The following is a 144,179-nucleotide window of genomic DNA, read 5'->3' on the forward strand; positions in this document are numbered from 1 at the left end:
GGACTAAAAATTCTATTTATTGTCATGTTTAAACTTGACATTTCCAGCTTTCAAATTTTTCCTATAATCTGTTTCTTTGTCCAATGAAGAACAAAACTGAGAAATCAGAACTTGGTTTAAAAAAGTACTAATAATGAGTTTGTACTTTTTTTTTTTTTAAACATTCAGTGATGACTGATAACAATACCCACTTTTCTGTATCTTTATGTAATGATTTGAAGATGCTTTAATACCTTATTATATTTGATGTTCCCCAATATTTTTAACTTTGAACATTAAAAATTCGTCTAGAAAATATTTAAATATTATTCTTATGATTGGTGTTCTGCATAAGAATTCATTTGAAAGTGATTTCCACTTCTTTAAAACCATGATTTTAGAACATTTCCTTTCTCCATTGTAAAAGTATCATATTCTCATTCAAAGTATTTAGGAAATACAAAGAGTTAAAACATGCCAATAACCTCACCTGCATACAACCACTGGTAAGGTCTGGTGTTTCCTTTTTAAAAATGTTTTTTCCCCTGTATATATATATATATATATATATATTTTTTTTTTTTTTTTGTGGTACGCAGGCCTCTCACTGTCGTGGCCTCTCCCGTTATGGAACACAGGCTCCAGACGTGCAGGCTCAGTGGCCATGGCTCACGGGCCCAGCTGCTCCACGGCATGTGGGATCTTCCCGGACCGGGGCACGAACCCGCGTCCCCTGAATCAGCAGGCGGACTCTCAACCACTGCGCCACCAGGGAAGCCCACCCCTGTATATTTTTTCAAAAATATTTTTATAATCATATTGTGTATGAAATTTTGCCATGCCTTAATATTATATCATCTGTATTTTCACAGTATTATTACATCTCTGGTAAAGAATACTAAAAAGAGTTTTTGCCAAAGTAAACTTTTAAGTTGTGTTTTGTTATTATGACTGATATAAAATGAAAATGTGAAGTCTCCTATTCTCTGCTCCTTCCAACAGTCCCTTCCCCCTTCCCATCACTCCCTAAAGTGAACCACTTTTAAGAGTTTCAGGTATCCTTCTAGAAATTTCCAGGTGTATAAAAGTTTATTCTTATATAATGTAATATTTTCCACAATACATGTTATTAGAAGTGCACACATACATTGAGAGAATCATTCATACTTTATTTAACATATTAAAATGTCTTGGTTTCTTTTTCAGACCAGTCCATAAACATTTTCCTCATTTGTCTTTTTTAAAAAAGCTCAGAAGTTCATTTGTATCATTCTTTTAGATTCCACATATAAGCAATATCATATGATATTTGTCTTTCTCTGTCTAACTTACTTCACTTAGTAGGTACATCCATGTTGCTGCAAATGGTATTATTTCATTCTTTTTTATGGCTGAGTAATATTCCATTGCATATATAACAAAAATAGATTCACAGTCATAGACTCACAGACATAGAAAACAAACTTATGGTTACCAAAGGGGAAAAGTGGGGGAAAGGATAAATTAGGAGTTTGGGATAAAATATACACAGTACTGTATATAAAATAGATAACCAGGCTTCCCTGGTGGTGCAGTGGTTGAGAGTCCGCCTGCCGATGCAGGGGACACAGGTTCATGCCCTGGTCTGGGAAGATCCCACATGTCATGGAGCAGCTGGGCCTGTGAGCCATCGCCGCTGAGACTGCACGTCCGGAGCCTGTGCTCCACAATGGGAGAAGCCACAACAGTGAGAGGCCCGCATACCGCAAAAAAAAAAAAAAAAAAAAAAAAAAAAGATAACCAACAAGGACCTACTGTATAGCACAGAGATATTCAATATCTTGTAATTACCTATAATGGAAAAGAATCTGAAAAAGATTTATATATATATATATATATATGAATATATATATATATGAATCATTTGCTATACATCTGAAACTAACACAACATTGTAAAACAACTATATTTCAATAAAAATTAAAAAATAAATAAAATAAAATAAACTATAATTTCTTTAAAGAAAGCTCAATAGCATTCTGTTGTATCATGTACATTAATTCAGTTATGAACATTTAAATTATTTCTGTTTTCTTGCAATTATAAAACATGAGCACTAAGATAGCTGCCAACTCTGTGACACTTTTGTGTGGATTAGAAAATGACACTCTGCTATGAAGAATGTTTTCCATGGGCCCCTCCAGTTCCACTCTCTACCACTCTCCACCACTCTCCACCTTGCTTGTTCCCTGGGAGACTGATCTACATGTGGATCATATCAATGTGTTTCTAGCTTTTTGTTGGGTTCAGCCAATGGGAGCAGCTGCAGGAAGCTAGAAAGAGGAAGCAATAAGAGGTTGGGATATTTACACCCCAGGCTTTTTATGGTCTGCTTGCTGGAGGCTGGCTTCTTCTCTCAAACTTTCTCTCTCTCTCCCAAGCTCCTACCTTCCTCCTCTGATATCTGCTCCCTTTCTTGCTATTTGAGTCCTAGGATACTGATCTTGCCTTGCTAGTTTCTCTACACTGTGCTCTACCTTTGTGAACAGCCTATTGAACTCTACTCAAATTACCCAATTTGAGTGCACCATCAATTTCCTATTAGGATTCAAAGTGATACACTTTTCCCTTGACACTTTTCCCCTCCCTCCCTTCCTCTCCCTTTTCTTTGCTTGCTTTGGTGAAGCCACCTGCCATGTTGTGAGCTGCCCTATGGAGAGGGCATATGCCAAGGAAATGAGGAAGATCTCTAGTCAACAGCCTGTGAGGAACTGAATCCTTCCAACAGCCAAATGAGTGAGCTTGGAAGCAGATCCTTCCCTAGTTGAGTCTTGAGATGAACATGTCCCTGGGCAATACTTTGATTGTAGCCTAGTGAGACACCCAGAGTTAGAAAACCCAGCTAAACCGTGCCTAGATTCCTGACTCACAAAAACGATGAGATAAAAACTTGTGTTGTGTAAGCTGATCTTTTGGGGACATTTGTTATGCAATAGGTCACTAATTTACAACTCCTGCCACTAAATGTTTTAGCTCCTGGAATTTTATGTTTCAACCTTTGATAAAATAAGTCCTTTCTCATTTTATTTTCTCCAAAATTTTTCCCCTGGTTATTCTGATGTATTTAATTTTCCAAATGAATTTAATATAGTTTTGTCAAATACCTCCCAAAGTCTTGTTCCTTTTTTGATTGATTTTCTTTGAAGATTGAATTGATAATAATAGAGGAACATTTATTCAACTTTCCTTTTATGTCTCCTCAGCAAAGTTGTAATATTTTCTTCATATGTATTCTGCACATTCACTCTTAAGATGATTCCCAATTATTTGTTTTGCTCTTTTGAGAGATTGTTTAATTATTTTTCCCTAAATATCACTTATATGTGGGAAAACTATTCATTTTTATAAATGACATTTTTAACCAGCCACTTTAGTTCAACCTTTTATGCAATCATATAATCTCTAATAATGACAATTATGTCTATTTCTTTCCCGTATGTAGAGTCCTTATTTATTTTTCTTATTTGATTACATTGAATTTTGCTTCCAGAACAATGAATTGTGGTAGTGGTGATAGCACCTTTGTTTTGTTTGCGTAATTTGAATGGAAAACTCAAAGTCTTATCATTAAATTTGATGCTGGCTTTTGATGTGATTATAAAAACTGACATATTTTGCTTTATATAAGGATTGGATGTTGGATTTTATGTCACTTATTCTCTGCATTTGTTGAGATGTTTACCTGATTTTTCTCATGTGAACTATTAATACCACAGGTTATACTAACAGGTTCTCTAACGTTCAGCAGTGCAGGTAATGACTCCAAAATATTCCATCAAGTGAAAGCATCATAGCTTCCACTTCTATGCAAGCTGGTTTTTACTTTTTAAAACCCCACTGTAACAAACATCCTTACACCTATATAACTTTGTTCTTTGTTAACAACAATAATGGCTAACACATCTAGACATTTCTATCTCTCAGGCACTCTAACATCTTCATATTTATTAACCCATTTCTTAACAATTACAATAACCTTATGCACTAGACACTACTATTATGATGCCCATTTTACAGGTGAAGGACCTGAGGCCCAGAAAGATTAACTAACCTGACTAGGTAAATGACAGAGCCCAGATGCACACCTGGCAGACTGAGCCTAGTCACAAATTAGTGGCCATCATCACGGTCAAGATCTACAACATTTCCATCACATCCAAAACTGTCTTCCAGCCTTCCAGTTTCCCAGGGAACTACTGATATTCTCTTATCACGGTAGATCAGTTTTCCTAGTGTTTCATTTAAATAGAATCACATAGTATTTATTTTTTTACACCCAGAGTTTTTTGTTCAGCATAATGTTTTTCAGATTCACTCACATTGTCAGATATATCACTAGTTTGTTCCCTTTTATTGCTAAGTATATCCTACTGTACAGATTTACTACCATTTGTTTATCCTTTTGTCTCAAATAGTGAATTGTTAAGTGATTTATTAATTCCTAAAGTCACGAAGTCACCTTCCTATTAAAAATATAATGTATTACTGAAAAATTTTAAGTAACTCCTTCAGACTCTATCATCTTGGTGTTTTCATCTACTGATTGTCATTTTTATTTGGTTGAAGGTCTTTTTGGTTCTTGGTATGACTCGTAATTTTTGATGAAAACCTGGACACTTAAAACACTTTTGTCAAACAATAAAAAGTTCCCAGCTGCCCGTGTGCAGTAATTTCCCACTCCTACTCCTAGCCCCAGACAACCATTTGTCTATTTTCTGTCTCCAAATATTGCCCTCACTAGAAATTTCATGTACATTGAATCATAGACTATGTAGTCATTTGTGTCTAACTTTTTCTACTTAGTATAATATTTTTAAGGTTCCTTCATGTTTTTTCATGTATCAGTAGTTCATTCTTTTTATTGATGAGTAGTAGTCCATTGTATGAATGTACCAAATTTTGTTTATCCATTTACCACTTGGAGGACATTTAGGTTGTTTCCAGTTTTTGGCTCTTATGAGTAATTCTGTTGTGAATATTCACACATATGTTCATTTCTTTTGTGTAAATCCTTAGAGTGGAATTGCTGGCCTATGGTTTAAGAGACTACAGGACTGTTTTTCCAAAGTGGTTAAACCATTTTACATTCCCACCATCATGTGTGAGGGTTCCATTTTCCCCACATCCTTCAGAAGTCTTTTAAGCTATGGATGGTGTGTCCCACAAAAAATGAATACTCTTCCTTCTCTTCTCTCCCACCCTAGACTTCCATCCCACTGTGTGCACACACACTACACAGGGTGTAGTTTCAATTGTCTGCCTGATCCCTTATGGGGGTTTTGAGGTTTAAGGGGAATTCATGTCTCCTTACATATGGGTTGGAGTTCTTCACACATATTTGGCTGAAATTAGTGTGGCCTATCATGTCTTTGAGCGTTTTCTCATGTTCTTAATTCCCACCTTTGTGGTAGCACAGTGTTTTCTGCTACCACCATAACTGAAAATCTTACAATCTCATTTGCAATGTTTACCTATTCGAAGAAAGCATTCCTAATTTGTTTTTTAGGTAACATACAATTATGAAAACTGGCACGATTGTTGATACAGTGATTGGCTACCATTTTCTAATATGTGTAAACTACTTTAAGTAGAGTCCAAAGACTGTCAGCTTTCCTTAAATATGTATAGCATGCTGCCATGAGTTGGCTCTCATGTTCATAATTGGCTAGCTCTTGAATTAGCAGTTGTAGCTTATTTAAGACGGTACCTACTACTCACCTGTGGTAAACAGCAAAGGGTGGTTCTACTGCCAAAAGCCCATCTGTTCACAGTGTCTGTGGACTGTGTTCAAAGCAGGAGCTGGTATGATTCACAGTTAGTATCTCTCTAGGAAAAAGAGTGCAGCATATTGGAACTACCAGCTATAGGGGAAGGCATGCAATCACCTGCTTTCCCTGTCTATTTCAGTTTGTAAAGGACTGTTCAAAACGTTTTTTTAACAAGATATACTATTTCAGGAAGTGTCCATTGCTTTCCAAGTAGCACCCATCTTGAGCCATATGTTAAAATATGAGGCTTGCATACATTGATTTTGTGATCTTGAGAGAGACACTTATTTTCCTAAAATTTGAGACAAGGGGTAAATTATGCTAATGTATCACAGTATATTTGGCAGGGTTATGTACTAATAAGATTTATAAAGTGGTTTATAACTGAAAATTCTTACTTTTATTTTAACTTTGAAAAGATACCTAATTCAGAATATTCTTAATTAGTCAGTGTTTCAGAGGAAACTGACTCTTAAGCCGAGAGGCAAGCATGTGGCAACGGGTCATATTTAAATGATTGATTTCTTGGGTTTTGTCTTCACATAAGTGCATGGATTCTGGTTTCTTCTTGCATATGGAATATTGTTGTAAATGGTTTATCGAGGATTCTCAAAGGGGTATGGCATAAACATAAAACTTTTATTTTAATAACTTCTTCCTTCCCAAATGCACTGTATAACCATCTTACCTCCTGCTTGGTATGCTGTCTCTTACCAACATCTTGGCCAGAGTCTCTAACTTCCTGTCACTCTGGGCATTAGCTCAGACCTATTTAGGTATTGGAAAGTTCTCCAAGACTCTCTTACCATTGACAGGTGTTGTTTCTGTTCCCTCTCGTTGAATCTGGGTGGTCTTGGGACTGCTTTGACCATCAGAGAATCACAGAAGTAATTGCTATGTGATTTCTGAGGTCATAAAATACCAGCTGACATTTTTTTCTTGGAGTCCTAGACCACATAATAAGTTTGACTAGCTGGAAGCTGCCATGCTGCAAGGAAGCTCAAGTAACAGGCAGAAGCCATATTTAACTCTAGTCAAAATTTGAGCCATTAAATTATTCCTGGCTAGGTATCAGTTATGTTAGCGAAAATAACTGACTGAGACTTTCCAGCTGAGGTCCCAGACACTGTGGAACAGAGAAACATCCCCATTATGCTTTTCTGAAGTCTTGATCCACACAGGCAAGCATAATAAAATAGTTGCTATTTTATGCCACTACATTTTAGAATGATATGGTGCACAGCGGTAGGTAATCAGAATTGTATGTAAAACTCAGTCTTATTCATTTTAAAATTTCAAATTTGGTGTAAAGATTATCTTTCCCTGGTATGGATAAGCCTGTTTCTTTATGGCTTAGAGGAAGAAATCGGGAAATACTCTTCTCCCCGACAAAATTTTTAAAATTCCCGCTACCTTGTTCTTCCCTCTGGTATGGGCTAGCAAGAAGGGAGAGTGGAGTCTCCCTACATGGAATCGGGGTAGTCTGCAGACCTCTTTTTGGCAGATTGCCACAGCATGTCTGGCCAACACTGACCAATAAACAATGCCTCCTGTGTAACAGGTATCCACATGCTACCTTCCCTATGATGTGTCAAAGCTATTAGGAGGGCCTGGAGTCTTCATTCCATCCCCTGCTGCCACCACGATTTACCACCACTACTGTTCTATCCCAGACAGCCTCAACTTTGCAGGACATTAGAATCACATGGCGGAGGTTTTCAAGATTTCAGGACCTAGGCCTCACCTAAGAGCAATTGAATCAACGTTTCTTGGATGTGCACCAAGGCATCAGTATTTTTTAAAACCGCTGGGCAGAGCTTCCACTTTTTACTGAAATTCTTTTTTCTTTTCTTTGTTTTTAAATTGAAGTATAGTTCATTTCAGTGTTGTGTTAATTTCTGATGTACAGCAAAGTGACTCAGTTATACATATATAGACATTCCTTTTTATATTTCTTTCCATTATGGTTTATCCCAGGACATTGAATATAGTTCCCTGTGCTATACAGTAGAACCTTGTTATCCATCCATTCTATGTGTAATAGTTCAGACTGCTACTTTTTACACTTGGCTGCACAGTTGAATCACCCGCAGTTAAAAAATAATGATATTCAACTTATGCCTATAACTTATGAACACCTATAATATGCTGGGACTATGCTACATTCTTTCCTTCTATTATTTACTCTTCACAGCAAACACACAAAGCAATTCTATTACCTACATCTTTCAGAACTGGACACTAATGGTCCGGGAGGTTGAATAACTGGCCCAAAGCTATGTAGTTCATAAATTGCAAAGTCAGGATTGCAGGATTTCTGTCTGACTATGGAACCCATTTTCATATTTCTATACCATTGCCTCTGTTCAAGAATACCAATATTTTTCCATATGGGTACAGTTTTTAAAAAATACCTTAATGAATTCTTAATTAAAGTTCAAAAAATACCTTTTTACTTAAATTGCAACATGAACAAAATGCAGAGTTCTTGGGATTTTTCAAAGGAAGTGACCTTCATAAAATATTTCCTATTTGGCCATTTTTCAGGGGGCCACTTTCTTTAAAATTTTTCTTTAATCCTATTGCTGTCCTTACAAAGTATGAAGGAAGAAAATATCATTATTTTTTCCCGAGGACTTTAGACTAAAGGACTTTAGAATGTAATGTAGCAGAAAAAATGTAGACTTTGGAATCAGACTGAGGTTCTAGACCTGACTTTGGTAGTAAAGATCTGAGTACTTTGGGGAAAATTTCTAAATGGTAACCTTAACTAAAATGGAGATAATTCCTCTTCCCTCATGGGATATGAGAACTAAAACAATAAGCTACCGTATGAAGAGCATCCATCTCAGAGCCTAGGGCATAGGAGATATTCAGTAAATGCTAGTCCTTCCACTGCCCTTCCTTTTGTAGCCATGATCATTTCATTAACACTGAGGCATTCCAGTGAGAATGACGATGGACCACAAAGGAAAGACGCTAAGAACTAGTCCTGCTTTTGAATCCCCGGTCAGAGAATTAAGATCCCACATACCGCGCAGCATGGCCAAACAAACGAAGCAAAAACACAAATATCATATAATATCGTTTATATGTGGAATCTAGAAAAATGGTAGAGATGAACTTATTTGCAAAGCAGAAATAGAGTCACAGATGTAGAGAACAAATGTATGGTTACTAAGGGGGGGAAGGGGGTGTGGGATGAATTGGGAGATTGGGATTGACATATATACACTATTGATACTATGTATAAAATGGATAACTAATGAGAACCTATTGTATAGTACAGGGAACTCTACTCAGGGCTCTGTGGTGACCTAAATAGGAAGGAAATCCAAAAAATAGTGGACATATGTATACATATGACTGATTCACTTTGCTGTACAGCAAGAAACTAACACAACATTGTAAAGCAACCATACTCCAATAAACATTAATAAAAAATAAGATATTATTAAAGATAAAAATGGAGCTAGTCCTATTTTGACCACTTATACATAAAGTGATGCTGTGCAGTGGTATTCACAAATGAGAGACACCCTAAATCAATAAGATTTAGTAAGTATTTAAAATACAATTCCAAAAATGTAGGAGGGAAGAGGCATGAAGAGACATGGATGACAGAGGATGGGGCATACTTAAGACTCGTGACTGATATCAGGAATCCTGTTTTCTGCTGGAATGAGCCAAGGGAAGGTGGAAAAAAATTATGTAACAAGAGTAGTTGGAATTTGGGTGCAGCCTCCTGGCACGTGTTTATCCTGTGCTTCAATTTCTGGAAGCTGTGCCTATGTGATTTTGGCTGTTGCATACCTCTAATCAATCATCTCTCTTTTTTTAATTGTACCAAATTGTGCAATCCTTTCTTGTTTGTTTTTGTTAGGATTTCCTTTACTTATCAGTGGCAGGAAAAACTGATCCCTTGAGATTTACTCTGGGACACGATTATTTGCAGTAACTACAATTTAATGAATTCTTAATGATTTCTTCCTAATTTATCCTCTCTTTTTTCATTCTTAAATATAATCCCTTTGTTCTTGGATGTTTTTCTCTTGGATGCTTTTGAGTAATTATTTAAAAATATATCTGTGGTGCGTGTGTGTGTGTTATAAGTATTGTTCATCATACATATAGTATTTGTGCTTCATTATTTTTGTGTGACCTAGCTTTACATCACAAGACAATAACCTGCCACTTTTTACTACCTCCATTGTCAGCTCAGTTCAGACAATCAAAATCTGTTGTTCCAATGACCATTTCAGTCTCCTGTCTAGTCTTCTTGGTCCTCACTTTCCAGTCTTTAAACACACTTAAGCGAGAGCAATCTTTTTCTCAAGAGAAAGCTACTCCTATTTGCTTAGTATCTTTCAAGGGCATCCTCAGACTTGGAGAGCATGATCTGGCCTCTGCCTGGCCCTCCAGCCCCTCTCATAGACGTTCACCTCTACTCTATGTCCTGGTTACTTTGCCCACTTAAGAGTTACCTGTAGACCTTTTACTCTCTCTCTCTCCTCCTGCCCCCTGCACCTATAATTCTCTCTTCTTTGGGAAGCTCATCCTAATCCCACAGCTTCTTTTTTGCCTGCTTGTTTAAGACCCCACTTGGATATCACTTCTCACTGGGGATGTTCTCTCGTGTCCTCCAGACTGGGTTATGTATTTTTTCATTACTCACATTGTCTGTGCCTGTCATGACACCATACTCCTTTCAAATTATTTGACTGCCCCATCAGGGTAGGGGCCTTGCCTTATGAGGTAGGCACTAAATGAATATTTGTTACATGAATGAGTGAATGAATAAAGACACTGCCTTGAGGCAGTGTGGCCCAGAGGGTAGAGAAGCTGGAGTCAGATGACCTGAGTCTGGCTCCTGGCTCCACACCTAACTAGGTGTGTGATCTCTGGCAAGTTACCTCTCCTCAATTTCTTTCTTTCTTTCTTTCTTTCTTTTTTTTTTTTACATCTTTTTTAACATCTTTATTGGAGTATAATTGCTTTACAATGGTGTGTTAGTTTCTGCTGTATAACAAAGTGAATCAGCCATATGTATACATATATCCCCATATCCCCTCCCTCTTGCATCTCCCTCCCACCCTCCCTATCTCACCCCTCTAGGTGGACACAAAGCACTGAGCTGATCTCCCTGTGCTATGTGGCTGCTTCCCACTAGCTGTCAGTTTTACATTTCATAGAATATATAAGTCCATGCCACTCTCTCACTTCGTCCCAGCTTACCCTTCCCCCTCCCAGTGGCCTCAAGTCCATTCTCTATGTCTGCATCTTTATTCCTGTCCTGCCCCTAGGCTCATCAGAACCATTTTTATTTTATTCCATATATATGTGTTAGCAAACAGTATTTGTTTTTCTCTTTCTGACTGACTTCTCTCTATATGACAGACTCTAGGTCCATCCACCTTATTACAAATAACTCAATTTTGTTCCTTTTTATGGCTGACTAATATTCCATTGTATACATGTGCCACATCTTCTTTATCCATTCATCTTTCAATGGACATTTAGGTTGTTTCCATGTCCTGGTTATTGTAAATAAAGCTGCAATGAACACTGTGGTACATGTCTCTTTTAGAATTATGGTTTACTCAGGGTATATGCCCAGTAGTGGGATTGCTGGGTCATATGGTAGTTCTAGTTTTAGTGTTTTAAGGAACTTGCATACTGTTCTCCATAGTGCCTGTATCAATTTACATTCCCACCAACAGTGCAAGAGGGTTCCCCTTTCTCCACACCCTCTCTAACATTTATTGTTTGCAGATTTTTGATGATGGCCATTTTGACTGGTATGAGGTGATACCTCATTGTAGTTTTGATTTGAATTTCTCTGATGATTAGTGATGTTGAGCATCCTTTCATGTGTTTGTTGGCAATCTGTATATCTTCTTTGGAGAAATGTCTATTTAGGTCTTCTGCCCATTTTTGGATTGGGATGTATGTTATTTTGATATTGAAGTGCATGAGTTGCTTGTATATTTTGGAGATTAATCCTTTGTCAGTTGCTTCATTTGCAAATATTTTCTCCCATTCTAAGAGTTGTCTTTTTGTGTTGTTGATGTTTTCCTTTGCTGTGCAAAAGTTTTTAAGTTTCATTAGGGCCCATTTGTTTATTTTTGTTTTTATTTCCATTTCTTTAGGAGGTGGGTCAAAAGGATCTTGCTGTGACTTATGTCGTAGAGTGTTCTGCCTATGTTTTCCTCAAAGAGTTTTATAGTGTCTGGTCTCACATTTAGGTCTTTAATCCATTTTGAATTTATTTTGTGTATGGTGGTAGGAAGCGTTCTAATTTCATTCTTTACATGTAGCTGTCCAGTTTTCCCAGCACCACTTATTGAAGATGATGTCTTTTCTCCATTGTATATTCTTGCTTCCTTTATCAAAGATAAGGTGACCATCATATGTGCGTGGGTTTATCTCTGGGCTTTCTATCCTGTTCCACTGATCTATATTTCTGTTTTTGTGCCAGTACCATACTGTCTGGATTACTGTAGCTTTGTAGTATAGTCTGAAGTCAGGGAGCTTGATTCCTTCAGCTCTGTTTTTCTTTCTCAATATTGCTTTGGCTAGTTGGGGTCTTTTGTGTTTCCATACAAAATGTGAAATTTTTTGTTCTAGTTCTGTGAAAAATGCCATTGGTAGTTTGATAGAGATTGCACTGAATCTGTAGACTGCTTTGTGTAGTATAGTCATTTTCATAATGTTGAGTTTTCCAATCCAAGAACATGATATATCTCTCCATCTGTTTGTATCATCTTTAATTTCTTTCATCAGTGTCTTATAGTTTTCTGCATACAGGTCTTTTGTCTCCTTAGATAGGTTTATTTCTAGGTATTTTATTCTTTTTTGTTGCAATGGTAAATGAGAGTGTTTCCTTAATTTCCCTTTCAGATTTTTCATCATTAGTGTACAGGAATGCCAGAGATTTCTGTGCATTAATTTTGTATCCTGCTACTTTACCAAATTCATTGATTAGCTCTAGTAGTTTTCTGGTAGCATCTTTGGGATGCTCTATGTATAGTATCATGTCATCTGCAAACAGTGACAGTTTCACTTCTTCTTTTCTGATTTGGATTCCTTTTTCTTCTCTCATTGCTGTTGCTAAAACTTCCAAAACTATGTTGAATAATTGTGGTGAGAGTGGGCAACGTCTTCTTGTTCCTGAAATTAGTGGAAGTGCTTTCAGTTTTTCACCATTGAGAATGATGTTGACTGTGGGTTTGTCATATATGGCGTTCATTATGTTGAGGTAGGTTCCCTCTATCGGCATAGTTCCCTCTTCTACTTTCTGGAGAGTTTTTCAACATCATAAAATGGTGTTGAATTTTGTCGAAAGCTTTTTCTGCATATATTGAGATTATCATATGGTTTTTATTCTTCAGTTTGTTAATAAGGTGTATCACATTGATTGATTTGCATATATTGAAGAATCCTTGCATTCCTGGGATAAATGCCACTTGCTCATGGTGTATGATTCTTTTAATGTGCTGTTGGATTCTGTTTGCTAGTATTTTGTTGAGGATTTTTGCACCTATGTTCATCAGTGATATTGGCCTGTAGTTTTCTTTTTTTGTGACACCTTTGTCTGCTTTTGGTATCAGGGTGTGATGGTGGCCTTGTAGGATGAGTTTGGGAGTGTTCCTCCCTCTGCTATATTTTGGAACCATTTGAGAAGAATAGGTGTTAGTTCTTCTCTGAATGTTTGATAGAATTCACCTGTGAAGCCATCTGGTCCTGGGCTTTTATTTCGGGGAAGATTTTAAATCACAGTTTCAATTTCAGTGCTTGTGATTGGTTTGTTTATATTTTCTATTTCTTTCTGGTTCAGTCTCAGAAGGTTGTGCTTTTCTAAGAATTTGTCCATTTCTTCCAGGTTGTCCATTTTCTTGGTATATAGTTGCTTGTAGTAATCTCTCATGATCCCTTGTATTTCTGCAGTGTCAGTTTTTACTTCTCCTTTTAGATTTCTAATTCTATTGATTTGAGTCTTCTCCCTTTTTTCTTGATGAGTCTGGCTAGTGCTTTATCAATTTTGTTTATCGTCTCAAAGAACCAGCTTTTAGTTTTATAGATATTCGCTATTGTTTCCTTCTTTTTTTTTTTCATTTATATCTGATCTAATCTTTATGACTTCTTTCCTTCTACTAACTTTGGGTTGTTTTTCTTTTTTTCTTTTTTTTTTTTTTTTTGTTCTTCTTTCTCTAATTGGTTTAGGTGTAAGGTTAGGTTGTTTATTTGAGATGTTTATTGTTTCTTGAGGTAGGGTTGTATTGCTATAAACTTCCCTCTTAGAACTGCTTTTGCTGCATCCCATAGGTTTTGGGTTGTCGTGTTTTCATTGTCATTTTTTTCTAGGTATTTTTTGATTTCCTCTTTGATTTCTTCAGTGATCTCTTTGTTATTTATTAGTGTATTGTTTAGCCTCCATGTGTTTGTATTTTTTACAGATTTTTTTCCTGTAATTGATATCTAGTCTCATAGCATTGTTGTCGGAAAAGATACTTGATATGATTTCAATTTTCTTAAATTTACCAAGGCTTGATTTGTGACCCAAGATATGATCTATCCTGGAGAATGTTCTTTGTGCATTTGAGAAGAAAGTGTATTCTGTTTTATGGATGGAATGTTCTATAAATATCAATTAAGTCCATCTTGTTTAATGTGTCATTTAAAGCTTGTGTTTTGTTATTTATTTTCATTTTGGATGATCTGTTCATTGGGGAAAGTGGGGTGTTAAAGTCCCCTACTATTATTGTGTTACTGTTGATTTCCCCTTTTATGGCTGCTAGCATTTTCCTTATGTATTGAGGTGGTCCTATGTTGGGTGCATAATATTTACAATGGTTATATCTTCTTCTTGGATTGTTCTCTTGATCATTATGCAGTGTACTTCTTTGTCTCTTGTAATAGTCTTTATTTTAAAGTCTATTTGGTCTACTCCAGCTTTCTTTTGATTTCCATTTGCATGGAACATTTTTTTCCATCCCCTCACTTTCAGTCTGTATGTGTTCCTAGGTCTGAAGTGCATCTTTTGTAGACAGCATATATATGGATCTTGTTTTTGTATCCATTCAACCAGTGTATGTCTTTTGTTTGGAGCATTTAATTCATTTACATTTAAGGTAATTATTGATATGTATGTTCCTATTACCATTTTCCTTATTGTTTTGGGTTTGTTATTGTAGGTCTTTTCCTTCTCTTGTGTTTCCTGCCTAGAGAAGTTCCTTTAGAATTTGTTGTAAAGCTGGTTTGGTGGTACTGAATTCTCTTAGCTTTTGCTTGTCTGTAAAGCTTTTAATTTCTCTGTCGAATCTGAATGAGATCCTTGCTGGGTAGAGTAATCTTGGTTGTAGGTTTTTCCCTTTCATCACTTTAAATATGTCCTGCCACTCCCTTCTGGCTTGCAGAGTTTCTGGTGAAAGATCAGCTCTTAACCTTAGGGGGATTCCCTTTTATATTATTTGTTGTTTTTCTCTTGCTGCTTTTAATATTTTTTCTTTGTGTTTAATTTTTGATAGTTTGATTAATATGTGTCTTGGCGTGTTTCTCCTTGGATTTATCCAAGGGACTCTCTGTGTTTCCTGGACTTGATTAACTATGTCCTTTCTCATATTACAGAAGTTTTCAACTATAATCTTTTCAAATATTTTCTCAGTCCCTTTCTTTTTCTCTTCTTCTGGGACCCCTATAATTCTAATGTTCGTGCCCTTAATATTGTCTCAGAGATCTCTGAGACTGTCCTCCATTCTTTTCATTCTTTTTTCTTTATTCTGCTCTGCAGTAATTAGTTCCACTATATTTACTTCCAGATCACTTATCCGTTCTTCTGCTTCAGTTATTCTAGTATTGATTCCTTCTAGAGAATTTTTAATTTCATTTATTGTCTTGTTCATCATTTTTTGTTTGCTCTTTCATTCTTCTAGGTCCTTGTTAAATGTTTCTTGTATTTTCTCTATTCTATTTCCAAGATTTTGGATCATCTTTACTATCATTACTCTGAATTCTTTTTCTGGTAGACTGCCTATTTCCTCTTCATTTGTTTGGTCTGGTGAGTTTTTACCTTGCTCCTTCATCTGCTGCGTATTTATCTGTCTTCTCATTTTGTTTATCTTACTGTGTTTGAGGTCTTCTTTGTCAGCCTGCATGTTCATCGTTCCTGTTGTTTTTGGTGTCTGCCCCCAGTGGGTGTGGTTGGTTTAGTGGCTTGTGTAGGCTTCCTTTTAGAAGTGACTGATGTCTGTGTTCTGGTGGGTGGAGCTTGATCTTTTCTTTCTGGTGCACTGGGCCATGTCCATTGTTGTGTTTTGGGATGACTGTGATCTTAGTATGATTTTAGGCAGCCTCTCTCCTAATGGGTGGGGTTGTGTTCCTGTCTTGCTAGTTTTTTGGCATGGGACGTCCAGCACTGGAGCTTGCTTGCCGTTGGGTGGAGCTGGGTCTTAGTGTTGAGACAGAGATCTCTGGGAGAGCTCTCACTGATTGATATTATGTGAGACCAGGAGGTCTGGTGGTCCAATGTCCTGTACTCGGCTTTTCCACCTCAGTGGCTCAGGCTTGACTGGAGCACCAAGGGTGGAGCACCAAGACCTCTTTAGTCACGTGGCTGGGGTAGATGCCACTGGATGGACACTTGTGAGAAGAGCTCAGAATTATCAAGAAAGTGGTCATTGACAAGTGAAACCACAAGAGAAGAGGCCCGTGCTATGCCTGGTACTGCTGAGCAATTTTCAGGCTTCAGCTCATTCTGGCAACAGGGCGACTGGGTCAGGTATGCGAGGCAGGAGAGGGTCTGTGAGGTGGGTGGGGCTCCGCCGTTACATGACCTGAGGGGCCTGGTCGAAGTCTTGGGGAAGGCTGACAGCGGCCAGGTCTCCGGCCTCCTGCGGCTGTGGCCTCTTTGGGGTCTCCCTCCCCGTGTCAAGTTGCTCTCACTCCTGCTTTGGCGGCCGTTCCTTTACCTTGAGCTTCTTCACCAGGCTAGCACTCCCTGAGGCTCCTCAGTTTCTTAATGGTAAACAGGGATAAGAATAGGAACCATCTGGTCAGATTATCATAACCATTAAATGTTAACATGTGTAAATAGAATGGTAACTGCCCAGGATACAGTTTCAGTTCATGTTAGCTTTACTTATTATTCCCTAACTTTCTTCTGGCAACTTAGTAGCCTAAGTAGAAGGCACAGCGTCTGGCATGGTCTATTAGGAATTGTCTACTTAGCTCAGGAAGAGAATTCACAAGGATTGATTTATAAAATGCTGGATTTTTACAACAATGCTGCAAATGATTGTAACATATGATGTAGATATCCTATATTATGATGTAGATAACGTATGATGTAGATATCCTATATTATAATTTAATATTATAATTATGGAGAAGGTATATCATATCTTTGCTTAAGTTTTTTTAAAATTAATTAATTAACTTATATTTTATTTTTGGCTGCGTTGGTTCTTTGTTGCTGTGTGCGGGCTTTCTCTAGTTGTGGCGAGCGGGGACTACTCTTTGTTGTGGTGCACGGGCTTCTCATTGCAGTGGCTTCTCTTGTTGCGGAGCATGGACTCTAGGCACGCGGGCTTCAGTAGTTGTGGCATGCAGGCTCTAGAGCACAGGCTCAGTAGTTGTGGCACACAGGCTCAGTTGCTCTGCGGCATGTGGGATCTTCCTGGACCAGGGCTTGAACCCGTGTCCCCTGCATTGGCAGGCGGATTCTGAACCACTGTGCCATCAGGGAAGCCCCTTAAGTTTTAATACGTACTGGTTAAATATGATTTAAGGAATTAAGTTCTTTCATAAGCTAAACTACAGTAACACAGTCTTGATGGCAGAAAGAAGTACATATTAGAGGTCTTTCTCTAAAAACTGTATTTGAGATGCTGATCAAAATTTACCTAGAGGAAGGTACGGAATTTTTCAGATATGAAACATTGATGAAGACTTAGAGGAAAGCTGTCAGGCAGCTCATAAATTGGAGAAAGATCATGTTTCACTGAAGTCAAGAGTGATGGTGTGACTATGTGACTAATATTTCTCATTTTACTCGGTGCAGAAATAAGAGACAAATGAAAGAGAGAGCGAGAGAGACCTGGAAGGAATTTTATATTTTTCATCATAAACTGTAGGATCTAGCTATAAATCACACTTTTTAAGGTGATCATATGTTGGCTGAAAGTTCTTGCCAGGTCTCTGAACACACAGATGCCGAGAAGCCAGATAAACTCTGGGAAACTCGTTTTCCAAATTAAGAGATTCGCCATGAATTTGAATTAGTTAAGCCAGTGGAAAAAACCAGGATTTGACTCAGCAGTGCTTCAGAAATGTTAGAGGTTAGTAACTGAGATAACTACACCTAGGTAATAATGTAGATGATACTGGATGTTTGAGTGTAATGTTCTTTAAAATTTATATTTTTGTTATTTTGGGAAAAACATCAACTAAATGAAAATAATACTCTATTACATTTTCTTGGGTTTAGTTACGTCTGTCTATAGGAAACAGCTTTTTGGATAGGAAGGCCGTGTTCAATGGAATGAACAGCTCCATGAATAAACAAGTAAGAGATCTTGCACTTGCCTTGAAGCAGTGCTGGCCAATGGTTAAATGCACCTGAGTCGAACGGCCTGGGTCTATGTCTTACTGCAAGGCAATGAGTTAAAGGGACACTTCTAACTTCACTAATGATATATTTATATAGCTAAGCGTAAGATATACCCAATTTTGTTCATGTCATAATTGTGATGATCTCTTCCTATTTAATAGAAGTTTGAAGCACATATGGCCATTTAGGTATGGGGCTTATTTTAAAATCATGTGATATATTAAAAGTATTGTGTACTTTCACACCAGGCAGTAAGGTAGACCCCAGACATTGCCATGGCAAGGAGTCTGAAAGCTCTTCCTCACTTTATTATCTCATTCTTCTTTCCATCTCCTACTAAAAGACTAAGTTTTACAAGAGGGACCAAGCTGAATTCTAATTAAATGAGGTGATATATAAAAAGCACATAATCCAGAGCCTGGCACACAGAAAATGATCAATGGACATTTTTTTGCTCTTACTGTTATCATCAGTGGTAGAGATATTTATCTTTGCAATATGTTGGATGCTTTGCTGGGTCATTTATAATTATTATCACATCTACACCTCAAAAGAACGATGAGAAATAAGTGACATTTCTCAGGGGGCTCAGAAAAGTTCAGGAATTTGCTCTTGAGGATAGGGGGTAGAGCCATCATTTAAGCCAGATTGGTCCAATATTGGAGTCCTTTCCTCCACATCTCTTAGTCACTCTCCTGCTGATTTCTGGAATTCCAGAGGAGGCTACGTGGACTTTAGTATGAGGGGGCCATGGAAAACTATTCTTCTGTTCAACCTCTGGTTTCCAGGTTTTATATTTGAATAACTTGATTAATAAGCTGGAATTCACATTACATATATCAATACTTCTTTTTGGCCCAAAGGCAAGTATATACTTCCATTAAAGTAAATTCTCATATATCAAATTATACCTTTCTTGGAATTTCATTATAAAATTGGTAATCTGTTCATTAAATATTCTGACCACATGATTTAATATACGTCACATTGAGACAGCGACAAAACTGCAAACAGCAACTATTTAAGAGGCAAACTGAATACATTTTTATTAACGAGTTAAAAACTTATTGATGTAAATCCTAGACATTTTGATTTGAAACAAAGCTTAAAAGTCTAAAACAGTTTTCCAAAAAAGTCTAAAACAAGTCAAACGTTAGAATTGTCTTGGGGAGCTTTGACAGGACATCAGCAACACAAGCACGTGGGAGACCCTCCTCCATAGTGTATGTTTTCACCGTCAGAGAATAGGCATTGTTTGGAAGCTCCCCCAGGTAATTCTAATGGGCAGTCAGGGCTGACAGTCTGGTCTAAAGGAAAAGTAGGAGCACATAATTGAACAGGACCATAAATATTTGATTAAATGAATTAAGTACATGGGGCTAAAAACCAAATTCAATGTCCACATCTGTCCAGCATCCATTAAAGAATCTTCCTTTGATCTCGAAACCTCTTCAGGTGCTATTGCCTTCCCTCAGATACTTGTCTCTAAAGAGCAGAGGCTGCTCCTGTCCTATTTCCTCACTTTTAGATGCATCTCAAGTCAGCAGCCACGATCTCCACCCCGCTGAACCTGAACTGAGCTTCCACCACTAATTGATTTAATATATGTTAATATGTCATCAATACATTATATATAATAATAAAATATAATACTAACATGATATAATCAAAACATAATACATAATAATATCAATATATATTGAACACCTACCTGAAAACTGCTATGGGTCATAAGCTGTGCTATTTTAATGCCTTACTTCTTAGGGATTGATACGATTATAGAGATGAATAAAGCTTTGGACACCACCTTATCCTTTGGCTCTCAAGTGAGTTGTTTGCTTCTTTTTAAAGCATCACATACCTTTATTTGGGAAGCTTATTTGAAATGTCAGTAATGAAAGGGAGGGTGGTGTTGCTTTGTTTGAGTGGTGGTGGTGGCAGATGGGCAGCTGTGTCGGATGGCTGTGTCCTGCCCACCTTTTCAGCTGCCTTCCCCTCAGAGCTAGCCCTTGGAGATTTACATAGAGCCTCTGTCTCTCTGAGAAGCACAGTGTAAAAATCACCCATCTAGTCTGATCCCTTTCAGACAGAACACAGGGCATGCCTACTGCCTTCAGGAAGCTTCTAGGTTTTGTAAATAAAAATACCTATCAGTGGTAAAACATTATAGCTCAAGAGCTCACATTTATATTATGTTTCTTATGTGCCAGGCACATTTCTAAGTATGTTACAGGTTGCAACTTATTTAGTCTTCACAGCAGTATTGTGATTGTGGTTATTACTACACTCACTTTATGGTGAGGACATAGAAGCAGGAGACATTACGTCACTTGCTGGTGTCACACAGCCAGGGAGTGCAGATAAGAGTCATGCTCTTGGGCTTCCCTGGTGATGCAGTGGTTGAGAGTCCACCTGCCGATGCAGGCGACACGGGTTGGTGCCCCGGTCCGGCAAGATCCCACATGCCGCAGAGCGGCTGGGCCCGTGAGCCATGGCCGCTGAGCCTGCGCATCCGGATCCTGTGCTCCACAATGGGAGAGGCCACAACAGTGAGAGGCCCGTGTAATGCAAAAAAAAAAAAAAAAAAGTCATGCTCTTAATCACCAGACCCCTGCCTGATATATACATGGTGTGTATCTGGTAACCTACACGGCATATATACTATATCTTTGTGCAAATACATTACTTAACCAATAGATCTTTAGAAGTAATGGCTTATCATGTTGTAGACACTGGAGATACAGGACTGAATGAGAAAGAAAAGGTACCTGCCCTCATGGACCCTGGTAGAAAGACAGACAACATATCTGTAAATAAATAAGGAAATAAGATAATTGGGGTAGGAATGACACTATTAAGAATGTACCGCAGGGTAAAGCTGTAAGAGTGACTGGGGGGAGGGTACATTCTTCCTCGTACAGACCTACTAGACCTCGCTGCTCAAAGGGTGTCAGCAGCTGGGAGCATCAGTGTCACCTGAAAGTTGGTTGGAAAGACAGAATCTTGGCAACCACCCAGACCTACCCCAGAATCAGAATCTGCACTTCTTCAAGCTCCCCACGTGACTCGTGTGCACAGTTAAGCTTGAGAGCACTGAGAAACAGAGAGCAGGTTTCCGTTGCTTAGTGGTCAGGATTCATTTTCCCCCCACCCCTCCCATTCACACACACACACACACACACACACACACACACTCTGATTATGTGTATATAAGTGAATAATATAGACTTCGCATTTTGAAATATCATATTATAATATAAAAACATTCCTACTTGGGGCTTCCCTGGTGGTGCAGTGGTTGGGAGTCCGCCTGCCGCTGCAGGGGACACGGGTTCGTGCCCCTGTCCGGGAGGATCCCACATGCCGTGGAGCGGCTGGGCCCGTGAGCCATGGCCGCTGAGCCTGCGCGTCTGGAGCCTGTGCTCCGCAACGGGAGAGGCCACAACAGTGAGAGGCCCGTGTACCGCAAAAAAACAAAACAAAACAAAAAACAAAAAAACGTTCCTACTCTATTTGCAATGTAGTCTCAGAAACTTCATCATTTAAAAACAGTATTTTGGCATAGGACTAATGATATAGTTGGGGGTTATATTGCTGATTCAACATGAAACGATTCATAACTCTGACTAAAAACATCATAAAAGAAAAGCTGTAAGTAAAATTTCTATATCCCCCTTAAAATAGGCAATTTAATGCTTCAACTCCAATTAAATGAATAAAATCATAACATTAATTATATAAAGAGCTTCAATTTGCTGCAAAAATATGCAGTATATAAAAATATGACTCCAATATAAATGTGCTCTAAATTAGTATGCCTATTTTAAGCATTATTTAAACATTTAATTAGATGACTGTGTTTGCATTTTGAAGGGAAGATTCATAATTTTCCAGATCACTTTTAAAAAATCCAATTTTATTTATGCTTATACAACCTTTTTTTCCTGAGGAAATTCCCTATAACAAGTAACATTCACAATCATACCAATTATCTTAGAGTTTTAAGAAATGACTACTCAGAATATGGAAGTATTTTTTCAGGAAAGGTTTGTGACATGTTTCTTATCAAAATAATTTAGAAAACTGAAAACTACCCAACATTCCTCTTCTTTGCACTGCCCAGTTTCCTCCAAGCTTTCATATAGAAAAAGACAAAAGCCACTGGGCAAAAAGAAGTACAATGTACTCATGTCATTTGAAAGTCAGCTGAATGGTCATCAGTGAAGGAAAATCCTCTTATCCCAGTTTACCCAGGACTTTCCCTGGTTTACCAATCACTGTCCCAAATGCCAGAAACCCTCTCAGTCCCTGGAAAACTGGAACAGTTAGTCACTCTAGGTCACTAAAAACCAATTAAGAAAAAAAACTAAAAATGTATTTCAACACAACAATCACAGAATTGTGAGCACAGTATTGTACTTTATTTTGCTACTTTCAGTGAAATCTCTAAAAGATAGTTAAAATTCAACAACATCACATAGTATCAAATGTTAACTTAATAATATCAAATGAATAGAACAGATATCTGGGAAAAAATATAGAAATTGCTATCCCCTTCTTCCCTTTCTCAATATTGTGGTGTAGCCTGTTTGAGACAAAGAGAAGAAAAGAAAGTAGAACAATAAGCATTACTTTCATTATTCACCAGAGCACTGGGCTCCAAAATAGAGGTAAATTAAGAAAATATTAGAGATTCCAGCTTTATTCATTTAATTTGCCTAAAACTGAAAAATATAAACTCAGCTTTATTCATATGTAATATACAGATTAATAACACAGAGGTTCCTGACTTAATTTTTGCCAAAGTAATTAAAAGATGTATTAAAAGATGGCATGCATAATTCGAGCAATATAGTTTCACTGACTTTTCCTGTAAAGATAAATGGTAGTTAGACTAATGCTGTATAGCACAGATTTTTGACAAATAAACACACTTAATCTGTCCCTTCAAAGTAAATACGACATTTCAACATTAAGAAAGTATTTATTTTTCAAAAGAAACATGTGGTATGCAAAAAGTCTTTTGAAACAGTTTGAAAACATTTCCAATGTGAAATCCAAAAATGGATATCGAGATCATGCAAGAAAATCCAAGACATACCCACCACTTATAACTGTGTTTCTTAAACTGAGATATATATACTTATGAATATGCTAGTAAGAGCAGATTAACACAAGATAAATGTCACATAATTTTGGGTTATCAATTGTACTCAAAGATCAGTGATAAAAACTACTTTATATTGTAATAAAATGATTATATTTTAGAGTAATGACAAAAAATTACAATGAAATATTAAACTTCAAATGAATTTTGAAGTTTGTACCAAGTCCCCAGCTTTGATAAGGAGAGTTGGGAAGGAGGTATAAGGGGGACTAACTGCAAGTTCCAGTTCTTGTAGCATCAGGGGTACATTCACAAAAAAGTCTGAGGTTTACTATCGCCCTATAAGGAGCTGTCATGACATTTATATAATATCTTGGAATTGCTTTCTGATTGTTTTAGATAGGATTTTCCTTCTCATTTAGATTTTGTTCTTCTCCAGGACAGGGCTATATTTCTCATTTGTATTTAAGAATAGTACTAAGGTTATAGTAGCTTTTTTTTTTTTTTTTTTTGCGGTACGTGGGCCCCTCACTGTTGTGGCCTCTCCCGTTGTGGAGCACAGGCTCTGGATGCGCAGGCTCAGCGGCCATGGCTCACGGGCCCAGCTGCTCTGTGGCATGTGGGATCTTCCCGGACTGGGGCATGAACCCGTGTCCCTTGCATCGGACTCTCAACCACTGCGCCACCAGGGAAGCCCCTATAGTAGCTTTTAATTAAAGAAAGAAAGGAAAAGTCTTGAATAGCTGTTGAATGTTTTATGTGTTACTAGTGGGCATATAAATAGAAGTTATCACTTTGGAAAAGTGATAGATTGGCATTATCTCTTAATGCTGAATATTCATATATCAGGTGACCTGGCAATTCTACCCTTAGGAATATATCCAAGAGAAACTCTTGACAATGTATGATGGGTAAGGTAAGAACACCCTGTAAGAATGTTCATAGCAGTATTGTTCACAATAGCAAAAACCTGGAAAGAACTCCAATGCTAAACAACAGGAGAGTGGATTAAAGAACTATTGTATAACCACACAGTAGAATATTATACAGCATTCTTAACTAATAAAATACTGTAACACTTACCACAGGATAAATGTTACAAATTCAATATCAAGTGGAAAATACCAAGTGCCAAGAGATTATCTACAGCTTGCTACCTTTTTTAATAAAGGTGAAAACAAAAGTATACATGTTTTAGAAATATATACAGATAAAATTTTTTTAAATGCTTGTTGAATTTAATATAATTTTAAAACTGATGATTTTCTTATGCAGTACTTCATAAGCATTAGATTTTAATTAAGGTTCTGGCAAGCTAAAAATTTCTTCTTACAGTTTTCTTCATAAAAAGCATATCAACTGTTAATATAACATTTTACTGCTATCCATTTTTTATTCCTTTTATTTATTTTTCTTGCCTTATGGAACTGGCTATTACCTCCAGTATGTTGTAAATGACAGAAACATTGCAGAGAAATAGTGAAATATATTTAAATAAATACAAAATATATCATGTTCAAGTATTAGAAGATTCAAGATTAAGACATAAATTATCCCCAGAAATGATCTATAGACAACACTATTCAGAATAAAATCTCAGAATGCTTTAAGAATTTTTTTAGTTTCTAAAATTTTTATGGACTGCAAAGGACCAAGAATAGCCAAAAAATTCTGAAAAAACAAGAAAAACATTGGATAATTTACATGCCTGATTTTAAAGCACACTTTAAAATTACCATAATTGAGACAGTATAATATCTGTGTAAGGATAGACCAAAAGAGCCAAAGGAAAGAATAGCCCAGAAATTGTTCCACAGTTACATGGTAATCAATTTTTGACAAAATGCCAAGTCAAATCAATGGGGGAAATAATTTCAATAAATGGTGTGGAAAATTTGGATATCTATATGGGGAAGAAAATTAACCTTGATATCTACCTCATGCCATCCACAAAAATCTAGTTAAGATGGAAAATAGACCTCATTGTAAAAGCTAAAATGATAAAACTTCCTGAAGAGACATAGGAGAATAGCTTCAAGATTTTGCTATTGGCATAGATTTATAGGATGGGACTCAAAAAACAAAAATCATAAAAAGCAAACTTGATAGGAGGGACTTCAGAATAATATACCAATAAAAAAATAAAAAGGCAAGCCACAGAAAAGACTGGGATCAAATGTTCTGTCTGTCTTTCTGTCTCTCTCACTCTCACTTACACTATATGTGTATATGCCTCTTGTATCCAGAACACATAAAGAACCCTTAGACATCAGTAATAAAAGTACAAATAATCAATAGACAATGGGCAAAGACTTGAATAGATACTACACAAAAGAAAATATGGGGATGGCAAATAGACACTTGAGAAGGTGAAAAGATTATTATTAGTTGTCACTGAAATAGAAATACATCTCAATGTTTAAAAGATTGACAGTATCAAGTATTGGAGAGGATGTGTGGAATGCTTACACATTGCTGATGGAAGTGTAAAATGTTACAAAATTTGACAAACAGTTTGGCAATTTCTTATAAAGTTATACATACACCTATACTACCCCCAACAATTCCATTTCTAGGGAAATAAGGTAGCTAAAAATATATATCTACAAAAAACATGTACAAGAATATTTATAGTAGCTTTATCTACAACAATCCAAAGCTGAAACAACCCAAATGTCTTTCAACAGGCGAATGGATAAACAAATTGTGTTTCAGCCATACAAATGTATACTCAGCAATAAAGTGAATAAACTACTCACACATGCAATAAATAACATGGTTGAATCTACTTTCTGATTCCTTTACATAAGCCTTAAGATCAGGCAAAACTAAACTATGATAATAGAAATGAGATCAGCGTTGCCTGGAGGAGGAGAAGGAGGATAAGGCACAGGGCCATGAGGGACTTTTCTGACATGCTGGAAATGTTGTACTCTGTGGTTGGCATTCCACATGTGTCTACATTGTCAAAAGTCACAGAACTGCACACTTAAAATCTGTGCAGCTAATGGTGCATAAATTTAATCTCCTTAAAGTTGATTAAACAAAACCAAACACAATTAAGAGATTGAAAGTCAAGACACAGGATGAGAAAAAAAATGACAGAGGACATATGTCCAGAATGTATACTTGAAAACAATCTTCTTGGGACTCATTAAGAAAAATACAGACAATCCAATAGAAAATGGCAAAAGACTAAATTAAGACTTTATAGAATAGGATTTTGAAATGGTGATTATATTTATGAAATGAGATTAACATCTTAGAAATGTAAGTTAAAACCACAATGAAATATCATTACATGACTACCAGAATGGGTGAAAATTAAAAATGGACAATGCCAAGTGTTTTGATGGATGTGAAACAATTGGAACTCTCATACATCACTAGTAGGAAAGTATTTTAAACAACCATTTTGGAAAATTTTTAGGTAGTATCTACTAATGCTGAACATCTGCATACCCTTTGACCTAGTAATTCTACTCCTAGTTTTATACCCGATACAAACATGTATATTCATTCACCAGAAACATTTATATGTTCATGGTAATTTTATTCATAATAGCCCCAAAGTAGAAACAACCCACATGCCCACCAATAGTAAAATGAATACATACATTGTAGTATATTCATACACAGCAATGAAATAAGCATATTATGGCTACTCCTAATAACAGGGATGAATTCTGCAAAAATAATGTAGAGCTAAAGAAGGCAGACATAAGACTGTATACCATACAGTCTCACTTATATGAAGTTTAAAACAACAGGCAAAATTTATGGTGTTAGTTTCAGAGTAGTAGATATCTTTTAGGGACACAGGTAATTATTGGGAGGCAACACCAGGGATTCATCTGAGGTAATGGGAAATTTGATATATTGATCTAGGTTGTGGTTAAATACATGTATTCACATACATGTGAATTAAAAATTTTAAGTTGTACACTTATGATTTGTTCATTTTTCTGTATGTATGCTTTACTTCAATAAAAGGTTTATTAAAGTAAAAGAAATTATGAAGGCCTGAAGCAGTGGGAATAGAGAGAAGGGGAGAAAAGTACTAGATATTAAGGATGTTACAGAGGAAAAATCCATGGGATTTGGTGATTGGTTTTGAGGAAGCCAGAGGAATCATAGAAGAGAAAAAGGTAGACTGGCAGAAGGCAGTTGATACTATTAATGGAAGTTGACATATAAACAACAAGGAGTTTGAATTGAGGAGGGATATGTGTGTAGTAAGATAATAAGGTGGAAGTACTGAGTTACGAAATTTTGGGACCATGAATATGCCCAGGAGTAATTGAAAATAAAGATCTAAAGGTTAGAAATAGGATAGGGATAGAGATATTGTCCTATTATCATTATCATATGAGGTAGTTTTTCCATCATTATTATTTTTTTTTTAATTTTATTTATTTTTTGGCGTGTTGGGTCTTTATTCCTGAATGCAGGTTTCCTCTAGTTGTGGCAAGCAGGGGCTACTTTTCGTTGCAGTGCGCGGGCTTCTCATTGCAGTGGCTTTTCTTGTTGCAGAACACAGGCTCTAGGTGTGTGGGCTTCAGTAGTTGCAGAGCGCAGGCTCAATAGTTGTGGCTCGTGGGCTCTAGAGCTCAGGCTCAGTAGTCGTGGCACACTGGCTTAGCTGCTCCGCGGCATGTGGGATCTTCCTGGACCAGTGATCGAGCCCGTGTTCCCTGCATTGGCAGGCAGATTCTTAACCACTGGGCCACCAGGGAAGTCTCTCCATCATTACCCTTTTTTTGTGGATTTCATCTTGACTTTATTATACACTATGGCATGGTGTGTAAATGTATCTCTTTTGACTCTTCTAATTGCTCCTTCCTTATATATAACATCATCTGTTTTTGAATTGATTGGATGGAGGTTTCCCACTTCACCTGACTTCCTATATAAGAGTTCTTAATTATTTGTTTTGAATATGATTTTGGGTGTTATTTCCTTATCTTGGCAACTTTTATGGTAGTACAACCAGTCCATTCTAAATTTGTTTACATTGTGTGGTAAAATGCCTTTTTCTGTGCTTGAGGTTTGTTGAGTTTCTTGGATATATATGTCTATAGTTTTCATCAAATTTGGAAAAGTTTTCAGCCATTATATCTTTAAATTTTTTTCTCTGCCTCCTCCCTTCCTTTGGGAACTCCAGTAACATGTACGTTATGCTGCTGTGGTTGTCACGCAGTTACCTGATGCTCTTTTGTCTTCTTTTCTTTTCTTTCCTCCCTTTCTTTCTTTCTTTCTTTCTTTCTTTCTTTCTTTCTTTCTTTCTTTCTTTCTTTATTCAGTTGTTTATTCTATTTTATTTTGGACAGTTTCTATTGCCATGTCTTTAAATTAACTAATCCTTTCCTCTACAGTGTCTAATCTGCTGTTAATCCCATCTAATTGATGGAATTTTCATTTAAAACACTATTTTTTTTCTAATAGTGGGATTTGGGTCTTTTTAATATATACAATAACTCTACTTAAAATGTTTAATCTTTCCTCTACCTTCTTGAACATATGGAATATATTTACAATAATGGTTTTAATGTCCTTGTCAACTAATTCCATCATTTGTATATCTATTATTTCCTGATCTGTTTCTATTGATTGATTGGTTTTTCTTTTTATGATGGATATTCATATTTTCCTGCTTCTTTGTATTCCTGGTAATATTTGATTGGATGCTCTTCATTGTGAATTTTACCATGTTAGAGTCCTGGATATTTTTTTATTCTCATAAATATTCTTGATTTTTATTAAGATGAAGTAATGAAAACAGTCTGATCTTTTCAAGTCTTGCTTTTAAGCTTTGTTAAGTGAGACAAGAGCAGTCTTTAGCTTATGACTAGTTTTGCCCCACTATTGATAACTTACTGAGTGCTCTATTCAAGTCCCCATGAATTATGAGATTTTCTACTTGGGCTTGTAGAAACCTGAACTATTCTCAGCCTTGCGTGAGCTCCAGTATTTGCTCCTTTGGTCCTTTTAGGTGGCTTTTCCCCATCCTCCAGCATTTTCCTCACAGGCGTGCACTGACCATTACTAAACTGAGGACTTGAGGGAGATTATATATAGATTGCTGGAGTTCTCCCTCTGTGTAGCTCCCTTTCTTCAGCATTCTGCTGAAGAATGAATTCCACCTGCCTTGGTTTCTCCAGCCTACCTACATCCGGCTCCATCTCCTCAACTAAGTTGACCATGAGGCTCCGCCTGGGATCACTCTCTGTAGGTAGTAGTCTGGGGCACTCATAGGACTCATCTTGTGTGTTTCTCCTTTCTCAGAGAGCACTGTCCTATGTCGTCAGAATCCAACGTCTAAAAACCATTGTTTCATATTGTTTTCGTATTTCTTGGTTGTTTCTGGTAGGAGGGTAAATCTTGTCCCTATTACTCATCTCGGTCATAGCAGAAATTCAGATGCTTTCTTTTGCAAACACTTTTTTCCTTTCTGTTTTCTTTTAAAAGAATGTGGAGAGTTACTTGTCTCATCCTTTTCCCATTGGCAGTCTCATAAATCTTACATATTTCTATTTATGAATAAGCAGTAAACAGGCCACACCTATGTGCCTTTCTTCCCTGGAGAACCAAAGGAAACATACCTTACCTTTCTAGTATCTCCTATCACTGAATTCTATCTGTGTGACTGATACTATTTATTGAAAGAAGGTTTAGTTCTAGCCCTCCTTTTTCTTTTTAATGCCTTTCCAGGTGCTTCTGATACTATCTGATTGAAATACTGAATTTACACTGATGGAGTGGCCAAGAGTACAGACACTGGCATCAGTCAGAGATGGATCTGAGTCCTGGCTCAACTACGCAATAACAGTAATGTTCCTTGAGCTTTAATACCTGGCCAGGCACCACGTTGAGGGCTTTAACATGAATTATTTCACTTAATTCTCACGACAACACTACCTAATACAAATTTGGTATTATTATTATTGTAAGTTACAAAATGGTGATCAGCATCTAGAGTCAAAATGCCTGACTTGAATCCTGGCATTACCCCTTACTAATTTTGTATTATTGCAGAAGTCCTTTAACGTCATAGGGCTGCTCTGAGGACTATAAGAAAAAAAACATATAAGGCATTTAGCACAATGATTGGTACACACAAGTGCTCAATAAAAGATGACTAGTTGCATTACTTTTCTGTGAAACTCTGAAAATAAAAGGGATCTTACTTTATAATATTCAAAGACATTTTAGAAACTCAATAAAGTGGCCATGAGAGTGTGCCTCCTAGACCTTGAACTTGGACATAAGTGTAATGGACCAAAGGTCCCACCTGCTAAGCTTTGGAATGGAAAAGTACATTTGTTCAAAGCCAGTGATGGAGTACAGTGCAGAATATTAAGGCGTACCTATTCATGAGCCACTGGACTCCTACAAGTGTCAGTTTAGGTCCAAGGACATCCTGATGCCTTTGCTGGACCTTCATTAGGCTGCACCCCATTCCTAGGACACTTCCATGTAAATTTCTCCCCCGCTCTCCTTTGCTTGAGGTCAGACTTTTGGGGTGTTATGACTCTGCCAGTCTTTTCTGGCTCCCTCCTTACTTCCTTTCACATAGGCATTCCTCCCCATCAAATACTTGCATGTTTAATCTCATCTTGGAGTCTGCTTTTTGGAGGGCCTGTATTAACACACTTGAGTTCTTGTTTGGTTTACCCTGTTAATTATGCTAATCATAACTTGCAGAGAGTTTTTCCTGGCCCCAATCTCAGGAGATGATCACTACTGTTCTCCTTAGAAGTCTCTCTCCATTCCTGCAGTGGTTCCTTTCACTTCATTCATTTAATTTCCCACCATATTTTAACACTGAGAGCCCCCTCCCCCAAACACAGCCTTCCCTGATTTTCCTTCTTTCACGTTATACTTAGTAGACCATTCTCCCTTTGCTCCCTTTTCTCTCGGAATGTTCGAATTGCAATCCTTTAGCAGAATGTTCAGTGGGGTCTGCTTCCTATACCTCTGCGCTTTCTCAACTTTTCCAAAAAATTTGTGATTGAAGAGTTTTATTTCTCAGAATGTTTTTTTTCCCACTGTTTTGAAGAGTTGAAAGGGTTTATGAAAACACAGGCACTGATATCTCTCCATCCTTACTATTTTTACATATTTAATACATATGCACATATGTTAATATAATTGATTTCCACTTAAAGCTAGCCATTTGCTGTAAACTGTAGGAAAGAGGTTTGTCTTCTAAAAAATTCACCAGACACATAACTGACAAAATAAAAAATCCCCATGGGGAAAATTACCTTAAAAAATTCAAACACTGTTATTGAATTTCCCAATTATGCCTTTCTTTGATAGCCGCCAAATACAGGTATATATTTAAAATTAATAAATGAACTTTTTTTTTCTGCAGCAGCAAGAAGGCTGTCTGTTGAATTCTATAGTTCAATAAAAGCTATAGAATATGTGACCTCCTTGATCTATGCTGATTCACTCATGTACTCATTCATTCAACACACTGTCATTGTTTAACTACTGTGTGTGTAGATATGTCAGGTGGTGAGGAGGTGAGAGTAGGAGAGAGACCCTTGAGAGGGAAGTCACTTTTGATTACAGTCTACTTTTGAGAATTTCCATGCAGATATCCTTAATACAACAAAGTTATGCATAATAGAATTTTATGTTTTTTGTGATTCCTTTTTATAACTCAACATTCTATATAAGCTTCCTTGAATTTAAATACTCATTCAGTGTAATACTGGACAAATAAATTACTTCTCTGACCCTCAAATTCCTCATCATGAAAACAGGGATGGGCATACTTCCACTGTTTTGGTTGTCATGAAGATTAAATTCAGTAATGTATCAATGTACTCTAGCTCGGTGCCCAGCATTCAGCAACTGTTGGTGTGTTCCTCTACCTAGGCAACTCAAAATCTAAGATAGTTCTGGTTGTGTTAAGAAGAACTGAAACACTACTTAAACTGAAAACATTCACAGATGGGAAGCAGGCACATAGAAGTTAGCACAGCTAAGAGGTAAGGCAAGAGTTAAACTCGGAGCTTGCCCCAATTACCAAGCATTTATTATAAAATAAGACAAAAAGCATCTTCACTTAGGTCTTAGGTCAGGTTTCCCAGAAGCAGACCTTGGGACAAGGATTCATGTGTAAGCAATTTATTTATTATTTATTATTTCCTCCCAGGGAAATTCAGGAAGGAAATGAAGGAAGAAGAATAGGGAAGGGGAGGAAGACAAGCAAGGGTGGCATCTCAGGCAAAAGCCCTGCAGAAAGTAGGCTCAGCCTGATTCCTTGAGGAAATGTGGAGATCAAGTTGGACCGTGGAGTTGTACCAACTGAGGCAAGGGAGCTGGGCTTTCCTACTCCTGTGCCCATCAGCTAACTACGACCCAGGGGAGGTCAATTTGAGGCACTTCTGGATCTGCATGTGTGATGGAGTTCAGGGAAGTAGTTTCAGTAGACTGAGGGGAGTCTTCTAAAGAAGGGGTGCAGGTGCTGGCCATTGGGAGCAAAAACACATGGAAGCTGGAGAGATGCACAAGGATGGTAAAGGGGTCCAAAGGGCCTGGGTGGGTCACCAACATTGTCCACTATACCCCCAACCCACTCCTGGAGAAGTTGTGCCTGTGGTTTTGTTTTAACCTTAGAAGGTGCTGCTCTCAAAGTACACATACATTCCCTATCCTGACCACTAGAATCTAGCTAGTTAATAACTGAGATTTAAATTTAAGTTTGGGTAAAAAGCTCTTGGATAGTTGCACACTAATAAATTAGTATTCCCATCATATAACTGCGCAAGTACAAAATCCTCTGTGTCATCATCTTCCTACTGCACCAAGCTATCTATTCTCTTCTCAGAATCAGCAAATTGTCTATATGTCTAAATATTCTTGGCTTCCAGAATAATAAATTTAATACTTATGCAGTTTGTGCTATGTGTTGTTCTAAATGCTCTCTGTACATTAACTCATCTAGTATTTACAACTATCCTAAGAGCGTTACCTTCTTTATGGTTGAAGAAACAAGGACAAATGGTTAAGGAGTAGAGCTGGAATTCAGACAGTCTGGCTCTAGAGTCCACGCTTGTAACCTCTATGCTGAAATGCCTCCCTATGAGGACAGGATTCCCTCCAAAGGCAACCTACATTGATTTGTGTTCCATCCACTTTCTCATCACTGACTCTCTGTCAACCTGAGTTGGACTAATAAGGACTCAAGACTAATAAATAATCCTGAACTTGGTCATTAGCAAGGAAGAGCAGCTTAGTAGGTAGCGGGAAGCCCAATTTAGCTTCCTCCCAGCTTCTGTTCTAGGCCTTCCCTGGCTTACTCCATACACCCTTCTAGCAGGACTCCACAGAGGCCAAGATTTTGCCATTTATTTATTTATTTATTTTATTTTATTTTATTTTATTTTGCGGTACGCGGGCCTCTCACTGTTGTGGCCTCCCCCGCTGCGGAGCACAGGCTCTGGACGCACAGGCCCAGCAGCCACGGCTCACGGGCCCAGCTGCTCTGCGGCATGTGGGATCCTCCGGGACCGGGGCACGAACCTGAGCCCCCTGCATCGGCAGGCGGATTCTCAACCACTGCGCCACCAGGGAAGCCCCCAGATTTTGCCATTTTTGACCATCATAGGTAAAATTGATTTACAGATCTCCCACAAATCATTCTATAATAGAGTTGATAGACAATTTTTACAGAAATGATCACAATTCGTACTTAAAAAATAAAGGCTATAACTGCACATTGTACAATGTAAAGCTTTTAAACATGCATATAAATCAATGTAAGAGGACAATATTGAAATCCATGGATTCAAATTTATCTACTTGTACTAATTTATGGGATCCTCAGGGAAACTATTTCAGATAGAGGAGAAGGGCTCTTAGTCAAGGAGCCCAAAGAGCTGCAGGGCATTCTTTGCTAGCTTTTGACCTGAAAACTCAGCTTCCTCCTTTCAAAAATGGCATAATTCGCGGAGCGGCTGGGCCCGTGAGCCATGGCCACTGAGCCTGTGCGTCCGGAGCCTGTGCTCCGCAACGGGAGAGGCCACAACAGTGAGAGGCCCACGTACTACCAAAAAAAAAAAAAAGGCATAATTACTGTATTATCTACCTTAGAGGATGGTGTATTCAATGAAACAAAATCCATGAAAATGCTTTGTAAATTATCTAGTATTAATTACACACACTAGTATATTGACTGATAGATATAGCTGAATGTTTCCTGTTTTTATGCTTGTATGACATTTGTTGTCCTTTATTTTTCTACTAATCATGATGAATTTATAACTTCTTAGGATGTTATTTTCAGCATCATACTTAAAGATGGACTTTTAATAAAAATTTTACTGAATAGGTAACACTTGTTTCCAAAAGCTGTGCCAGCTCTTTGCAATAATTCTGAAAAAGTCTCTGTCCGTATCCTACTATTTAGCATTCAATGCCCTCTACTACCCTTCCTGGCCCCATCATACTTCTTTAAGTGGCATGGCTCCCAATTATAGCTTCCAACTTTCTTCTACTTACTTCCACTTTCCTGTAAAAATGCATTTGAACCTCATTCATTATGAGTATTTTTATAAGCTTATCCTCACTAGAGTAATTGTGACTGTCCTTGAAGGTGGCTTAATGTACTTGCCTTTGAAACAATTTTTATTTTAACAGAGAACTTCTGAATATGAAAAACCTTTATCCCCCAAAATTAATCTCCAAGGAATTTTCAGGCACCAAGTAGAGAAGTACAAAAGGCAAAGCTTGATCTCTCTGGATCTGGTACCAGAAATATGGATTTTTGTGTATTAAAAATGATAAAAATGTCTATGATTATTTTTGGTTCCTTTCTATGACACATCATGTGGCACTTGCAAATGGTTTTATGCTTGACTTCTCATTGCTAAGGATAAAGCATCAAATTATGTTAGAGCTTGTTTTTGGAAACCAAAGGGGCACATGTAGTTAATTAGACATGTGCCCTAGGTTTCCTTTCCTTGTTTATCCTAAGGGATATAAAAAAACATTGCAATAGAGTTTCTTCTGGAAATCTTATTTACTCAGGAGGCAATTTTTTTTTAATGTTCTCATCAATTTAAATTGATGCTTTTAGAACTCTAAGTTTAACATTAATTCTAAAGCCTCCTTTTACTTAGGAAAAATTTCTCAAATTATTAGTATAAAATGATATTTCCCTTTACTGGATGGAATTCAACATCTCCTAATTTCTACAGCTTCATTGCATAGATGTGGATTTCTTTTTTTTTCTTTTTTTTAACATCTTTATTGGAGTATAATTGATTTACAATGTTGTGTTAGTTTCTGCTGTATAACAAAGTGAATCGGCTATACGTATACCTATATCCCCATATCACCTCCCTCTTGCATCTCCTTCCCACCCTCCCTGTCCCACCACACTAGGTGGTCACAAAGCACGGAGCTGATCTCCCTGTGCTATGTGGCTGCTTCCCACTAGCTATCTATTTTACATTTGGTAGTGTATATAAGTCCATGCCATTCTCTCACTTCGTCCCAGCTTACCCTTCCCCTTCCCTGTGTCCTCAAGTCCATTCTCTACGTCTTCATCTTTATTCCTGTCCTGCCCCTAGGTTCTTCAGAACCTTTTTTTCTTTCTTTCTTTTTTTTTTTTTTAGATCCCATATATATATGTGTTAGCATACGGTATTTGTTTTTCTCTTTCTGACTTACTTCACTCTGTATGACAGACTCTAGGTCCATCCACCTTATTACAAATAACTCAATTTCATTTCTTTTTATGGCTGACTAATATTCCATTGTATACATGTGCCACATCTTCTTTATCCATTCATCTGCTGATGGACACTTAGGTTGCTTCCATGTCCTGGCTATTGTAAATAGAGCTGCACTGAATAATGTAGTACATGACTCTTTTTGAATTATGGTTTTCTCAAGATATATGCCCAGTAGTGGGATTGCTGGGTTGTATGGTAGTTCTATTTTTAATTTTTTAAGGAACCTCCATACTATTCTCCATAGTGGCTGTATCAATTTACATTCCCACCAACAGTGCAGGAGGGTCCCCTTTTCTCCACACCCTCTCCGGCATTTATTGTTTGCAGATTTTTTGATGATGGCCATTCTGACTGGTGTGAGGTGATACCCCATTGTAATTTTGATTTGCATTTCTCTAATAATTAGTGATGTTGAGCATCCTTTCATGTGTTTGTTGGCAATCTGTATATTTTCTTTGGAGAAATGTCTATTTAGGTCTTCTGCCTATTTTTGGATTGGGTTGTTTGTTTTTTTGATAGTGAGCTGTATGAGCTGCTTATATATATTGGGGATTAATCCTTTGTCAGTTGCTTCATTTGCAAATATTTTCTCCCATTCTGAGGGTTGTCTTTTCGTCTTGTTTATGTTTTCCTTTGTTGTGCAAAAGCTTTTAAGTTTCATAGGTCCCATTTGTTTATTTTTGTTTTTATTTCCATTTCTCTAGGAGTTGGGTCAAAAGGGATCTTGTTGTGATGTATGTCATAGAGTGTTCTGCCTACATTTTCCTCTAAGAGTTTTATAGTGTCTGACCTTACGTTTAGGCCTTTAATCTACTTTGAGTTTATTTTTGTGTATGGTGTTAGGAACTGTTCTAATTTCATTCTTTTACATGTAGCTGTCCAGTTTTCCCAGCACCACTTATTGAAGAGGCTGTCTTTTCTCCATTGTATATTCTTGCCTCCTTCATCAAAGATAAGGTGACCATATGTGCGTGGGTTTATCTCTGGGCTTTCTATCCTGTTCCATTGATCTATATTTCTGTTTTTCTGCCAACATCATACTGTCTTGATTACTATAGCTTTGTAGTATAGTCTGAAGTCAGGGGGCCTGTTTCCTCCAGCTCCGTTTTCTTTCACAAGATTGCTTTGGCTATTTGGGGCCTTTTGTGTTTCCATACAAATTGTGAAACTTTTTGTTCTAGTTCTGTGAAAAATGCCAGTGGTAGTTTGATAGGGATTGCATTGAATGTGTAGATTGCTTTGTGTAGTATAATCATTTTCACAAAATTGATTCTTACATCCAAGAACATTGTATATCTCTCCATCTATCTGTATCACCTTAAATTTCTTTCATCAATGTCTTATAGTTTTCTGCATACAGGACTTTTGTCACCTTAGGTAGGTTTCTTCCTAAGTATTTTACTCTTTTTGTTGCAATGGTAAATGGGAGTATTTCCTTAATTTCTCTTTCAGATTTTTCATCATTTGTGTATAGGAATGCAAGAGATTTCTGTGCATTAATTTTGTATCCTGCTACTTTACCAAATTCACTGATTAGCTCTAGTAGTTTTCTGGTATCATCTTTAGGATTCTCTATATATAGTATCATGTCATTGGCAAACAGCAACAGTTTTACTTCTTCTTTTCTGATTTGGATTCCTTTTATTTCTTTTTCTTCTCTGATTGCTGTGGTGAAAACTTCCAAAGCTATGTTGAATAATAGTGGTGAGAGTGGGCAACCTTGTCTTGTTCCTGATCTTAGAGGAAATGTTTTCAGTTTTTCACCATTAAGAACAGTGTTGGCTGTGGGTTTGTCATATATGGCCTTTATTATGTTGAGGCAAGTTCCCTCTCTGCCTACTTTCTGCAGGGTTTTTATCATAAATGGGTGTTGAATTTTGTCGAAAGATTTTTCTGCATCTATTGAGATGATCATATGGTTTTTCACCTTCAGTTTGTTAATATGGTGTATCACATTGATTGATTTGCATACATTGAAGAATCCTTGCATTCCTTGCATGGTGTATGATCCTTTAATGTGCTGTTGGATTCTGTTTGCTGGCATTTTGTTAAGGATATTTGCATCTATGTTCATCAGTGATATTGGCCTGTAGTTTTCTTTTTTTTGTGACATCTTTGTCTGGTTTTGGTATCAGAGTGATGATGGCCTTCTAGCATGAGTTTGGGAGTGTTCCTCCCTCTGATATAATTTGGAAGAGCTTGAGAAGGATAGGTGTTAGCTCTTCTCTAAATGTTTGATAGAATTTTCCTGTGAAGCCATCTGGTTCTGGGCTTTTGTTTGTCGGAAGATTTTTGATCACAGTTTCAATTTCAGTGCTTGTGATTGGTCCATTTATATTTTGTATTTCTTCCTGATTCAGTCTCGGAAGGTTGTGCTTTTCTAAGAATTTGTCCATTTCTTCCAGGTTGTCAATTTTATTGGTATATAGTTGCTTGTAGTAATCTCTTATGATCTTTTGTATTTCTGCAGTGTCAGTTGTTACTTCTTTTTCATTTCTAATTCTGTTGATTTGAGTCTTCTCCCTTTTTTTCTAGATGAGTCTGGCTAATGGTTTATCAATTTTGTTTATCTTCTCAAATAACCAATATTTAGTTTTAATGATCTTCGCTATTGTTTTCTTATTTTTTTTTCATTTTTTTCTGATCTGAACTTTATAATTTCTTTCCTTTTGCTAACTTTGGGGGTTTTTTGTTCTTCTTTCTCTAATTGCTTTCGGTATAAGGTTAGGTTGTTTATTTGAGATGTTTCTTGTTTCTTGAGGTAGGATTGTATTGCTATAAACTTCCATCTTAGAACTGCTTTTGCTTCATCCCACAGGTTTTGGGTCATCATGTTTTCATTGTCATTTGTTTCTAGGTATTTTTTTTAATTTCCTCTTTGATTTCTTCAGTGATCTCTTTGTTATTTTGTTGTGTATTGTTTAGCCTCCATGTGTTTGTATTTTTTACAGATTTTTTCCTGTAATTGATATCTAGTCTCATAACATTGTGTTTGGAAAAGATACTTGATAAGATTTCAATTTTCTTAAATTTATCAAGGCTTGATTTGTGACTCAAGATATGATGTATCCTGGAGAATATGCCATGAGCACTTGAGAAGAAAGTGTATTCTGTTGTTTTTGATGGAATGTCATATAAATATCAATTAAGTCCATCTAGATTAAAGTGTCATTTAAAGCTTATGTTTCCTTATTTATTTTCATTTTGGATGATCTGTCCATTGGTGAAAGTGGGGTGTTAATGTCCCCAACTATTATTGTGTTACTGTCAATTTCCCCTTTCATGGTTGTTAGCATTTGCCTTATGTATTGAGGTGCTCCTATGTTGGGTGCATAAATATTTACAATTGTTATATCTTCTTCTTGAATTGATCCCTTGATCATTATGTAGTGTCCTTCTTTGTCTCTTGTAATAGTCTTTATTTTAAAGTTTATTTTGTCTGATATGAGAATTGCTCCTCCAGCTTTTTTTGATTTCCATTTGCATGGAATATCTTTTTCCATCCCCTCACTTTCAGTCTGTATGCATCCCTAGGTCTGAAGTGGTCTCTTGTAGACAGCATGTATATGGGTCTTGTTTTTGTATCCATTCAGCCAGTCTATGTTTTTGTTTGGAGCATTTAATCCATTTACATTTAAGATAATTATTGATATGTATGTTTCTATTACCATTTTCTTAACTGTTTTGGGTTTGTTATTGTAGGTCTTTTTCTTCTCTTGTGTTTTTGCTGCCTAGAGAAGTTCCTTTAGCATTTGTTGTAAAGCTGGTTTGGTGGTGCTGAATTCTCTTAGCTTTTGCTTGTCTGTAAAGCTTTTAATTTCTCTGTAGAATCTGAATGAGATCCTTGCTGGGTAGAGTAATCTTGGTTATAGGTTTTACCCTTTCATCACTTTAAATATGTCCTGCCAGTCTGTTCTGGCTTGTCGAATTTCTGCTGAAAGATCAGCTGTTAAACTTATGGGGATTCCCTTGTATATTATTTGTTGTTTTTCTCTTGCTGCTTTTAATATGTTTTCTTTGTATTTAATTTTTGATAGTTTGATTAATATGTGTCTTGGCATGTTTCTCCTTGCATTTATACTGTATGGGATTCTGTGCATTTCCTGGACTTGATTGACTATTTCCTTTCCCATATTAGGGCAGTTTTCAACTATAATCTCTTCAAATATCTTCTCAGACCCTTTCTTTTTCTCTTCTTCTTCTGGCACCCCTATAATTCGAATGTTGGTGTGTATAATGTCCCAGAAGTCTCTGATACTGTCCTCAATTCTTTTCATTCTTTTTTCTTTATTCTGCTTTGAGGTAATTATTTTTACTATTTTATCTTCCAGGTCACTTCTCTGTTCTTCTGCCTCAGTTATTCTGCTATTGATTCCTTCTAGAGAATTTTTAATTTCATTTATTGTGTTGTTCATCATCGTATGTTTGTTCTTTAGTTCTTATAGGTCCTTGTTTGACGTTTCTTGTATTTTCTCCATTCTACTTCCAAGATTTTATATCATCTTTACTGTCACTACTCTGAATTCTTTTTCAGGTAGACTGCCTATTTCCTCTTCATTTGTTTGGTCTGGTGGGTTTTTACCTTGCTCCTTCATCGGCTGTGTATTTCTCTGTTTTGCTTAACTTACTGTGTTTGGAGTCTCCTTTTCACAGGCTGCAGTTTCAGAGTTCCCATTGTTTTTGGTGTTTGCCCACAGTGGGTAAGGTTGTTTCAGCACGTTGTGTAGGGTTCTTGGTGGAGGGGACTGGTGCCCATGTTCTGGTGGTTGAGGCTGGATCTTGTCTTTCTGGTGGGCAGGACAGCATCTGGTGTTGTGTTTTGGGGTGTATGTGAACTTATTATGATTTTATGCAGCCTCTCTGCTAATGGGTGGGGTTGTGTTCCTGTCTTGCTAGTTGTTTGGCATGGGGTGTCCAGCACTGGAGCTTGCTGGTTGTTGCGTGGAGCTGGGTCTTAGTGTTGAAACAAAGATCTCTGGGAGATCTCTCGCTGATTGATGTTATGTGGTGCCGGGAGGTCTCTGTTGGTCCAATGTCCTGAACTTGGCTCTCCCACCTCAGAGGCTCAGGCCTGATATCTGGCTGGAGCACAAGACCCTGTCAGCCATACGGCTTACATATAAATGGGTTAAATTCTCCAATCCAAAGGCACAGGGTGGCCAGCCTTCTGTGCTCTGCTTTGTCCTCCAGGTGGGCGTTGTCCTCTGGGCCTGGTCAATATGGAGAGCCTGCTTTGGATCCAGACCCAGCTGCATTCCCTGGTGTCTAGAAGAAGCAGCCATCACCCCCATCCTCCCGTATTCCCGCCGCAAGTCGTCATGATCCTGGAGTGCCCGAATCTCTACCCCTCATGCTGCTTGTGGTGCTTGGACTTCTTTATTTTGGCTGCTGTAAGTGGATATGTCTCTTTCAATTCGTGTAATCTAACTATGATGCAGACTTTGATCATCCAGTTATAAAATGCATAATAAAAGAGGAAGATTTTAAATTATCAGAGTAATTCCATACAATTTCTTATGCTTTCCAATGTTTCTGCAGAGCTAAAATCCATGAAATTGTTTTGAAAGATTTTAACTTCCTTTTTTCCCCCCTTTGGCAGCTGTCCCATGTTTCAAAAGAGCAATTTCCTGGAATTTTATCAGAGTATTTTTACTGCCTTAAGTGCATCTCTGTTGTCTTATTTGTGACCTAGTTATATCTAAGAGGATATGGCAATCCAGAAGTCAATAACATATAATATTCTTTGTAATTTCATAATAATATCAATTCTTTGTCCTTCTAATACTCTCAACATGATTATACTGCTATTCATTGCTATTTGTTCTAGCTTCCGGGGTCATATGCATAGTTCGCCTGTAATCATAACAACTCATTTATTCCCACATAACCTAGGATGCGTGACTTCAGGGTTCTCAGTTCATGCATTTAAACAGAATGATATGGGGGACTTGGCAAAGCCTTGGAATTAAGAAAACTTATCAGTTAAGGCTGCATTTGGCTTCATGTAATAGACACCCTACTCTGCAAGCCTTAACTGACTAGGGTTTTCTTTCTCCTGTATGATAAGAGGTGTGAACCCCACAACCAGTGCTGGTCAGCTGCTCAAGGAAGCTGTCAAGGACCTGAGCTTTTTTCTAGCTTCCTGGCCTGCTATCCTTAGAGTGTGGTTCTCGTACACTAGGATGAGAGAGAAGAGCCCCACCTCAATCATACAAGGCAGAGAGGGCAGAAGGCAAAATTGCATACTGGGTGATTTGGTCTTTTGTTATCAGGAAAGTAAGAGCTTTCTTGGAAATTCCATTGAGTGCATATATACCTATATCTGGTTGGCCAGAACTAGGTCACATGACTAAGGGAGTCCGGGGAGGTGTTTTCAAGTGTTTTTAAGCCCACATTCAATTATAATAGAAAGGAAGAAGAGGGAATGGATATTGAGTAGACGACTAGCAGTATCTGCCAAAAAGGGATTTAGAGAAAGGGGCATAAATGGGGGAATAAAGTGCCCCTGATCTAAAGGTTACTAGTGATGAATACCAAGAGAGTTTCTGTGAAGGAGGTATCACCTAGACCAGGTCACCTGGGGCTTTACCTTGTCACACTCAGTACGATTCTGTACTTGCAGATCAGAAACCTGAACTGTGGACATATCAGTGGTGATCTGTCTTTCAGATGCACGCTCACCCAAAGCTACAGAGGCAGAAAGAAACCCGGAAAGACGAGTTATTAATTTATGAAGAGAGTATTGCCAGCAAATGTACCAAATGTTGATGCTCACTAATCAGATCTCTCCCTGTAGGCAGATGTATATGCAAAGCAAACCATTAGAAAGAAATCAAAGAGCGATGTAAATAGGGTGACCTAGGTGCCTAATCTAATGGAACCAAGACACGGGCAGCCCTCAGCTTCCATCCTCCCCATGTCCTGCCTGGGAATAAAATGCAGGTTTCCTCACTTTCTGATAAAGTTGAATGTTTCTATGAAACCTTTCATAAGCTGAAATGGCATAAAGTGAAGAAGTAATTACTTTAGGACACATCTTGCTAATGAATGCACAAAATAAACTGAGATAAAACACAGATGCTCAGACACAGTTCCAAGCTATGGTGGCTTAATGCTGAGAGGCTGAGTGTAGTTCCCGGGGAAGGAGCTGGGTGGCGCCACTCTTGACATTCAGGATGTGCGTTGCCTCTTTAAAGGCTCACTGCAAAACAGAAGCTGAATGCTATTTTCATTTTTCTCCTTTTTTGTAAAAATAAAAGTCCTCTTTAGATTTCTTTTGGTTAACAAAAATAAGTACTAATGTAGGTATTCTGTAAGATCAAAGTGGTGTAAAATGAACTTTTGAAAAGCAGGGGTTACCTCTACTGTGTCCTTGGCTGACCTACCCTCACCCTCACACCCCAGTGCCAGGGATGTGTTGCCTGTTTCTGCACCTCTGGCTCCCCTCTTGTTGGCTTCAGATTGATGAACTCCTCTTCTTGGCAGTCACATTCTTTCCTTGTATGTGTTAATATATTCATTCTGGTTATCCCCAAGTCTTGACCTGGTGAATAAGTCCCAGAAGGCAGGAAACAGATAGGACTGGGCAAGTAACCTGCCAAGGGACAGCGACGCACCCTGGGGCTAACCAAGGTGGGGAGTTATCACCACCCATAGAAAGATGTTGCTTCGGCTGTAGCTCTACGTAGAGGTTGCCCGAGAGCTGCTGGGCCTTTGTTAGAGGAACATAGCTAGAGCCAACCTACTGCCTGGGATGGGAGACAGTTGCCTTCCTGCTGACACCTCTGGTTATCCAAGTACGACCAGAAGTGAGGAAGCAGGGGACCCTCTGGATGCTGTGCCTAGAGAACAGCTTCCCGGGGCACAGAGCAGGGTAGGGGAGACTGTACAGGGAATCAGGAGTGTCCAGTGGAGAAAATCCAGCACCCCCAAGTGACGGTTCTATCTCTTTACGGCAGTATGTGTATCTCTCCTCTGACCCCATAGGTCTATCTTATTTGATAACTTTTAAATCTCAGAGGTTACTCATTCTATTCTATTTCCAAAGCACTTCCTACATCTGGCACCCCAGTCCAGGAAATGTGTTGTTGTGATGGGGGTCATAGCCCGTGCCCAATTTTTCATCTTCTCTCAGAGTTCAGTACTTCTTCCTCCCACAGTGATCACTCCTATCCAACCTCTAGGTAGCTCATTATTGACTTAACAGGTTTCCCTTTTTACCTGGCCGCTAGGAGACGGCAGAGAATTCTGGAGGTCATCTTTGTCACGGATATCTGTTTTGTGATATGTACGTTTAGCTTCTTCCCTGGTTTCACTGTATTTTCTTTCTACTTATTTATTTCCCTTTATTCCTGCTTTTAATTTATGTACACATTTCTCATATTGGAGCATGAGTACATCTAACTGAGGGTTTTTCGACCTTGACATTATTGATGCGTTGGGCCTGAGAATTCTTTGATGTGAATGGGGAATAAGGAGTCTATATTCACAGTGCAGTTTAGCCATGGGGACTCCCTGGTGCATTGTAGGTTGTTTAGCAGCATCTCTGGCCTCTACCCACTAGATACCAGTAGCATTCCTCCCTGCCGCCCCTGTCCCATATCAATACCAATATCTCCTGGGGGGGCAAAACCGGCCTCTGTGGAGACCCGCTGCTCTAGGTGAATGAAACAGTGCGTGTCAGAGGTGAAAGAAACTATGAGTTAAAATACGGCACCTCTGGGCTTCCCTGGTGGGGCAGTGGTTGAGAGTCTGCCTGCCGATGCTGGGGACACGGGTTCGTGCCCCGGTCCGGGAAGATCCCACATGCCTCGGAGCGGCTGGGCCCGTAAGCCATGGCCGCTGAGCCTGCGCGTCCGGAGCCTGTGCTCCGCCATGAAAGAGGCCACAACAGTGAAAGGCCCGCGTACCGCAAAACAAACAAACAAACAAACAAACAAAAAATACGGCACCTCTGCTAGTTGTGTCAGTTTTACTTAAATTTTTTTTTTTTTTTTTTTTTTTTTTTTTGTGGTACGCGGGCCTTTCACTGCTATGGCCTCTCCCATTGTGGAGCACAGGCTCCGGACGCGCAGGCTCAGCGGCATGGCTCACGGGCCTAGCGGCTCTGCGGCATGTGGGATCTTCCCCGACGGGGGCACGAACCCATGTCTCCTGCATCGGCAGGCGGACTCTCAACCACTGCGCCACCAGGGAAGCCAAAAAAAATTTTGTTTTGAGAACAATTTTATGAAGACAAATATATTATGAAGTAGAATTTAACACCTGCATGAATTTTGAAAATAAAAGACCAAGAGCTGCAGGTGTAATTCTGGGTGTAAACCTCAACAAATACAGGTAACAAAGCTATCAGGCTGGACCTTTCTGCCCTTTGCAGACATGTGACTGTGCCTGAAGGCTCTACTTGCTGTTTCTGACTCAGCACCAAGCACAAACATCACTGGCTCCACAGGAAGGGCACGTGCACCAAACATTTAGTGACTTTACTTTGGGCTTGAGGGACTGGTTACATCAAACTCTGTGCAGTCTGCTGCTTCCAACTCTCTTCTCTCATCTCCCCAGTTGTGCAGAGCAGTCAGGCTACACTCAGAATCCTGAGGGTCTCACCTTCTACCCGTAAGCATTTATATGTGTGTATGTATATACACATATATATATTTTTTGAGTATGATTTTTAGCATTAGCTTCTGAGAGAATAACAATTTCTCTACTTCAATAGATAAATATATACGGCAGAGTGAGAGAAATTGGGGGTACAATTAATTTGTAATTGAGGAAAATCTCAAGTGTCACCTCAGATTAAGGAGCTTAACACAGTTTAAAATTAACTGGTCTCTTCTACATATTTTCTGTTTTATTTATCTGAACTTTCCTCTAAGCCTTGACCATCGCACTTGTGGGTCTTCTCACAAAATTTAACTACATTTTCATGCCCTACTTCATCATCAGATATTTTCTTTAACCAAACCACCCCAAGACTTAAAACAGCACTCATTTTATTATCTTATAATTCTGTGAGTTGAATGGGCTCCGTTCAGAGTATTTTTTTTTCCTTTTGGCTGGGGCTGGAGTCATGTATAAACTTGACTAGAACAGAACAACCAAGGTGGCTCACTCACATGACACATTTAATGCCAGCTATTGGCTGGTTGTTCTGCTAGGGCTGTTGCCTGGAGAGGCTATACATGTCCCATGCTGGGCTTGTCACAGCATGGTGACTTGTCTGTGAAGGAGGGTGCCAAGAAAGAGGAAGTGGGAGATGCCAATCCAAAGACTAGACCCAGAACTAACAGAGCGTCACTTCTGCAGTGTTCTCTTGGCTATGCAGTTACAGGGCCAACCCCGATTCGAGTTGATGGACAACAGATTCCCCTTCTCAATGGGGAGAGTGACAAAGAGTTACTCCAGTTGGTTTTTGGAGGCACAAGAATTTTTCCCTACTTGGACCCTACACTGTTCCACTTTGGTTGTCATTAAATCTGGTATTCAAGTAGCACCTCTTTCACCAATTTGGCCCCTGTCACGTTAAGTTCTTCTGCTCCAATATTGTGTTCTTTCTTTCTCTTTTACTGCCTTTAAAAAAAATTGAAGTATAGCTGATGTACAATATTATATGTGACAGGTGTACAATATAGTGACTCAGAATTTTTAAAGGTTATACTCCACTTATTGTTATAAAATATTGGCTGTATTCCCTGTGTTGTACAATATATCCTTGTAGCTTTATAATTTCTGCCTTTTTTAAATCTTAGAAGCTGTGAATATCCCTAGTCAGAGGCTACATTCCTTTCACCTTACCTTTCATTTCAGATAGCAGGTAAACACTAGGGTGTGTTTGCCCATCCTGCTCAAGGAAGCCTGTCTTCTAATGAAATATGTTCACTTTTTACAAAAAACTTTCAACCTAGGGCTAGGGGTGGTAGGGCTTTAATTCATAATCATTTTTGAGGGAAGAAGTGTGAACTGGCAGTTTTTCAACTTGTGGCAACCTATTCTTGTTTTATCTTGGTAATCGCTTACAGTTTAAAACAATTTGTTCAACCTCCAAATATCATTGATTTAGTGAATGAATATTTAGAGACAGAAGGAGCTAAGGCAATGGAAGTGGAGTGAATGATGTTCTCCAGAATTAGCTTCTAAAAACTATCACATGACTTAAATACCTCTACACACTCCCTTCAGCCCATGGGATAAAGTTCAAACTGTAGGCACAGTGCATGAGGCCCTTCCCATTCTGACTTGGTTTTATATCATTCTCTAATTTTGTTTTTTTTGCCCTGCACCTAATATATACCATAAGCTTTAACTCAGTACTTCTCAAGTGATGTTTGAAGACTATTTGCATAACTATTAAAAATAATGCAGATCCTTGGGTCACATTCAGACTTATGAAACCAGAATCTTTGGGGGCAGAGACCAGGAATCTACATTTTTAACAAGTACCCCAGAGTTTCTTTCTTTTTTTTTTTTTTAATTTTTACTGGAGTATAGTTGCTTTACAATGTTGTGTTAGCCTCTGTTGTACAGCAAAGTGAATCAGTTATACATATACATATATCACCTCTTTTTTTAGATTTCCTTCCCATTTAGGTCACCACAGAGCATTGAGTAGAGTTCCCTATGTCATACAGTAGGTTCTCATTAGTTGTTTATTTTATACATAGTAGTGTATATATATCAATCCCAATCTCCTAATTCATCCCCCCTTCCCCCCCTGGTATTCATAAGTTTGTTCTCTACATCTGTGTCTCTATTTCTGCTTTGCAAATAAGTTCGTCTGTACCATTTTTCTAGATTCTACATATAAGCGATATTATATGATATTTGTTTTCTTTCTGACTTACTTCACTCTGTATGACAGTCTCTAGGTCTATCCATGTCTCTGCAAATTGCACTGTTTTGTTCCTTTTAATGGCTGAGTAATATTCCACTGTGTATATGTACCACATCTTCTTTATCCATTCCTCTGTTGATGGACATTTGGGTTGCTTCCATGTCCTGGCTATCCAGAGATTCTTATGAACACTAAAGTTTGAGAGTAACTCCTAACAGCCTTGGTATTCTCAACACCTTGATATACCTTTGTAAGACTTTTCAAACAATTTAACATATCAGAGCATATGCTAGAAACTTTCACTGCCATTTATCGAGAGTACAGAAGGAAGAGTTCCTTGCAAAGAGGAAGGGTCTGTTCTTCCTCTCGAAGAAACTGCAAAGGTGTGGGAGGAAGGAAGACTAGAATTCCACTGGCTTTGGGTGAGGTGAATGAAGCCTCAAAAATGTTCAGGTGCATGTAAGAACCCCAGTCCTTTCATGTCTATTTCCAACTGTTCTTTCCTCCTTTCTAACTAAATATTTTTACCCCACCATGAACTCAGGTAGCCTGAAATGTCATCTGCCTCCTACGTCTGGACTATTGCATATGCTCTTCCCTCCCTGGACTGCAGGGCCCCATTCTTCCCAGTTAAGATCCAATGCAAATGTTACCTACTGCCCAAATTCTAGGTCACGGTGAATCACTTTACCCCTTGCACTCCCACACGATTTCACTCATCATTTTCTCGTGTATTTTGGATGTAACTCAAATGTCCCTAAGTCTCACCGCCTGTGAATACAAACGGAGCCACGTTAGTGATAATACTTGACTTCATTAACTTGGCAGTCTTTTTTTGCCCTGAGAGGTCCAGGGCTGTCTTCCTGTGTGAAAGAATGAGCCCACACATCCTGGTGCTGATGCTGTCCAGCCATCGACTTCTTTCTGTCTTTCGACCTGAACTCAAAAGCCAACGGCAAAATCCCTTCACAAGATCCCAACTCCAATCAGGTCGGCTGGCACAGTGCCAGAGCGCTTGGGTCTCCCTTTAGATTGATAAGTGTAGGCTTTGCCAGGTGCACATCTTTTCGCACAGTCAGTGCTTTGAACTCCAGAGATGCTAAATGGCTTGGGAACTTAATTTTAACACCAACAATTGGATGAACACCGGAAGAAGCAGCAGAAGATGAAAGCCTGACCTGGGCTTGAGATGAGCCGGCTGACACCACTGGGCGCTCAACCTGGTTCCAAGTTTCCTGGCGGCCACCACGTAAAGGGAACACCTGTTAGCTGAGGCCACTGTTTTCACTGTCAGAGAAAAGTAGGGCGGCCAGATGCTTTCTACAAAATCCTGGATGCACTTGATGCATCCCTATCAAGAAGCTCAAAAACCTTGCGAACCTGGGCGCCCCACCACCCCCTGGAGAAGGCAGAGGAGAAGCTCTGCTGCGGGGGCTGCCAAAAGCTACCCCTGAGGGGGTCTGGTCTGGGGAGGGGCGTGGCCGGCTCTCGTCCTCCCTGCTGGTGTCCGCTGGCACTCGATTCCGGGTATCCTGGCAACACTTAGAGCGAGCAGGCCGTCAGGCTTTTCTTTCTGCTTTCAGCAGGAAAGGAGGAGGTGGTCCTCGGGTGGCTTTTTCGTTCAGGCTGCGGGCTGTGCCCGCAAAGGGGCGCTGCCCACGGAGGTTGCGGGACCCCGCCGGCGCCTCCTCGAGGCCTGCCCTGCCCAGGGCTCGCGCGATGCCTCCCTGCATCCCCTCGTGTGGGCTTCTGGCTACGCGCAGGCAGCCGCAGGGATCCGCGTACCGATGCTTCCTGGCTGGCGGGGCGGGGCCTTTAGTGAGGGCGGGGTTTAGGCTCTACGGAGCGGGAAGGGCGGGGTCTCGCGAGGCAGGCCTACGGGGCGGGACCTCGCGAGGCGGGCGGGGCTTGGGCGCCAGGAGGGGGCGGTGGCCGCAGCTGCGGAGGGAAGGGGAGGGAACGAGAGGGGAAGGGAGGGGAGGCGAGGGAGGAAAGGGAAAGGAAGGAGAGGGGAGGGGGCGGCCGGCCGCGGAGAGGGAGTGAGTCACCTGATAGCTGCCCGCGCGGCCCGCCAGGCTCGCTCTCTGCCGTCAGTCGGGCTGCGTCGTGCCTCGGCTCTGGTGAGTGACTCGCCTGTCCCGGGCGCCCTTCCCCGGCAGGGTCCTCGCGGCGGCGTCTCGCGCGCGGTCTGGGCCGCCGGCCTGTGAGGGGCGGTCCGCGGGCAGGTCCTGGGGAGGCGGTGAGGGAGACCGGGGTGGCTGCTTTCTGGGCAGGGGGCATTAAGCGGGGCCCGCGGGGGGCGGCTGCGGCTCCCGTTCCTGGAAGTGGCCGCGTCCGCCGGAAGGGGCGACGGGTCGGCGCCCCGTGGCCCCGCGCGCGGCCGGCGCCGTTGTTTACGAGCCCGCGCTGTACTTTATCCCGGGCCGGCGGGCGGGGGGCCGCGATGTGCTGGGGCCCGGGCGCCCGCTCCCCCTCCCCCTCCTCTCGGGCACCCGGGTCCGAGCCCGGCACCCCCCCAACCCCCAGCCGGCGCGCGGCCCGCCGGGGCTGTGACACATCAGCACCGCCCGCGCGGCCGGCCCGGCTCCGTATCGTCCCTCCGCCTCCTCCCACCACGCTCGGCAGCCGCCGCGTCCGGCGAGCTGTTTGCCTCCCGTCTGCCCAGCCTGGGTGTAGGTCGCGCCTGTAATCACGTAAGAAAGGCCGAGTTCGTGGCTAGAGCAAAAAACACCACCCTGCGGGGCTGGGTTTAGCGAAGAGTGGTTTGGGGGCCCGGAGATCCCAGGGCTCCCTTTGTTGGAGTTTTGCCCGCGCGTTGTAATTAAAGACTCCCACAGTCGGGTGAGAGTGGGTGTTGATCGTAGAGACACCAGCTTTGTGCTAGTCTAATGAAACGCGAGTGCCATGGCTTTCTCGTTCTTGCACGGCAGTTTAATGTCACTGAGTAGAATTGTACAGAAGGTTTTTGTGCAGTGAGCCTTCTGCGTTGAATTTGGGCTGATTCAAGGTATAGCGTAGTAGTGAATGATTGTGAAAGAACGTGTGTGGGAAAAACAGGCTCCAGTGTCACGCTTGAAGGAACAAAGGCTGTTTTGTAGGGATGCCTATCTTTCGGGAGAATTCTATCAGTATTGGGTCTGGAGGGTGCCACGACTAGGTCTTTGTTCATGTAGTTTAACACTGCTTATATCCAGGAGGGTTTGCATTTCAAGCAGTTCCGAAAGATAAAGGGTGGAAACACCGGAGGTGTTAGTGTCAGAGCGCTTGAGCGCTTCACATGGTCAAGCAGAGAAATGGGAAGAGGCCGGCTGCTTCTTCCTGGTCTTGGGTAGTGGTGCAAGGGCTGGGCTGGGCTGGAAGGCGCTTGCCACTTCAGCCTTTGGATTAAAGAAGCCTGGGGAAAAAGAACACTTGGTGAGTCAGCTGGGAGTAGGATGGCCTTGGTTTAAGTGATGGCATGGCATCGTGCATTATTGTTGTTTAACCTGTGGCTCTGTCAAGTGGTTTACCATTGTTCAATATGTTGGTTGGCTAACAAGGTAGATGACTCCTTAAAAAAAGTTGGGTTGCTGAGTCATTCGCCCCAGCCTGAGAGGTAATTAGGAACAGCTGGTGCAGATACTCTCATCACATGCCTCCACTGTAAAAGGCCAAGGAGCACTCAAGAGGGGTTGCTTCAGAGGCCTGAAGCTGGGGTTGTCTGTGTTGATACAGGTAATCAGTGGGTGAGGTGCCAGCGCTCTTAGGAAGTGGGCAAGGAGCGCTGAGGTGGTGGGTAAACACAGAGCAGCCTCGTGACCTACTGCCTGAGAAGTTTGTGCTGGAGAGAGCTAAAACTGAGGAAGAAATTTGCAGCTAGGAGTCACTTCTTAATAGTATCGTAACAAAAATATTTACTCTTCTTATTGTACTTAGTTTTTTGTTTCCCTTTTGTGGTTTTGTTGTTTTGTGCTTTATACATTTCAGAAAGTGAACTTAATTTGTTCTTCATAAAGATTTCTTTAGGAGAACACAAAAGGAGCCTTCCTCGTGGTTTTCATGGCCCCTGGCTTTTCATACATACACTAGTAGTTTCTGGTGGCAGAGAGGAGGGGAAGGAGAATGTGGGTGGAATTCACAGGTCTCTTTGGGTCGAGTCTCGAAAGCACTGTCTGAAGGCACTGTCGGGTGAAAGGCAAACCATATGGGTATCTGTCTCATTGTCTTAGTGATGGCGCTGGTGTCTTTCCATCTCGGATCATTACTTCTTGCTTTAAAAATGAGCGCAGGACCCAAGCATACAGTCCCTATTGCTAACAGAGTTTAGGGAAGGGAAATGTGGAGTGGGGGGGGATCTGACCCTTATCTGTGGTCAGAAGAATGACTGATTCTTACTGATGGTAGCTCATTAGAACATTTTGTAATAGAAAAAGATGCATTACATTTGGGACTAGAAGAGATTAAAAATCATGAATTTTTGGGGGATTAGGGTTTCTAAGGTGAGTGCAAGATGATTCCTTTGGAAGAAAATAATAAGCCCTTGATTTTTTGAAAACTCACTTTTATATAAAATAAGAAAGACATTCATCTTCAAGATACAGGGTAACAGGGCTTCCCTGGTGGTGCAGTGGTTGAGAGTCCGCCTGCCGGTGCAGGGGACACGGGTTTGTGCCCCGGTCCGGGAAGATCCCACATGCCACGGAGCGGCTGGGCCCGTGAGCCATGGCCGCTGAGCCTGCGCGTCCGGGTGTGCTCCGCAACGGGAGAGGCCACAACAGTAAGAGGCCCACGTACGGCCAAAAAAAAAAAAAAAAAAAAAAAAATACAGGGTAACAGTAGTACCTGCATGTTATATAACTTGGGTTTATGCCACCCCTTTTCTGTTGGGGAACATAGAGTTTGTTAACCACTGCCAGTAACACTCCACAACTGGGGTACTTTTTTTAAAACTTGTGATTTCCTCTTAAAAGCTGTCATTCTTTCAGATGTTCTTAATTCATTTTAATTTTTATTTCACATGTAGTTCTATTCTTTTTATGCTGTATTTTAAAGATTAGAAGTTTAAGTGTAAATTTCTTATTACATTGTTGATGTGGAGAATGGAAATAACAAATACATTGTTGCCTGTTACATATAATACCATGTATTTTGAATTTGGAGACAAGCCAGACGGTTGGTTTGTTTCATGGGTATGATTTGAAGTGTAGTAATAGGTAAAAAGGGTATAATGGGACCACCAGAAGATAATCTGCACATTGGAGTATAATTTGTATATAACAAATTCTTTGAAAGATCACTGTTACTCCTTGAAGTCTGCATTTTGGGGGGCCAAGTTTACAAGGGGCCCCTTTCACAAGGATTAATAAGACTTCATATCCAGCAAATCACTTGGGAAGTGGCATTCCCCCGGTTACTTCTCTTCACAGTGCTGATCCTCTCCCAAGACTTACGTTTTAAGAATCATCCCGTCCTCCCAATTTTCTGACTAATGTTCTGTTAATGGGAGAATTGCTTTAACCCCAAACTCACATTTCCTGAGGGTTCTACTAAATGGAAGGTGTATTTTGTGTGGCAGAATGTGTGACTTAGGAAACTATTATGATTTTAAAAACTATGCCAAACAAGGTAATATGCCGAAGCTCAAGGTATGGGTAATTTGAGCACTATTTGCCAGAATCCAGGCCCCTTGGAGAGAGTAAACATTTCCAGACTGCAGATAAAATATAGACTTACACCACCATGAAACCTGGGCTTCTGGCTTAGTGCATAGCATTAAGAAAACTGAAGTTGTAGATTTGATCACTGTACAGTTGACAGAGAAGCAGTAAGCAAAGTCGTTAAAAGTGGGCCATCTGGAGCCAGACTGCCGAAGGTCAAGTTCTTGCTTTGTTACTTACCTGCTGTGAAGCCTTAGACAAGTTACTTCACTTAGTTGTGCCTCTTTTTCTCATCTGTAAAATGGGATGATGATAATAGAATCTATATCATAGGGGTTGTTGCAAAGTGCATTAATATGTGTTAAGCAGTTAGAACAGTGCTGGCTCCATATTAAACATCAGTACGCATTGGTTGTTGTTGTCTGTTCTTCAGAATCAGGGAAGTGCTTGGTTACACAGCCACATTTTGCAGCCTCCCTGAGCTGCATTTCACCGACTGATCAGAGGAGAGAGTGAGGAGCAGCGTGGGTGTACAGCACGTGGCTGCTACTGGGAAAACAACTCAAGTGAACATTCTGACAAATCAGTAGCAGCATCTCAAACACACACCCAACTTCTGAGGGCAAGTAACACAGGACATGGCTTTTTAGTAAAGGAATCTAACAACCTCAGCAAAATGCTCTAGAGGCAGTTTTCACCAGTTATTTGGAATTGGCTTTTGAAGAAATAACATCTGCCATCCTGCATCTAATCTATTCTTCATGTTATAATAGAGGACACTGTGGTCCAGCAGGGTTAGTAACCTGTGTACCCCCTTCCTGCTTATTAACATCAGGACAGAACTCATTTTTTGATTCTCATTCCTGACTTGCAGTGAACATTTGGAATGTAAATTTACCTGCCAGTTACTTCTAAGTATTGTGTTTTCTTTAAATGACATGTTTGTGCTAATATAGAAAAATTAACCATGATAAACAGTAGATATGTTTATCACGAGGCTTCTTGCACCCGTTAGTAATTCAGAAAGGTTGTGTCAAACATTTTGACCATCCTTTTGACTAGAGTGTCAGTTTCTTAATGCAGATACATGTCTTCTGTTTATCTCCATGGAACAGTGAACGTGCTTTGGCTGTGTTTGTTCAGTAAACTGTCATTTGCTGCACCAGTAGTATAATATGGATTCATTTTAGTTCTGTGGTTTTGAAACTTGGGGATTTTTAAAAGAGTGAAAGAGAAAACAGTGTATGTTGTACCTCTTAAGTTATTTTAAATATGTACCGAATTGAAACCCTTGGTCATTTAGAATTCTACTTTCTGTTTCCATCATTGGTGTGAGGATTGAGGAAGCACCTGGATTTAAATCATTTAGTTCATCTCCTGAGATAGAAAGAAAATTTGTCTTCTGACTTCTTTTTCCTCGTAATTGACTTAGAATTGGATTGAGCAAAATATAATTTGGGTTGTCTAGATGCTAAACCTCTTATACATGTAATACTTTTCTTTAATATGATCACTCCTCTGGAACAGATCCTTTGTTTTATTTAGGATCAGGGACAGTTTAGAGAATATTAGTAGGATCATAAAAATTGTCCCCAAGCAAATATAAGGAGCAAAGAAATAGTGGTTGCCAGGATCTTGGTTGTTAATGACTGTCCTAGGAGCACTGTGGGCATGCAGTGGAGTTGGCGGGCTGCTTGCTGGCTCCTTTCTCAGTACTGGCACAGTTTAGAAAATGTTACATCAGTGCAGGTGAAGCTGTGTGAAAATCATATTCTTTTAAAAATAAATTTAAGTCATTTCCTTAATGCCTTAGGAAAGTTAGTAATCAAAGGATATATATATCTATTTTTTTAATAAATTTATTTATTTTATCTATTTACTTTTGGCTGCGTTGGGTTTTCGCCGCTGCACGTGGGCTCCCTGCAGCTGCCGCGAGCAGGGGCCACTCTTCGCTGCGGTGCGCGGGCCTCCCACCGCAGTGGCCTCCCTCGTTGAGGAGCACGGGCTCCAGGGGCGCGGGCCCCAGCAGTTGCGGCACATGGGCTCAGCAGCTGCGGCTCGCGGGCCCCAGAGCGCAGGCTCAGCAGCCGTGGCGCAGGGGCCCAGCCACTCCGCGGCATGTGGGATCCACCACCCCCCACCAGGGCCCGAACCCATGTCCCCCGCATTGGCAGGCGGACTCTCAACCACTGCGCCACCAGAAAAGTCCTCAAAGGATATTTTTGTAAGAAAATAACTGTTCCTAGCTTCTGTCTGGTAAAGTCATTTTCACTTTTTTAATTTGTCATTTCTTAGATTGAATCAGAGTCATAGTGGTTAGCTGCGCTCCACTTCCCCATCCCCCATTAAAGTGGAATTACATTAAAAAGTGTTTTATATAGTGGGGTCATTTTTTCAGTTCCTTTGTGCCTGGACCTTGTCAGTATCTCACCTCTAAGGTTATAGACTAAAGCTGGTATGGGGAATGTCTTACCTTCCTCTTCTGCCTTTTTTTTTTTTTTTTTACCCTGTCATTCATCTCTTCTTTTTACTGGCTGGTCAGCCTCTAGGATTCCCAGGGGAGATGTTTTTGGCCTAAGGAGATGAACTCTTAGGGTCTTATTGAAGAAATGGGAAGACCCTACTTGCTGGTATCTTCATATCCTTAATGCCTTATTCCTTCTCTAAAATGTGCCAACGTTTTTTGGAAGTCAGTTAAATCAGTGAGGAGATGTACTTATCCATCAGAGAGTTTGCTATAAAATAGGTGGCTATAAAAGATTTATTAATCTTTCAATGAACTTATTAGGTTGTAATTATTAGTTCGTCAATTTGGAGTAAGTGGGTTTTGGTAAGATCAGTAATTTCATTAGTGAGTATTTTGCACTGAACTGTTATTTTATAAAATGTAAAGTGGTTGTCAAATCTTCGCCCAAGACACTTTACATTTTCAAAGCACCTAATGTCTCTTTATTTACTCTGTTTTTCTGAGGAGTGTTCCCAGAAGGGCTCCTCTAGATAGGATTTACTACTAAAATTAGAAGGGGAAGTAAGAAAAAAGACATTGCCCTTTTAATCAGTTTTCCCACATTAGTAAGAGACTTTTGAAGTAGAAAAGAATTTTGCCCAGCTGAATAGGGATCTTTGCTTCATTCCTTCATTACCAGTTGTCATCCAGAGATATCAAAGGAAATGCTGGTTAAGGATGAGTCTGTAGCTACGACCAACTTTGCCTGCTTCATTGTCTCTTGGACTGTTGCAAGTACTGTTCAAGCTCTAGATATATTTCTCTGGGTTTTTTAAAAAATGTGTTTTGCCTTTGAGTGCATGTCTGTTGTCACTGGCCTGGTTTTTTGCCTGTTCCAGACCCCAGGAGGTCTGGGACACCTTTTGCTCTCTGGAGCAGGTTGGCAGCAGTGCTCACCAGTGGCAGAGCTGCTCAGATACTAGCACGCCTCCCTGCCATTGCTTCTCATACACCAGTGTGGAAACATCCTCTTCTCTCCTACTGAGTTAACTTTGACCAGCTCTCTGATCCCTGGGGAGTAAAGAATAATTGTGTTTTTAAGTTTCAAGGCACTTTGGTCTCTTATCTTCCTGTGCATGCTGTTCTTCTCCGCAGTTTACACTCAAATACATATTCTGGTGTGAGTAGATAGTAGGGTTGCTAAACTCATTTCAACCTTCATGGTATGCCTACATGTTAGGTATTGGGTTTACATTTGGTTTATGAAACAAATATTTGTGCCTTGATATGCCAGGAACTTTTCTAGATGTTGGCAATACAGAATTTTTCAGAGGTTACAGTCTGACAGGCAGACCATTACTATAGCATGTGTTAATTGCTAAAATAGCAACATGTAAGGTGTGGCTTGAAACCATAGGATATGAGAAGCTTAAGTTTTGGGAAATTAAGAAAGCCTTAGGAATGTCAGTGATGAATGCATAATTTAGTGGAGGAGGCAGCTTGTTCTGACCACTCTTTTGAGAAGCATAGCAATGAAGAGTAGAGAAGAGAGATTTTAGTTGAAGGAGGTTGGGTCAAGAAGGTTGTGTGTCTGCGTCTGTATGTATTTAAAAATAAAGTCAGTGGGAAAAGGTTGAAAATGCAGGATATGTCTTTCTTTTGTCTGTGGCTAGTTCCTCTTATGGTTGCAAGATGACTGGCACAAGTTCAAGTGTACCAGTAAATATAACTGAGTTTCTTGGAAGAAGACTTTTTTTTTTCTGTGATATCTCTTTATTAGTGATAAAAGCCTTTCCCAAAGACCTCATAGTGAATACCACCCCAGCCTCTCCTTTGTGGGGCCAGCATTGCATAAGTTGACGCCTAAATCAGTCAATGTCAAGAGAAGTGGGACCACTGTGATTGGCTTAAATGGATTGCAATTCATCTTGGGTTGGGACTAGGGTTTGCTACCCCAGAAACTCATGGCCTCAGGTAGAGAGTAGATTTGTGGGCACAATTAGGATGTGGTTAGAAAATGAGGGGGGCGAATGGAACTGGATGGCCAACAGTGTCATCCTTGTCTGCTACTTATATCAACACTACACACACATACTTCTGAGTAGAAAAAGAAAATGTGGTTGTCTTTGGATTTGGAGTTTTTGGTGATTTTTTCCCTCTTACATATGCTACTATGATCAAGTATTATTTTTACAGTCAGATCAAATAAATGTTTTATTTTAAAATGATTTTAAAATTGAAAATTTGCCCGTTCTATCCAAAAAGTTACATGTAGTAGGAATACATTTCTTTCAGTACTGTAAACCAGGGGTCCCCAACCCCCGGGCCACAGACTGGTACTGGGCCCTGTTAGGAGCTGGGCTGCACAGCAGGAAGTGAGCAGTGGGCAAGTGAGCGAAGCTTCATCTGCTGCGTCCCATCGTGCGCATTACCGCCTGAACCATCCCCCCTGACATCCGTGGAAAACTTGTCTTCCATGAGACCAGTCCCTGGTGCCAAAAAGGTTGGGGACTGCTGCTCTAAATAGTTCTAAGGTTCTCTGTTATTCTCCTAATACTTTCAGGGAAAGAAGAATATATAATAATACCTTGTAGCTTCTGATTGTGTCTATACCAAGAGGACCACTGTCTCTCTTACTCTGTAGGGCATGCCCATCTGTGATGTCTGTGCTCTCAGTGAGTGGTGAGGCTAGTCTGGTTTGAATGGAATGGTTGATTCATTGCCTGGATAGGCCAGCATTTTTTGGAACCCACATTCTTGAATCTGGGATACAAACAGGAGTATCACTCCCTCTTTACACACTCATTCTTCTTCTAGGAGGGAAAGCTGTCCTGTGGTTAGTTTATTTGCCATTCCTTTCAGACTTCAAGAATAATTCCACTTTAATTTTATACAGTGTTCCTGTAGCACTCCTGAACTGTTTACTGCACTTTGATATGTTCAAAGGACTTGTGTTTCATTCTTGTTCCTTCTTCTCAATCCTAAGTTTTGGTGCTTTGTATGGATGGGAAAGGCAAGCAAATAATGTAAATACATAAATACTTAGTGTTGTAAATTCATAAAACAGAAAATGATTACTAATAGTTTTTTTCTATTTGAGAATAACGAATAGCTATGATAGATAGGGTAGGCTTCTGAAATGGTGTTACTTTTTTGGATAGAATTTAGAAAGACAATACTGCGAAAATAATTTTCATCTCAGGTAGGAAAACAATAGTAATTACCTACTCAGTTGTTCCTCAAATAATATTTGAACTGAGAAATATTTCAGCTTTTTTTTTTTTTTACGGGCTTCAAATTATTACTTATTTGACTAAATCTTGTGACTGTATATTGGAAAGTAGCTATCTGAGAAAGTCTACAGCTTGTTAATCTCCATTTTAGAGATGGTAATTTTGACTTCCAAGTTAACATCAATAACAAGAAATAGATTTTAAAATTTTAGTTTTAGCTATGTATATTGAGATACCTAGCGCTATAGTGCCTACCAGGGATTAGTGGATTAGGTTATCTTTAAATAAAGCGTTTCAATTTAGTACCTCTACTAAAATTAAAAAGTTTCATATCTGTGATTCATATTCTAATTGCTCTACTGTAACTGCTGCCTTATTTAATTAACATTGTTACTTAACATTTTTTCCTCTTAATCCTTTTTTTTTGACTCAGATTTATTATGAGTTGGGGTAAGAAGGTGTTTAAGGAATGGTTGGGAATTTGAAGGGCACCTTTTTGGTGGTTTGCTTGTTTTTTTCAGTTACTTTGCATGCTATATTTGTCAAGTCTTAGACCTACAGAGGGTCATTCTGACCTACATCTAGTTTTAGGGCTTTCACTTCCTCTAGGCAATCAGAAGTAAATAATGTGAATCACGGTTATAATTTTTACAGTTTGAAAACAAAATAACGTATGAATATTTCATTATGAATGTGGGACATGAACACTTATTATTCTATATGGAAAGTGACTTTTGGTGAAATATCTCCAGCTCTGAGTCCTTCGTTTAATTTTCCATACGTAGTTGGGTATAACTACAAACTTTAAGTTCAGCATAGTTTGGTGTCAGATTCTTTTTAACGATATATGAGATTATGTAATCCAAGAAGTATTAATCAGAAATTAATAAACTAAATATTGAGTAATAAGGAAAAATTTCCATTCCATAAATCCCCTTTTAATCTGTTTGTCTAACATTGTTCTCATCACACACACAGAATACTTGAGACATTTCCCTGTCTTGTTTTTTTTATCCTCCTCACTTTTACCCCCACCCTCAAAACAACCTTGCTATTCAGGCCATGTCATATGAATTGAAATGTAATATTTGGACCTGGGGCAGAAGAACTTTTTAACCTCTAAGTGACTGACCCTCTAAGGGCTTCAGTTTCCTCATTTGTAACCAAAGTGTGGAAGTGGGTTGTATTGGGTGAATGTGCTCTTTCAGTTGGTAATTCTTTGGGTCTGTGAAATTATCAGTTTTCTTGAGCAGACTTGTATAATTTTAATATTTTCTTTTTATCTTGTTGAGATCTTTATTAGGCTTACTGACATTTCATTCTTAAAGGTTCAGGAATCTCTGTATTTTGTAGTTTAACTCTTGGGTTTGTAGAACCTTTGAAAATGCAGTATTCTTTTGGTCATATTTTGGATAAAGATGGCAATAATAATAATAAAGTGTTAATGATCTCATGCCAGGCACTGTGCTATTAAATGCGCCCAGCCATTCAGTCCTTAGAGTAAGTGTTGATGTTGTTTTCCTTATGGGGAACCTAAAGGGTGAGGTCAGGTATATTATAGATCACACCGTTGGTAATGTCTGCAGAACCTTAATTATATCCCAGTACTTCCCGTTCTTTCCAATATCATCCTGCTGGTTGTTTTTAAATACCTTAAATTGATTTTCTTTTGCATTTCATAATTCTGTATATTTGGTGTTTAGCACTTTATCCTTTTTGAAGGGCTTTGTGACGTAAGTAGGGCAGGGGCTCCTTCCTTAAGTCTCAAGGGTACACATTTGCCCGTGTTCACGGAGCTAGACCTGACTTGATGGGTTTTTTCTCCTTATTTTCCTGTAACAGTGCTCTCTTTTTCCACATCAAAGCATCTTTTTATTTTAAATTTCTATAAAATTTAATTTATTCTTTTGTGTTTACTGTGATATCAGTGGAGGCTCCTGTGTTTTAGAGTTGCTCATGAATTTTCTAGATAGTGAGAAACCAATATCCTGATGAGTGGAGGAAGTATCCATTATCAAGGGGGAAAAAAGTAATCGACATCCTTTGGGAACCTTCAAGACAGCTGAAATAAATGTGAATTGCATTTTTTCCGAAGGCATATTTTTTTGTTTATGGTTTGTTGTCTCTTTGAACATTTTTCCAATTATAAAGTAATATGTGTTTATGGTTAAGAATTTGAATGCAGAAACAGCAAACAAAAATTACCTAGATGTAACCATCGTTAACATTTTGATACATATCCTAACTAGAGGTGGAGGAACCAAGGTTTCTGGACATGTTAAATGTGAAATGCCTGTTAGACATACAAGTAGTAATTTGAGTATGCAGTTGGATACATGAGTATGAAGTTCAAGATAATAGTCGAGATTAGACCAAATATAAATATGAGAGTGTACAGTAAGTCCATGAGTGATCGTGTCCACGCTGTGAGTCTGGATGAGTTCTCGTAGGGAGTGTTACAAAGAGGAGGCGAGATCTGAGGACCAAGCCCTGGCTCTCCAGCATTTAGAGGTTTGGAGGATCCACCGAATTGACAAGGGGCTGCTGGTGAGGTGGTAAATCAGAGGCCAAGTGAAGAAAGGATTTCAGGGCGGGAATGATCACCCTGTTGAATGTTGCTGAGATGCTATCTAAGAAGACCTAAAATTTGCCATTTGGCAATGTGAAGGCTGCAGATCTTCACAAGGTAATTCCCATGGAGTTGAGGGGAAAAGGTCTGATTTTAGTGGGCTCAAATGAAATTAGGAGAGAGGGAGGGAAGTGGAGATGGTGTGAATATAAACAGCTTTTTTGGGGAGTGCTACTATAAAGAAGAGCAGTGAATTTTACTGTAGTTAGAAGGATGTGGGGAGGGTCAAGAAATTTTATTTTAAGAAAAGAGCCATTACAGTATTTTTGTATGCCAATGGGAATGTAGTGTATTCATTTTTTTCTCATATTTTGCTTGGTGAGACTTTGCAGAAGTTTCTCAATTTTATTGGTTTCCTTAAAGAATCAGCTCCTGGGGGGAAAAGGGGGGTGGAAGGGATTGGGATTGACATATATACACTATAAAAACTATGTATAAAATAACTAACTAGGGCTTCCCTGGTGGCGCGGTAGTTGAGAGTCCGCCTGCCGATGCAGGGAACACGGGTTCGTGCCCTGGTCCGGGAAGATCCCACATGCCGCGAAGCGGCTGGGCCCGTGAGCCATGGCCGCTGAGCCTGCATGTCCGGAGCCTGTGCTCCGCAACGGGAGAGGCCACAACAGTGAGAGGCCCGTGTACCACAAAAAAACCCAAAACAACAAACAAACAAACAAAAAACTAACTAATGGGAACCTGCTGTATAGCACAGGGAACTCTACTCAGTGCTCTGCGGTGACCTAAATGGGAAGGAAATCCAAGAAAGAGGGGATACATGTATATATATATATATAGCTGATTCACTTTGCTGTCAGCAGAAAGTAACAACATTGTAAAGCAACTATACTCCAATAAAAATTAATTTTAAAAATATCAGCTCATGGTTTAAGTCATTAGTTCTATCGAAAGTAGCTGCAAAATTTTATTATGTGAGTGGTTTTCTTGGTGGAAATACTGTAGATTTCATTAGATTCTGGAGAACCAGCGTTCCAGTTTGGAAGTTTTAACAGCTTGTTTCCCTAAAAGATACCCTTACATTTTTAAAGATTCTATCTGAATTGATATCTTTGTCAATATGAAATGTTAAACAGTATGTATAACATTGTTCCCAAACAAGAAGAAATCTTACAATATTTTTCTACCCTTCCTATCGCCTAGTTTTGTTAAAATAATCTAAGATTTTGGTTAAAGATTGATTTTTCTCTTTATCAAATTCCTTTTCTATTTGAAGAATCTTTGCAAAGTTGCATTAAGACTTACAGCCAAGTTATCAACAGTTTAGACTTAACTGAGTTTCACTATTTTTTGTTTACTGTCTATTTAAACGTCTTTTAAGTTTATGTTTTTACAAAGTATTACATATTTTTGATTAAAAAAAATAAATTTATCATAAAGCACCTTCATCTGTTGCACACCTAATTCTGCTTCAAAGATAATATTCATCTTTACCCATTTCTGCTATTTAATTTTTTAGAGACACAGACCTCTGTGTCTCTAAGACGTTTATACCTCATTTTATTTATGAACCTAAGATGTTATCTGTTTACTTTCTTTTACCATAGATGTTGATTTTGTTTGCTTCTGCCATCCCATCAGCTGTATTTATAATCATTCCACTTCTGTTCTTGGTCACCTCTACAATCCCCCCTCCACCTTTTTTAAAATTCAGTCTCATTAATCTAAGGCAGTATCTTTTGACTTTGTACATATAACTTTGTACATTATAAGTTATATAGAAATACTACCTTTCCTTTCAGTTCTGTCTGAGTCCATCTCTCAGCTGGACTAAAATACCTAAAATTGATTTTCTTTTGCATTTCATAATTCTGTATATTTGGTGTTTAGCACTTTATCCTTTACGAAGGGCTTTGTGACATAAGTAGGGCAGGGGCTCCCTCCTTAAGTCTCAAGGGTACACGTTTTATTTTACTAAGGTTAATAATTACATTTCGTTTAATAGCCATAATTAAGTCTTCCATTATTCTGAAAGTTGAAAACCAGTTAACAGTGTTCATGTTATTATATCTATGTCAATATTGGGCACTGGAAAGCTAAGTAACATGCTATTACACTTTTTTTCTTTATGGTTTCACCGTCACCCTGTGCCACTCAAAAACATTTCTTTCTTTTTTTTTTTTTTTTTAAATTGAAGTATAGTTGATTCACAATGTTGTGTTAGTTTTAGGTGTACAGCACAGTGATTCAGTTATACATCTATATCTATGTATCTATTCTTTTTCTGTATAGGTTATTAGAGAATATTGAGTATAGTTCCCTGTGCTATACAGTAGGTCCTTGTCGGTTATCTGTTTTATATGTAATAGTGTGTAGATACACACTATTAATCCCAAACTCCTAATTTATCCCTCCCCCCTCCAACTTTCCCCTTTGGTAACCATAAGTTTGTTTTCTATGTCTGTGGGTCTATTTCTGTTTTGTATATAAATTCATTTGTATCTTTTCTTTTTTTTAGATTCCGCATATAAGTGATATCATATAATGTTTGTCTTTCGTCTCTCTGGCTTACTTCACTTAGTATGATAATCTCTAGGTTCATCCTTGTTGCTGCAAATGGCATTATTTCATTCTTTTTTAATGGCTGAATAATACTCCATGGTGTGTGTGTGTCTGTGTGTGTGTGTCTGTGTCTGTGTATCACATCTTCTTTATCCATTCCTCTGTCGATGGCCATTTAGGTTGCTTCCATGTCTTGGCTATTGTAGATAGTGCTGCCGTGAGCGTTGGGGTGTATTAATCTTTTCAAATTGTGGTTTTCTCTGGATATATGCCCAGGAGTGGGATTGCAGGATCATATGGTAGTTCTACTTTTAGTTTTTTAAGGAACCTCCATACTGTTCTCCATAATGGCTATACCAATTTACATTCTCACCCACAGTGAAGGAGGGTTCCTTTTTCTCTACACTCTCCAGCATTTATTATTTGTAGAGTTTTTGATGATGGCCATTCTGACCGGTGTGAGGTGATACCTCATTATAATTCTGATTTGCATTTCCCTAATTATTAGCGATGTTGAGCATCTTTTCATGTGCCTTTTGGCCATCTGTATGTCTTTGGTTAAATGTCTGTTTAGATCTTCTGCCCAGTTTTTGATTGGGTTATTAGTTTTTTTGATATTGAGCTGTATGAACTATTTGTATGTTTTGGAGATTAATCCCTCATTGGTTGCATCATTTGCAAATATTTCCTCCCATTCTGTAGGTTGTCATTTTGTTTTGTTTTATTTATGGTTTCATTTGCTGTGCAAAAGCTTTTAAGTTTCATTAGGTCCTGTTTGTTTTTGTTTTTATTTCCATTACTCTAGGAGATGGATCCAAAAAGATATTGCTGCAATTTATATCTAAGAGTGTTCTGCCTGTGTTTTCCTCTAGTTTTATAGTATCTGTTCTTACACTTAAGTCTTTAATCCATTTTGAGTTTATTTTTGTGTGTGGTGTAAGAGAATGTTCTAATTTCATTCTTTTACATATAGCTGTCCAATTTTCCCAGCACCACTTATTGAAGAGGCTGTCTTTTCTCCATTGTATATTTTTGTCTCCTTTGTCATAGAGTAATTGACCATAGGTGTGTGGGTTTGTTTCTGGGTTTCTATCCTCTTCCATTGATCTATATTTCTGTTCTTGTGCCAGTACCATACTGTATTGATTACTGTAGCTTTGTAGTATAGTTTGAAGTCAGGGAGCCTGATTCCTGCACCTCTGTTTTTCTTTCTCAAGATTTCTTTGGCTATTTGGGATCTTTTGTGTTTCCAGAAACATTTCTAACATCAAATTCAAGTAATAGTTAACAATTACAGAGCACTTGTGTGTGTCAGGCACTGTCTTAAGGACATTATGTATATTATTTCATTTGATCCTCCGAACAAAAAATACTATTCTTGTCCCTTACTTCTCCCCACCCCCCAAAAAAAGGGAATTGTCAGAGAGATGTAAAGTAATTTGCCCAACTGGCAGGGTTTCCATCAAGCTATAAAATACTATTCTGTGCTGTCGACCTCTGGAGTTCTCTAGGGCAGCCAGCTGCCATGTTTGTGAGGTTCTGAGAGAGTCAGTCTTAGGTGTGCTCTCTGATGATTAATCTTTGTCTTATCTCTAGCCCCTTGTTATGGCATCTTATAGATGTCTGGGGTGAATACTTTGAAAGTGGTGTGGGAATGCGGGTGCTGAGTGAGTTGGGGAATTTTACTCTTCAGGGGAATTGTTGGAAGTTTTCACTCTGCTTTTTTTTTTTTCCCCCTTTGAGTTTCTTATAGGAGTCCTAAGTTAACTGGGATAGTAACTAGTACACCCCCGTTTCTGCCCATCAGTTGCTCAGATTAGAAAACCTACAGTTAACATCATATTTCATGGTGAAACATTGAAAAATTTCCTTACAGGAAGGCAAGGATGCCCTTTCTCACCACTCTCACTATTCAGTCGTTGCAAAAAGGGGAAAAAAGAAGTAAGTGTAAAGAGGGGAAAGAAGTAAAACTGTCTCTATTTGCAGATGACATGATTGTGTACATAGAAATCCTAAGGAATCTACAAAGAAACTGTCAGAACTAATAAGAATTGAGTAAGGTTGCAGAGAATTTAAGGTTAATATTAAAAAAAAACTATTTTATGTTTACATAGTAGCAGCAGAAAACCAGAAAATGAAGTTTAACAAACAAATCCGTTTATAGTATCTACAAAATACCGTAAAATACTTAGGAATAAATTTAACAAAAGATATGCAAGCCCTCTTTACTAAAAAACATCAGAATAATGCTGAGAGAAATTAAAGAAGACCTAAATAAATGGGGAGATATGCCATGTTCATGCATCAGAAGACTCAGTTTGTTAGATGTCGGTTCTCCTAAAATTGCTGTGTAGATTCACTGCAATTCTAATCAAAATTCTACTGGCTGTTACAATTAAAGAAGTAGACAGCTCAGTTAAAAATGGCAGAAGAATTGAACAGACATTTCACAAAAGAAGATATACAAATGGCCAATAAGCATTTGTAGGGATGCCGAACATCATTAGCCATCAAGAAATGCAAACTAAAACCACAGCTCTATACCACTGTATATTTATTAGGTTAGCTAAGATTAAAAAGACAGACAATACCAAGTTTGGTGAGAATGTGGAGCAGCTGGAGTTGCCATACACTGCTGGTAGCAATGAAAATGATACAGTTACTTTGGAAAGTGTTCAGCAGTTTCTCAGAAGTTAAACAGAAACCCACCATGTCACTCAGCTTCTCCACTTCTAGGTATTTAGTTACCCAAGAGAAATGAAGTAATGTCCACGCAGATGTTCACTGAAGCTTTATTACAATAATCCCAAACTGGAAACAATGTAGTTGTTCATCTTTATTACAATAAAAAGTCCATCTACCATTAAATGGATAAACAAATGGTGGTACATACGTATAATGGAATAGTATTCAGCAATAAAAAAAAAACAAACATCTAATGTCTGCAACCTGATCGACATTAAGCCGAGTGAAAGAAACCCGAAGCCAAAGTACATAATGTGATTCCATTTATATAAAAATCATAGAAAATGCACGCTGATCGACTGTGACATAAAGCAAATCATTGGTTACCTGGAGCCAGGGGAACAGGGAAGGAGAGACCTCAAAGAGGCATGTGGAATTTTGAGAAGTGATAGAAATTTATCTTGATTGTGGTGGTGGTTTCATTCACATATACAAGTGTCAAACTCATTAAATGCTCTGCTTTAAACAGTGCAGTTCATTCAAGGAAAGTCATACCTCTTAAGTGGATAAATAAAATAGTGACTGACAAGTGCATGTTAGAAAAATATATAATTCAGTAAATAAGCTGTACCGGTATAAGCCAATTCTAGTTGCTAGTTCATGTTTTCATAACATGGTCATATTGCATTGAAGTGTAACAGTCCTATTAAGATCACATAGCTGCCAAATCTGTTAAACAAATAAGACTTCATTGTTTCTTACATTTTTTGTAGTAAGAAGGTATAACAGAAGAATCTGTTACTCTTGTTTTAGTTCTGGTACTTGGATTTCCTGTGTTCCTTTTTTCTTCCTTTATTCCCTTCCAAGCTATTTTAAACTTATTACCCAGAAGTTAACAAATTTGAATTTTTTGATTTGGGAAGTAAAAAAACCTTTTGTTTCTGATCTGTTACCAGGTGAGTCCATAAACAACTGTAAACTTCTGTAACCATTCAAACTTCTCCCTTCTAAGTATAATTTTAGCTTCATAATTTCACATATGGAATTAGACCAAGTAAGTATAACAAGATCCATGATTAAATATATAATTTTCAATAATAGGAAAAGTAAATGGAAAAAAATCCAACTTTCTCTCTATGGAACCTCACATTTGCTGTAATAGCCATGAGCTGCAAAAATTGTAGTGATTCCCTCACCACACCACCTCCATTTTTAAAAAGCTATAGCATCTTTTGTTACATAATTTTAACATAGATTGTCAGGTTGTTTTCCCATATGTCACTGTAGAAGTCCTTAAAACACCATGTCATCGTTTCTGGTGATGCTGTAAGCACCTGTGCTACTTAGCTTAATTCAAACTTATGTTTTCTGTTTTTCTTTAGCTTTTTTTGGTATATGCATCCATGTACCTTATCCAGTCATATTTAAGATTTTTTTTCATAAGGCTGAGAGAAGTGGATTTAGAAAATGTGATTATCAGATACAGTGTTTAAACAAGCGTGATATTTAGGATCTGCAGATGATTAAAGAAAATAGCAAATCTTGGTTCTGATTTATTCCTACTGGCTCTTTCTGGCTGATAAGTCAGGTCTTAGAACATTGGAAGAATGCAGATTTGTTATTGTCTGTGATTTCAACTCCCATAGAATTTTTGATGTTAAGGTTCTTTCAAAATTGGGGATAATAACAAGAAGAGCCCTTTATCTTTAAGAAGATTCTTTCCTATGAGCATCTCCACCTTAAATTTTAAAAAAATGTTTTTTAAAGGCCTTTAAAGAAAAGATAAAGGACTGAAGGTGTAAACACATGATACTGTTTGGTCTTTGCCATCCTCTTGAAAAATAGAAGATAAGACTCACCTAATTTAAGAACAGTTAAACTCTTGGTATCTTGGGTATATTGTAACAGGTACTGGCTTAGCAGATTTTGAAGCTAAAGAGGGAGCCAAGAAGGATGGCGTGGTAGGAAGAATTTGCCTGTTTTCCAAAGACCCTGCCCTGAAATTGAGTGAGGCAAAAGTAATTGACAGGATGATGGGTGGTGGCAGGCAGAAGCAGTAAGGAGAAAAAGGCAGAAATTCCAAATGGCCACAAGAAAGAAGGAGAAGGAGAGATGGGAGGAACTCACCCAGGCTGCAGATGAAGGGCACTGCCTTTATATAAAGGCCAAGACATTTGCCTGTTGTGCCATTTCTGATGTCCAGGGTCACCAGTCTCTCATGCCCAGCCATACACACGCACCCCCTTGGCTAACAACTATTTTGAAAATAGTCGTTCTCATTAATTGAATATTATGGTTAAATGAGAATTGACCAAAAAGTAGTTTTTATTTGAAGTCTTACTGCAAATACCTTTAGGAATGCCCACATTCCTGTGGAAGTTGTTTATAGTGATCGTTGTCATCTCTTTCTCCCCAAAGTACCATTTTCATTTTGAACATCTCCAGGTTGTGTTCGTCTTGAACGTAGGGACTGTCTTTTGTTAGTGTTTTCATGGGACCTAGTTTATTATGTGGCACAGGTAGGCACTTGGAGAAAGAACATTTGTCATTGTTTAGTGAAGATGAAGGATGTTCGGATGATAGTCTTTTTTATATGAATCCTTGGTGTTAGGTTACTCCCTGTGCCCTGCTACACTGAGAATTAAAAAACAATGAAGTCCTGTGAGACTTGAGAATAAACGTCCAGCTCTTCTGTATATGTGGAACTTCATCTTTATTCTGAATTTCTGTTATGAAGCGTTGTAGATCTGGCTCCATGATCCAATATTCACCTCAGGATTTTAAAAGTTTTTTTTTAAGTACATTATCTTTAAAGTTATTGAAATGTGATAAAGCAACATCATCTTATTTCTTTTAAAAAATGATTTTGAAAGCAAAAACATTAAGAAGTAACTATTAAAACTTGAATTTATACTGTGTATATTGAGCAGAGAATAGAAGTTATTTCCAAATTGAGATGCAGGAAGCTTTAAAATGCCTGTTCATCCTTTATCAGCATTACTGAATGAATCAGCAATTTGCTCAGGTCAGTGAACCTTATTTTGAACTGTAACAATAGATTCTATTTCCAAGAATATAGAAAAATTCACGTGTGACATAGGAATCTGAATTTGGTGTTAAGAAATTAACAGAATTTTAGGTCTGGCAGGCTCTGGGGGGGTATTATATCTTACTGTTTAGTTTTGAAAAATGTTAGAAGGTGACAGACGTTTGAAGGATGTGTGCCATTCTTACCTGGTTTAGTCATTACTTAGTTATTGTTATTTGGTAAAATTGGATTATTGACCACTTAGATGGCTTTCAGAATTAGGAAAATGGAATTTCAGAACAACTTTTTGTAGTGCTCCATGCTAACGAGGCCAAGTTCGGGTAGTTATATTGGCTGTGTTTATAGTTGCCAACCTTTGTTCTCCTTTGGCCAGTTGCTCCCAGAGCTGGGCCTCCCTTTTGCTCCTCCTGACTCTGGAAAACCTATCCAAGGAATCTTCTCTGAGTACTTGGCTCAGTGGCATTATTCCCTTATGTATTGGAATAGCTGACTGCACTGTGTTTGGAAGAAGATGTAGGTGATTGGGGTTCTGGGTTTATACTAAAAATGCAAAGTCATTTGTTCAGAAGCAAGTACCTTCATTGGGCCAGGTACTCTGTTATATGCTTGAGTTATGGCAGAGAACAAGTCAGGCAAGGTTTTGACATTTACGCTGAGACCTAAAGGTGAGGAGTTAGTCAGCTGAAGAGTAGAAGTCTAGGGAGTGGGGAGAGCATGTGCAAAGGTCCTGAGGTCAGAAGGAGCTTGGTGCCTTTGGGTGAGAAGGAAGGAAGGTCAGGCTGGAGAATAGTGAGAGAGGGAGACAAAGGCTTTTGAGGCAAGGCTGGATTAATAGAAAACCCTACCAGGCAGGTCTGGAGGGCATGCTAAGGATTTAGAATTGATCATAAGAAATTTGGAAGACGTGGGGTTTTCAGCAAGGGAGACATTGATATAGGGGAATAAATTGGAGAGGATCAAGAGGGGCTTGAGGGGGCTGAGGCTTTTTTTATTTGTATTATCATCATAATTAATAGCTAATATTTATAATTTGTTTGCTTTGGGCCACTGTGTTCAACCCTTTACCCTCATTTTCTTCATGTAAACCTCACAACAACCCAGTGAAGTGCTGCTGTTATCCTTGTTTTACAGGTGAGGAAAACAAGACCCAACCCAGCAAGGTTAAGCAGGTTGTCCCAGGCCGTATAGTGAGTAAGTGGCAGAGCTGGGATTTGAACCCAGACAGCGTATGATTCTAGACCCTGTTCTGTTAGCCAGTGGGCTTGTTTTTTCAATGTGTGAGATCATGGTCCATTATTGGTTCTTGAAATTTGAGTGGATCACAACTGCAATTTTTTTAAATAGAATAGAGTAGAAATTAGACTACTTTGAACTAGTAAGGGTAAAATATTGATATGTGAAACTTTGTGCCACTTTTCATTTTATATAACTGTATTTGTACATGTGTGAGCTTGTAAGACATTGCAAGAGGATAAACAGTGTTTGTCTAGGCAAGAGCCAGTGTGACGGCTTGGACTGGAGTCGTGGCGGTGTAGAAGGAGAGAAATGGGTCTCAGCTGTAAGAGGTCGAGGCACCAGGTCTCGGTAAGAGATTGGACACTGGGGCCGAGTGTGGGAGGTGTCAGCGATGAGTCCCAGGTTTCTGGTGGGAGCAAGATCAGTCCACTTTAAGGGAGACTGACCCTTCTTAGAGGGGTCTTCCCGGGTGGCTGTTAACTGCCTGATTCTCAGCTGCAGCTGATGGGACTTGGTGTTGGCATATGGCCCAAATCTGCAAGCTGACCATGAACTTATGAGGGAACCCGTCACAGAAAATGGTACAACAGGGGGGTTGACCCAAGAGTAAGTTCTCTCTCTTGAATTTGAGGCGAGTAGTGAGCAAACTGGTGGCAGTGGGCCACACAAACACATGTGGCCTAACAGCAGCTCTAGAGTGAAGGTATAGGAATTGGTCTTTGTTTTATGTGAACATATCTCTCTATTTATTTAGGTGTTCCTCAGTGTCTTTCAATATAGTTTTTTTTTTAAATTGAGGTAAACTTGGTATATAAACATTATATAACCTTCAGGTGTTTACCATTATAATTCCACATCTGTGTACATTACAAAGTGCTTACCGCCAAATCTCTAGTTACCATCCATCACCAGCCATACAGCTGACCACTTTCATCTATTTTGCTCACCCCTAACCCTGTTCCCTTCTGGTAACCAGCAGTCTATTCTCTGTATATACAAATTTTGTTTTTGTTTGTTTTCTTTTAGACTCCATATATGAGTGGGATCATACAGTATTTATCTTTCTACATCTGACTATTTACACTTAACATTATACCCTCAAGGTCCATTTGTATTGTTGCAAATGGCAAGATTTCATTTTTTATGACCGAGTAGTATTCCATTGTATATATATATACCACATCTTTATCCATTCATGGACATTTATGTTGTTTCCATATGTTGGCTATTGTAAATAATGCTGCATTGAACATGGGAGTGTGTATATGTTTTCCAATTAGTTTTCATATTCTTCGGATAAATACCCAGAAGTGGAATGGTTGGATTATATGTTACTTCTATTCTTAATTTTCTGAGGAATTTCCCCACTGTTTTCCATAGTGGCTTCACCAATTTACATTACCACCAACAGAGTAGGAGGGTAAGATTTGTATAGTTTTAAGGGTTTGCAAGGCAGAGGATAGGAAAGAATAAGGAGGCTGGGGACTTACTTGTGCAGGGACATAGCAAGGCATGTGGTCAGCTGTTGAATCTGGCTTGCCTGGGGAGGGTATACAGTTTCAGATAAAGTGGAGGGCAGTGGTCTGCCACACACACAAGATACATAATTTCTTTGAATGATGGTTCCTGCCCACTACCCCTAACACTAATTCCTTGTGTTGATAGATGAAATATTAAGACCCATTGCTAAAGGGAATTTACTACCCTCTCCTGTGGGCACAACCCAAAGTCGAGTTAGTCCTAGGGCATGATTTTGGAGTTGCTGTGGTTTCATGTGGTGTGCTGAATCAGCAAATGATAGATTGTGATTCCTTGACCTTCGGTAGAGTTTAACCACATAGTGAGAGATTTTACTGTAGTTGACTATTTTTGAGGAACTTAACATTTCATCTATAATGAGCACATTAAAAATAAACACATAAGTGAACTAGAATTCATGGATGCACTTCATGTGTTTGTTACTAAGACACCCTGTCTTTGAGATGGAATTCACCCATGATTTGGGCCTGGTCTGTCTGAACTTTAGTAGTTCTTACTTCTCCTTTCATTTTTGTTTGGAGTATAGCAACTGAAAACAGTAACATTTATTCAGTCACTGAACATTTGTGGACCTTCACGTTTCAGGCCGTGAATAAGGTGTCAGAAGAGCAAAAGTGAACGACACAGGGATGACCCCTGTGAGGAGCTTTTCAGCCTCCACTGTGGTTGCCATGGTGGGGTGTGCACACACACCTCGGGGTGCTCACTGATGGCCATTGGGGGCTGGAAGAAAATATTAGAGCTTCTCTTTCAACCTCTTACATTCAGCCTCTGTGTGTTTTATAACATATGTAATACATAAGAATGGTACATGACTGAAATATATGGACAAACATACATATATTGGGGCTGCCTTTTTTTTTTTTTTTTGCCAGTAGTATGTATGGATCAAAAAAAGTTTGGAGGCTACCGTATGTTAGTATGTATTTTTAAAAATATACATTTTTGATAACTTTCTCTTAGGTTTTAGCATTTTGAGAAAACCAAGAGTTTCTGTGTGTGGTAAACCATGTTCTTAACGGTGGAGTAGTCCTATTTGTTGCCTACATTTTGTCGTGTCAAGTAAGACTTGTTATTTGAAAAAGACTCATTACTAAGATCTGGCCTGACAGATTTGAGGCTTTCAATCAAGGGAATTCCTTTTCTTCTTCATGTTGGAGGGACTTTACCTTTTGTATTACGTGTCCCTTGTTCTGAAGCCCAAAGTGTGACCTCTGGTGATCTGTACACACGCCCATTAATATCTTAAAGCAACAGGATTGGGATGCCACCCAGAAATTTCTTGGCCGCCCTGTGTGCTCTTTTCTCCGTACAAAATGTCTCATTTTCAGAGAGCCCTGAAATCCTTGCTTCAAAAAGGTCTTCCCTCCCTCACCCTAAGAACATTTTCCCTAAAATTAGTTAGAAAAACTGCTTATCAAGAACCAATTTTGAATGAGGTAAAGTGAATAAATGCTTCCAGGCTCTCGAGAGGCTGTTGTTTTCAGTTGGGTTTTAGTGATGAGTATTTTAATCGTTATTTGCTAGTGTCACTTTAACAAACCTCTTTACCAAGGTTTTCTGTGAGTGACACCTGGTCTGTGTCTTGGCAGGATTAATGACCGTCAGAAGCATGCTCTCTCGGACCCTCCCGACACCACCTGTGACGCAGAATGTCGCTGGGTGAGAACGCGGTGTTCGCCTACGAGTCGTCGGTGCACAGCGGCCACGTGCTGCGCAGCCTGGATGAGCAGCGCCGGAAGGACGTGCTGTGTGACGTCACGGTGCTGGTGGAGGGCCAGCCCTTCCGCGCCCACCGCGCCGTGCTGGCTGCCTGCAGCACCTACTTCCACTCCAGGCTCGTGGGCCAGGCCGACGCCGAGCTGCGCATCACTCTGCCGGAAGAGGTAGGAGAGGTCGTCCTGATTTCAGTTTAACTTAATTAAATCTCTCCTGGTTTATAAAGTTAGAAGAAGACCCAGTATCCCTGTGCTCGGGCCGAGGAGCAGTTCCTGGCTTGTGCAACAGCACATTGCTTTAACTTTCTTCATAGAAATGATGACGTTTTACACGTAAAATGATTAACTTTGGATGTGCGTGAATATTTGTTGAGCAGTTGAATAACTTGACCCCCTGTAATTTTATTTATTTGTTTGTTTGTTTGGCTGTGCTGTGCTGCTTGTGGGATGTTAGTTCCCCTACCAGGGAAAGAACCCAGGCCCTCGGCAGAGCACAGAGCCCTAACCACTGGACTGCCAGGGAATTCCCAACCCATTGTTATTTTTAATGAACCGACCCAGCCAGTGGATTACAGACATTCAGAGAGGCCATGCTGGGAGAGTCCATACCGTGTGCTCTTCTCTCCCTTTGGACCTTTTCCTGGATGGGAAACTGACAGGGATTAGGGTTCTCTAAAACATCCATTTCTCGAGGACCCGCCCTCATGGATATGGGTTGGGAGTGAGTTGCAGGTGACAGCCTCCCCGTGATGCTTAGTTTTATTGTTTTCACTATGAGTCAGAGTTGTCAGATCTATTAGTTTTTCAAGCAGCTGTTAGCTAGGGATTTTAGAATTTGGAGGAAACCTAAAAGATTATGCATTCCAGCCTCCTCATTTTGTCTACATGTGGCTGTTAGGTACTCCAGAAGTGTTCTTTCCCTCCCTTTCTTCTTGAGATTGTGGCTATGCGTTGGTAGAAGAAAGGTGATTTTGTGTCATACTTATAGAGCCTTGTTCTTACACACCTTTCGCCCACCAGCCTGTTGTGGAGCTCACGCACCTAGATATTTAAGTCCTTGTTACCGTCCTGCCTCCAAGAGACCTCTCTCTGGGCAGGAGTGCTGGGTATACACTGACTCTTGTAACAGCTTGCTTGATTTCATTAGTAACTACAGCTAGAAGAATGCTGAGCCTTGTGGCATTGGGACACACATTAGAAGTTGTTAAAAGGAATTTGGACAAAGTATGTAGAACTTCTCTGTGTACGACAGGTGTGTGTGGGCTGCTCTGTGATGACACTAAGTCTACAGTTTACCTTATCGCTGGCCGTGCGTACATACATGAAATTGTAGCTACATTTTGGGGAATCAAAAGGTTGTCAGTTCTGTGGCAGAGGTCAGAGCAGATAATATGATAACCAGGACAACGACAGGAAGGGCTAACTATAGGTTAGCCATTGTTTTTTTAAAAAGTAGCAACATGTATCATAATGGAGCTATCCTTATTATGGTCTGTAGTTTCAAATTACTTAATATGACTTTCCAAGTAGAGAAAAATTTGATTCATGTGCATGGAAGGAAAGGTATATATGCATGCATGTGTGTGTATATGCGTTCATTCATTCTAATTTTAATGTAAATCAAATTTTCAAATATTTGAAGTGTTTCATCATATTGACAGATTGAAAAGGTCATTGTGTAACTCACTGTCTTAAAAGCCTCTTTTGATTATTTTAACTTATTTAAAATTTTTTTAATTGAAATATTTATTGAGATAATTATAAATTCACATGTAGCAGTAAGACATAATGCAGAAAGATCCCTTGTTGCACTTTGTCCAGTTTCTTCTGATAGTAACATTTTGCAACATTATAGTACAATATCATGACTGTCAGGATTCTGACAGTAATACAGTTCACCCATCTTATTCAGACTTCCCTGGTTTTACTTGTACTAAATTGTGTGTGTGTATGAAGTTCTATACAGTTTCATTTTCTGAGTGGGTCCATGTATCCACCACCACAGTCTGAACAGTTTCAGCACCCACCCAAGGATCCCTTGTGTTGCCCTCTTATAATCACACCCACTTCCTTCCTGCCCTCTGTGTGCTCTCCCTGACCCCCTTGCTCCATTCCTAATCCCTGGCAACCACTGATCTGTCCTTTTCTAAAGTCTTGTCACTTCAGAAATGTTATATAAATGGAATCATAATAGTATGTGACCTTTTGGGATTGACCTTTTTCCGCTTAGCACAATTCCTTTGAGACTTATCAAAGTTGTATGCATCAGTAGTGTGTTCCTTTTTATTGTATTCCATAGGGTGGGTATACCAGTTTTTATTTAGCTATACACCTATTGAAGGAAATCAGGCTGATTCCAGTTTTGGCTGTTACAAATAAAGTTGCTGTGAGCACTTGTACAAACATGAGTTTTCATTTTTCTGGCATAAAAGAACAGGAGTGCAGTTGCTGGGACATAGGGTGGTTGCATGTTTAGTTTTATAAAAAACTACCCAACTGGTTTTCAAAGTGGCTGCACCATTTTACATTCCCACCAGCAATACATGAGTGATCCAATTTCTCCACATCTTCATCAGTATTTGGTGTTGCTACTTTTTATTTTAGCCATGTAAAAGCTAATTAAGTACTCCCAGTTTAGCAGTATTTTAAGAAGATCACAAAAAATTATATATTGATCACTCTTATGGGAATTCAGTGTTTTAATATTAATTTTGTATTTTGAGCCCAGAATGAGGCTTTCCCTGCACTACAGAAGGTTTCATTTGCCCCTCACTTTGCAGAGGCAGGTTCAGTGTAAATGTGCAAGTTTCTGCTGAAAAGTTTTATTACCTAGAGTCCATGGATCTTTGCTAAAACAGTACTGGGCATGAGTTTTAGACCTTCACTTGGATCATTTTTTGAATCTGAATCTTTAAAAGTTTTATTAGAAATTTTTGGCATGAAATAAAGATAATAATTACCATTTACTGTGCATTCACCATGGACCAGGACTACTTTAAGTGCCTTGGATATATTGTTTGCCATCCTTAAAATTTTCACTTTTGTAGTTTATAGCAGTTGTAGTTTATAGTTGTTTGGAATATAGTGACCATATGGGGCTGGGATGGCAACAGACACCTGGCACTTGACTATGTGTTGCAAATTGTATCCATGTTGCTTTATTCCATAGATGATTTCTTTCAGCTAATGTGGAAAATTGTGGTAATGTTTATATCTTTACCTCATATGAGTAAATCATACTCCATGGGTCTTTAAGAGTGGAGTCTATAAAGTGAAAAGTGTGGTCCCAATGAACAAGATGTGAGAAGCATGCTTTTCTAGATTCCCTTAGCTTTATAGTTCCTAGAAGAATATTTTTTCTTACCAAATTAAAATACCCGTTTTGTAAATATCGCAAAGAGGTTACTCATCTTGCCACCGTCTACTTCTCTTGTACTTATAGACAGCTTTCATGTGATGCATTTGTTTTTATTTTGTATATTAACAGGTGACAGTTAAAGGATTTGAACCTTTAATTCAGTTTGCCTACACTGCTAAACTGATACTAAGTAAGGACAATGTGGATGAAGTGTACAAGTGTGTGGAATTTTTAGGTGTACCTGATATTGAGGAATCCTGCTTTCAGTTTCTCAAATACAAGTTTTTGGACTCCACTGCAGACCAGCAAGAATGCCCAAGAAAAAAGTGCTTCTCATCATCCTGTCAGAAACCAGATTTTAGATTTTCACTTTTGGACCAGAGGGATTTAGAAATTGATGAGGTGGAGGAATTTTTGGAAAATAAAAATGTTCAGACTCCTCACTGTAAACTCCGTAGGTATCAAGGCAGTGCAAAAGTATCTCCTCCTCTACAAGACAGTGCCAGTCAAACATGTGAATCCATGTGCTTAGCAAAGGATGCTGCTCTGGCTCTGCCATCTTTATGCCCCAAATACCGAAAATTCCAGAAAGCGTTTGGAACTGACAGAGTCCGTACTGTGGAATCCAGTGTCAAAGACATTCACACTTCTTCTGTTCAGCCAAATGAGACATCCGAAAATGAGTGTCTAGCAGGAATCCAGGACTGTGCAGATTTGCAGGTGATTTTAAAATGTGAAGAAGGAAAATTAGCGATGGAACATGAAGAAGCCAAGAAGAAGGATCCTGCTTCTCAGTGCCCATCAGGAAAAACAGAAGCGACTCCTTTTCCCCCCACTTCTACAGATCCCCATGGGCTCTATTCTCTGTCTCTTTTACACACGTATGACCAGTATGGTGACTTGAATTTTGCTGGTATGCAAAACACGACAGTGTTAACAGAAAAGCCTTTGTCAGGTTCAGATGTTCGAGAAGAGAAAACTTTCAGTGAGAGTCAAGATTTGAAATCTGACTCTGGCCCCAGGGAAGATAGTAGCCTCACCTCGAGTGATCTGAGCAGCGTGGAACGAGAAGTGGCAGAACACCTAGCAAAAGGCTTCTGGAGTGACATTTGCAGCACGGACTCTCCTTGCCAAGTGCAGTTATCACCTGCTGTGGCCAAAGATGGCTCAGAACAGGTCTACTCCCAGAAACGGTCTGAGTGTCCCTGGTTAGGTATCAGGATTAGTGAGAGCCCAGAACCGGGTCAGAGGACTTTCACAACGTTGAGTTCTGTCAATTGCCCTTTCATAAGTACTCTGAGTACCGAAGGCTGTTCTAGCAACTTGGAAATTGGAAACGGTGACTATGTTTCAGAGCCCCAGCAGGAACCTTGTCCCTACGCTTGTGTGATTAGCTTGGGGGACGACTCCGAGACGGATACGGAAGGAGACAGTGAACCCTGTTCAGCCAGAGAACAAGAATGTGAGGTGAGCGGAAAATGAGTGTGTTGTTAAGTCATTGTTTTACCACCGTTAATTGGGATTAATGTGTCAGCTCCTGTTGCATCACTGGGGATGTGAGCTGGCTCAGAGAGGGAGGAGGAAGCCCATACACAGTTAATTATACAACCATGTGATAAATACCAGGAGTGCGTGATGAAGTTTGAAGGACTTCTCTGTTCATTTATTTCAAGTAGGTATATTTATTTTGTTAACCAGGTTATGGATTCACACATTGGCTGTTTAACTGTTTAAATCAAATGCCAGGTCCCGAGAGGAAAAAGAAAAATGATTCTATAACATTATGTGATAACTTCTGGTTAAATACAGCATATATTCAGTCTTATTCACTGCCACATGGATGTCTAGACTTGGGACTAGTCACTTGGCAATGATTAGCAGTGGCTGGTTGTAAGAATGTGGCTTCTGATCCAGAGTTTTCTTTCGTTTTTTTTTTTTTTTTGATCACCCCTCTTTTTTATTTGAGTACATAACTAGTTAATAATTTTTAAATTAATTTTTATTGTAGTATAGTGGATTTACAATGTTGTGTTAGTTTCAGGTGTACAGCAAAGTGAATCAGTTATACATATACATATATCCACTCTTTTTTATATTCTTTTCCCATATAGGTCATTACAGAGTATTGAGTAGAGTTCCCTGTGCTATACAATAGGTCCTTATTAGTTATCTATTTTTTATATAGTAGTGTGTATGTGTCAGTCCCAGTCTTCCAATTTATCACTCCCCCCACAGAGTTTTCCTTACACTGTTTTCTCAGAGCTATGAATTTTTTTTCTTATTTTCCCTTAGTTATTTCATCTATTAATTTAAAGACTGTCTTAATAATTTAACATGAATTACATGTAGATGGTATGGTATTAATCATACTAAGCTTGATCAAATACAAATGTTTGTATTTGATAGATGCTTTTTTGTAAAACATTACTATAGTTCCAGGAATAATAAGGGCATGTTAGTTCTTTATCATGTTCTTTGGTTTGATAGCTGTTGGATGACATAGTTTGAAACAATGAAAGAGGTTTTTTTTTCCCTTGGCTGTGGAAGGAGGTGATTGGTGGTTTAATTTAAGAAGTAATATGTATGCATGAGTTACATCTATAGATTTTTATATGATATTTATAAATCCAGTGTTTGGAACTGTGAAAAGAATGTTAAAAATAAAACATTTAAGAAATTTTAGAGTATTTTATGTAAATAATTTCTGTCAGCTTGAAAGACTAAGTTACCACAGAAGCTGACCAATGTTTTATTTGTGTTTTTGATAATTAATACAATTAAATTGTCCCACAGTTTTGTTATGTTTTTAAATTATCTTCTTATTTTTTTCAAATTTAAGTATGTTGAAAATGACTTTAAAATATTCATAGGGTTTTTCTAACCATTCCTACATTGGCAAGTGAAATGAGTTATGTGAAACTGCCATTTTCCTGACAGAAAAATAAATTTTCTGAAATGCTTTAGAAATTACTAGTGTTAATATACCAGTATTAAATCAGTGCTACACAGTAATATAAATCAAATAATAAAATAGATTTTTTTTTTGATTTGGGTAAAAATACATTAAAAATACTTTAAAAAGAGCCTTAAAGATATCTATGGGTATTAACATGCCCCCTAGTAAAATAATTTAAATTCTGTTTTTTCATCTTAAATACATTAATATTTGTGTTGATAATTTTGATTTGCTGAAAAAAATCTGCCTCTCAATTTGTCTTCTGAACCCTCTCTAAAATAGAATCGGAATATCAATTAAATTATCAGTCTTATTATAAAGGATTGTATAGAAATTGGAAATAGGGTTTTTTTTTTTTTAACGTCTAAATGAAGTTCCCTGGAAAACATAGGTGCATCTCTTTCTCTTCCTAGATTTAAGTAGAAACTACAAAATACAGCAACTACTAACATTTATTTCACCTTCTAGGTAAAACTACCATTTAATGCACAACGAATAATTTCGCTCTCTCGAAATGATTTTCAATCCTTGTTGAAAATGCACAAGTTGACTCCAGAACAGCTGGATTGCATCCATGATATTCGGAGAAGAAGTAAAAACAGAATTGCTGCACAGCGCTGTCGCAAGAGAAAACTTGATTGTATACAGAATCTTGAGTCAGAAATTGAGAAGCTGGTAAGTATGCAAGTTTCTTCTTATTCTAATTCCAACAATTCATTCTTTCTTTTTTTTTTTTCAGACAGGAAATAGCTATTTCAATTCCTAAGTCAGATATAATGCTCAATTATACATTAATTTTAAAATTTACCAATTATCATTTTAAGAAAATTATATGACATTTTCAGAAAGCTTAGGAAATAAAAAACAATGAGGGTTTTCATAGACTATTTTACTTGAGTAAGTGTTCTGCATATTTAGCATGATATACAACCATATGTAAGTTGAGGACTATTTCTGTGTGCTTTTAAAAAAATGATTTATAGATTAAGGATAAATTTTACCATCTACCTAATTCTTGGTGGTTGAGTAAGGGTTAAAGATATTAATAAAGCACTTTAATCTCTTTGTGCTGTGTTTGGTGTCTATAAAAACTGATGTTCCAGTTGTTAGTTTTAATAACTAGTAACTTGTTTTGGTTGATACCAAAACAAACCAGCCAACTTGGATCTTTCATCTAAGGGAGAGAATTCACATGCTGGTATAAATAGAAAATTTTAAGATCTAATGAGATCCTAAGTGAGAAGAATGCTTACTTTATTGAATCTTATTTTCTCTTCCAGCATCAAAACACAAATTAACCCAAAAAGTAGATTAATTTCCACCCATGTTTTTCTGTACTCTAGTGGTTGATAGAAGGAAACATTGTATGAAAAAAGATAACTAATAGTGCAGGCCAGCTAAAGCTAAAAATAAGGTTAGAGACATCAGGGAAAAAGTGCCTAGAAGTAGTAAAAACATTCATTGAATGTTCGGTTTTGGGTCTTTGTTAATTATTGGTAAAAGTTTAAAATTGCGATTGTAGCAAATCTTTAAACATGAATGTTCCTAGCTATGAATAGTAAGTAAACAGCAACAATTTAGAAAAAAGACACTGCCTTTATATGCCTTCAGAAAAGTGGAAAAATAAAAATTTGTTATTTATATAGTATTGTGATATACTTTAGGCAAAAAGATGAAGATGTTTAACTATATAAAAAGATGAAGCAAACTGTATAAGGAGATGAAAAGGAAACCATATGTTTTACACATAGAGGCATGAGAGATATTAAAAAACCTATATGATATTGCTGAATGATTAGAGTTGTTAAGACCAAAGAAGAAAAGTGACAAATTCAGTAACATTTACCCAGTGCTCTTAGGGTGTGTATCCGTCCATACCTGTAAGCACTAGTGTCCTTTCTTATTATCCAACTTTGGATTAAACACTTACCTGCCTTTAGACAGAGTACAGCATTTTAGCTTTAGTTTTTATTCTGTACTGTAATGCAGAGATGCTTTCCAGACTGTTGGGTTGTATGGTGCTATTTGAAATCAACATTGAATGAACTTGCACTAGTACTACTCTACCTGCTTCTTTTAGTTTTGTCTCCCCCCTCAGCTAGTGATGATTTTTAGCTGCCAGTAGAATTTATATGGTTTTCTTCCTCCTAAAAACAAACAAAAATGAAAACAAAACAAAAAACCCCTTTGTATCGATTGAGTTTGTTTCATCAGTAACTTTTTTTAGACGTGTACTATGCAAATATGTTGGAGAGTAACTATTACCCTTTAGAACTAGTCTATTTCATGACTCATAGGTCTTATTTATATTTTTTGATTGCAGTCAGACGTTGGATTGCTGGACAGTTGATGTTTTTACTGAATTTCAGATATCTAGGATGAAGAGGTCTTGCGACTTTCTTTGGACTTCCTGCTCCCTCTGCCTTTGCTTCAACAGAGAGCAGTGGGAGATACAGTGGTTAAAAGTGTGGAATTCTGTGCCTGTCTGTGGCACTTTGTAACTCTGGGCAGGCCGTTCAGTTTCTCTGTCCCTCAGGTTTCTCCTCTTTACGATGGGATAATACTAATTCTTTATAGAGTGGGTATTTTTGAAGATTAAATGAATTAATACATCTAAGCACTTGGAAGAGTGCCTGGACATAGTAAGCACTCAATAAATATTACCTTTTTCTTCTTCTTCTTATTGCTATACTATTATTTATCAATTTTCAGTTTTCTCTCCCTTAATTGCTCCTTTCCTAATGTCTCTGCCTAAACTGTAAATTCTGGGTTTGGACCTCACCCTTATAGTGCCTCTCTCATTATGGAAAGGTTCCTTTCATATGGTCAGTGGAATAACTCTTGGATAATTTCCAAGAAAAGGGAATATTTGATTTTCCTGCAGTCCTTATGAAATAAGAAACCAGAGTGGTCAGTACCCTATTTACCTATTGTATTAATTTGGACTCTTTGGTTGCAAGAAACAGAAACCATCTGAAACATGAATTACTGAATTTGTTGTAAGAATTTATATGTGTCTCAATTAGAAGCCAAAGAATGGAGCCAGGCCTCCTAAATAGTGTAGAACAAGATAGTAGAAAACTGCCAGGAACCCAGAGAACCTTCTCTGGCTGTGTGTGCCACCAAGTGTGTATGGGAAGAGTGGCTACAGCACAGCTCAGGAATAGTTTCCCTCTCCTCCAGAGACCAGTCCAGGCAGAGCCTACAGTTCTAGTCAGTTCTAAATTCCCAAGGAGTTAGCCTGTTGGCCTGTTTCGGGTTCGGGTGTCCTCTTCTGTGACTAGAGAGCAGGGACAAACAGCAGAAACAGAAAACGTGGCTGCCAGGAGCTCACATCTGGGCAGGTAGAGCAGACAGCCCGACAGGGGTCTCATTACCCAGATGTGCGCCAGGCTGAACTCGGTCTCTTTCCTCTTCTAGAATATCTCCAGGGGAGACACAGTAAATTTTTTTTTTTTTAATCAGAATGATTTAATTTGTGTTTCAGCTTCCTTGAATTCTGCTCCGTCCTTCATACAGCTCTCAGTTCTAGTGATTTATACAGGCAAACTCCAGTTGCAAATTATAAGAGACATGTTATAAATTTCTGTCCTGCCGCAGATGTTTGTCTCAGATGAAAATAAGCAGAACATATGCTACTTATTAGCTAATTAGAATTACAAGCTGGCTGGCCCTTTTCCAGAAGTAAAAGAGTTTGATGCTTAAGATACTTATTACATTAAGAAGTTTACTTAGAACTTAGACCCTGGGTTTTTGGTGATACTATGGACCTTGTTGTCTTTTGTAGAGAGAGAGGTTACCCCCACGCTTCCATTACACATTCCTGTTTAGTAGTATGGAGAGTTAAGAATGTGGTAGAGTGGGACAGATTTTTTTTTTTTTTTTTTTTTTTTTATTGGGATGTCACTTTTTGGAAGCAGTAGACAAGCAGTGTTTCCCAGTCTTCATGGTCTGGGTGGAATTAGCAGACCTATTTAAGGGAAATTACATGTTTCATAATGAAACATCCATTTTAATATAGCCAATGATTGATTGAATTAAATATTAATAAATTCACAGTATGCCCATTTGGTATTAATATTCAAGTGAAGGGTCCCCTATTTTTGTAAGCTTTGGTCTTTGGCTATTGACTGTGAACTTTTTGTAGTTGGTCCTAAAAGTAATAGCCTAATACACTGTGGATGGATCAGCACATGAAAAAAAGTACTTGATTACAGTAAGGATAGGGATTCGAAAATATCTTTAGGGTGGGTCAGTAGGATAGTTGTCATGTGTAAAGGGTGCTTTTATAGTCTTTATGTGCTGGGAAAGCCAAAGGGAGACGTCAGTTCGAATTCAATAAATTAATGAGTTGTATTTCTCAACAAGAAGTTCTGTCAGAGTCAAAAACAAAACCTTTGAAGAAAAGGAAAGGTGTGTATTTATTTGGTTGATAAATCGATGACATTGACTTTTAATGTGTATTTTAAATTTGATAACATGTTAGAGGTTAGGCATTAATTCAGTATTGCTTTGACTCTAAGAATTTAAAATGCATAATCTATAAACCAAAAACATAACTTTTCTTTTTACCAATAAATATAAGATCTTGAACAAAGTTCAGAAATCATTCAACTTCTGTTATGTGTTTGACTTACAAGGCTCTTGTCTCTATAGGATTCTTTACAAGGTCCATGTTTATTCTTTTCTGTAAGATTAATTCAGAAGTTAGAAAATGTGTCTCTGATACCATTTTGGTCTGAAACAAAGGTAACCTTGAAATGAAACTTGCTTTTTTTTTTTTTTTTTTTTTCTTTTTGCGGTATGCGGGCCTCTCACTGTTGTGGCCTCTCCCGTTGCGGAGCACAGGCTCCGGACGCGCAGGCCCAGCGGCCATGGCTCACGGGCCCAGCCGCTCCGCGGCATATGGGATCCTCCCAGACCGGGACACGAACCCGTATCCCCTGCATCGGCAGGCGGACTCTCAACCACTGCGCCACCAGGGAGGCCCGAAACTTGCTTTTTAAAGAAAAAAAATTAAATTACCAAAATGTAATTTCTCTTAGAAGATATTAAATGTTGATTGATATCAACTTATAAGTGATCAGAAATCACAATATTCACAAAGCTCTGGAACTCAGGGTTGAGGTGTTCACACACCATTTTGTTTCATTTCCCTTGTCCATTATGACGGCGTAGGAGTAAAATGACCTCATCTGTCTTTAGTGTTTTGAATTTTGTTGTGAAGATTGTATTTTATTAAAAATAAACCTTTTCGGGCTTCCCTGGTGGCGCAGTGGTCGAGAGTCCGCCTGCTGACGCAGGGGACATGGGTTCGTGCCCCGGTCCGGGAGGATCCCACATGCCGCGGAGTGGCTGGGCCCGTGAGCCATGGCCCCTGAGCCTGCGTGTCTGGAGCCTGTGCTCTGCAACGGGAGAGGCTACAACAGTGAGAAGCCTGCATACCGCAAAAAAAAAAAAAACTTTTGTAGTCACATTTTACTGGCTGCTCTAGTCACGTGTGCATTGTCGTCTCCAAACCCTCCCATGGGTTTCTGGAAACAGCCCTCTGCCACTCTGTAAGGCCCTTTAGCAGCCTGTCTTGAAATGTGGTTTTACCATTGGCATCAGAGTTACCCGGGGGTGCCCCCTCAAAATGCACCTGCCTTAGCCCCATCCCAGACCTGTGGGAGGGGCCCAGGGACATGCATTTTATAAAAGTTTCCTGGGTAAATCTTTATTATGCACATTAAATTTTGAGAACCTACTGCACTAGCACACAAAAGTCAGTTGGAGGCTTTGGAGTCAAACAGCTGGAAACTCTGCCTGGCCACTGGTAGCTTTGTGGCCTGGAGAAATAATTTCACCTCCAATACCCAATTCCCTCATTGATAACATGGAGATAAGAATAGTACCTCCCTCAGGTGTGATGCGAGGATCTGATACCTTCAAGGATGGAAAGCTCTTTGTACTGCCCAGCATGTGTTCAGGGCTCAAGAAATATTAGTAGTTGTCTTTTCTATAAGCATCTACTGGTCACTCCATATTAAATGTACTGGGTACCAGGAAATCAAAGATCAATGAGACATAGTCCTTGTCAGTAAAATGCTTGTAGTGTCCTAGGGAGCCAGGTTTATGTGTTTTCATTTTTTTCTTGAGATTCATTTTCCTCCTCCCCATTCTAAAACTTTCAAGCTTTCAGAAAAGTTAAATGAATGGTACAATAAGCAACCCTATACTCCCTGGGTAGATTCAACAGTTATTGACATTTTGCCGCCTTGTTTCTGTGGGTCTTAGTCTCTGTCTCTCTGGCCAGGTGTGTGTCCCCCTGCTCTGCTTGGTTGGTCTATGGGTCTTTATCTCTCTCTCTGTCCCTCTTAGTCAGTTTTGGACTCTTTCTAACTGCAGTTGGGTGATCTTGGTCTCAGTGTCTTTCTGTCTCTATTGCTCTACTTTTATTTTCTGAATCATTTGAAACCTACCACATTATGACATTTCACCTGTAAACGCTTAAACATGAATCTTCTAGAAGTAGACATTTTTATATATCTTTATCACATATATTTACCAATATCTTTGTCACACCTGAGAAAATTAATAAATCTTAAACAATATATATAGTTCCTATTCAGATTACCCTAATTGTTCCCCAAACATATTTCATCTATATGCTATTTTTTCCTTTTCAAACTAGGATCCTATCCTCACATGATGCGTTTGGTTCTGTCTTTTTAGTCTCTTCATCTAGAACAAATAACTCCTTCTCGCCCCCTCCTTTATTTTTTTAATGACAGTAACTTTTTGAAGAGTCTAGGCCAGTGTTCTCATAAAATGTCTACTCTTAAAGTTTGTCTGATTGTTTCCCCTTGGTTTTATTTAACACCTTCCTTCACTCCTTGTATTTCACGTAAACTGTGAGTGTGAGTTCTTAGGTTGAGATTAAACGTTCGTCCTTGTGTCCTTCATACTGCGTCAGCTGGGGAGGCACAATGTCAGAGTGTCCCACCTGAGTGCATGGGAATTGCCAGATCATTTCCAATTTTTTTTTTTGCCTTTGTAATTGTTTAGTAATCTGTGGAGTGTTTATTAGGCACTTTACAAATATCCAGTTCCCCAACACTCCTATGCCCTTTGGTTTTAAGCATACTTTGATGGCCTTTACAATGGGTGTTGCAAAATCATGATTTTTCTAATTCTGTAATTGCACTTACGTTTATTGGTATTCCTCTATAAAAAGAACTTACCTTCCCTCCTGTTTCCCTCCCTCCTACCACAGCTCTTTAGTATCACTGTGGACTCATGGATTAATTTTTTTCTAATATAATTTCTTAGAACCCATAGTAGTCATCGGTCTTCTTGATGTTGACATTTTTTCAGACTTGCCTGGGGAGAGCCAGCCTCCTCTGCCAGGTGCTGTGTGCTTTTGACATGACCCCATTAGTGCTTCTGTGCCATTTAGAACAGCATGTCATAGGCTCACCTTGTACCTCTCTTGTTCAAAGATTTGGGAATCACCCCTTTCTCTAAAAATCCCTGGTTTCTTATAGCAGGTATTAGACTGTAGAAAGCATGCTTGCTGCGGGAGTGTTGCTTCTTCTGGGAAGTGTGTGTGTGTGTGTGTGTGTGTGTGTGTGTGTGTGTGTGTATGTAAAATCATGAGTGCATTCAGGATGTATATTATCCTTCAATAAATAAAAAGATGTTAGAAATTATGAGTTCATGCAGATATTTCTAGTCAAAATTTAGTAGTTTAGAACTTTTGTCTTTTTGCTTCGATTATATATATTTTTTAAAAAAAATAAATTTATTTATTTATTTTTAAATTTATTTATTTATTTTTGCTGTGTTGGGTCTTCGTTTCTGTGCGAGGGCTTTCTCTGGTTGTGGCAAGTGGGGGCCACTCTTCATCGCAGTGCATGGGCCTCTCACTATCGCGGCCTCTCGTTGCGAAGCACAGACTCCAGACGCGCAGGCTCAGTAGTTGTGGCTCACAGGCCTAGTTGCTCCGCGGCATGTGGGATCCTCCCAGACCAGGGCTCGAACCCGTGTCCCCTGCATTAGCAGGCAGATTCTCAACCACTGCGCCACCAGGGAAGCCCTATTTATTTATTTATTTATTTTTGGCTGCATTGGGTCTTCATTGCTGCACGCGGTCTTTCTCTAGTTGCAGTGCGCAGGCTTCTCATTTCAGTGACTTCTCTTGTTGTGGAGCACAGGCTCTAGGCATGCGGGCTTCGGTAGTTGTGGAACGCGGGCTCAGTAGTTGTGGCTCGCGGGCTCTAGAGCTCTGGCTCAGTAGTTGTGGCACATGGGCTTAGTTGCTCCGCGCCATGTGGGATCTTCACGGACCAGGGCTCGAACCCGTGTCCCCTGCATTGGCAGGCGGATTCTTAACCACTGCACACCAGGGCAGTCCCTGTATTTATTTATTTTTTTTTTTAAATCTTTTTTTTGCGGTATGCGGGCCTCTCACTGTTGTGGCCTCTCCCGTTGCGGAGCACAGGCTCCGGACGCGCAGGCTCAGCAGCCATGGCTCACGGGCTCAGCCACTCCACGGCATGTGGGATCTTCCCGGACCGAGGCACGAACCCGTGTCCCCTGCATCGGCAGGCAGACTCTGAACCACTGCGCCACCAGGGAAGCCCTCTGTATTTATATTTTATCTCTTTTCATTATAGGGAAAATCTTGGCTTCCAATTATATTAATATATTGACTATTTGATAAATACATATAAAATATGTCATAAAATTATAATGTCAATATTACTATCAATAATAAAGAGATTGAGTAAAATTTAAAATTTCTTTGCTTTTTCTTTGCCCTTAAATATATACCATATTACTGAAGTTTAAAATTTGAAATTATTCTAAGTAGTTCTTTATGTTAGCAATTTGATATACAATTAACTTAATTTGTTTCTATCTCTGTTTCTAGGATTTTCTCTTCACATTTTTTAAGTTTAATTTTTGAATATGTAAAACATCTGTATGGTTTAAAAGTTAAAACTATGTTTTAAAAAACTACTCCAAAGTCTTGATCCCATTTTCTCCCTATACCCTATTCATAGCTATTTCCTGTAGGCAACTATTACCATTAATCTCTAGGTTTTTTCCCTTGTGTTTCTTTTCTGAAAACGGGTTCATGTTTTGTATGTATTTTTTATTACCCTTTCTGCTACAGAGAAGTATTCTATATATACCATTCTGTATTCTACTGTTTTTGCTCAAGAAGTGATTTCCAGGAAATATTTTTCTTAGTTCACAGTGGTTGTCATTCTGCTTTAAAGCTCCATAGTACTCAGTTGTGGCTGTCTCTAGCACACACAGTTAATCCAAACCAGTTTCTTATTAGTGGACATTTGGGATGCCATAGTTAAGAACTTTGAACATTGTTTTCTCTAATGTTTGAGAAGATGTGTCTTCAGGATAGATTCCTAGAAGTAGGATTGTTGGATCAAGGGTAAATACATATGCAATTTTGTTAGATATTATTGAATTCCCTTCAGTAGCGGTTATGGCATTTTGCTTTCCCACCAGCAGTAATATGTGTGTCTGTGTGCCCACAGCCTCAGCGGAGAGTTTATTGTCAGCTTTTGTTTTTTTCCCAATCTGATTGTGAGAATTGATATCTCGTAGCTTTTATTTTTCTCTCATGAGTGAAACTGAGCACTTGTATTCATATTTTTAAGGCTCATTTTTATATTTCTATGAACTGTCTATTCAGAGGTTTTGCATCATAAGGGACTATTAGTCACCATTTTCTAGCAGTGAGTACCCTTTAATCTAAAGTAAATTGTCACTGTCACCTGGCTCTTTTGGTGCCAAATTCTTCCACTCCTTATCTTTACTGGGTGAGTTATATTTTGATTTTTTTTTTTACTTCTTATATTGAATGAATATTATACACTAGCTGTTGAAAATGTGGATTTGGATGTAAATTTGTTTTCTTCCCATAAAATGCAGAATACTACCAGGATTCATTTTTTAAAAATAGATCTGTGATTAAAGCCATAGCAGTTCACACTTATGATTTATAGAGTTGCATTATAAGAAAATTAAAGTATATTGAAGAAATAGGTAGCAGGACACTGGTAGTATGTTTGGGAGGTATCTTTAATAATGATATCATGAAGTTCTTAAGTTGAATTGCTTTAGTTAAACTGAGCGCTATTGAAGTAAATTTGTGTTTTAAAATGAGAGTGAAATGGAAAAATCAGCTAATTGCCTGGAAACTTATCCATGTAGGAGTTAGCTCAAAGTATGGAGGAACAGAAAGGGAACATTTAATTTCTAGAAATAATCATGGTAGAGTCTCTGGGTTGTACCTATTGGTTTTAATTGTTGTAAAGAAGCAAGCCATCTTGTATGGGACGTACTTATAGTCCTGTCAGCCTTTATTTAGTGAGGTAATAGTGAGAATATTTAAGGTTGTATTGATATTTATCAAAAGATATGGAAGTTATAAAATATTTGTCATCTTCATAGTATGTGTAGGTCAAGTAGTAGTTCTAATTTCTGGGAGGAAGGTCAAATATTCATTATTTTCCTTAACCATATTTAATTTATAAAACCAGCCAACAGTTGAAATTTTGTCTGTTGCTGTTTAGAACAGAGATTTATCTTAACTTTGATAGAGGAGTCAATGGCTGATATTGTTATGACTAAGGAAAAAGGTTTCTTATTTTCTTCTGAAAGTTTTGTTTCCATACTCATTTGGATTGGCTTCTGAAGGGCCATAAGGAGAAGGGGGTGCTGATTGCTTTAAATGTGTTCTTTCTCTGGCCATGTGGTAGGCACTGTTCTCTCCCTGTAGGCACCAGCAGACTCATTTTTATCAGAAGGCTACAACTGACAAACCTACTGTAAGAAAAAATGTACTTCTTGAACATTGATCTTGCTTTTATTTATTTTATAAATATATTTTTTTCTTGGCATATACCTATGTTTTCAAACCACAACAAATTGGAGAATACCTTGCAATATAAAAATTTAGTGTTTTGTATTCATTGCAGATTTTCTCAAATTATTAGATGGCCTTGAAATATTTAAAAACTAACTACCAATAGTTGGAGTCACACACAGTTTTGTAGAAAAACTTTTACATAAAACCACAACAGTACTTTTGTGCAAAGCAGATTTCTTTTTAACCTTTTAGCTATTTTTGTCCCAGAAAGACATCTATTTAAAGGTTGACCATTGTAGATGATTACTATGAAATAACCTGTCTAAATGTTAACTGGCAACATTTAACAGCTCAGCTCTCTTGAAGCTGCCAGTGAGCAGAAGGCCAAGAGAGTTGTCATAAATTTCACAAGAGAAATCTTTGACCCTCTATCAATATTTATTTACTCTTACCTTATAAACAGCTTGATTATTTGGTTTTCTAGCTCATACTAGATTAGGAGCAATGCAGTGGTAGAGTAGGAAGGATGAGGTGGGGCAATGATAGAAAAAAGACACACCGTCAGCAGCAACTAGTGATGGTGGACAGAACGACTGGAACCAGGAAAACTTGAACAAAATTCCATGGTTGACTTTCCTGTAGGGATAAACATTTAAATGAAAATAATAACAACACCAGTAGTAATAATAATTAACAAACACAAGTCCCCTCCCCTTCTCCTTTCTTCACACTTTAGTAGCTCACCCACTAGCTTTCTGACTCTGGGCATATTAAACTCTGAATCCCATCTATAAAATGGGTTTGATATTACTGAAATCAACAGAGTCATTGTGAGGATTACGTAGCTGAGGTTACGTATTTCAAAACATTCAGCACAATATCTGGCACAAAGTAAATGTCCAACTAATGTCTGTCATTATTAGAATCTCGCAGGAGTTATGATCACTGTGCTTGTACTTTTTTTGGTTGCATTCCATCCAAAAAGTTCACAATCATTTACTTGCAATCCACAAATCCAAAAAGCTCTGAAAATCATGTAAGTTTGTCACAAACTATCTTGGCCAAAAAACTGACACAAGCTGACAGGGTATGTAGAGTCTATATTTAACCTACTTTGTGCATGGATACTTTCATGTGTTTTATTTAGAAATGTGAAGACATTTGATAGTGGGGTGCTACCTCAGACCCTGCTAGAGGAATTGTGTGTGCATCTGTATTTTCTTTCTAAAATCTGAAAAATTCTGAATCCCAAGATACATGTAGGCCTAAGAGTTTTGGATGGGGGCTTATGGACCTGAGATATTAAATATATTTTTGAATTGAATTGACAGGAAAAATTCCCCATGATCTTATATAATGAGAAGACACTGTGGATATCAAAGTTTGCTCACCTTAGGAATGTTGATTGAGCTCATAAACACAATTCACTGTATTCTCTTTCTCACCCTCACAGCAAAACGAAAAGGAGAGCTTGTTGAAGGAAAGGGATCACATTTTGTCCACTCTGGGCGAGACAAAGCAGAACCTAACTGGACTTTGCCAGCAAGTCTGTAAAGAAGCAGCTCTAAGTCAAGAACAAATACAGATACTCGCCAAGTACTCGGCCTCCGATTGCCCACTTTCCTTTTTAATTTCTGACAAAGGAAAGAGTACTCCCGATGGTGAGCTCACGTTACCATCGCTTTTGAGTTTGCCTGAAGGGCCTGCAGCTGGGCCGCCTGCTGGGGAGCAGAGCCCTCGCTATCCCAGTGCCAAGGGTGGTGAGGCGGGTGGTGCCTGGGGCCCGGAGTCCCGGGCAGCTGCCAGCGCCCCCTCGGAGCAGGCTGGGCCCGGGGAGCAGTGTCGCCAGAGTGGTGGCATCTCGGATTTCTGTCAGCAGATGACCGACAAATGTACTACTGATGAGTAAACTTGCTTCCACTTCCTTCAGACCGTCTTATTTTCTACTGAAGTTTTGACATTGTCTTGGAAGCCTGGCATAGCCGTAGCCATCTGTCTCTTAACAATATCGTTTTTCTCCCCTTGTAGTTTGCTGTTAAGGGAATTCCTCTGAAGTCAACCCTTGACTTTTCCTTGATTTCCACAGGAGATGCAGAAATGACTTGCCTCCTGGATACCGAAAAATCATATGTGGAAATGTAGTAAGGCTTTGAGAACTCACATGTTTTAAAGAGTAATAACTATTAGTAATGACTCTTCCCAGTATTAAAAATAAATAAGAAAATGAAAACTGTAGCGTATCAAACAACATTTAAACACCTTGAAACGTCGGCAGATAGTTCTTACTATCAAGAAGTAGCCTGCCAAAGTTTAATAATCCGACCTTCTTACAACATACTGGTTTAAAAGAAAATTTCTCCCCAAGTAACGCTGATAGGGTTCAGTGCTACTGAGAAGTAGGGTGTCAGCTCCTTGGAAACATTGGTGTAGAACTGCGGCGTGAACACATGACGTAATCGTCTTGCCTGAATCCCGGCACTTTGCTCTTCAGCTCCTGTTAAAACCGGAGATTGGTTGGCCTGCACTGTGAGTCCTGAGCTACGCTGGGAATGGTTAGGAAACGGGCAGTTGGTGGGCTAAGGCAGAGGCTTCTGCTGCTCCTCAGTGTCGGCTCTCAAGGAGTTCTGGCTGCGTCAGCAGTAGATAAGTGTCATTTCCCTCTTTTCTCTTTTCAGTCTCTTCCACATCTGAGTCCATCATGATCTTTCTGTTTCCTGACATTCTTGTCACTTTGGAAGAAGAAATAAGACTCAGGATACAGTGGCATGAGCTCATGTGTTGGTAGCATTGTCTTAGCCTCCCTAGAATCGTGGAGAGCTCCCCAGATACAAGGCTGTCGGCCTTCCCACCATAAGTCACCCATGCAAGGAAACCAGATATCGTGGGGTAAGAAGATTGCCTACATTGATCAGGAGTGGCAGTTCATTTTCCATCCTATTTTTTGAAGTCCTATGATTTCTTTGTAAAAAGCATTATGATAGAAAAAAATGTATCTACAGCAACCATGCAGGTTTGTGAAATAGGATGAAACTTGATCTTGTTCCATTGTGGGTTTGAATTTGGAAGCCAGATTTAATCTTGTTCTCTTCCCCAAATCTAGTATATAAGGGCACACAAATCATTTTGGACTTGGGCATTTTAAAATCAGTCTTTGTGTTTATTCAATCCTGTTTTACAATAGTGTTTTGATCATCTGAGCCCCTACCCCATAACATTTTACCATGGTTCTTAGCCATTCTGCTGTTGTTATAGTCTTGTTTGGGAGTCACACGAAAGCTATGAACCTCTCAATGACGAAAACAAAATTTCATATTCACATTCACAGAAACATTTGCAGAATCCAGTTTGAAAGGGTACAGAGAGTGATTTTTAGTGTTTGGATTAGAAAGTACTTCATTTCACCAATGTGAGACACCTGAGAGGAGACTTTTGTAGATTGCATCCTGAGGCTAGTGAAGGGCTTGTGTAGCTGATGTGGGAGACCGTCACCTGCCGTGTAGGAATGAGTCGCAAGCCAGTAGGCCTCTGCTGTGAGGGGATGTGGGGACCAGACTTCATATTTCAGAGCAATTTGTCAAATGTTACCCTTTTTCATGGGGGCGGGTGGCGTTGGGAAGATACTGCTAGTATCTTCAGTGGTTTGTATGTTATCTCTGTTATCAGCTTAGTTGTTGTAAGAGAAAACTGGTTGGGCCTTGTTTATTTTCTAGAGGCTTTTATAAGTACACTCAAGAATTTGTCAGGGAGAATGATAATTCAATGGTAATGCATCCCGTACTACAAAAGAATGATATGTGTACGTGTTTGTGTGTATATATATATACCCCCATGTAGCTATTTCTTTGATACTTGTAATTTTAAATTTTAACTTCAAAATATAAAATAATATAAAACCTTTTCTGGTTTACAAAATGCAAAATCTTATACAAGCCAATGGACTCCTTGATTTCCTACCTCAGTGTACACTCAACTGTTTGTCACATCAGTTTGTGTATGTGCAAATGTCAATCTTTTGCTTTAATTGCTACTGTAAATAACTGCTTTGAAAGATTACTTTCTATTTTATAAACCTAGTTGTCTCCAGAGTTTAAATACGATTTTTAGGGCACTTGGTTTAAATTTCTCTCTACATATAAACAGTTTAGCATTAAGGGTTTATTTTAATGATATTCTGATTATTGGCCAAGTGTAATGTTTCATAAAATATAGCATTACTTTTAATAGCCAGCATGTAATACAAGTAACTACACTACCTCATACCTATATCATTTTCAAGTTGTAATCCAGAGGGACAGATAGATAAAAAATTTTTTATCTTTGTCTTTTGGCCATAAAGTGGGGAAGTTTTTATATATTGCATAGCATTACGCATTTATGCCTATTTTAACATTAACTTCTAAAGAAGTTTTTTCTAAGAAAATTTGTTTTAAGTTCATTTTTTTTTGAGGCTGCCGAAGACAAATGACAGGATTATGTGTATACAGTGTATATCTTTTCCTTCATGCAGAATTTTGGCAAAGTGTTTTTCAGTTTGTATATTGCATATTTACATGATCATTGTTCCTTATTTTATGAGTTAGCCTTCTCACTGCTTGATGATTTTTAAAAAGCTGTTAGGTCTAACTTGATAAAATAACCATACCTTAAAATTTTTTTCATTATTTGAATCCTGCAGCTATAGCAAATATTTTGTCGTTAAGTTGTTATATTGAAAACAAATATGGATATAAATTTAAGTTCTCCATCTGTACATTTTATAACATAAGTTGCTATAGCTTAATGCTTAACTAATTTAAAATAAGGAATCAAATATATTTGGTGCAGTAGACGATACAGGTTGCATGTGGACACTCAGCCACATTAACAACTTGGAAAAAAAATCAAAAAATGGCAATGTTATAATGAATTCTCAGGTGAACTTTTTTCAGTTATGAAACATCTATTTTGAATCTGTAAATATTTTAACTGTTTTATTAAGGCATGTAATAAACTATTCTTTGAAACTTGTTGGGCAGAATGAAATTTCAAAGCCGTAATGGCAAAGATGGCATACTGATTGTAAAATAAACAGAAATAATAACGGCTATTGATTTTTTTGTATCTTTCATAATATAATTTTCTAACAATGCAATGAAACCACTAAATTAATATATCCATATCTGTTAAGATCATGTTTCATTAAAAGTGAACTTTCATAGTATTTAATTTACATTTTCTTCCTAATGTGCTTATCCAAATGTAGCAAAGCTAGAAATGTTAAATGTTGGTAATAAAATGACAGTTCAATAAAATTCTCTGAAATTGCTTCTGATTGACTAGAGTTGTACATTCCATTTCCATTTTTTCATCTCTCATAATGAGTCTACTAATTTTGGTCTTTTGATCAATAAACAGTATGACTCTGGCATTTGTATGAGAGAGTCTTTCATTAGTTGATTATCATGCCTGAAAAGAAAGTTCCCAGCAGTCGGGTGTTCAAAGAAGCACAGATTTTAGTCTTGCTTCTGATTTAATTTTAGTCTTTGGCTAGAGCTGTAGGGTTTTGTAAGGGGTAGTATCTCTTTCAGTCCTCAGTTTTAAAAAACTTATCTGTGGAGTCAATTCTACCATGTTACATTCAACTTCTAACCAGGCCATTGTAATCAAGCTTCGAGCAGCTGCCCAGAGCTGTCTGCATCCAGATCAGGGTCTTCTGATCCAATAATTGTGAGTCTCATCTGGGGGTGATATTGCATCCTGCGTGGAGGCTTAATTTTGGCCTTATGCATTGATCGTTTCTGGGGGAGAGACTTCACCATTGCATAGTGCCTTCATTTACATTTCCCCTTGCAGTGGTATTTCTGGCACCCAGGACAGATTGAGTGAGGGCTCCCTCTAGGGGCTCCGGGGCCGCACTCCTGTGTGAACAAGGATTTTCAGGCCTGAGCCTCAGTGATGTGTAGGCTGCCCCTTGCAAAGCAATGTTTAGACCTAAGAAAGCTGCCTCCCAGGGATAATTTTTCCTTCACGTGGACTTAAGCAATCCAGAGGCAACTAAAGACAAGCCACGTGGATCCAAAGCTGGTCCCTCTGCATTCCCTCCTTGGGCCTGCATGCAGAATGGAATTTGGGGCAGTAAGTGCAGTGTGGGTGACACTGGCCTGGCACTACCAGTTAACAGCTAGAACCATACCACTACTCTCTAGGGCATTGGGACCCAGAGGCCTTGAAAAGAGCAGCAAAGCAACACATATTCTTCCCAGTTATGCCTAACAGCGCTGTGGAGTCCTTTTCCCTGGAAACTCAGCAGTGGCGCCTTGAGGCTACCTGCCTGGGCTGAAGGCTGGCTGCTGCTGGGCTTTTGCTTGTAAGGCTGCAGTGCTGCAGCTGTTTGGAGAGGAACCCACAGGCCTGCAGCCTGCAAGTTAATTTATGCCACGTTGCTCCCATTTTCCAAGGCCTCTTGCACTCCACCGGAGTGTGTGTGTGAGGGTGTTTCTGCCAACTGAATTTAAGTTCATAGGCGGTGATTCTGGCAAGTGGGCATTGACTGGAATCAGGAAAACTGACGCAAGGAATCTATGCGGGCCACTGAGCGTCTACCACGGCCTTTGGGTACACTGGGTTCTGTGTTCTGGGCATGTGACTTTTCCTGGGATAACTGCTCTGATGGTTGGATGTTGGCTCGTTTTCAAACCAGGTGGCACTGTGGCAAAGTACTGTGATAATGTTGTGTGTATCCTTATTACCTGAGTCACTTTAGGCTCTTGGCATGGAGCCATTACTTCTGAGTCCCTGAAGGAATGCCGTTAACCCTGTGAGGGGCAACCCACACCTCTGCTGAGGCTTTAGCGCCTGTGGCTTAAAGATGCCCACTCAGCCTTTTCAAAAGCCCAAGAAGGGCAGTTGGGACTCCACAGAAAGTCACGTTTTATGAGTAAAATACCATAAGCCACAATGACCCTCCAGGTTCAAAAGGCTCACGGACTGGATTAAAACCTCTCACCTAGGCTACCTGTGCTATTGTGAAAACCCACTGGGCCTAGTCCAAGCCTCCAGGCAACAGCAAAGTTAAAATTCCCTGGCTTCCAGTGTGTACCATGGGGCCACGAGGTTCCAGATCACATGTATACTTCACTACCAAATTCTGTTCTGGTTTTGATTTCTCAGTATCTCTAAACACTGCCCCCCCCCCAACCCCCTGCCCTGCTCCTCTGGGTTTCCAGAGGAGCATTTCATATTCCCTTCCTGGGTTGTGAGCAATTAGAGAAATAAAATGAAGGAATGGTGGGTGGAAAACCAAAATAAAACCTCAGTAAAGAGTAGTCAAACGAGTAGCTTAGGAAGCCTGATGTGAACTCCAGAATGAGGCACGTTTATGGTATCAGTTTGTTTCCTGTTGGAGGGAATTAACGTTTCCCTACTCCTGGTTTCCGTGAAGAGGGATTTTCCTCTAAGCAGCACCACACCACCTATGCTGCCTCTACTCTTATCAGCATGGTGGCAGGGATGAGTACAAGTGGTGTTACAGGTGTCTCCCAAGAGGGAGAAGGGCCATGCCGAGTGGAGAACAGCCAGTTATTTTTTCCCAAATTCATCAATCAGCTCCCACCTCTCCAGGGACAGAGTGAGTAGAGAGATTAAGGGAGGATCTCCCAGAAGCCAGAGCGTAGGAGGTTAAGGGGAAAATGTGGAGAGGAATTACATGGAGGCAGTGAATCCGGGCTTTGGAAAGCTTACAAGGAGAGAAACAGCAAGGTATTCAAAAGAGAAGCAGGCTGCCATGAGGTCATGAACCCAGCCTTCCCAGCCTCCCACTCTGCCCCTAGTGGGAACATAGGTTCAGGTTTAAAAACCAAGTATTATATGGGGATATATGTATATGTATAGCTGATTCTCTTTGTTACACAGCAGAAACTAACACAACATTGTAAAGCAATTATACTCCAATAAAGATGTTAAAAAAATAAAATAAAATAAAAACAAAGTATTACCTTGTGCTTAAGCCCAAACACTTCTTTTTCCTCTCCTTCACCTCTGTTATTTGCACAGTTCTAGAAGTTGAAAAGAGAATGGAAAACATTTAAAAAATTGATGATCGCATATTTCTTTTTCATTTAAAAATAACTGTCTTTTCAGCAGACAGTGTTTTCCTTCTCCCCGCTTAGTTTACACTTACTCACTGTCCAGAAAGCCAGCTGTTTTCTAAACAGTTAATTTCCTTCTTTGAGGAGACTAGACCTTAATAATTTTCTAGATACCGTCTTGTTAAGCAAGTTTCTGGTGTGGTATTAATCTCTTGCGAGGAAATCCTGTGAAAAATACCCAGAGCACTATTAAATATGGAAATATCCACTCTAATTTAATCTTCCTAAAGTAATACCTCTTTGATCCATCTCAGAAACTTAGAGTCTTTTTGCTTTAGACTATTAATTTCAAAGAATTTTCCTCTGTGAAATAAGTATATTCTGTTTTGCTTGCTTTGATTTAAATGATAACCTTAAATGAACAGGACCAGTACTAGTACCTTTAAAATAAATTTTTCCAAAAAAAATAACTTTTTAAACACTGTGTTTTGGGCTTGTCAGAGATTTTTATCTGTGTTTTTAGAAGACCTCACCTACTGTGCTCAACACCTGATATTTGAGATGTCTGTTGTGGGAAATTGTGGAAAATTTAACCGGCCAAGAAGTCTTCCATACCATTCCTAGAAATCTGGGTATCTGCTCAGACAGCCCTGTTTCAGCCAACCAGATAAATGAGTAGCCTCTGGGAGGGGAGCTTGATGTGGAATCAAGGATGGGGTTTGAAGCTTACAAGAATGAGGAGTGGAGCCCATATAAGTTAAGGAGATCAAGCTGCTAAGATAAGCAAGAGAATTTGGCTAGTCCAAGCACTTCATAGACTGGCCTTGTGTTCACTAGGGTCTGGGAGAGCCGACAGCTGCAAACATACTTTAAATAGGCTAAAAAATGAAGTATGCACTTAAGGACTAAAGGAATTGCACAAGTTAGGCAATGACTCAGGCACAAATCCAGGCCTTTTCAGAAAGAGGACAATGGGGACGAATAGAAAGATTATGGACCTGGAGTTAAGACACATAGTTTTGAAGCCTGGTTTTGACACTTCATCACTGAACAGCCATAGGAAATTGCGCTTCATTTCTCCCATAGTTTCCTTATCTGTGCGTCTTCTGGCCCTTGAGATCAAAGTCAGATTGACTCCAACTCATTCACACCCTATGGAAGTCCTCATCAGCTATTCAACACATATTTATTAAATGCTCTCCCTAAATTGGGAAGGAGGGGTGGATTTCTCGAGAGTGAGCGTGGGTATTTGTGGTTGAATTGGCTTAGAGTCTCATGGTCACCCTGTCTTAGGCACCTGCTTCCAACCAAATAGTTCAGCTTATCTTTTCTTGTGCTGCATTTTACACATTGTTGATGGAGCCATTAAACTCAATAACTCCCTTTAATTTCACCCAAATGAATAAATAAGCAGGTAAGTAAGCAAACAAACAAATAAAATACCTCTTGGCTAGGGGATTAAGGGGTACAAACTATTATGTGTCAAATAAGCTACAAGGATATATTGTACAATACAGGGACTATAGCCAGTATTTTATAATAACTGTAAATGGAGTATAACCTTTAAAAATTGTGAATCACTCTATTGTACACCTGTAGCATATAATATTGCACACCAACTATACTTCAATAAAAAAATTACCTCTAGCACTAGACTTGTATGGGTAGAGTAGGCTTTATTGAAAAATTGGGAAATATATTTACTTCACAGCAATACAGACAGCTTCAATGTGAACGCTGTGAGATAGCTCTGTCTTGAGGTCTTCCCCACCACTGGGAGATTTTCACAGCCTGCCCAACCTCCTGTTGGGTCTCAGCCTCATGCCACCCCTGGCTCCCCTCTCTTTCCTTCTCTTCCTGATTGCCCTGGGGAGCCCCCATTCAGCTCTCTCCAGTCTCAGCCTCTGAGGATGGCTTTGGACCATCTCCACTTACAAAACCACACAAGGGCTCAGCAGAACAGAGGGCATTTCATGGAGCGGGATCTGTCTCGTCTAGAGGGCAGCTCATTCATACACCCGACAAAATCCTAGTAAGCTCCGGCAGGAACGACTAAACATTGTTCTGGGCTCCAGGGATCCATTAAAGAAAGATGAAAACCTCTGTCCTCACTGAGTTTACATTCTAGTCCAGATAGATGGACAGTAAGCAGAATTATAAAGCACAGAGTATATTAGATGATGAAAAAGGGCATGAGAAAAATAAGCACAGAAGGAAGAGCAGGGTGGCAGATTTGCACAGGTTGACAACGGAAAGTCATCCGAGAAGATGACATTTGAAAAAAGAACTGAAGGGTATTAAGTGAGTTTTAGTTAGTTATACATTGAAGATTATTTTTGGCTTAAGGTATAAAGAAAAAATAGAGAAAATACCAATCTAGTATGGCTATAGTAAAAAATCCAATGAAACAATGTATGGAATAATTCCTTTCAGAAGACCAGTTAGTACGTAGCTAGCATGTAATAAGTTTTAGTCTTCTTATTATATAGACTGGTGCCCTCCAATATGGTACCTGCTAGCCACAAGAGGCTACTTTAACTTACATTAATTCAGATGAAGTAGTGTTAAACATTCAATTTCTCAGTCTCACTAGTCACATTTCAAATTCTCAATAGCCACATGTGGCTGGTGGCTGACATTTTGCACAGTGCAGACGTGGAACATTTCTATCATTGTAGAAAGCTCTATGGCATAGTGCTAAATAGACTAACGGTGATAAATCAAAGAAAATACAGGTTTATATATAACAGGAGTGTCATGGGACTCTGCTGTCTTAGAATTTCAGTTCAAGCCTCATAGCTGAGGACAGTGGGAGACAAGTGCTCCCACATATTAAAGAAGTTAGCATAGACACATTTGTGCAGGGCTTACTAGCGGAGGCCAAATGAGGCTTTTGGCCAGACAATCTCTGGTCTCCAGCCTGGATAAGAGAAGCCTCAGGGTTCACTGAGAGACTAGATTCTTTCCAGTGAATTCATCAGAGAGTGCTGTGGAGTGTGTAAGGGGAGCTTCTGATCCTACAAGTCAAGTGAAGAGGCTGCCGGGCGAACCTCACACAGAGATATGGTGTCTGGTGGAAGGGGAGTCTGACATCCACTCCCGGCTGGATGTGTCTGAGCTGCAGAAATTTGTGTGACCCGCCCCCCCCTTGGCTGCTCTCAGAGGTAAGTAGGAAAGGGTTCTTGGGTGAACCTGGTTTGTGTTCTTAAGAATTTGAGGGGGTCTGTGTGAACGGAGAGGTAACCGCCCCTCAGTGGAGGGGTCTAATGATGGGGAGGCTGGCTGAGTTGCCTGTGAGAATGGGTTGGGGAGAGATAGCAGAACAGCCTGCCCCGCTGCTTGTGGCCACCACAAGCAGAGGAGCCCACACTGGTGCCGAGTATGTGCCACAGTGGGTAGGTAGGCTAAAGCCATGTAAGGACCTGCCTTCATAACAAGGGACAAAGTCTTTGTTTGTATGGTGAAGGCAAGTGTCTGGGTGGAGTCAGATGTCAGTTGGAATGTGCCTCATGCGCATCGCTTTGGAAGATCTCTGAGGAGACCACAGAGATGCCTCCCAAGGGAAAGCTGACATCTGGTTGCCTGCCTTGAAAGGGATCAACAGTAAAGAGAAGGAAGCAGAGCCAGGGAGTGAAAGAGCAGACCACATGACCAGTCCCTGGGGCGGATCCCAGAGCCATGAGACCAAGCAGGTGAGGTTAATGCAATTCACAAACTGGACGAGCAGGGCTGTGGGCCAGAGGCACTCACCTTGTCCAAAAAGGGACAGGTGCTACTCAGCTTCTACCATTTGTTGCAGTGCAGGTCCGGTGTTACCAGATCTTCAGGTTTTCAAAAGAAGCCAGACTGCTGGATGTTTGTGTGCAACTATGCGATTTTCAAAATACAGTACATATTTTGAACAGATTCTGTTCTGGGCTTTTGAACACCTGAAAATAAAATTATTCTTTTAGTCAAAAGCAATGGTAAATTTTCGAGATTTGCCCGAGCTACCACCAGAGGGTAGGGAAGAGACATCACAGAATATCAGAAGCGATGGAAGAAAAACCAAACCATTATGGGATTTGGCCCATTTAATACAGTAGGTATGTACAATATATAACTGAAAGATTTAGTTTCTATTTCAAGGTCCAGTATATACTGTTGCACAGAGGCATTTGCTAGTAAAATGTGCAGATTTTTTTCTCTCTTCCCTAATTATTGTCTTGTGGTCTGACTTTTTTTTTTTAATTTATTTATTTTTGGCTGTGTTGGGTCTTTGCTGCACACGGGCTTTCTCTAGTTGTGGTGAGCGGTGGCTTTCTCTAGTTGCGGTGTGTGGGCTTCTCATTGTGGTGGCTTCTCTTGTTGTGGAACACAGGCTCTAGGCACGCGGGCTTCAGTAGTTGTGGCATGCGGGCTCAGTAGTTGTGGCTCACAGGATCTAGAGTGCAGGCTCAGTAGTTGTGGCATGTGGGCTTGGTTGCTCCAAGGCATGTGGGATCTTCCTGGACCAGGGCTCGAACCCGTGTCCCCTGCATTGGCAGGCAGGTTCTTAACCACTGCACCACCAGGGAAGCCCTTGTGGTCTGACTTTTCTCTCCATCTCCCTCTCGTGAAACTGGTTTCTCAGATTCACTCTACAATTATCTGTTCTTCCCTGTTCTTCAAGTTCTCCACCATCGAACAGGGACTGTGAGAGTATCCTGAGGATAGCCACAGATTCTTTGACACTCCTCCATCGAAAAGTGTGATCTATGTTATGTCCTCTCTTCTTGAATCTGGGTGGACTTGTGACTACATTCACCACCAATAGAACAACACTATAGAACTCTTTCTCTGAGATTTCTGAACCTAGGTCTCAAAAGGCCTTGTGACTGTTTTTTGTTTGTTTGTTTGTTTTTGGTTTTTTGCTTGTTTGTTTTTTACCAGGATACTTGCTTTTGGAGGCCCAAGTCACACAGAAAGGCCCTGCCTGTGTAGGCACACCCATTGACAGTACCAGCTGAGCCCAGCCCTCAAGTCATCCCAGGCTCAGTGCCAGATATGTGAGTAAAGAAGCGTCCAGATGATCCTAATCCCCAGTCATTCAAGCCATGTCCAGCTGTCTGAGTCTCCCCAGCTGAGGTCTCAGATATCAAGGAATAGAGACAAGCCATCTTGGGCCATGACTCACAGATTCCATGAGCATAAAGAAAAATGATAGTTATGCCACGAAGTTTTGAGGGTGGTTACATAGCAATAGATAACTGGAATGGTAGAACATCTGGACTCTAGACTCCAGCTGCCCTCCTGACCTCTCCACTTGGATATCTAATCATCATCTCAAACTTAATATAACTTAATATAATATTAAGTTAATATAAACTTAATATAACCAAGATAGGCTTTTGAATACATACTCTTTTGTGACCGGAATCCTGCTCCTCTTCCAGTCATTTCCACCTCAGTAAATTATCCCATTTGCTGGAGGCAAAATCCTTAGAACCATCCTTCTTTTCTCCTTTTACTTCATTCCTCATATCCAATCCACCAGCAATATCTGTTGGTTCTCCCACAAAAAGTAGCTTTAATCTGATTGAGTGGTCTTCTTACCTGATGTCAACAGTCTCACCTGAGCCATTCCCATCTCTCCACTGAGCCACTGAGCACTGAGATGCCTTCTAACTGGTCTCCTAGTTTCCCTCTTGTTCCTTTACATTCCATTCTACACAAAGGAAAGAGAGTGGCTTTTATGACATGTGAGCACGTCATGTCTCTCCTCTGCTCAAAACGCTTCAGTGGTTTCCCTTTAAAAAATATATATATATATATATATATATATAACTCTCTACCGTGGTCTTGCATACTTTCTATCCCACTGATTGCATTTCATATCACTCCCCTCTCTTGTCATTACCTTTCAGTGAGAGGTCCTCTCTCTGTTTTTTCAACTTGCCAAAGTTTTCCTCCTTCTCCTCTGCAGCATCTGAAAGGAGATGGCCAAGAACTGGTTTAAGTATCCTTAGCTGACCACCCACCTCCAGCCTAAAAAGGTGGTTGAGAAGACTGACAGGAATTTGTTGGAGAAGATAGAGAATTTCTTTAGAAAATGTTATTATTGTGTTGGAAATCTAACCATCTTAAGCTTAGTGAGAGGGACTATGAGGGACCCACTAGGTAAACCTTGACATAAGTCACCTGGAGTTTGGGGGATGCAAAGGATTGGTATCTGACTCATGAAAACAAAAAGCTAAAATAACCTTGGGGTGGGAGATGGATGGAACACATGTGGCAGCAGACTAGAGGGCTGCATTTGGGAAGAAGTGGGATTTGCTTTGGTCTGGGTCAGAGTTGTAGGGTTCTAGCCACTAGATGTGGAATCCAAGGGAGGGTTATTTGTCTGGGGTCATTTCCAAAGGAATACTATGCAAGAGGGCTTCTGCCAGGTGGTGAACCAGCTTTAAAAGGAAGAAGCTGAGATTTACCCTCAGGAACAGGAGCTGATGAGGGATTGCAAGTAGCCAACCAACAGATGTCTGAAAGATGAGCAGGAAGAATAATGATGTTTAAGAAAGAAGAATCTACTAAGGGGACAAGAAGGAACACCAGAGGAGAAGGAAAATCGAAGACAAGAATAACATGGAAGAGTGGTGTTGGGAATGAGATGCATTCCTTCTGTTAGATAAGGAACGAACATCTCCACTGGTGATGAAAGATGAGCAGGAAGTTGGGTAAAAAGGGTTGGGGAAGAGTGTCCTGAATCTAAATGATTGCATGTGCAAAAGCTGAGGGATAAGAGTGGGGCTGATTTATTTGTAGACCTGAAATGTGTCTAGCATGATTAGATGCTCTGTGTGTGTGGTCAGGGTGATGATGACTCCAGGTTGGAGGAGTGGCATGAGATGGAGAAGGGTGAGAAGAGTCCAGCCCTCCTTAGGTATATTATGGGATTTGGAATTTATCTTAAAGACAATGGGAAACTTCTGAAAGATGTGATATGATCAGTCTTGTGTTTTAGGAAGTTTGCTTTGGCTGTAGTGAATAGAGTAGATGGTGGAGTCAAAGAGTGGAATTGGGGAGCTAAATAAAAGACCATGGCTGTAGTCAGACAAGGGATCATGGTGGGCTGGACTAAGGACGTGCTAGTGGGAAAACAAGACAGTAGCCAGATTCATGAAACAGGTAGGTAAAAGGTGACTGACTTGAGGTGGGGAGAAGGATTGGTAAATAAAAGGGCAGAAGAATCATGGACTATTCCCAGATTTCTTTCTTGAATAACAGAGTAGAAGACGTTGCTATTCAATGAGGTGGTGAAGACAAGATCAAAGCAGGTTTGAGGAACAGATGCTGATTTACAGCATGTGAGGCACAACGTGTGCTTCTGTGTGGAGAGGTCGATTTGATAGTTGATATATAATACTTGTGCCCAGGAGGAAGATTTGCACCCAGGCTTTACATTTATGCATTAACATATGATCTACTTTTGGAGCCATGTGAGTGGAGTGTGTACAGTGAGCAGAGAAGATAGTCCTGGACAGACCCCAAAGGAATAATGACGTTTAAGAAAGAAGAATCTACGAAGGGGACAAGAAGGAACACCAGAGGAGAAGGAAAATCGAAAGACAAGAATAACATGGAAGAGTGGTGTTGGGAAGGAGATGCATTCCTTCTGTCAGATAAGGACCATACCTCTCCACTGGTGATGAGGTGCTCAGGGTGAGTCTGACCATGACCAAGTCTAGGGGGGACTAGGTGACCTGGTAAGTGAGAGGTGGAAAAGCAAAAACAGCTTGTGTAGAGAATGCTTGTTCTACCATGGCCAACAAACTTGTGAAAACATCTTCCAACTCAACTAATAACAAGGGAAGTTGAAATAAAACTATAGTCTTACAGCGAAAGATTTAAATGACTGCCAATCAAAATTGAATGTCAACAAGTAAGTGAAGAAATGAACACTACAGTTGAGAGGTAAATTGGTACAAACTTCCTAGTGGTGTTTCCATAACATCTAAAGATTTATTCACAACATTTTTCAAGATGTTATGGTCTAGTTAGAAACACTTGGCTAAAAATGTATTTGATGGTGGTATCATGGTAGGATGCCAAAGGGCTTAGCATAGGGGACTCCCTGTATATTACAATGGATTCACTTTTTAAATTCATTTTTCTTATTGTGGTAAAATATACATAACATTTACCATTTTAACCATTTTCAGGTGTACAACTCAGTGGCATTAAGTACATTTACAATGTTTTATAACCATTATCACTATCCATTTCCAGAATTTTTCATCATCCAGACTAAAACCCTCTTCTCATTAAACAGTAACTCCCCAATCTCCCCTCCTCCCAGGCCCTGGTAACCATCATTCTACTTTCTGTCTATGAATTTGACTACTTTCTGTCTATGAGTTTGACTACCTACTCTAGGTACCTCATATAAGTGGAATCATGTAACTGTCCTTTGTATCTGGCTTATTTCACTTAGCATAAAGTTTTCAATGTTCATCCATGTTGTAGCACGTCTCAGAACTTCATTCCTTTTTTAAGACTGAATAATATTCCACTGTAGGTATATATTACATTTTGTTTATCCATTCATTTGTTTCAGTGGAGGAGTTTTTCCTTTCCTTCCTTCCTTCCTTCTTTCCTTCCTTCCTTCCTTCCCCTCTCTCTCATTCTTTCTTTCTCTTTCTTTCTTTCTCTCTTCCTTCTTTCCTTCTTTCCTTCCTTCCTTTCTCTCTCTTTCTTTTCTTTCTTTCTTTGTTTCTTTGTTTCTTTGTTTCTTCCTTCCTTCCTTCCTTCCTTCCTTCCTTTCTTTCTTTCTTTCTTTCTTTCTTTCTTTCTTTCTTTCTTTCTTTCTTTCTTTCTTTCTTTCTTTCTTTCTTTCTTTCTTTCTTTCCTTCTTTCTCCCTCCAGTTTCATTGAGATATAATTGACATACAGCACCGTGTAAGTTTAGGGTACACAGCATAATGACCTGACCCACATACACCATGGGATGATCACCACAATAAGTCAAGCAAACATCCATCATCTCATAGAGATAGAAAACAAAAGAAAAAGAAAAAAAATTCCTTGTGATGAGAACTTTTAGAATTTACTTTCTTAACAACTTTCATATATAACATACAGCACTGTTAATTATATTTATCATGATGTATGTTACATACCTAGTACTTATTTATCTTATAACTGGAAATTTATACCTTTGACTACCTTCATTCAATTCCCCCACCCCCAGCCCCCTGCCTCTGGTAACCACAAATCTGATCTCTTTTTCTACAAGTTTGTTTGTTTTTGAAGTATAATTGACCTACAACACTACACAGTTCCTGGTGTACAGCAGTGATTCAACACTCCCCTACACTACAAAATGATCACCATGAAAAGTCTAGTTACCATCTGTCAACACACAAAGGTATTATGTTATTATTGACTGTATTTCCCTCACTGTACATTTCATACTCATGACTCATTTATTTTGTAGCTGAAAGTGTGCACCTCTTAATCTCCCACACCTATTTCTCTCCTATTTCAATGGGGTTTTAAAATAAGGGTGGTTCTAGTATTAATTACTTAAAAAATTATGATATATTTACTGTTACAAGTATAGATAACAAAACAAAAACATCAGTATGTCTTTCATAGGGAATTATAAATAAAATCCAAATTAACATACTTTTTAGGGTGGGGGATGTGGGATGCAGATGAGTAAATTTAATGAATATACAGAGTGAATTATTGGGTTAAAATAAGGAGAAAAGCAGTTATGTATGTTTCTCCATTGACTTCTGTATTGCTATGTATTCTTATCCACTAACTCCTGCTTCCTTTCAGGAGAGGGGATTTGTGTCCACTTTTAGGCACTTCAATTGCTGCAAACATAGACAAGTCCCTGTAGGAAGACTCCTGCATGGATGTGCTTCTCCATCCCATGGACTCATGACATTGGAAGGAGGAAGAGAGCTGAATGACTCCAGGAAACCACCATGATGTTTGCTTTCCATTTGGGGGTAATGAGGGAGTATGGGTGTAGTTTTAGGGAGTTGATGTAATGTCTACTAACTGCATCATCACAGGAGAAAGGAACTGAAGTATGGACTAGTTGGTTTGGTAGAGGAATTAGCTAAAATGTCTAGGCATTTCTTTATGTAGGAGCTGAGTAAGTTGAATATTTTGAGCCCAACTTACAGAAAAACCTCCTATTACAGAAAAATTGGGTGGTGTATATGTATACCATAACTTTGTTTGAATTAAGATTCTGAATTTAGCTTTCCCCCGGAAACTCCAAGATAACTAGAAATTTCAAAAAGAAATACTGCGGTCCTTTGGTCTTTGGTTTGAAGGGGTTAAGTCATGGGCTCTTAAAAAACAGTTTCTTCCTTATTGTTCTGCTTGTTGCTTTTTTTCATTCTACATTATATATATATATATATATATATTTAAATTAATTAATTAATTTGTTTATTTATTCTTGGCTGCATTGGGTTTTCCTTGCTGCGTGCAGGCTTTTCTCTAGTGGCCAGAGGGGGCTACTCTTCACTGTGGTGCACGGGCTTCTCATTGCGGTGGCTTCTCTTGTTGCGGAGCATGGGCTCTAGGCATGCGGGCTTCAGTAGTTGTGGTGCTTGGGCTCAGTGGTTGTGGCGCACGGGCTTGGTTGCTCCAAGGCATGTGGGATCTTCCCGGACCAGGGCTCGGCCCGTGTCCCCTGCATTGGCAGGCTGGTTCTTGACCACTGTGCCACCGGGGAAGTCCCTACATTATATTTTAAAGATATATACAAGTTACATAAAGAGATCTAATTTAAACAACTGCTTCATAATATTACATTATATTTTGTATTTAAATTATGCAGTTGTGTGGATGGATATATAAATTGTGTCCAGTTTTTTTCTCTATTTTAAACAATGCCACAGTGAACACCTAAAAAAGCAAACAAACGAAAGAAACCAGTTTCTTTTATGAGAAAGCTGTGTCCTCTTATTGAGGCTCTATTAGAGAAATTGCTTTTCAGTAGTAAGGAAGATTTTAGAAGTAGGAAGAATTAATTACAACTAGTTATACTAACTTAGAATGGATTTTGTTTCCTCCTTTAATTTTTTTTGCTTGTAAGAGAACATTTAAGGCCTACTTGTGACTACATAGAACTGTAGAGAGCAATGTGCTTTTAATATAATTTCTGTTAAATAATTTATTCTCCAATTCCTTGTTAGCTTTTACAGAAATTTATTACATATAATAGTTTAATAGGTGGCTGGCTAGATATGAGATATATTAAATGAGAAGGTTTTCTATTTATCTCCAATATTTGGCTAGAAAATATCCTGATAAAAAGGCTTTCCAATACATAATGATAAAAGCAAAATAGCCACTTCTAGAAATAAAATTCTAGTGAGAAATGGCTGGAGCTTATTCAAAATAAATTGAAAACCTGTTTTTGAGAGTTGTAAAGGAAAATGTAAATAAATGGAGCACTGTACCACATTTCTGAATGGGAAGAAGTGTGTATTAGCTTGGGCTATCATAACAAAAGACCACAGAGTAGGTGGTTTACATAAGAGAAATTAATTTTCTCAAAGTTCTGAAGGCTTGGAAAAGCAATTTGTGATCTAATAGACTTTAGCCATAAACTAATACTACAAATTCCTCTATGTGCCAAGTGGTTCATCATAGCATTATTTAGCCTAGTAAATAGTAGTGAATAAACCTTTAGAAATGGAAAAAAAAGTGAATCCCTATACATCTACTCAAAGCTAAGTTTATTGAGGGTTTATTCTGTGCCAGACACTACATTCAGCTCTTTTCATGATTTTTTCACTTAATCGTCACAATAACTTCAAAAGGTAGATATTATCCTTTTTTATGAGTTCTACTAAGCTACTAAGCTGTTTATAATAAACATAGAATAACATGAAAAGTGCTTGTGACATACTAAACATAAAAGCAAGACACATGGGGCCTCCCTGGTGGCGCAGTGGTTGAGAGTCCGCCTGCCGATGCAGGGGATACGGGTTCGTGCCCCGGTCTGGGAGGATCCCATATGCCGCGGAGTGGCTGGGCCCGTGAGCCATGGCCGCTGGGCCTGCGCATCCGGAGCCTGTGCTCCGCAACGGGAGAGGCCACAACAGTGAGAGGCCCGCATACCGCAAAAAAAAAAAAAAGAAAAAAAAAAAGAAAAAAAAAAAAGCAAGACACATGTATTGAGAATGATTATAACCATGCATATGAAATATGAATAGAAAAATAATGAATAGAATAGAAAATAATGAAAAGAAGTCCGTGAAAGGTGAACACATTCTTATTTATTCCAATTTGCTTTCATGGGTACACATGAATCTTAACCACACAATAATCACCACCACCACTATAAAACTATCAAACATGATTTTAAAAACAAAAACCAGAAAGAGAAAAATTTAAGGGTAGGTCAGCCAGAAATGTAAAAAAAGCAGGAAGTTATATTTCACTCAGCTAAAAGGTGAGATCTTGATGGTGGTCCCCAAGGCCTGCTGTGATGGGCTCCCTCCTCTCCTCTCTGGCTTAATCCCCCAGCTCGCCTCCTCTTTTGTGTCTCCAGGTCCACAGGCCTCTTCTTTCTCAGCACACCAGACACTGTCACTCCATGGGGCCTTGGTCCAAGGGGTCCCTCTTCCCAGAATTCTCTTCTTGCAGCTACCTCTAACACCTTTCCAGTTGACACTTACCCAGTGTCACTTTCTCAGTGAGGCTCCTCTAGTCAAGATTGCACCCTACCTCCATCCTACCATCCCACCTCCAACCTCTGTATCTTGTCCTTCATTTTCTCTTTCCATATCACCTGTCACCTTCCAACATACTAGAGAATTGACTTATTTCTTTTGCTTCATGTTTATTACCTGTCTCACTCCACTAGAATGTAAGCATCTCAAGGGCAGGAGATTTACACACAAATCCTAATTCACATTGCATCTCAAGTATCCAGGACAATGCCTGGAATCCAAAAATATTTGCTGAGTGTTGCCAAAGGTGCTGTCCTAGAGTAGAGAAAAGGCCTGAAGAGTGAAAAAAAAAAAAAAGATCCCAAGGTGAGTTCTGGGAAATACAAGCAGTGGCCTACTTGGAAAGTGATTATAGTAGATCTTACACTGTTTGACTTATCAGTACTGTTGATCTTATGACACCAACCCCACCAAGAATAATTGGGTTAAGACTTTGCGGTTGTGACATTTATGGCTTACTTCATCTAGGTTTTATTGTGCTTGCAAATAAGTCAATGTCTTACAATGATTTTAACATGGGGAAAGGTCCACAGTAGTATACTTTCGAACGTATTTTGTTCTAGCCTTTTTTTATTGATACTCTGACTCTTTTCAATAGTTGTGGCTTTCTCAGAACTCTCTGCACCTTACCCTTTTTTCTTTCCAGCCATAGGTGGCAGCACACCACTGCCTACAATCAAATAAACGGCTGCGTTTGTAAGTCAGAGCTGTTGGTTAGGAAAGAGCAGCTAATGAATAATCAGTCCAAGCTGATTGGCAAATTAATGTCTTCATTAAGTGAACTAACCGGCTTCCTTTATAAACAAGGTCAGAGTATTTATAACCCAGTGCATTTCATAAAGCAAAATCCATCTACACTGATGTGAGTTCACTAAGGCACCCATGATTTATCTGCATGGAGCATATGCAAAACCTCACTTGGAAAACCATCTTTAATAAGGACTGGTACCATTCTGATGTAATCATTAATAAAAGGCACCCTTGCTATGCAGCCTCATTTTTCTCACACAAGGTAAATGAAAAAGTGAATACCTTAAACAGGAGCTACTATTATAAGATGATATTGGGTGGCCTGTTCCAAATTGAGTTCTTAGTAATAAAAAATAAAGTGTGATCCTTATTGATCAAATATATCTTTTGTCACTTAGGTTAGACAGAAACTTATTTCACATTTAGAGTATGCTGTACAGGTATGAAGTTTGATGTTTACCGTCTATGGTATGTCACATTTCAAGTGATTCAAATGCTTAATTTTGCCATCATTGTCAGAGAACTATGTGAGAGGTTCAGAAAATCTTCTCACAAGGTGATCAGGTGTCAGGGACATGGTGAATTTCTCTTTCTAGAACAGTGCTGTACAATAGAAATATAAGGCAAGCCACAAATATGAGCTGTATGTGTAATTGTAAATTTTCTAGAAGCCACACTGAAATATGTGAGAGGAAATTAATCTTAATTCTGTATTTTAGTGTCTTTAACCCAATATATCAAAAGTATTTAGCGGGTAATCAATATAAATATAATTGAGGTATCCTACATTCTTTTTTTCACTCTAAGTATTTGAACTCTGGTGTCTATTTTACACTCACAGCTCATCTCTGTTCAGACTAGCCACATGTCCAGTGCTCAATATCCACGTGTGGCCAGTGGGCACTGTGATATCCAGCTCAGCTCTAAAGATTTAGTATCTGTTATGGATTCAATTGTGTCCCCTCAAAATTCAGATGTTGAAGACCTAACCCCCAGTACCTCAGGAGGTGACCTTATTTGGAGATGAGATATTTACAGAGGTAATCAAGTTAAAATGAGACCATTAGGATGTGTCCAAATCCAATATGACTGATGTCCTTATAAAATGGGGAAATTTGGAGACAGACTCACACACAGGGAGAGTGCCATGTGAAGATGAAGACAGAGAAGGGGGTGATGTGCCTACCAGCCAAGGAGCACCAAAGATTGCAGGCAAGCTACCAGAAGCTAGAGGAGAGGCGTGGAACAGCCTCTGCCTCACTGCCCTCAGAAGGAACGACGCTGCTATCACCTTGATCGTGGACTTCTAGCCTCCAGAACTGTGAGACAATAAATTTCTGTTGCTTAAGTCACCCATTTTGTGGAAAGAAATACAGTTCCTGCTGTTGGTAGTGGGCACCTTGTTCCATCACTCTGCAGCTTTTCTTTTCCTACCTTGAAACTCCTCTCCTCTTTCTGCACTTTCTCCTCTGTTCTCACGACTCAGCCTCCCAGCATCCTCTCATGGAATCTCCTAGTACTTCCCTTCTATGCAGACAGGCTGGGAGTTTCCCCTTCAGTGAGCATGAGAGGGGCACATCCTGAGCAGTGAGAAAAGAAGGCTGATTTGCTTCAGGTCTCTAGCGGGGATGATATTACCCACTAGGCTGTCTCCCTAGAGCTGCTATAATGCAGGTCCAGTGCTGTTTGAGAAAGTGCTTTGAAAACCATAAATAACTGCATAGATGAGAATGAGTGTTTTGTAGGTGGGATGAAGTGTTTCTCAAATTATTTTCATTTCTTCTCCCTTTCGTTATCTGGGATCCCCACTTCACAGAAGGAAATGAATCAAAGGGGAAAAGGCCGTGACACTTTCTTGCCATCTGGTAGTAGTGCACTTCTATTGGGTGTCTCTCCAGCACATAATGTACCTTTCTCCAGACACTGTGGAAGCTCCCTCCTCCCCCATTCACAAACCAGGTGCTGTGGGTGACATGGATCCCACTCCATCTCTAGAAATGGACCCCAACCTGTGTATATATATATATATATATATATATATATAGACACACACATATTCTATTAGTCTGTTTCTGTTTATCTGGAGAACCCTGACTACATCCATTGCTCTTATTAATTCATGGCAAGGGGTCATAGTGCTTAAAAAGATGAAAGGCAAGGGAGGAGACCTCTGGCACTTAACCCGATTTCCTACTGCAAATGTTAAGAGTTGGATCAACATATGCCCATAGTTATGAAGATGTTATATGATCCTTAAAGTCTTTAGCAGAATAATCCTGAAGGGCCCCAAAATTTCAGTCTTTGCTTTGCTCTAGTCTTATCCCAGCTGTTTCTACTAAGTACTCAATTATCTGCAGGCTGTTTTCAACTCATCATAGGTCCAAAGAGAGGCCATGGAAGCAGTATATCAGTAGAACTGTCCTTGGAAATAATGAAATTTGGAAATAATTTTTGTTGGCTTCGTAACTGAAAACTACTGATCCTCTGAATGCCCTTCCCAGGGAGGTCAGGCTGCTTACCCAGCCTCCTTCCACTTGGCTCTCTTAGATGTTTGGCTTTCAAATGCTGTTGTGTGCTTTCCCTTGACAAAAGTTGGCATTGCCTCCCCTCTTGTGAACTTCATTCCTATGGATCCTGTTCTTGGTGATCCTGCTTCGATTTTGGATGGATTTCTTTAGAAGCAGCCATCTGACATTCCAGGGTTCTCTGCTCTGTTGTGCTCTGCCTTGCTCACCAAAGATTATGGCTGTGGTTTTTCCTAGACCCTTGGAACCAGAATGTATGTGAAATTCTCCTCTTTGTACTCTGCTATGAGTCCTAATCCTTGTTCTATTTAATCCTTGTACTGTTTCTTTCTCCTTTGACTCACTTTTCTGGCTAGCTTCCTTCTATAGCTTCTCCCACTAGCTCAGTTCACCTGCCTTTGGTACCAAGTAATTTATTCTAATCCCTTGCCGGGAGCTGATGCTGGTGGCCAGATGGCAATAAGATGTTAAAGACATCCTTTTAACCTGTGACTTGAGAGACAGCTCTCTTTACTTCCCTGGGAAAACAGTTCTTGTTTCTCTCAGTTGTGGTAAATGATATTTTAAAAAACTCTATTTCTTTCCTACTTGGATTTTAAAATATGTTTATTACCAAATTCACATTTTAAGATACAAAATTTATCATTTTTGCCTGAAACCAGCACCAGTACCCTGTTCTTAAAATACATAACTACTTAGTGACAGATGTGGGCCTTTGAAACAAGGTTGACAAGAGTATTCTTCCCTGGGACTTTTCAAACTAGGGTTCAGAGAGAGGAGCTACCTGTATGAGTCAGCTACTGCTGCATAACAAAAAACCCCATAAAATCTAAGTGACTTGAAACAGTGAGCATTTATTTAGCTCACACATTTACACATCTGCTGGGCAGGCTCTGCTGATCGCAGCTGGGCTCACCCAAGAGTCTTCAGGCTGGACCTGTGTGGACTGATTTAGGCTACAGCAGCTGGGGTGTCTCTAGTCCATACTTCAGGTTTGCATGTCTACTGCATGTGTCTCTTACCTTCCAGCAGACTAACTGGGGAATATTCCACAAGAGACCAAGTGAGAACATGCAAGTCTCAGAGACCTAGTCTCAGAAGTGGCACACCACCATTTCTGCCCATGTGTTATTGGTCAAAGCAAGTCACGTGGACAAGCCCAAAGCCAGGGCAGAAGTATATACAGCCTGTGATCAGACCATGGCTAGTGTGTGGATACATGGAGGGGTAAAGAATTGGGACCAGTCCTCCAATATACCACAGCTCCTTTCCTCTTTGGGTGTAGAGCTGTTGGGAATGAGCTCCATGTGCAGACGTCTGTCTACAGTAGGAGAAGACAAAGCCAAAGTCTAGACAGAAGAGATGGGAGAGAGTTCTAATAATATTCCCATTCTTAACAAGGTATCTGATGATGCTCAGATGTTACACTTCTGACCTTTTTTTATATTATGGTGTGGGCTATACCCATAGCTCTTCAAACTCCCTTTTCTTGCATAAATTAGTGTAAGTTTGGTTTCTGTTACTTGCAATCAAAGGGTTATCATCCATATACTATTTGTCTATATCAGAGGGCCTTTATATAAAAATAAGCTTTCTTTATCCCAATGCGAAGTTTCTTAGGTTTACTTTTGGAAGGTTAAAATCTCTTCAAATTAGAAACAAGCATTAATATCTATATTTCATGAAGTTTATTAGTTGATCAAATTAAACTGGACTAAAGAAGTTTCAAATAAAAATGTCATCTAATATTGCAGTAAAAATTATTCATATTCAGTGTAAATTGAGAAAGGCATATAAAAACGGCTAGTACATGGGGCTTCCCTGGTGGCGCAGTGGTTGAGAGTCTGCCTGCTGATGCAGGGGACACGGGTTCGTGCCCCGGTCCGGGAAGACCCCACATGCCACGGAGCGGCTGGGCCCGTGAGCCATGGCTGCTGAGCCTGTGCATCCGGAGCCTGTGCTCTGCAACAGGAGAGGCCCGCGTACCGCAAAAAACAAAAACAAACAAACAAACAAAAAAACTAGTACAAAGTGATAATATTTATATTTTTAACTCAGGAATTTTATCCTGAGTTATATAGTTGTACAGGTTTTAACCATGTTAATTAAGACAATTGTATAAAATATTGAATTTTATCCCTGGAAATTTACCTCAGTTAAATAATCTAACACAAGCAAAGATCCATAAGCATGAAGCAGTTTATGACAACTTCATTTATAATACTAGGTAAAGCAAACTATCTAAATTAAGAGAATGCTTTAATAAATTATGCCACTTTATCAAGATGGAATATTATATAGTTTTTAACCATGTTAAGACAATTATATAAAATATTGAAATATCTTTATGACCTAAGTGAAAAAGCAGAACATAAAATAGTATTTACATGAATATTCAAACTATGTATATATGATCACCCAAGAAGTACCCACTTTACACATATATATTCACATCCACAATAAGCACAACACACACACACACACACATACATATACATACACACATACGGTCATTATCTTTTGGAGTACATTGGAGACAAATTGTATTTTGAATCTACCTGTAATTTTCTTTTGCCCAGATAGAAGATACTCATCATCTTTGAGTAAAATTACTCTTCAGTGGGCTCATTATTTATGCAAAGTCAAAATTCTATCATAGAATCAAGCAACTGGAACTATACATAGTAAACAACTCTGAATAAAATTATCACAGCTGAATTCACTGTGAGCAGAATTGAATCTCTGTGGGGTTATGACGGTGTTGTTGTGAGTGAGGATGTGGTGGATGATGTCCTTTCAGTGAGGAAAAGGAGGTCAGGGAGCATACTCTGGGGACTGAGGGCTCATGGTATTAGGTAGGTAGGTGGTAGGAAGAAAGCCTGTGGAAGGGGTATGGGTGATGGACTTACTTCAAGGAGCAGTGATATTTCCTATCCAGTACTATTGCTTTCTTTTCTTTTACTCCATTATAATTTCCTTGTTATTTTCAACCCTTCAATAAATTATCTTAAATGCTCATTAGGTATTGGCTGTACTTTTAGGAATTAAGGGAGGGGGTTGCAACTCTCCTTGAATACAGTAAGAGCCTGGCTTGCATGGAAAAGTGATAAGAAGTGCAGTGGAGAACTGAGGGGAAGTCCCTGGAGCATGGTCTAGAATCAGAGTTTACTTGTGGACCCCATAAGAATTCCATTGGTATGGTAGACTGTATTTCTGTTTGCCAAATATCTTATTTTTCCTCCATCTTTTGCCTTGGAAGGATTTTACTTTCCTACTGTATTGAACTCAGGAGAGGCCATTAACTTGCTGTAGCCAATGAAATGTGGGCACAAGGAACATGTATTATTTCTAGGCAGAAGCATTAAGAATCAGTTGGTCCTGGAATGCTGCTGCTTCATTACCCTGGGTCCTGGAATGAAGGTGAGTTGGTCAGAGCCACAGCCAACTTTTGGTGACATGTTATATTAGTATGATGGTTAATTTTATGTGTCAAGTTGAGTAGATCACAGGGTGCCCAGATATTTGACTAAACATTATTTCTGGGTGTGTCTATAAGAGGGTTTCCAGATTATATTAGCATTTGAATGATGGGACTCAGTAAATTGCCCTCCTCACCATGGGAGGGTATCATCCAACCTGAATGGAACCTGAATAGAACAAGAGGAGGAAGGAAGAATTCTCCCATTTTCTCTGTTTCATTTCTTGAGCTAGGACATCTCATCTCATCTTCTCTTGCCCTTGAACTGGGATTTATACCACAAGCTCTCCTACTTCTCAGGACGTCAGATTCTAACTGAACTCCAAAACTAGTTTTCCTGGGTCTCCAGCTTACATATTTTGGGATGTCTTAGACTCCATAATCATATGAACCAATTCTCATTATCTATCTGTCATCTATCTATCTATCTATCATCTACAATTTGTTCTGTTTCTCTGGAAAACCCTAACTAATGCAGTGGTATTTTGCACAGACACAAAGGAAGTAGAATATACAAGATGGAACCTCCTGTGTCATCCAGTAGGGGGCGTTGATCTGTATTATTTGGTATCTGCAATTGAAGAACCATGCACCTTTGAGTTACTCTTTGACTTGTACTTGGACTATCATGTTCAGGCCCAAAAGTATATTTTGGCTCCTTTGAAATGTCTTTTCCTCCACAGAAGTGGTGTATTTGTTAACTCTGTCACCAGCTTCAATCTCAAACTTTGCTTCTAATTTTTTCCCCTTATTTTATGTTCAGGGACTCTAGTGTTAGCTGTCAAACTAATTCAGAGAGAGTGTTTGATGAACCTTGGTTTGATTTGTACAGAATTGTCAAAAACGATATTTGAGAAAATGACTTCGCCCTTGACAAAACCTGAGAGTTTCTATCTTAACTATTTTCCAAATTTGTATGAATATTAGGAAGTCAATCTGAGTATTATGCTTTCCAGTGAAATGATTTGATTTTAGGCTGATCATTTCATGTACATTACAAAAACAATCCATACAATTCCACAAGAGCAGGGGGTTTCCCTGGTGACTCAGTGGTTGAGAGTCTGCCTGCCGATGCAGGGGACATGGGTTCGTGCCCCAGTCTGGGAAGATCCCACATGCCGTGGAGCGGCTGGGCCCCTGAGCCATGGCCGCTGAGCCTGAGCGTCTGGAGCCTGTGCTTCGCAACGGAAGAGGCCACAACAGTGAGAGGCCCGCATACAGCAAAAAAAAAAAAAAAAAAAAAAAAGACACAAGAGCAGGGACCCAGATTGATGAGAAAGGCCTCATTAGTTCCAGTGGAGGGGGAGTTCATAGGCACTCCCACTGACAGTGGAGGCAGGCGTTCTCTGCACTGGGGTGAGCAGCCTGAACCTTCACTCGGCAGGGCAGCCCCACAGATACTCGCACTTCTGCCCACATGTCTCTTGGTAAAGGCAAGTAGAGGAACCAAAACAATTACCTAGATAATTAAGGAAAAACAAACCTGTGTGTGGCAGGTAACTTGGGGAACTTCCACTCAATTTTCTAGGCAACCATTGAAATTCTTTGCCTCTCTGTTGTCAGCAGGAATGTGATCTGGCTCACAAGAGCTACTTCAACAATTATAATGCTCTCAGTTGGTAAATATTGCTTCATAGGGACTCCTCCTGTACTCATCAATCTAGAGTTTGAAATAGCTCCATGGGAATCTCAGGGCTGTGTCGTTCCCACTGAGTCATGGCAAAACCCCCAGTAACTGCTGTGAAAATGTTAGGCTATTTGTGAAACTTTGGAAATCAGCTTCTGGCAACTCTTGTTTTGTGATTCTGGGTGAGATGAGACCTGCAACCTCACAGGCTGGGCAAAGGAAATTCCAGTTGTGATGGAGGCCAAGGAAGAAGATTTGCTGTCAGCCTCTATATGAGACATTTGTTGCAGCTTACCTCCAACACCTTCCTATGAGGCAAGGTCCTACTACCCTCGCTTTAGAGATGAGAAAATGGAGCATCAACCAGGCACACACCGGTGAGTGACAAAACTAGAATTTCCACCCAGATCCCTTTGATTCCAAAGCTCTTTTTACTCTCCCAGTGGCTCTGGGAGAATCCAGGGCACCTATATTTTTAAAAAGCTCAGTTGTTTCTGGTGTCCGTTGGACTGGAAACTGTATGTTAAGGTGATGGTTCTCAAAGTTTAGCATGTGTTAGAATCACCTGTAAGACTTGTAAACACACAGATGTCTGGTACGACACCTGAAGAGTCTGTCTGATTTGGGTCTGGGTTTGGGCCCAAGTATTTGCACTTCTAAACAAGTTCCCAAGTGATCCTGCTGCTGGTGCCCAGGGACCACAGTGTGAGAACCACCGCTACATCCGGGACCTCAGAATTTGTGTGAAAATCAGCATAATGAGAATGAAATCAGATATCTACAAACTCACCTTAGAGAGAATGGTTCAGAATAAGTCTTAATAGTAAAACTAACACATTCTAGAGAGAATATGCCTATCATAGGCGGTTGGTCAGAAGAGAGGCATTAATTAATGGGGAAGAAAATATATCTTGACAGTTTCCCTCTGAAAGGAAGAGGTGATGAAAGGGTCAGTTTCTACCTTTCCTTCTGATTCTCTGGACACCAAGCAACCTCGTGAACGTTAATTCAATTAGCTTATTTGATTAACTTATTTTGTTTTCCAGGTGTCTGATATCTGAAGGATGGTTTCAAGCAGGACTATTTTTCAGGATGGGTGTCATTCATATTGAATTCTATGCAAATGGTGCCCCCTGGAGGAGAGGAAAATAATATCATCCTAAGTGAAGGATCTAGCATTGTTGGTTAAACATGATTTATGTGCCCCTGGAGTCTACTCCTTTCACATTAAACTAGCAAAACTGAGGACCAGTCCCAGGGACCTATGAGAATACTCTCTCAGAGAGGCCTGCCCTTGAGAAAGATTTTCCTAGTCAATATTCCAAGTAACCCAGGACCTAAAATTCTTGAAACAAGTGAAAATGGTAGGAGAAGGTCGTTAACAAATCCAAATGCCATCAGGATGTGTATCTTGCTTCTCTGTTTTGTGGGGATAAAATTATTTCAAGATTTGACTTACAAAGTAGGAATTGTGACTGAAACTGAAGCAAATGTTTATCTTCATGACAGAGCAAGAAGTCTCTTGGTTGGAACACTTTGGTACAGAAGGGTTATTCTACTATGAGCATAAAACCTGGAAGAGGCTCCATGTCTCATGACCCTCTTCCCCCCCACTGAAAGGTCAAATTTATTCTTTGCGTCCATGCTTTTCTATGACCTGCAAGTTTTCCAAGAACCCCTGTATTCAAAGCATAGGTATACCACTTAACAGCTTTGTGTCCTTACTTAACCTTCCTGGGCCTTTGTTTCCTTATTTGTGGGATGATGATAAGGCTTACAGATAGAGAGATAAAGATTGATAAAGCTGAGAGCAGTGATTGACACATCCTTGCGTTCTATAAATGTTACTCACTACAGTGATTGTTCAGACATGCTTGTTAAGAATGCCCTGTGAACGATTTGTACATGTTGGATATTTAAGGGATTGCAAAGTATTTAATTAGTGGAGATAGTATGGAGGAGTCCAATCCACATCTACAATGGGTAGAGCTAGAAAGGCATGGAGGATAGTTAGATAAGAGAACCAGTAGACAGATGTGAACTCCAGAGGAGAGAGCTCATCTGGAAAGTAGGTTATCAGGAATATATGACTCCAATCTGATGATATAGAAGGAGCTGTGAATGTGGGAGGCGTATTTGGGAGAGAAAAAACAAACGTTGCTCATGCTTGTGTTACCTAAACTCTCCCCTCCCTTTTAAGGGTCATCTCCTTCTAATGAGAGTTGTTTCTACTGCTGCTTGTAGACTACTAGGGTCCAGAAATCAATTTTTTCTAACATCGTTATTGGAGTATAATTGCTTTACAATGGTTTGTTAGTTTCTGCTGTATAACAAAGTGAATCAGCTATACATATACATGTTCCCATATCTCCTCCCTCTTGCGTCTCCCTCCCACCCTCCCTATCTCACCCCTCTAGGTGGTCACAAAGCACCGAGCTGATCTCCCTGTGCTATGCGGCTGCTTCCCACTAGCTATCTATTTTACATTTGGTACTGTATATATGTCCATGCCGCTCTCTCACTTCATCCCAGCTTACCCTTCCCCCACTGTGTCCTCAAGTCCATTCTCTACATCTGCGCCTTTATTCCTGTCACTATTTTCTTCAGAACCACAGAAATCAATTTATATGATCTGTGACCAGCATTAAAAAAACCAAAACAGAACAGAATATAAACAACCTGTCCATTCATTGCACATGGTGAGTAATATTGTTTTATAAAACTTTACTCAGTTATGCATATACATGTGTATAGGGTCATGATGTACAATGTATTTTTTTACTGTTGGTTTTGGTACAAGGAGTTTGAAAGTCACTGCTCCAGTGTATTCACTGGGGTGGGGAGTTTTCTCTGCTCTTGCAGGGTCCTTCTTACCTATTCTCCAGGCTGCTTTTTTCTCCCCAGACTTTTCTGAGCCAAAGCAGATGTTGCCCTTCTAGTGGGGCTGGAGGCTCAGGACACCATCTAATGCAATCTTCCCAACTCTGCAAAATCCCAGAGATGATGGTGAGCCTGAAGGGATCTGTTCCCCTCTGTTTTTGTTTTTATGACTCAGTCCCTCACTTGTTTCAAACTTTTTATTAAAGTGTTGGAGAAACTATGAGAGAAATAATTTAAAGTTTGCTGCTTAACTTTACTTTTCCTGAAGTACAAGGAAAGAGTGTCCTGGAATTGAAATCCTGTGCAGGGGTCACTTCCTAGATGCTCCTGGTTTATCACTGTGATTCCCTGACCTCAGGGCCACATCCCTCACTGCAGGAGGGCTCTTCTTGCAATTTAAAACCTGCAAATATTTATTCATTTTGGGAGGAAAATGCTGCCTTGTACTCACAGAGTTCCATACGTTTTCTATTTACTTCTGAATATTTAAAAAAAGCAGGTCAGGGCTTCCCTGGTGGCGCAGTGGTTGAGAGTCCGCCTGCCGATGCAGGGGACACGGGTTCGTGCCCCGGTCCGGGAAGATCCCACATGCCACGGAGCGGCTGGGCCCGTGAGCCATGGCCACTGGGCCTGCGTGTCCGGAGCCTGTGCTCCGCAACGGGAGAGGCCACAACGGTGAGAGGCCCGCGTACCGCAAAAAAAAAAAACAAAAAACAAAAAAAGCAGGTCAAGTTTAAAATACGCATTTCAGATCCATCTATGCCCTCCCCTCCTCCCAGCACTGGCCATGTCTTCCCAAGGAGACTTAGAGGAGGGAGAAAGCTTGGTCTGCTTTTTCACTCCTTATCCCCAATTTCTTGGGGCACCTTTCTCCTTGATTGCAGAGGGGAGATGGAAAGGGACGAATCTGTCATTCCTGGTGTGCATTGACCATCTCTTGGCTATTGCTTCTTAGGTTGAAATGGACCAAGTACAGATGCCCACTGAGGGCAGGCATCCCAGGCTGCTTTCTTCTTGGGGTACCTGTGTGAGTTCTTCATGGACCCTTCAGGATCAGGACAGGGCTCCACATTTTGTTTCCATCCAATGCCTTAACAAGGGAGATTAACTCTAGCTCAACCTCTTTGAATCCCACCGCAGCTTTCACCACCAGCAATACACCCTGCTGTTTCCCATTGCTTGGGACATCCACCCTGTACGTGGCCCTCTTGTTTGGGGTACAATAAGACAGCTTAAGCCCAGCTACCTTCTGCAGTGTCCACCTGAGTCACTGAAGACTCAGGTTTCCTTCAAATACCACCTGGTAGGAGGGCTGGTTTCCCCACTGCTGGTCTCTCTCTCTGCCCTCTTGGTTCTCCTCTCCCCTGCTCAGAGATGTTCAGAGAGTGGGCAGATTAGCATGTGTGCTCCATAAGCTGATGTCTCCCTGTGGCTCAAGATGCCTGTCTCCTCTTGTTTCTGACACCCCTACTGTCTATGAGAGCTCCCCATTTTTTCTTCCTCCATGGAAAACACCGAGGCTCTCAACTCTCTGCCAATGACTCACAATAAGGAATCTCTCCTCCTTCTCCTCTTCCTAGTTTTCTGCTTGTTTGGGGTGGGGGGAATGGTTGAAAGCAGTACAGTTGGTTAAGTCTGGTCTAGTAAAACGTCCTGGAGGGGTTCATGCCTCCAGATGTTGACAGCTCTTCTTAGAATGGGAGGTGCTTGATGTGTCTTCGCTTTCTGCTCCAGGTCTTGGTCGCCAATTTTGAGACAACAGAATTAGTATCATCGACACCCCACTGCACGTGGGACGAGAGATCTACATCATCTACCCTATCCATACTTTAAAGAGTTAAGCTGGGTGCTTGCTTCGGCAGCACATATACTAAAATTGGAACGATGCAGAGAAGATTAGCATGGCCCCTGTGCAAGGATGACCCACAAATTCGTGAATCGTTCCACATTTTTTTACAATGGAATATTACTCAGCCATAAAAAGGAACAAAATAGTACCATTTGTAGAGGTGTGGATGGACCTACAGTCTGTCATACAGAGTGAAGTAAGTCAGAAAGAGAAAAACAAATATTGTATAATATCGCTTATATGTGGAATCTAGAAAAATGGTACAGATGACCTTACTGGCAAAGAAGAAATAGAGTCACAGATGTAGAGCACAAACTTATGGTTACCAACAGGGGGAAGGGGGGCACTTGGGATGAATTGGGTGATTGGGATTGACATATATACACTAATATGTATAAAATAGATAACTAATAAGAACCTGCTGTTTTTAACGAAAACTGCCTTTATATTATTTAGCCATTTTAGTAAACAATTTACCATACTTGTGGTATGTCATATGCGAATTTTAGATATTTTTTCCCCAAATAGCATCTGTTAATTTACCACCATAGAAATAGGCTTAACTATTGTGAAAAATTCAAATGGTAAAAAAGGTACATTAAATGTCCACCCCTCTTTTTTTAACCTAAAGCAGATGTTACCCTGGAAGGGGGCAGGGGCAAATTAACATATGAAGTGGTAAGGACAGTGTCTCTGCTCTGACCACACCCAGAAATACCCCTGGAATGTCCATCACCATGACCTCTTGGCTGAGTCAAGGGGGTAACTCACATTATCAGTGGGGGTGGCAGTTCTCTTGCTGAAGATATCAGAATTAATGCCCTTCCTCACAGATGTGGATGTAGAGAATGGACTTGAGGACATAGGGAGGGGGAAGGGAAAGCTGGGACAAAGTGAGAGAGTGGCATTGACATATATACACTACCAAACGTAAAATAGATAGCTAGTGGGAAGCAGCCGCATAGCACAGGGAGATCAGCTCGGTGCTTTGTGACCACCTAGAGGGGTGGGATAGGGAGGGTAGGAGTGACGCTTAAGAGAGAGGGGATTTGGGGATATATGTATACATATAGCTGATTCACTTTGTTGTACAGCAGAAACTAACACAGCATTGTAAATCAACTTACTCCAATAAAAATAATTTAAAAAATAAAATAATGAAAACTATGCAGTATAAAAAAATATAGTAAGATCGCTGGCTTTGTTGATTTATCTTACTGTTGCTTCCTGGGAAGCATCTGCCTGTGCCATACTCTTTTCAAAACTTTCTTTGTGGTCCCGTCTCTGTTCAGGAGCTATTCACTCCAACTTGTCTCTTAAAAGATCCCAGACTGTCATTGCTTGGATAGGCCCTCATACATGTGGGAACTGTACGATACCTCCTCTGGTTGCTGGGCCTAAATTTCCACAGAGGTGGGCGCCCCATTCTGGATCTGAACTACATCAATATTGTAGCTACTCATTAAATTATAATTAACTTGGAAATGAGAGACTAAACATAGAAACAGACAACGGACATACCCTATATAAAAATAGAACTCCGACCCACAACCTACAGCAACCTGCCAAGGAAACCAACCCTTTCATTGACAATAAACAGTCCAGGCAGCCAGCCTGCCATAAGTCAGACTTGTTAGAATTCAGACTACTATTTCTAATTACAATCTAAGAAGCTAAACAGTAACTTCTGTAACAGCCAGCCCCAAATGGGCAGGATTTGATTAAAAGCTGACAGCTTCCCAAATTTTTGTCCCCACTTCCAACTTAGGACCAACTAGAGAAAAACAAATATGCACCCCTAACCAATCACATAAGATACCTTGCTATGAGTTATCGCTCCTCCAGCTTCCCCAAGCCCACAGCCTCCAATCAGGGTACACGTGAAGCCTCCTTTTTTGTACAATCAAGCTTTCCTACACCTCTGCCTGCCTTTGCATCTTTGCCAAGATGCAAGTGACAGTGGCTGACTCTTTTTTTTTTTTTTTTTTTTTTTTTGCGGTACGCGGGCCTTTCGCTGCTGTGGCCTCTCCCGTTGAGGAGCACAGGCTCCGGACACAGGCTCAGCGGCCATGGCTCATGGGCCCAGCCGCTCCATGGCATGTGGGATCCTCCCGGACCGGGGCACGAACCCGTGTCTCCTGCATTGGCAGGCGGACTCTCAACCACTGCGCCACCAGGGAAGCCCCTGACTCACTTCTTATCCGGGTTCTGAATAAATAGCCTTTGATTTTTCTCATTTGGTTGGTCTTTGTTTATTTCCACAGAAATAAAGTCAATTCTAACTATTTATATATGATAATAATAATAAAGGCCTTCAATAAAATTTAAGTAAGTTACGGTAGAGAGGGAAAATAAGAATTTTTTGTATTCCGTAAAAGTTTAAGGTGGGTGGGGTAGAGGGAGGAGAATGTTCCCTTTAGCATCTTTTGAATTTCTTGGGTTCAATTTTCTGATTTTTCCTACTGCCACATAAATTTGTAATAAAACAGTCGACCATAAAATGTTGAACTTTGTTACTTTTAAGCTGAAAATTTTTTTGAAGCTTAAGGCAGCTATTTCTGCAAAAGATGACTTTTGGGTTTATTAATTAAAAAGAAGGCAGGGAGTATTTGAAATATTATTATCTGGGAGACTTTATTCTACATTTATAAATACAGTCTCACCACAATTAAGAGAAATTGAAAAGAGTTTGAAATATGGTGGTAGCTTAAAACTGAAAATAATTATTTTTAACATGAATAATTATCCCACCAGTTTTATAACCTAATAAAAATCATAGTAGAAGAAAAATCCTGGGCATTTTAATTATGAGAAATCACATGTATTCTGGGAAATTAGAAACATAACACACATATTCATACTTCAGAATCCTCATTCTAGAAATTCTTTCCCTGGAGATTTTCCAAAGAACTGGATTCCATGATCTGGCTTCTCTGCAGTACCCAGTAAACAGAGCTCAGTAAGAGGCATACCTGATTTTGAGTCCAAGTTTAGCAACAACATATTTCACATTTAAACTGAGATGCAGAGTAGAAATTCAGTCTTTGGGCATTGTTTCCCTTATGTTTGTTCCTTTAAAAATATAGATTTTTCTTCTATACTCTAGACAGAGGCAGAGGAGAGAATATCCTTGTAATTTTTTCACTTTCTAGTAACCCCTTTAAAGTTAACTGTAGTATCACTTAGATACATACACATTACTCATATTATGATTTAAATCCTAAATCCTTCAGAGAATTCCCCCAAAACTCTCTTTCTGGGTGTCTCCATTGGTTGGTGTGCTTTGAAGAAAAGGACATCAAAGGTGTTCAACTAGCACTTGTTGATAGATTGACTCAATGCAAACCAATGTTAAATTAACCTCAATTTGGAAGATGTGCTGAAACAATAACAGTCATTTAACACTTGTTTTGTTAACACTTGTTTTGTATTATATGGCCTGTTTCACCCCGCCTCCATGTTTTCTGTAATGAATTCACATTGACTGTGTGTCTTTTGATTTCTTAATTATTCACTTTCCTTCTTGTATAAAATGGGAATGTCTCATACACACTCAGCACTAGATTTTTAAGAATTAGAAGAATCTGCAGAACCCCCAAATTTACCCTTCGTTTGTGGGCATGACACTCCTCTACTTTTCACAAACTTTCCTGTGCACAGGGGTCACTTGGAGGACTTATTAAAACTTGGAATGCTAGTTCCCACCCTAGAGCTTCTGATTCCATAGGTCTGGGATGGGGCCCAAGAACTTGCATGTTTAACTAGTTCCCACGTGATGCAGCTGCTCCCTGTCTTAGGACCACATGTTGAGATCTACTGCTATTATACCATGTGCAAGAAGTAAGAATTCCGCTGTGTGTGTTTGTGTGTGTGTGTGTCAGAGGTGGTGGCAATGGTGGTGATGGAGGTGGTAGTAGGGGTATGGTTTGACCGGGGCAGAGTATGGACATAGGAAAGCTTGCAGGTGTAGATCATTGTGAGGAAGCTGTGGGGTGTTCTGGAATGAGCCCAGGTCCCAAAGGTGTGAGAGGGGAATTGAGAAAGAGAAAGCCTGATGTATTCCTGACTGCTGGATGCTTCTCCCATTTGGATTTCATTGGAATGAAACTCCTAAATGGTTTAAGCACCAGAGTGGCTGCTAAATTGTCATGTTTCAGACACACATACAATATTGGTATCTGCAGTTTATGCTCTCAGACTACATATTAAAACTCTGTGCAGTGGTGGAGTAGCTAGAGAAATATTTGTACATTTGACTGCACACAGACACTACTTATGTTTCCTGTTCTTCTGTTTTGTCTCAAGAAATCTGAGTCAGATGGTGTAATTGGTTGTGAGGCTTAATCCCATCATCATAGTCATTCACCTGCTTAAAGATGGGGGTGTATGGATGATTTAGCGAGTCTAGTAATCTGTTTATTCTCTCCCACATGGTAAAGACAAGAAGCTCTTCACAGATTGCTGGATGGCTCCAGTTATTATGAATTCTTACAAAGACACGGCAAACAGGCAAATGTTAGCTCAGCAGAATAACAATACACATTGATATTTGGATCATTCTTGCATAGTATAAAATTGCAAGGGATTTCAGTTTCTGAAAGGACTTTATAAGCCTCAGGTCTCAACAGTCAGATTTTAATGGCACATTGTCTTTTTCATTTCAACTTTGTTTAAAATATTTTATTACGGAAAATTTCAAACATATCCAGAATTAGAAGGAAGCATATCGTGATGGTACTATCACCCAGCCCCAATAATTCTCAATATTTTGCCAATTGTGTTTAACCAGTCTGCACTCCTGGGCCACAGTAATTTTACTTATAAATACCTCATTTCTAACAGATATAGGCTTTAGAACAATATAACCGCAATAGTATTATCACACCTAACAAAATTATTATTTGAAATATTATTCCAATCTGTGTTCAAATTTCTTCGATTGTCTCAAAATTTGTTAATTGTCCTATTTGTTCAATCAGGACCCAAACAAGGTCCTTTATAGAATTTGATTGATTTATCTCTTATGTCTCTATTATTGTTTAACAGTTTCCTCTCCTTCTTTTTTTTTTTTTTTTTTTTTTACCAAGACATTTATTTATTGAAGAGATGAGTCATTTTTCCTGTTGATTTCCTGCATCCTGGACCGTTTTGGTTATATCTCTGTGATATTGTTTAACTTGTTTCTACAACCCCATATTTCTTGTTAACTTGTAGCTGAGTCTACAACATGAAATTTAGGCTTAATTATGCTGGGGGAGGCAAGAATATTTCACAGGCAGTGTGGGTACTTGCTATTGTATCACATCAAGAGGGATGTAATACCTGTTTGTCCCACTTTTAGTGATGTTAAGATTGATCAGTGGGATGTAGGTGTCAACCTTTTCCTAATGGTCTTAACAGCCGTTGATGATTATTGTATAGATCCATTATTTCACTGGGGTTGCAAAATGACATTTTTCTAAGTTAATCATTCTTTCTGAATTAGCTGGACTTCTTTATCTGGTAAATATGAAAAACAGTTTATAAAGGAGAGGCAAGATAAATGCTTGATTCTGTACCTTAATCTGATTTCAGAATAATGAACCCAGCAATACATATATATATATATATATATATATATATACCCATATATTTTTATTTATTTAATTAAAGTATAGTTGATGTGCAATATTATATGTTATAGGTGTATATTATAATGATTCACAATTTTAAAGGTTATACTTCATTTATATTTATTATAAAGTATTGGCTATAGTCCATGTATTGTACAATATATCCTTGTAACCTATTTTATACATAGTAGTTTGTACCTCTTAATCCCCTACCCTTATATAGTCCTTCCTTCTCCTCACTGGTAACCACTAGTTTGTTCTCTGTATCTTTGAGTCTGCTTCTTTTTTGTTATATCACTAGTTGATTTTTTAGTTTCAACTTATAAGTGTTATCATACAGTATTTGTCTTTATCTGACTAATTTCATTTAGCATAATACCCTCCAACTCATCCATATTGTTGCACAGGGCAAAATTTTATTCTTTTTTATGGCTGAGTAGTATTCCATTGTTTACGAGTACCACATCTTCTTAATCCATTCCTCTGTTGATGGATACTTAGGTTGCTTCCACATCTTGGCAATTGTAAATAACACTGCTATGAACATTGGGGTGCATGTATCTTTTTGAATTAGTGTTTTCAGTTTTTTTTTTGGATATATACTCAGGAGTATACACACAACCCCAGGAGTATACACACAACCCCATTTTTCAGTGTATATGTCAAGGGGCCAAGACCCCGATCAGCACAATAAGTTATTTTGTACATTACAGTGCACATAAAAACAGAAGGAAAGACACTTTCTCAGAGAGGTTCATATTGCTCTGAAGGAGGCTGGAGCCCAGCACCCCAGGGCCATCATTAGCTGGACCCCTCCTCTTCTATGGTTGCAGTGGCCTCAGAGGCAGCTGTTTCCTCTAAACGATCCCCTGGCTTCTCCTCCTCCTTCTGGAAATAGAGGTCCGGGTACTTCTTCATGTACCCCTGCATGGCCCGGAACTGGTCTACACAGTCTGACCCCTTGACATCCTCCATGCTGTAGAGGAAGCAGGAAAAGGCCACCTTGAAAAGTTTCCCACACGGACCACTGGCCATCCGCCCAAGGCACGGGCAGTTCCAGTTGATGTCTCCATTTGGCAGGATCAGTTTCTTATCCTCATACAGATCATTGGGGCCTGTACGAGGAGAAGAGACCCCAGCTCCAACTGGCCACCAGCACCAATTTGCTTGGAGTTTCATCGTCTTCTTTGGGAACAAATATGATTCAATCCCTCCCTTTCTGCTGGCAGTAGATCATGGTGCAGGCTGGTGCTTCGACCGCACAGCAATGGTGGTGATGGCCTCCAGGTTCTGTCCATTTTTAAATCAGGTTGGTTTTTTTTGATATTGAGTTGTATGAGCTACTTATATATTTTAGATATTAACCTCTTATTAGTCATATCATTTGCAAGTATTTTCTCCCATTTAGTAGGCTGTCTTTTCGTTTTGTTGATGGTTTCCTTTTCTGTGCAAGAACTTTTAAGTTTAATTAGGTCCAATTTATTTATTTTCACTTTTGTTACCTTTGCCTTAGGAGAGAAATCCAAAAATATATTGCTATGATTTATGTCAAAGAGTGTTCTGCCTATGTTGTCTTCTAGGAATTTTATGGTTTCAGGTCTTATATTTAGGTCTTTAAACAATTTTGAGTCTATTTTTGTATATGGTGTGAGGAAATGTTCTAATTTCACTCTTTTACATGTATCTGTCTGGTTTTCTCAGCACCATTCCTTGAAGAGTCTGTCTTTTCTCTATTTTATGTTCTGTCTCCTTTGCTGAAGATTAATTGACAATAGAGCATACGTTTATTTCTGGGATCTCTATTCTGTTCCATTGATCTATGTGTCTGTTTTTGTGACAGTAACATGCTGTTTTGATTACTGTGGCTTTGTAGTATAGTCTGAAGTCAGGGCTCATGATACCTCCAGTTGTGTTCTTTTTTCTCAAGATTGCTTTGGCAATTCAGGGTCTTTTGTGTTTCCATATATATTTTAGGATTATTTGTCCTAGTTCTGTGAAAAATGTCATGGGTATTTTGATAGGTGTTGTGTTATTTGTGTAGATTGCTTTGGTTAGTGTGGACACTAACAATATCAATTCTTCCAATCCATGAACATGGGCTATTTTCCCATTTCTTTGGATCATCTTCAATTTCCTTCATCAATGTTTTATAGTTTTCAGAGTTAAGGTCTTCCATCTCCTTGGTACATTTATTCCCAGGTATTTTATTCTTTTTGATGTGATTTTAAATGGGATTGTTTCTTGCTTTCTCTTTGTGATTGTTCATTATTAGTGTACAGAAAAGTAATAGCTTTCTACGTATTAATCTTGTATCCTAAAACTTTACTGAATTCATTTATTAGTTCTAATAGTCCTTTGGTGTAAATTTTAGGGTTTTCTACATATAGTGTCATGTCATCTGTAAATAGTGATGGTTTTACTTCTTCCCTTCCAATTTGGATGTCTTTTACTTCTTTTTCTAGTCTGATTGCTGTGACTAAGACTTCCAATACTATGTTAAATAGAACTGGTGAGAGTGGGCATGTGTGTTTTGTTCTTGACTTTGGATAAAAAGCTTTCAGCTTTTCATTGTTGAGTATGATGTTAGCTGTGCGTTTGTCATAAATGGCCTTTATTATTTTGATATATGTTCCCTCTATATCAACTTTGATAAGAGTTTTTATCATGAATGAATGTTGAATTTTTCTGCATCTATTGAGAAGATCATGTGATTTTTTCCTTCCTCTTGTTAATGTGGTGTATCACACTGATTGATTTGTGACTATTGATCCATTCTTGTATCTCTAGAATGAATCCCACTTGATCATGGTGCATAATCCTTTTATATATTGTTGAATTTGGTTTGCTAATTTTTTTTGTGTGTGTGTGCGGTACGCGGGCCTCTCACTGTTGTGGCCTCTCCCGTTGCAGAGCACAGGCTCCGGACACGCAGGCTCAGTGGCCATGGCTCACGGGCTCAGCTGCTCTGCGGCACGTGGGATCTTCACAGACTGGGGCACGAACCCGTGTTCCCTGCATTGGCAGGCGGACCCTCAACCACTGCGCCACCAGGGAAGCTCTGGTTTGCTAATGTTTTGTTGAAGATTTTTGCATCTATGTTTGTCAGAGATATTGGCTAGTAATTTTCTTTTTGTGTAGTGTCTTTGTTTGATTTTGGTATTATGCTAATGGTGGCCTTGTAGAATGAATTTGGGAGTGTTAACTCTTCTTCAATTTTTTGCAATATTTTGAGAAGGATAGGTATTATCTCTTCTCTAAAAGTTTGTTAGAATTCCCCTGTGAATCTGTCCACTCCTGGATTTTGTTTGCTGGGAGTTTATTATTATTATTATACATTCAATTTCACTGCTAGTTTTTGGTTTGTTCAATTTGTCTATTTTTTCCTGATTCATTCTTGGAAGGTCGTATGTTTCTAGAAATTTGTCCATTTCTTCTAGGTTGACCAGTTTGTTGGCATATAACTGTTTATAGTATTGTTTTATGATATTTTTTGTATCTCTGTGATACCAGTTGTTATTTTTCCTCTTTCATTTCTCATTTTGTTTATCTGTGTCCTCTCTTTTTTTCTTGATGACTTTAGCTAAAAGTTTATTAATTTTGTTGATCTTTTCAAAAAAACAGCTCCTGGTTTTATCTTTTCTATTTTTTTAGTCTCTAATTTATTTCCTCTCTGATTGTTATTATTTCCTTTTTTATGCTTACTTTGTGCTTTATTTTTTCTTCTTTTTCTAATTCCTTTAGATGGTAAGTTAGGTCGTTTGACATTTTTCTTGTTTCTTAGGGGCAGGCCTCTATCCTTGTAAACTTCCCTCTTAGAATTGCTTTTGCTATGTTTCATAGGTTTTGGAAAGTTGTGTTTCCATTTTTATTTGCCTCAAGGTATTTTCTGATTTTATCTTTGATTTCTTCATTGAGGGGTTTTTAGTAACATGTTTAGTCTCTTCATTTTGTGTTTTTCCCATTCTTCTTCTTGTAATTGATTTCTAGTTTCATACTGCTGTGATTGGAAAAAGATGCTTGATATAATTTCTATCCTCTTAAATTTGTTGAGACTTGTTTTGTGACCTAACATGTGATCTATCCTAGAGAACACCCCACATGCACTTGAAAAGAATGTGTATTCTGCTGTTTTTGGATGGAATGTCCTATAGATATATATTAAGTTCAACTGAACTAATATGTCATTTAAAACTACTATTTGTTGATTTTCTGTTGGATGATTTGTCCATTGATGTAAGTGAGGTGTTAAAGGCCCCTACTAATATTGTAATATTGTAAATTTCTCCATTTATCTGTTAATATTTGCTTTATATATTTACATACTTCTGTATTATGTGTATATTTGTTAATGAGTGTTATATCCTCTTCCTTTATTGATCCCTTTATCATTATATAATGCCCTTCTTTGTCTTTTGTTACAGAATTCATTTTAAAGTCGGTTTTGCCTGATATGGTATTGCGACCCCTGCTTTCTTGTCATTTCCATTTGCACGAAATAGCTTATTCCATCCCTTCATTTTCAGTCTGTATGTGTCTTTAGCTCTGGAGAGGGTCTTATGTAAACAGCATATAGGTAGGTCTTATTATTTTTTAAATTCAATTAGCCAGCCTATGCCTTTGATTGGATCATTTAGTCCACTAGCATTTAAAGTAATTATTGGTAGGTATGTACTTATTGCCATTTTGTTACTTGTTTTCTGATTCCCATCTCAATTTTAAGAGGATTGTTCTTAAGCTCAGTATATAACTGCTTTTATATCATTTTGGTTATTTTTAAAATAATGTACTTAGAACTAAAATATGCTTCTTATAGAAAATTTAGAGAATAAAGACTCACATAAAGATGAAAATGAAAATCATCTGTATTCTCCCCACTCAGAAGTACCCTTTAAACATTTTGTTGAGTTTCCTTCTACTTTTTTTCTCTTAGGTACATCATTAAACTTCCATGGTCTGCCATTATAATCACCCCCTCACATGTAGTCTCAACCCCTCTACTACTCTCACCTTCATCACACATGTCTAGTAAAACCTCAACCCCCCACCTTCTCTGCACCTGTGTCTGAGTAGCTGAATATTACCAGAGAATATATGACTAAATTGATGTTTCCTTAATTTGATTATCTAAAATCACAACTTGCACATACTATGACCCAGAAACCCACTTATGTTTCCCAGAATGATTTTATATGTTCTCCTCAAACCACCCACAACTCCTCCCTATTTTACCCTCACTCAGCTGTTGACCTTGCCTCATACTTAAGTGAAATAAAAGCCTTCAGATGATAACTCTAAAATTCCTAATGCAAACTTAACAAAGACTACCCTCATCAGCAGTTATCTTCACTTTTTCCCTTCTGTCATTATGGAGAGCCCTTTCTTCATCTTAGCCAATTCCAGGCCCTCCCTTTATCCTATGGATCCAGTGCTCTTTGACCTTTAAAAACACTTCACTTTGGTTATCCACTCTCCTTTTATCAAATTTTCCATTCTTTACCAGATCAGTTTTGTAACCATATTCTAATTTTCCAACTTTATCTTAGAAACAACACCCAAAACAAACAATCAAACCTTAGTTCCATAGCTCCCTGAAGATTGGTTTCACTCATTTCCCCATTATCCTGCATAACCAAACTTCTCAAGAGTTGTTAAATGTATTGGTTCCACCTCCTAACTTTTCTTTAATCCATTCTAATATGGTTTCTACATTGCCCCACGACTATACTGAAATTTCTTGTCTCAGGATCACTGACAATGGTCACACAGCCATTTGCAATCTACACATCTCTGTCCTCTTATCCACCCTTTGAGCATTTGATGGGGTTGGCCATTTACTTCCTGAAACACTCTCTTCTCTTGGTTATCATTACATTATTGTTTCCTAGTTTTCCAAATGCACTGGCTTATTACATCAGTTTCCTTTTCCAGCTGGCTCCTATGCCTCCTCTGAAGTATTGGCAGTCCTCTGGTTTAAGTTGTGGATCCTCTTCTCTTCTTTTGCTTTTTCTCCCTGAGTGATCCTATTAATTCCCAGTCTTTAAAAAAATCAGTATGACTCAAGACTCCAAAGTTTATATCTCCAACCTAGATAATTTTTTTTCTGAGCACCATATACAATTTTGCTTACCTGATAGCTCAACCTGTATGTCTTACAGACACTTAAATCATATACATCTAAGATAAAACTTCTCATTTCTCTTCTGCAAGTGAATCCCTCCCCTATCTGTTCTATCCCAATAAATGGCACCATTATCCTTTAGTTGTTCAATTCAGAAACCTGAGTCAGTCCTGATTTTCTTTTCCCATAACCCTTATCCAAAGCACTGGTAACTTCATTTGATTCTACTCCCCAAAATATCTTGACCCTGTCTTTTCTCCATCTTCTTGGCTCCTGGTCATAGCCCATCCTTCACAGACTATGTTGACATCTCTTTGATGGTCTCTCTGATTCCACATTTGCTCCTCTACAATCCATTTCCACATCACAAGCAAGAGTGATCATCTTCTAGAATATAAATTAAACGTTCCTTAAAAACTGTAAGTGGCTTTTCATTATACTTGTAACAAGTTCAAACTTTTTACAAGAGCTGGATAACTCTATAGATCTACCTCATTTGTCTCTGCTGATCTTTCCAACCTCAGACTGCACTACTCCATCACTACACAAAAGCCACTCTTTTTCCAACACATCCAAATCTTTCCCACCTCAGGATGTTCATACGTGCTGTTCCCTCTGCTCTTTTCTCTCTACTGTTGCCTTGTGTGACTTCTTGTCTGTTGGAAATCAGCTTAAATATTGTCTTCTCTGCAGATGCCTTTTCTGACCAGTCTAACTAAAATAGGTAGAATTTCTATTCCATCCATTTGTGAGTGAAGTGATCTGAATACCTCTCAAATGCCAATTTTTAATCTTTTCTCTGAAAAAAATTTCTTCCCCTATTAGTGATATAAATCTCAGTGATCTATTCTTGGAAAAGCCAATTTAAATATGAAATACTGACTGTGATATGATAACAGTTGCATGACAATAGACTTGGATTCAAATTTGAATTTGGACTTGTTACTTTTATTTTTTTTTTTTTTTTTTTTTTTTTTTTTTTTTTTTTTTTTTTTTTTTTTTCTTGTTGCGGTATGCGGGCCTCTCACTGTTGTGGCCTCTCCCGCTGCGGAGCACAGGCTCCGGACGCGCAGGCCCAGCGGCCATGGCTCACGGGCCCAGCCGCTCCGCGGCATATGGGATCCTCCCAGACCGGGGCACGAACCCGTATCCCCTGCATTGGCAGGCGGACTCTCAACCACTGCGCCACCAGGGAGGCCCTGGACTTGTTACTTTTAAAATCAGCTCTTTCCTCTTCTGTTTCTTAATTAGCAGATAGCTGATAAATCAAAGAGAATGAAATAAAGGGGAGATATAGTACAGTTGCTGAAGGATAAGACAGCCTCGTAAAACGTCTTGCATTTAAGGGCAGAAGAATCATGAAGGAGAGGGGCAAACATTCCTTAAATGCTCGCTCTGTATTAGGCACTATACTAGATACTTAACTAGATGCTCTGACTTTAGGGCACTGCTAGGCCAAAGCCAGGGACTACTAACTCATAACATTTTAGAATTGGAAAGAATCTCACAGATCATTTATTATGTAATGAACGTACCCATTATGAGATTCCTCTAGTAATACGTGATCTAGTGCTCTCCCAGTCTACGCTTGAACTCTCTACTTCCCACTGCAGCTCATTCCATGGTTAATAATTCTCTAATTACCAGAAAGTTTTAGCTTAATGGCATATAAATGTCTCCATGTAACTTCCACTCACTATTCCTGTTTCCATCCCTTGCAGCCAAACAGAGTTAGATGTCTCAGTCCATCCCATGGGTCTTCCAGGTATTAGAAGTTGGTCATCGAGTCACCCTCAGGGCTCCTCCAGGCCAAATATTATCAGTTGGGTTTGGACTTAGGGTTAGTGTGACTTGAGGCTGATTGGCCACAACCAGGATTCCTGCAGACTTCCTCCCTTCATTTTTCCCTGTGCCTCTGGGTCAAGTGTACATAGCTGAGATCACTTTGCAGCCCCTTCTCTCTAAATAATGACTTCTTTAGGCATAAGGCTGCTCCTATTATTATTGTCCATAGAATACCTGTTCTTTAAATGTCAGCATAGTACTTGTGCTATATGTATATTAACTTTAATCCACACAATATCCTTGGATAGTAGGTACTAGTTTGAAACATATGAAATTGTCATTTTTATACTTTAAAAATGGTTGAATATCAGCAACTTCAAATGGTGCATTTATTATTAACCTGATTTTATAGATGAGAAAAGCAGAGCCTTGGATATGTGATATATCTTGTTCAAGGCCACAAAGCCAAGAGCAGGGTGAGGTCTACCCCTACATCAGTCCAGCTCAAGAGGTGGCTCATTTGCTGCATGTGCTGCTTCTTTATGTACCACCTTGCCATTGCAGATGGGAGGATTCAAGGTAAAGACAAAGAGGCCACAGTCTTTTGTAATGCAGCATGGCAGAGTGGAAAGGAAACATTTGAGATAGTTGTATATTTGCTAAATACGTGTATTCCAGCACTTACTATTTGTGTGGCCTTGAGAAAGTTACCGAACCTCCCAGAAACCCAATGAGTGTATCTCTAAAATTGGGTTATTAATATTTAACTTGCAGTGCTTTTATGAGGATTCAGTGACTTGACGTTCTATCAAGCTCCCACCCCATACCTTCCTGTTGCCTGGCATATTGTGCTGTATGGTCCCAGCCCACTCACTCTCTCTTTTTCCTACATCAAGGGGCAGCTAACTTCTCCCTAAAAGGCCAATAGTAAATACTGCAGGCTTTGTTAGCCAAGAGGAAATATCCTCAGCTCTTCAAGAACCTGTTCTCACTAAAAGGCTATAGTTATCTGACCACTTTGAAAAATGTAAAAGCTATTCTTAGCTCACAGGCCATACCAAAACAGGTAGGTCAGGGGGCTGGAGTTTGCCAGCCTTCACACTAGCTGACTATTACATAGTTTCTTCTCTCTTCTCAAGTCTCCAGCAGCTTCTAACTCATGTTCACTCTGAATGATTACATTGCTTCTTCTTTCATTGAGAAAATAGAAACAATCAGAAAAGATGTAGCAGCAGTTCCCCTTGCCTTATTTATTGTGCCTGAATTCTCCTCCTTGTCCCTATAGCTAAGGGTCTCTCTGGACTCCTGACACAATCTAGCCCTTCTGCTTGTGCACTTAATTCCATTGTCTCCTACTCTCAAGAACATTGCTCTAACAATTCTCCCCTAGCTCCTTCAAAGCACTAACATTTCTTCCTCCACTGAATCATTCCCATCAGTGAGCAAACATGCTGTGATTTTTCCCATCTTAAGAAAACTCTCCCTCGAGCCCACTTCCTCCTGCACTTACCACTCATTCCCCATTTCTTGCAGTAAAACTCCATGAATGAATTAGCTATCTAGGCTAACTCTAATTTCTCTTTTCCTATTCTTTCTTCACTATCACCCCATCAGTAATGAACTCCGAGTTGTTTACATGAATGAGCAGTTGTCAATCCTCATCTAGTCTGATTTATCAACAACGTTTGCCATAGGGTCATTCCTTTCTCCCTGAAACCCTCCTTCATGTGCCTTGTTGGGTACTAGACTCTACTTCTTTTCCTTCTTAACCACTGCTGCTTCTTCTCAGACTCTTTGCTATTCATCTTTATCTCAGGGATGAGTCCTTAGATCTCTCCTATTTTCTGTCTTCGTTCTGTCTTGGAATGATCTTATATAGCCTTATAGCTTTATCTGTATGTTATGACTTCAATATGTATATTTCCACCCTAGGCCATTTCCTGAACTCCAGGTTTTTATATCTGACTGTCCATTTAACATCTCTACTCTGATATCTAATTGGTGTCTCAAACTCACCATGAGTTTGAGCTCCTGATATCCCCCATCAACAAAATAGCCTTCTCTTCTAGTCTTTCTCATTTATGTAAACTGCAATTCCATTCTTTCAGTCACTCAGGCAAAAAACCTTAGCTTTATCCTCTTTAAAAATTTTTAATCAACTTTTTTGAATGTAATTTATGCCCAGTAAACTTTGTCCATTTCAAGTGTACAATTCAATGAATTTTGACTGATATATATACCAGGAAACCACTGCCACAATCAATATACAGAACATTTCTATCTCTCTTTGTCACCCATTCCTCTCTTTTCCCCTGTCCCCTAAAGAGCACTGATCTGCTTTCTGTCACTGTGGGGTTACTTTACGTTTTCTAGAATTTTATATAAATAGAACTCTACAGTGTGTACTCTTTGGTGTCTGTGTCTTTTACTTAGAATAAACATTTTGAGGTCCATTCTTGTCGTGTGTGTTGGTAGTTCACTTCTTTTTGTTGTGATTCATATTCCCTTATATGGATAATTGTTTATGCCTTCTCCAAGTGACGGACGTTTGGGTTGTGTCCAGTTTTTGGCTATTCTGAATAAAGCTGCTATGTACATTCAATAGAGGTCTTTGTTCAGACATTTGATTTCAGTTTTCTTGAGTAAATCACTTAGGTACAGAATGTCCAGGTAGTATGGTAGGTGTATTGGGTAACTTTTAAAGAAACTGTCAAACAGTGTTCCAAGGTAGTTGTGCCATTTCATATTCTCACCAGCAGTGTATTACAGTATGAGTTCCTGCACATCCTTGCCTGGCTACATCTTCAGCTGCTCTCTTTTTCTCATATCCAATCTGAAATTCCATCTATTAGCAAATCCTGTTGCCCAAATCTTCAAAATACACCTAGAATCCTATTCCTTCTCATCCTACTACTGCTACAATTTTGGTAGAGGACAGTCTCACTGGGTTTTTGCAATGGCTTCCTGCTTATGCCCTTCTGTATATTCAAAACACAGCAGTTGAAATACACTTGTTAAGTATAAGCAGTTTCTGTCACTCCACTGCTTAAACCCTTGGTGGTTGCCCTTCTCAGAGCAAATGCCAAGGGTATTATCATGGCCCATTTGCCTCTTCCTGATCTGTCCATTCCTAACGCCCTTAACTTTCCATGCTCCTACTTTTCTTTCTTTCCTTTCCTTCTCTCAATGATACCTTGAATACACCAAGTTTGTTCCCATCTCAGGGTCTTTGCACAGGCTGTTTTCTGGTCCCTTTCTTTCTCAGATACATATATGACTCCCATCTTTACTTCCTTCAGATCTTTACTCCAAAATCCCTTTCTCTATGAGGATTTCCTTGATTCTCCCATTTAAAATCGCACCCATCCCACTCCTTAGTCCACTCTCCTACCTTATTTTTGCCATCGTGCTTATCATAGTTTGGTAGTCAATATACGTTTGTTGATCCTCATCTATGTGCCAATGACTATTCTAGGCACTTGAGAGGCAGTGTTAAATGAAACAGTCAAAAATCTCTATCATCCTGGAGTTTTCACATATTTTTTAAATTTATCTCGCTTCTCAATCATCTCCCATCCACAAGAATAAAAGCTCTGTGATAACAGGGATTATGTCTGTTTTGTTTAATGCTGTCTCACTACCGCCCAGAAAAAATGCTGGTAAATAGTAGGATTTCAACAAATACCAGCTGTTGTCTTTTAATTTCATTTTTCCAAATAAAAAAGCAAACTCTGGTCCAAGCTTTATTAATGTAGAATAGATTACTGCAGTGTCCTACTTTGGACTTTGAGGGAATCTGCAGCCTGTGAAGATTGAAGACACAGTTGAATTGTTAATTAAAAAATGGAACCAGTTCAATTCTGTAATCCTCTAAGAGTGGGTTTTAAACTCTGAAGTAGTATTAATCTAATTTTCTAGACTGCTTATCAAGAAAACTCCATTTCTCTGCAGACAGCCTCTTCCAAGACCTTTGGATTGATGAGCAACTGCCCGAGTGTTGAGCAATGAGGTGGGCTATTCTGCAGATTTCCCCTTCTTTAGAAATGTGCCTTTTAATACATTGTCTGGATTAATGTTTCCCAAAGTGTGTTCTCTTGACCACCTGCATTAGCACTGATCAACTCAAACCAGTGAATCAGGATCTCTAAGGGTAGGATTCTGAAATCTTCATTCTTTACAAACTCCTGATGTAGTTGGCTATTTGAAGTTTGAAATTATTTGTTTAAAAATTTGTCTGAGTTAGGACAACTGGGTCTAGGAGGATTGAACCACTGTAAATGAAGGCAGTATGGCAAGGATCCTCAGCAGGTGGATTGAGATGTTCAGGTGAGGGTTGGAAGATTTGATTGAAGCCAAAGGTTAGAAGTTTTAGTTTTTTCCTTGTTATGGGTTGAATGGTACCCCCCCCCCCCAAATAAAGTCCCAACTCCCAGTACCTCAGAATGTTACCTGGTTTGAAATATAGTTGTTACAGATATATTTAGTTAAGATTAGGTCCTACTGGGATAGGTTGGATCCCTAATGCAATTTGATTGATGTCCTTACAAAAAGAACTCTGTGTAAAGACAGGGACACAGGAAAAATGCCATGTGAAGATGAAGGATTAGATGTTGCATCTACAAGCCAAGGGACACCAAAGATTGTCAGCAAACCACGAGAAGCTAGGGAAAGGCAAGGATGGATTCCTCTACAGGTTTCAGAGGGACCATGGCCCTGCCAACACCTTGATTTTGGACTTCCAGCCTCCAGAAATGAGCGACAATAAGTTTCTTTTGTTTTCAGTCCCCCAGTTTGT

At 39.3% G+C, this 144,179-nt stretch overlaps 2 protein-coding genes and 1 pseudogene across 5 annotated transcripts; 1 reads left to right on the top strand and 2 right to left on the bottom strand.

Annotated features, from left to right (window-relative positions):
- Window positions 1-47,405: 47,405 nt before the first annotated feature.
- On the bottom strand, window positions 47,406-54,212 carry LOC309806020 (uncharacterized protein; the record flags this gene model as incomplete). Its single annotated transcript, XM_082624370.1, has 4 exons — window positions 47,406-49,886; window positions 50,137-50,803; window positions 51,330-51,465; window positions 54,130-54,212. 4 exons carry the CDS (start codon window positions 54,210-54,212, stop codon window positions 49,648-49,650), a joined length of 1,125 nt encoding a protein of 374 aa, XP_082480496.1. The 3' UTR covers window positions 47,406-49,647.
- On the top strand, window positions 50,035-97,059 carry BACH1 (BTB domain and CNC homolog 1). 3 transcript variants are annotated; one of them, XM_082625527.1, is made up of 5 exons: window positions 50,035-50,208; window positions 74,648-74,941; window positions 78,261-79,598; window positions 81,556-81,762; window positions 93,423-97,059. In XM_082625527.1, the coding sequence occupies exons 2-5, from the start codon at window positions 74,708-74,710 to the stop codon at window positions 93,876-93,878; spliced, it is 2,235 nt and encodes a 744-aa protein (XP_082481653.1). In that variant the 5' UTR covers window positions 50,035-50,208; window positions 74,648-74,707; the 3' UTR covers window positions 93,879-97,059. The 3 variants fall into 3 exon arrangements, with proteins under 3 accessions (XP_082481653.1, XP_082481655.1, XP_082481654.1); XM_082625529.1 differs by lacking the exon at window positions 50,035-50,208 and adding an exon at window positions 50,720-50,781; XM_082625528.1 differs by lacking the exon at window positions 50,035-50,208 and adding an exon at window positions 71,415-71,471.
- Window positions 97,060-132,282: 35,223 nt separating this feature from the next.
- On the bottom strand, window positions 132,283-132,718 carry LOC309806153 (mitochondrial intermembrane space import and assembly protein 40-like; annotated as a pseudogene). The gene has a single exon. The product of its transcript is annotated as a mitochondrial intermembrane space import and assembly protein 40-like (transcript).
- Window positions 132,719-144,179: the final 11,461 nt, after the last annotated feature.

The sequence above is a fragment of the Mesoplodon mirus genome, assembly GCF_964341445.2.
Source record: "Mesoplodon mirus genome assembly, chromosome: 6".
Classification (NCBI taxonomy): domain Eukaryota; kingdom Metazoa; phylum Chordata; class Mammalia; order Artiodactyla; family Ziphiidae; genus Mesoplodon; species Mesoplodon mirus.

Excerpts from the sequence above, each read along its gene's own strand:
- BACH1 (XM_082625527.1), top strand. The coding sequence starts at position 74,708 with ATGTCGCTGGGTGAGAACGCGGTGTTCGCCTACGAGTCGTCGGTGCAC. Across the intron at positions 74,942-78,260 it reads GCATCACTCTGCCGGAAGAG|GTGACAGTTAAAGGATTTGA; the intron begins GTAGGAGAGGTC and ends GTATATTAACAG. Across the intron at positions 81,763-93,422 it reads AGTCAGAAATTGAGAAGCTG|CAAAACGAAAAGGAGAGCTT; the intron begins GTAAGTATGCAA and ends TCACCCTCACAG.